Source organism: Malania oleifera, chromosome 10 (assembly GCF_029873635.1).
Source record: "Malania oleifera isolate guangnan ecotype guangnan chromosome 10, ASM2987363v1, whole genome shotgun sequence".
NCBI classification, from domain to species: domain Eukaryota; kingdom Viridiplantae; phylum Streptophyta; class Magnoliopsida; order Santalales; family Ximeniaceae; genus Malania; species Malania oleifera.
In genome coordinates, this window is record NC_080426.1 from 275,286 (window position 1) to 419,464 (window position 144,179).

The 144,179-nt window shown below is 37.6% G+C and overlaps 3 protein-coding genes across 3 annotated transcripts; all 3 read left to right on the forward strand.

Annotated features, from left to right (window-relative positions):
- The first annotated feature begins 16,539 nt into the window (after positions 1 to 16,539).
- Positions 16,540 to 22,711, forward strand: LOC131166028 (probable WRKY transcription factor 11). The gene is made up of 3 exons (XM_058124247.1): positions 16,540 to 17,544; positions 21,456 to 21,587; positions 21,774 to 22,711. The coding sequence occupies exons 1-3, from the start codon at positions 16,787 to 16,789 to the stop codon at positions 22,492 to 22,494; spliced, it is 1,611 nt and encodes a 536-aa protein (XP_057980230.1). The 5' UTR covers positions 16,540 to 16,786; the 3' UTR covers positions 22,495 to 22,711.
- Positions 22,712 to 27,652: 4,941 nt separating this feature from the next.
- Positions 27,653 to 104,391, forward strand: LOC131165890 (rhodanese-like domain-containing protein 7). Its single transcript, XM_058124041.1, has 8 exons — positions 27,653 to 27,733; positions 41,858 to 41,897; positions 42,054 to 42,141; positions 42,298 to 42,496; positions 46,894 to 47,145; positions 47,279 to 47,377; positions 102,784 to 103,077; positions 103,765 to 104,391. Exons 1-8 carry the CDS (start codon positions 27,653 to 27,655, stop codon positions 104,140 to 104,142), a joined length of 1,431 nt encoding a protein of 476 aa, XP_057980024.1. The 3' UTR covers positions 104,143 to 104,391.
- On the forward strand, positions 98,593 to 100,187 carry LOC131165496 (uncharacterized). Its single transcript, XM_058123369.1, has 2 exons — positions 98,593 to 99,289; positions 99,381 to 100,187. Exon 2 carries the CDS (start codon positions 99,764 to 99,766, stop codon positions 100,109 to 100,111), a length of 348 nt encoding a protein of 115 aa, XP_057979352.1. The 5' UTR covers positions 98,593 to 99,289; positions 99,381 to 99,763; the 3' UTR covers positions 100,112 to 100,187.
- Positions 104,392 to 144,179: the final 39,788 nt, after the last annotated feature.

The window sequence follows — 144,179 nt, forward strand, 5'->3', positions numbered from 1 at the left end:
TTCTTAAGATTACATTTCTAAATTATGGTATTGTTTTCCACTGTACGCTAAAATATACAAAACCTAGCAACCTAGGCTCTGATATTAAATTGTAATGACCCAAAAATTACACCATTTTTTTTTAAATAAAAACACATAAACTACTCTAATATCCCCGCTATAGCATCTCAGGCCTCAAATGGGCACTAAGGTATTCTTGTACATAATAGACACACCTATGCAATGGAAAACATAAGTCATACAACCATATATATACATACAATACCAGAATTCAGTGTTTTCAAACCATAGTTACATTTTTATATCTCTCACCAGTACCATCTATCCCAAAACACAATGCTCTGTACTCACTTACCCTGTAGGTAGGGCAATCAAGAGGTCACTCTATCTGCAAGCCTGATCTGCTTGCCTAACTGGCTCACCTAAAAGATGTTAAAGTAATGGGGTGAGACGACGTTCAGTAAGTGGAAATATGCTATTACTAGTGTGTGGCGACCAACTTGCATAACTATTATATATAATAACATTTGAAACTGTATAAAACGGTAAATTTGTACAAAGTATATCATACATTCATTATAGTTTAAAATATAGTTGTATCATCTGATTTTCTACTTTTCATACTTCTAATATCATACTATATTTATCAAACACTATAAATCTGTATATATATACATAACTGTGATTTTTCCTGAAAATATGTCATGATTTGACCCCTCATGACAGGGTTGTGCGGCACATAGGCGGAACTTAACTCTTGTTGGCCTACTAGGTAAGTCACTGTAGTCTACCCTTCCTCAGTCCAGCCAAACTGCATCCACTCCTAAGCACGGAACTAGAAAAACTACCTCATCAAATTAGGCCCCCTCCACCCAGAGTTCTGGGGAGTCTACAAGCTCTGTGAGCGCGGTTGACGGTACCCCCATGCTATTTGAGATATATGGTTGCACTCTTATCTGTAAATAGAAATGGTATCGTGCTCTATTATCTGTATCTATCTGTAATATTTCATCAGGAACCTGATACTATATATATATATATATATATATACTATAATCTTTCTACTGTTTTCATCATGTTTCCAAAATAACAATAACACTATAAATCTAAACTATATATATTGTGATACTTGTATCACATATCAGTAGTAACTGACTGTAATAACTGTATATCTATCTGTATAATCTGTCGATATAATCTGTAAATCTGAGTGTTATGGTTTTAGGAAACATGGTATTCTGTAATTACTGTAATATACTGATTTGAATAAAAACTATAATATACTGATCTCGGTAAAAACTATAATACTTGTTTGATAAATATCTGTCTGGTAAATATCTGCCTATATCTACATATACTGTAAATCATGATATACTGGGAAAAACTATATAAATTCTATATCAGGTAAACATCCACTCAGGCCACACAAATATTGAAACTTATAATCTGTAAAAGTGGATAATAAACTTGTATAAATTTATATATACATAAAATTTCTGATATCTTTGCTAAAATCTCCTAGCATAGCATATTTCCCTTACCTAGTTTCTGAAAAGCCCTTTTTTTTGTATCTGTCCTACGCCCGCAGGGTTTCTCACTCAATACCCTGAAAACCACATATCTCAGAACAAAACATCAGTATTTCTCCATGTACTACATTTGCTATAACTATGGGAAAGGCAAATACTAAATAAAATGTCTTATCCTGAAATTGGGATGAAATTCAAGTCAGCCCCATCAACGATCCGCTCAAGTAGACTTGAAGAGAACTTTTTCAGGAGCGTTGTGGTGGCCTCGGATCATCGAACCGGCGAGAATCCTACCCGAAAACTTAAAGAGAAGGGGGAGGGGATGAACAAAGGAGAGAGAGAGTGATTTGTGCGAGAATTCTAACTAAAAAATCAAGTTTAGGCTATTTATACACTAGCCTTCGTCGACAAGGTTAAGAAGGAAGTTCGTCGATGAATGCCTACTCCTCGTCGATGAAATTCAGAATTGAAAAATAGCCTATCGGTATCTTCTCGTCGACGAGACACATCCCCGTCGACGAGACCCTTATGTGTGCTTGTCGACGAATACCCTGTGTTCCTCAACGAAACCTTATTTAATTTTCCCAATTTTAATTCTTTTTCTCTCCTTCTCTTATTAATAAATTATGAAAATTATTCGGGTCTCTGCAGAAATGGTTGCTAGATTTCAAGTTCTAATTTTAAATATGATAAGTTTAATATAACAGGGACAAAGCCTGCACGCATTGAGTATTGCATGCACCCAGAGTGAGAAGAGTCGGAACTCCAATTATAGTTAAAGTCTTATATATGTTTATTAAATTTGACACTGCAAGATGCACATGCATGTCTGTGATGCAATGACTAACAACACATGACTTATAAATATATACACCCCTAATAGTAACACAAAATATTGTAATGAAAAAAGCTTAAGGGATGGTTAAAAGAATGAAAGCAGTCATTCCTGTGGCGACCTGCTTAATTTCCACATTTTTTTTTTCAAGATCATAAAACTCGACTCAGTAGATTATAATCTACCTGGACCCGTGGGTACCAGGGATATATCAGAACACATGACGGAAGCCTAAGCAGTAAGAAACATAAAATCACAATATTATAAATACGAAAACATTCATCACATTATCATAAATACCAGAGTCACTATATCCATTGTATTTCAGTATATACATCCCAAAAACAAAATCTAGGGACATTTCCCACAAAAATCCAACTGTCCCTACTAAAACTTACCCTTAAAAAAGGGCAGATAAACAGCACTAGATCAGCGGGGCTTTTCCAGCTCTCCTATCTGGGGCTCCTGAAAAGTTTATAAAATTTTGGGGTGAGACACCTCTCAGTAAGGGAAATAAACTAATACCAGTGTGTGGCAACATAAGTATTCCGTTTTTTACATATACCATACAAAACATATTCAGTAACTATTTTGTCAAATCTAGGAAAACATATATATCATCAAAACATGGTTGAACATACTACATTTTCATAATCAAAATTCATCTCATAAAATAATAATACAAAAACATTCCTGGTAGGTTAGCTGGCTGTTGTCATGTACTACCCCCACATGACTGGGTTGTGTGGCCCGAAGGCGGGACCTGACAATGGTTGGCCGACCACTGCCAAGTCAAAAGTACATTTTGTAAGTCTGATGGATCTGCCAGACCTGGTCCATACACCAAGGGTGCTCACACACTTCTTAAAAACCACATCGACTATCCAATCTCATATCATTAATTTTCAAATCAATCATATCATTTTGCATATATACGTATATCATGAAAAATCATCGGCTCTGTTAGCTTGACCGTTATCCCAAGAGGGGGGGTGAATTGGTATTTTTAAATTTTACCTTCTAAGTATTCCTCCTAGCAGCAGTATGTTCACAAGCCTAGGGTCAATCTAGTGCAAATGATGTAAATGTGCCAGAGATCAGATGAAGCAGTTTAAACAATCACACAAGTATCAGAAAGCAGTAAAGAGAAGATGACACGCGGATATGTTATCGAGGTTCGGCCAACCGCCTACGTCCCCGCCTTGGCTAACCAGCACAAGGATTATCACAATACCTTGCTCACTTAAACGGGTGGAGCGTCACCTATACAAACCAGGTCAAATTACCACAGGGCTGACCTCAACCTTAACCAGGTCAATTAGCGGGGCTGACCTCAACCTTTACACCAATCCTTACCAGGCTGGATTACCGCCCCCTCAGGCCACGCCTGGAATCTCTCAGATATACAATCAAAGGTACAATACAATTGTGCTTTCAAGTAAAGCAGATATGTACCACAAATGCGCACAAACACAAACACCACAAGTGATTTAAAATGTAAGCTCTGTGTGGTTTAAAATGTCAATCTCTCAACTATGTTTTCTATCAGTGTAACACGTACGTGAGAGTGTCAATAATAATCTGTGCACTTCAAAATGTTCAGTCAAGAGTGTTCACACAGAATACCAAGCAAGCCTCAATATTATCAATCAATAGAATGCGTATGTGCTTGTATTGCAAAGTAGATAATCTTTGTTTTCGGTAAATGATATATATTTATAAAACTTGTACAAACAATACCACAAAGATTTATATGTCACACACACACGAATATCCTTTCCCAAATATATCAATATGAACACCACAAGATATTCAAATATGTTTGAAAGTATTTTTGCAATCTCCAAACAAAAATGAACTTCCTAAGATATTGCAACTAGAGTGCAATACTTGGGATGTCACAAAGAGTCTTTCTTAGGGCAGGCTTATTGGCAAAGCCTCCTAAGAAAACTTAGGTTATGCTCTCAAAAATCGATTCAAATACACAGCAATATGAAGAGCTAACCAAAAATAAAAGACTCAATATACTTACAAATGATTTGGATAGATGAAGAGTGTAAGCTTGAGTAGGTTTTCAAAGTAATGTAAGTAGTAGGAGGCAAATATGAGTATTTGGCTTGAGAGAAAATTTTTCTTAATTTATTTGCTAATCCGTGCTTAATCCACCAAATGAAGGAGTATATATAGACATACCAGGAATTTTGACCGTTGGGGACTTATTAGGAATTTTCAGAAAAGATTAATGACACTTAAGAAAATTTAACCCTGTTTAAAAAATTTAATCGCGGTAAAAAAATCAGGGCAACCCGAGAGGTCTGGTCGACCAAAAGTAGCTCGGTCGACCGGGACTCAAGTAGCTCGGTCGACCGAGGGCATTTTGAACTAAGGGGTCGGTCGACCGGGCAAGGGCGATTTTTGAAATCTCCGAGTTTCGGTAGACCGAGGCCTTTTTGAACTGCACGGCTCGGTCGACCGAGTTGTTGGGAATTCTCCCGAGGCGCTTCGGTCGACCGAGTTGTTGGAGTACAAAAGTGGTCGGTCGACCGGGGGGTCAAATAGTTGACTCCCAGGTGGTTCGGTCGACCGAGGTCAAATGACCTGTAAGGGGTCGGTCGACCGGGACCGGGTCAAATAGTTGACCCGGACCGGTTTCGGTCGACCGGGCCAATTTGAACTGTTTGACTTGGTCGACCGAAAGTGCACCAAGTGTGCATTTCGGTCCCGAATTGACCCAACTCAATCAATTTTAAGTGCCTAATAAACATATGTGCATATGTGTGTGTCCTAAGGCCACTTGGGGTCCAATTTTGAAGACACCGAAAAAGTCCGGTGTCGGTCGACCTTCGGTCGCCCGAAGGTACACTCTAAGGTCTTTCTATGGTTCGATTTGAGCTTACAAAGTAAAACATTCATGTGATGTGTGTGAGCTTATTACAAACCAGTATCCTAATTACTATTACAGACAGCCTAATTACTATTACAGACAAAATTCACTTAGAGATATTACAATTGGGAATATGAAATTGTCTTCAAACTTTCACGTGCCCTTGAATGTATGTTAGTATAAACCTGCACATGAACTGGATATTTATTAAATACAATTGAGTTTGTCATTATCAAAACCAGGGTGTGACCTATAAGGTCAACAGGCTCGTATGCCAGTATTTCACATTTTACCATAGCTCAGCCAGTACGCCGGCAAATCATAGCACAATCCATATGTTGGCAAATCATTTCCATAGTTCGGCCCGTACGCTGGCAAACATATCCATAGCTCAGCCCGTATGCTGGCAAATCATACACATAGCTCGGCTCGTACGCTGATAAATCATACACATAGCTCAGCCCGTACGCCGACAAATATATCAAAATCTCGGCCCATACGCCGATTTTCCATTATAAAAATTCATATCGTTAACACATTCCTAGAAAAATAGTATTTCATAACAATTTCTACTCATGCCACACTAACAGATTTTTCGCATATTCAACATACCATCATTTTCAATCAGTAATTTCCCAAATATAAATCATGGATAATATATTCATTTTCCTAAAATCGAATGCTATAACAATATACATATTTTCATAAAATACTAGCTTAGTTTATCCCCTTACCTGATTCCTGAAAAGCCCCTAAGAAAATCTGTCCCGTACCCACAGGGTTCTTTGTTCAATAACCTAAAAACGGAATTTTTCAGAACTAAAGTTCAGTATTTCTACGCGTACATCACTTCCTACAACTGTCAAATAACCAAATACTGAGTAGAAAGTCTTACCCTGGATTTGGGATGGTTTTCAACTCAACCCCACCGACGATTCACTTCGGCAGACTTGCAGAGAACTTTTCCAAGAGCGTCGTGGTAGCTTCAGATCCTTAAATCGGCACAAATTCGGCCCAAAATCAAAGAGAGAAGGGGGAAGAACCGAAGGATGAGAGAGAGAGGGTTTCTGTGCAAGATTTCCCATCAAAAATCTGAGTTTTTCACTATTTATAGGGCTAGATTCGTTGACGAGCCACGTCATCTCATCGATGAGTCCTTTAATAATTTCGTCGACGAATCTCACTCCTCGTCGACGAAATTCAAACTGCCCAAAATCTCTTTCGGTATTTCCTCTTCGACGAATCTTGACTTCATTGACGAGGTCCTCTTATACGCTCATCGACGAATCCCCTGTATTCGTCAACGAGACCTTGATAATTCCCCTCGGTTATTTTTTCCAAAATGCAACGTTGTCGATGAACACGGTCAATGAGGCCTTGATAATTCCCCTCGGTTATTTTTTCCAAAATGCATGTTCGTCGACGAAGTCGACTGCCTCCTTTTATTTTCGGTTTCCATTTCCCTTTCTTTTTATTATTTAAATTCCATTATTCTTCGGGTCGTTACATTCTCCCCTCCTTATTAAATTTTGTCCTCGAAATTTACTATTTACGTAACTCATCATCCCTTAACAAGAAAAGGGTCTACTTATTTTATTACTTACCCTCACTTATGGCAGAGGAATACCGTGGTTACATTCCAAGTCTTGGGAGATTACATATTCTAAAGGAAAATTCACCCAAAACTAAAATGCTACACTAATTAAACCATTACAAGTACCTGCAAAAGAAATACTACCTAACTACTTACATTTTACTTGTTTAGACTTCTTGGAATAGATGCGGATACTTCTACTTCATCTGCTCCTCGGACTCCCAAGAAACCTCTTCAACGATATGATTCCTCCACAAAACTTTCACTTGAAGAATCTCCTTGTTATGTAATTCTGTACTTTCCTATCCAGAATCTGTATGGGTACTTCCTCATATACCAGTGAATCATTAAGCTCTAATTCATTATAACTGATGATATAAGAAGGATCTGAGACGTATTTCCTCAACATAGCAATTTGGAATACGTCGTGGATCCTGGACAATACAGGTGGTAAAGCTAGCCTCACAAGCTCTGGCCCCACTACTTTCCGCTCACTCACTTCATCCCAAAATAAAGGAGAACGACATCTCCTACCGTATAAAGCCTCAAACGGTGTCAAGCCAATGCTAGTTTGATAACTGTTATTATACGCAAACTCTACTAGTGGCACAAAATAAGTCCAACTACCCCCAAAATCCAATACGCACGCACAGAGCATATCCTCTAATGTCTGTATCGTCCTCTCAGTCTGCCCATCTGACTGAGGATGGAATGTCGTACTAAACGATAGCTGAGACCCCAAAGCTTCCTGCAAGCTTCTCCAGAACCGTGACGTGAATCGCGGGTTTCGATCTGATACAATAGATTCTAAAACCCCATGAGAATGAACTATCTCTTAAATGTAGATCTCTGCTAAAAGGTTGAGGGAGTAGCTGATCTTGATAGGTATAAAGTGGGCGGTCTTAGTCAAACGGTCAACAATCACCAAGATGGCATTCTGGCCATGTAATGTCATTGGCAGTCCTGACACGAAGTCCATAGATATATGATCCCACTTCCATTATGGGATAAATAACGGCTGCAACTGCCCCGTCGACCTCTGGTGCTCAGCCTTTATCTGCTGACACGTCAAACACTAGGCTACATACTTGGTGATCTCTCTCTTCATACCACTCCGCCAGTACGACTCTCGCAGATCTCTATACATCTTTATACTACCAGGATGAACTGTATACAAAGATCTGTGAACCTCCTCTAAAATAGTCTTCTTGATCTCAGTATCGGCAGGAACGAATAATTTGGAATGGAACCACAAAACTCTGTCATCTGCAATACTGAATTCCTCCCCCTGACCATTCTGTACTCTTCTATGACCTCTACTAATTTTGGGTCTTCTTTTTGGGTGGCTTTAATTCTCTCTTGTAAAATAGGCTACACCACTAAACTGGCAATGTGAGTCTGAGAACCACTCTCAACTAATTCAATGTCGAATCTCTCCAGATCCATCATGATCGGATACTAAATCTCCATAGTCACCAACACTGGTTCCTTGGATTTCCTACTCAACGCATCAGTTACCACGTTTGCTTTCCCTAGGTAATAACTGATGGTACAATCAAAATCCTTAATCAGCTCCAACCACCTTCTCTGTCTCATATTCAGTTCCTTTTGCGTGAAGAAATATTTTAAGCTCTTATGGTCAGAGAAAATCTCACACTGCTCGTCGTACAGGTAATGCCTCCAAATTTTCAATGTGTGTACCATTACAGTCAATTCAAGATCATGTGTAGGGTAGTTCTTTTCTTATTCTCTCAACTGCCTGGACGCATACGCCACTACCCTGCCATACTGCATTAATACACAGCCAAGTCCCTTCAATGACACATCACTGCAAATGACATACCCCTCACCCCCTAATAAGATAACCAATACTGGTGTTGTGACTAATCTTTGCTTCAGTTCTTGAAAACTCTGCTCACAGCTGTCGTCCCACTCAAATCTGACATTCTTCCTCGTCAGTCATGTCAAAGGTCCTGATAAAATTGAGAATCCCTCAACGAAACAGCGGTAATGGCCAGCTAGCCCCAAGAAACTCTTGATCTCCTAGACATTTCTCAGTCTAGCCCAATTCACTATCACCTCAACCTTGCTAGGATCCACAGAAATACCATCTCCAGATACAACATGCCCCAAGAACACGACCTTCTCAAGCCAGAATTCACATTTATTGAACTTGGCGTACAACTTCTTTTCCTAAAATGTCTGCAAAAATTGCCTCAAGTGCGTCTCATGCTCCTCATAGCTCCTCGAATAGACCATTATATCATCAATGAAACAACAATAAACTAGTCTAGGTATTGGTGGAAGACTCTGTTCATCAAGTCCATAAATACCGCAATAGCATTTGTCAAACCAAACGACATAACAAGAAACTCGTAATGCCCATACCTGGTCCTAAAGGTCATCTTCGAGACGTCTTCTGCTTTCACTTTTACCTGATGATAATTGGATCTGAGGTCAATCTTCGAATACACCCGTGTACCCTGGAGCTGGTCAAACAAATCATCGATACGGGGTAGAGGATACTTGTTCTTGATTGTCACTTTATTAATCTCCCTATAGTCTATACACATCCTCATAGTCCCGTCTTTCTTCTTCACAAATAATACTGGAGCTCCCCACGGAGATACACTGGGTCGTATGAAGCCTTTATCAAGCAGATCTTACAACTGATTCTTCAATTCTGCCAATTCTGCTGGCACCATCTGATAAGGTACTTTAGAAATCGGCGCTGTACCGGAAGGTAGATCTATAGGGAAATCTACCTCACGATCAGGTGGCAAGCCTGGTAACTCAGCTAGGAAAACATCTGTAAACTCCTTTACTACAAGTGCGCTAGCAAGTTTCAATTCATTCTCTAACATCTCCTTCACAATAGCCATAAACCCCTGACAACCACTCAGCAGTAGTCTTCTAAACCTGAATAGCTGAAACTAGCTGAGGCGAGGATTGCACTCGTGACCCACGATCTTGAATTTTGCTTCCTGCGGAGATTTGAATATCACTTCTCGTGCTCGGCAATCTAAGCTGGAAAAATTAGCTGCTAGCCAATCCATGTCAAATATAACATCAAACCCGTGCATGTCCAACACTATCAGATCAGTAGACAAAGTCTTTCCTTGAATATTAACTGGACAACCTTGGAGCACCCTACTACACCTCACTGGTGACCCAGTCGGTGTAGATACCAACAATTCAACATCTAATGATTGTGTTTCAGCCCCACATAATTTAACACACCCCGAAAACACAAACGATTGTGTAGCTCCTAAATCAAACAATGCAATAACTTTAAAAGAAAACACAATAACCATACCTGTCACCACATCACCTGTCGTCTCAGCCTCACCCGACGTCAGAGTAAACACCCTGGCTAGAGCCGTATTCCTCTGCTAGCCCCTATGTGGTGCCTGATAACCTCCCTGATATGGTCTGGGGGCTGGAACTGCATCTGGTGGGGTAGGGCAGTCTCGCACCATGTGCTCCGATCTACCACAGCGATAGCACACTACACCACCAGCTCGACACTCTCCCCAGTGCCTCCTACCACAAATCTGACAGATCTGGAGGACCCTACCCTGTCTACACCTCGCGTCCTCTCGTCTCCTGCCTCCACCCTTTGCCATAGTTTCCTCTCCTCCACTGACCTGGTCTATGACCCTACTGGTAGCCAGTAGATGCAGATCTCTTCCTCTGTCCCTACTCCTCTGCATCAAGACGCTCACCAATCTCTACCAAGGCCGCCCTGTCAACCAACTCAGCAAAGTCCTAGATCCGTAGCACCACCACCTGCTTGATTATGTTCCGCCTCAAGCCTCTCTCAAATTACCTCGCCTTCTTCACTTCATCAGGAACAATGTACGGGGCGAAACGAGAGAGTTTGATAAAACGTGCCGCATACTGTTGGACGGATAGCTGTCCCTACTTCAGACTTAGGAAATCTTCTACTTTAGCCTCCTTGACAGTAGCTGAAAAATATCTATCAAAGAACAATTCTTTAAACTAGTTCCATGTCATAGCTATCAGAGTCACCCCCTGCTGCTCCAATAGTCTCATCGCAGTCCACCACCTCTCGACCTCTCCTATCAGTCTATAAGTGGCAAAGAGGACCCTCTGTTCCTCAGTATACTGCAATACAGCAAAGACTTTCTCGGTCTCCTGCATCTAGTTCTTAACGGCTGTAGGATCAACTCCACCTGAGAACGTCGGAGGATTCATCTTTGTAAATTTTTCTATAGTGCACCCATGGCCTGCAGATGGACCACTCTGCTCCCCTGAGCTCCTAGCGATCTCAGCCATAACCTGCTGAGCCACATTGCGTAATACTGCGTCAGAGTCGGTCCTAGCTGCACCTGATGGTCCTGCTCCATCACTACCACTTGCATGGGCACTATTTCCTCCTGGATCCATCCTGAAAAATAGCAGTTGCAACTCAATAATCCTATTTTCATAATTCACCCACCTATCCTTACCACTTATCGTAACATTTCTAACTCATTTCCAATCTCCAGTCCTACATTCCAGGAACACAACCCAAAAATAGTTTGCTATGGTTTTCCTGAAATTGTCACCCAAGGAAAAACACAGAAACTACCACGGAAGTCCTGCTTCTAGATTGTAGAACAAAACCTCAAATTATTTCCTAAACTCTAGTATTATTTCCGATGCATTCTAAAGTCTACAGAACCTAGCAACTTAGGCTCTGATACCAAACTGTGACAACTTACTTAATTTCCACATTTTTTTTTCAAGATCATAAAACTCAACTCGGCAAATCATAATATACCTGGACCCATGGGTACCAAGGATACATCAGAACACATAACGGAAGTCTAAGCAGTGACTCACTTGAAAAATGAGTAGCTCAAAAGCTATCCCAAGTATAGGAGTTACATCGTGTAATATTAAGCCCAAGGGCTAGATCGTCTCCTCAGGGAATGCTTTTTAATCTCAATTTCACGTTCTCCCAATCAAAAATAAAAATGTACTGAACTCATTTCATATCCGAGGGTTTTCAAGATTGTGGAAACTAAAATGAAAGCACAAATTAAAGTCCTAAAACTAGCACGCACGGAATTAAATAATAATAAAGGAAACCCTAGGCTACTCAAGGAAACATCGGAGCACACACTAATTAAAGATGGCAACTTTGGACATGGAATTAAAACACGCAATGGAAACTTAATCGGATTTAACACGCACACACACTAAAAATTGGATCTTTAACCAAAATAATAACTCAAACCACAATCACAATTTAAACACGAAACAAACAAAAATTTAACACATAAACGATAACAAAAAAAATAATGAAAACACGAGAAATCAAATCAGACTTAATTAAAAAGACTAAATTAAAACTCTCACTAATTAGATAAACAAATAAATAATTTCAACAAGAATTAAACACTTGACAATGTCCAACTTAAAAAGAAATTTCAAATAACATTAAAAAAAACTAAACTTTATTCAGTATTTAAAGACTAAATAAAAATAAATAAAAGTGAGAGAGAGAGAGAGAGAGAGAGAGAAAGAGAGAGAGAAAGAGAGCGAGCAGGGAAAACAAAAGATAAAATAAAAGAGAGAGAGAGCAGGAAAAACAAAAGATAAAATAAAAGAGAGAGAGAGAGCAGGGAAGGCTGGCTGTGTCTGGTGCGGAGGATGACTGCTCGGGTGGTTGCTGTAGTTGCAGAGAAGCTGGAGTGGTGTCCTCCGAAGTTCTCGGGTCTGGCAGTAGATGCACCTGCTTCTGGTAAAGAGCTGTGGAGAGTTACTACTGGTTGGAGTGTTCGGGAATTGCTGCTGTGCTCTGCTCTGTTCTGGGAGTTCTCGGGTCTGGCAGTAGATGTTGCTCTGCTGGTATGCTGTGTGAACTCTTGGGTTGTTGCTAGTATTGGTATGCTCGGATTGCAGAGGAAGGCTGGAGAAGCCTCGGGTTGGCCCGCTGGAGGCTTGGCTGTGCGGTGCTGTGGTCGGAGGAGAGGTAGAACAGAGGAAGAGAAAGGGAAAAGAGTAAGGGGAAAGGGAGACAAGGATATGAGAGAAAAGAGAGTAGGAGAAAAAAATAAGGAAGAGAAAGGGAAAGAGCAGGGAAGAAGGGAGACAGATCAGGGAAACAAAATAAGAGAGAAAAGAAGAAGAAGAGATGAGAAAGCAGGGGAGCCCCGTGGGCTGCCTGCGGAGGGGGAAGAAGCAGGGGAATAAAAAGGGGAAATTGGGTGCCCTAGGATCCAGCGTGGAACAACCCGACCCGGCCATGCATGGTCGGGTCACATCAATAACCTAATTATTATATTTTTTTTTCATTTTCTTTTGTTCTCTGTTTATCGCCAAATTTGACTCTTCTGGAGCCTGTTTCTTGCAAAACTCAAAACACAAAAGTTGTAGATAATCATTTCCTTTTTTTTCTAAAAATTTGAATCGTCTCAATCGGAGCTCGGTCGTAAAAGTTATGCATGAAATACGAACAGGTATCTGTTTTGGTTTTCGAGATTTTTCCTGCAACAAAAAATTACCAAAACTTCAAAAATAGTGCAATAAAGTTCAAGAATGATAATTTTGGCACTTTGTTAAAATATTGAACAAATTTGGACATTTAATTAAAAATATAAACTGTAAAGCCCAGGTTAAGATGCCCAATTACGTAGTTTTGACGCGTAATCAAGCAGTAGGAAACATAAAATCACAATATTATAAATACGAAAACATCCATCACATTACCATAAATACCAGAGTCACTATATCCACTGTATTTCAGTATATACATCCCAAAAACAAAATTTAGGGATATTTCTCACAAAAGTCCAACTGTCCCTACTAAAACTTACCCTTCAAAAAGGGCAGATAAACAACACTAGATCAGCGGGGCTTTTCCCGCTCTCCTAGCTAGGGCTCCTAAAAAGTTTATAAAATTTTAGGGTGAGAAACCTCTCAGTAAAGGAAATAAACTAATACCAGTGTGTGGCAACATGAGTATTCTGTGTTATACATATACTATACAGAACATATTCAATAACTGTTTTGTCAAATCTGGGAAAACATATATATCATTAAAACATGGCCGAACATACTGCATTTTCATAATCATATTTTATCTCAAAAAATAATAATACAAAACATTCCTAGTAAGTTAGCTGGCTGTTGTCATGTATTACCCTCACATGACTAGGTTGTTTGGCCCGAAAGCAGGACCTGACAATGGTTGGCCGACCACCGCCAAGTCAAAAGTACAGTCTGTAAGTCTGATGGGTCTGCCAGACCTGATCCATACACCAAGGGCGCTCACACACTTCTTAAAAACCACATCGACCATCCAATCTCACACCACTCCGTACAGCGACATTAACACAAATATCATGATCACGAAGACCATGGATACATAACAACTGTACCGTGCAAGTGCTAGTCTAGACCAAGCCAACCAGGTTCTGATATCATATAACATATACTGAAATTGTGATACATGGATATTTCATATCATTAATTTTCAAATCAATCATATCATTTTGCATATATACGTATATCATGAAAATCATCGGCTTGTACGCCGGTATTTCACATTTTACCATAGCTCGGCCCGTACGCCGGCAAATCATAGCACAACCTATATGTTGGTAAATCATTTCCATAACTTGGCTAATACGCCGACAAACATATCCATAACTCAGCCCATTTGCTGGCAAATCATACACATAGCTTGGTTCGTACGCCGGCGAATCATACACATAGCCCAACCTGTACGCCGACAAATATATCAAAATCTCAGCCCATACGGCGATTTTCCATTATAAAAATTCGTATCGTTAACACATTTTTAGAAAAATAGTATTTCATAACAATTTCTACTCATGCCACACTAACAGATTTTTCGCATATTCAACATACCATCATTTTTAATCAGTATTTTCCCAAATATAAATCATAGATAATATATTCATTTTCCTAAAATCGAATGCTATAACAATATACATATTTTTATAAAATACTAGCTTAGTTTATCCCCTTACCTGATTCCTGAAAATTCCCTAAGAAAATCTGTCCCGTACCCGCAGGGTTCCCCGTTCAATGACCTGAAAACGAAATTTTCCAGAACTAAAATTCAGTATTTCTACGCGTACATCACTTCCTATAACTGTCAAATAACCAAATACTGAGTAGAAAGTCTTACTCTGGATTTGGGATGGTTTCCAACTCAGCCCCACCGACGATCCGCTCTAGCAGGCTTGCAGAGAACTTTTCCAGGAGCGTTGTGGTGGCTTCAGATCCTCAAACCGGCAGAAATCTGGCCCGAAATCGAAGAGAGAAGGGGGAAGAACCGAAGGATGAGAGAGAGAGGGTTTCTGCGTAAGATTTCCATCAAAAATCCGAGTTTTTCACTATTTATAGGGTTGGATTCATTGACGAGCCACGTCATCTCGTCAACGAGTCCTTTAATAATTTCGTCGACAAATCTCACTCCTCATTGACGAAATTCAGACTACCCAAAATCTCTTTCGATATTTCCTCGTCGACAAAAGATTTGTCGACGAGATCCTTTTATACCCTCGTCGACGAATCCCCTGTATTTGTCGACGAGACCCTGATAATTCCCGTCGATTATTTTTTTCAAAATGCAACGTTCGTCGACAAAGTCGACTGCCTCCTTCTGTTTCTGATTTCCATTTCCTTTTTTTATTATTATTTAAATTCCATTATTTTTCGAGTCGTTACAATTTCAATAGTTATATGTTGGAAAATCTTAAAAGAGAAGAATGGAAGAATTTTCAGAGAGAAGTACTCTACAGTTGCAATGGTGTCTAATTTATGCTTATCAAATTTGTATCAATGGATTAGGTCCAACTTCTCTTTATCATCCTTAGATTAGTAAGAGTTTTCATATATTTTTTAACGATATGGGACGATAATTTTATTCAAAGTTTCATCCTTTGTATGTTTGACCTTCTTTAAGAATCCAAACTATTTACTTGTATTCTTTTCTCTTTAATGAAATTTCCTTTCTTAAAAAAAAAAATTGTAATGAAATATTCTTTTTTATAAGATTGGAATTATCAATAATATAAGATGACATGATAACACTTAAATTCACAAAATTAAATAAAAAGTCATAGTTTAGAATGAGCGGTCTCAATAATTAAAGTCCCATATTATTTTAGTAGGTGTAAAATTAATTAGTAAAATATTTAATGATTGACGGCAACTTCAAATTTTATGGGAAGAAACCGTTAATTCGTTCTAAATATTTTCTCCCTCAGTACTTGATGATCTGCGGGGGCGTGCATTACATCGCAAAACCGGAAGTTGCGCGGAGCTTGGAAATAGAAGTGACAGGGGTTGACGAAGAAAATTAATTTCTCATTCATTCAAGTCAGACGACGTCTGATTTTTTTTTTAATATACTTACATATGTTTAGGCCCAGAAAATTCTAGCTTCCAAGTCCACGCAAGGACTAGCTGGTTTGGTTAAGTCTTTGGTTTCAACGGGGACCAAGTCTTGACGTTGACTGGGCAAAAAGAAGAATGAAGAGCATGCATTGCGAGGAGAAGAAGAAGAAGAAGAATCGAAGTTTGAAACTTGACTTGTTGAAACGGATGGAGTACGACAATACATACCCAGTAGACGACCATGACCCAGTCAATAGTCCTTTTCCATCGGGCTAGCTTGCTCGTTAATTTCTACCGGTGGTGCGTATCAGCAGCTACATTAGTTTTAATTGCAAAGTATAGAGCAAATATATAGAATATGTACACACGAAGCAATAACAGGTAGCAGCTGTAATTAAGCCTTTTATTCATCATGCGTGGAGCCATCCATCCATCTACTGAAATCTGATATCCAATTCATTCAACAGATAGATCTTCGATCGAGGTGCATGGCCGGCCGGTTATATAGATAGATACAACTTACTAATTAAGGTAGGCAGCCATATATATATATATATAGATAGATGGATCATATTGATGATCATCGTGAGGGCGAGGAGAGCATACCTTTGATAATGAGGGGGTGCCAGATGGCGAGAGAGCTGGAGGAAAGCCTCCAGCAGCTGTTGCTGCAGCAGCAGCAACCAATTAACCACCCCAACTTATTATTAGCCATTACTGATCAACCTCAGGATCTTGCCAACTCCTGCCATCAGATCGCCAACATGTTCGGTAGCGCTAGAGATAAACTTATGGCCATCACCGCGAATGCCGTCCACATGCATCATCATCATCATCCAGCTTTAAATGTAATGGAACAGCCACCTCCGCCGCTCGTAATTGCTTCCCACCTACATGATCATCATCATCAACAACACACCCCGTTTCTCCGCAAACTATTATCCCACAACGTCGACGTCAGAACGACGCCGCGGCCGCAGCAGCTGTCACAGAGCTGTTCTGCTGCTGCTTCTTCTTCTACTGCTACTAGTAGAACTAGTCTAAAAATATTTAGCAGCCACCAGTACCCCCAATCACAAGATCAAGAATCTATGGATCACAATCTAGCACTACACAACCTCCAACCGCCGCGTGAATCGCTGGCGCCCATGGGTATGGCTCATCATCAGGACCATGATCCACGTGATGATCATCGGCAGATCACGACGAGCTCTTTTGGCGGCGGCGGCAGCGGCGCTGATCATGTGGATAAGTATGCATCAAATTCTACAAAAATCAGAAGTAGTACTTCTTCATCTTCCTCCCAAAGCTCGCGAAGAAGGTACACACACATATATATAATCATATGTAGATGCGCCCACCCTGAACTCGTACGTATACATTATTCTATCCATAATTAATTAGTTATATCTGTGCTTGTATTACTAAAATGAGAAGAATTGGAGAAATTATATATTCATTCTGTCATTTAAGTGTTTGCTTGCTTGCTTTCTAAATTATAAACATATTGAAAATGAATTCCCATCTATAAAATTGTATAGGGTCCTTTCCCTCCATCTATATGTAGAAAATGGAAGGGCTAACAGGCTCCTTCTATCAAACCCTCCTATCCTGTAAAAATACATCAAACAATCATTATCATATGGTACTTAGGGCTTACCTATAATATGATAGGACACATTGTTTAGTGTATTTTCATTAGATATGATGACTTAAGGAGAGGACAACATTGATTCTTCTCGAATACCTAATTTTTTCTCATGTTAGTATGTCTATTTCTTAAATTATATACATATTCAAAATAGGTCCCCTTCTTTACATGAGAAGGAGGTCCCCCGTATAATATTTCCTCTTTATATGTCTGTTATTAATAAATCCATTAGGCTCAAGGGATATCACCCAATCCCAATCGTATATATTATGTGATATATATATATATATATATATATATATATATATATATATATATATATATCACCCCAATCCCAATAATATATTCTATGAATAATATATTCTATGTAATATTTTAATAAAATGTATTTTTACAATATATAGATGACCTTTTTATACAAGTTAATGATTATTAATTAATTAGGTATTCTTATGTCTCCATTTTTTTCAAATGTAAGTACTATTTATTCTTGGGTTTATTCTTAGGTGTGTGTGTGTGTGTGTATTATGTAGTAAAAGCTGGATAAAAGCTAGCTTGGGCGCAACTTTGGCAAGATATTGTGTGCTTGGCAACCCTCAAAGTGGCTCTGATACCAAATGTAATGTTTTTGGTCCCAACTCTAATGTGATATTGCCTACTTTGACCCACCGGCCTCACGAATTTATCTTGTAAAATGTGCCTCCATAGTTGGAGCCCAAGTTATCCTTATAAGCTCAAGATTTCCTTAGTATACATTCGATTTGGATTATGACAATTATCCAGATGTACATTTTATTTAGGGTTGCTGACAAACCAAACTTCTCACTAGCAGCTCGGCTCGGTAAGGGCTTGTTCGGACTTGTTTATTATTTAAATGAGCGAGTCCCAAACCCAATTTTTAGGTTCGGTTTGTAAACAAGCTGAGTGTGAGCACAATTAGACTCAACTCATTTTGCTCATGAGCGATTCAATAAATGGCTCAAATAGGCTCATTTATCTAGTTACAAAATTGTAACCCTACACAATCTACCTTTGTGAGGCAAAGAAACATGGTAGAGAATATTTATCTAGTTCAGGAACTAGAAAGAAAGTACGCCAGAAAGAGGATATCTCCAAGATGTATGTTGAAGATAGATTTCAAAAAAGCATGTACGATTCTATTTCTTGGAATTTTCTCAAAGATATGCTAATAAAGCTAAATTTTCTTGACAAATTGGTGAATTGGGTGATGGAATGTGTAACAACAACGACTTATTCACTATCTCCAAATAGAAGGCTTTTTTAAAGGTAAGAAGGGACTAAGGTAGGATGATCCATTATCCCCAATTCTCTTTGTTACGTGCCCTGAGTATTTATCAAGACTGTTGAAGGGATTAAAGGAAGACCCATAATTTAACTTTCATCCTAGATGTGATGAATTGAAAATTACTCATCTTGCATTTGCAAATGACCTTATCTTGTTTTCCAAGGGTGACTATGACTCAGTCAAGAAACTTATGGATGCTTTGAACAGTGTTTCAAAATGCTCAGGTTTGAAGGCTAATTCAATGAAGTCAAATATGTATATTGCAAGCCTGAATGTACTGGCTTCCAAGAAGGGTCGTTCCCATTTAGATACTTGGGTATTCCCTTGGCATCCACCAGACTCAATGTGGCTCATTATTCCCCACTGGTTTCCAGAATTGGTAACATTATTGAGTAACATTCCCTGCACATATGACGGTTCCATACCCTGGACAACCAAAAGCATCACATACCCTATTAGTGACAGTTGTCAAAATCATCACTAATACTTTAACTATTAGTGACGGTTTTATAAAACGTCACTAATATGGCACTTTTAGTGAAAAAAAATGAACCTTCACTTATACATCCGTCACTAAAAACCAGTTTTCTTGTAGTGTCATATGGTAAAAACATGACGAGTCAAGTATCCATGAGTCCGTAAGGTGATCTGACCCTGAAAAAATTGAAAGTAACATCACCATCACTGCAAATTGAATGTTTTTCTTGAACCACATTCACTGATTTTGAAGTCCCTTCATGCTTTTCAAAATTTCCTTTCTTCCAATAAGGATACTTTGGTTGAACGTGTCCCTTTTTACTGTACTTATAACACAGGATATCCCTTTTCTTCTTGGATTGAGTACGGAATTTTTTACTCGATCCACTTTTGAACTTTCCTTTGCCACGCACATTGTTACCTTTCATCACAAGTCCTTCTCTATGTGAGTTTTCATCACAAATTTTCAGCCTTTGATGAAAATTCAATAAGACAATAGTCGCCTCTTCTAAATTAAGAGTTTTTTCCCCAAGTAAGAGTGATAACTAATCTTTCATTAGTATGAGTCAATGGCAAGGAGTTTAATAACATCAAAGTTTTATCATCTTCATCAAACTTAACATCAACATGCATTAAATCACTTATGATTTGATTAAATGCATTTATGGGTTGATTCAAGTTTGAATTATCAACCATCTTAAGCCAATAAAGGCGCTGCTTAAGAAATAATTTATTTGAAAGTGATTTGGACCTATATCGACTTTCTAACTTTTGCCACACAGCCGCTGGAGAATCCTCCTCCATCACATGATAGAGCACTTCGTCGGTCAAATACAAATGTATTGTGAAAACGGCATTTGCCTCAAACTCTCTCCAAGTTGCCTCATCTATACCTTCCGTTTGAACACCATACAAAGCCTTCACCATCCCTTACTGCACAAGCAAATCCTTCACTCTCCTTTGCCATAAATCGAAATTTTTAGTTCCATCAATTTGAAAACGTCAAACCTTGCAGAAGAAGAACTCGATGCTTTGACAACAACGCTCTAATACCAATTTGTTGTGAAAAATGAGTATAAGATTGCACAGCGGAAATTATAAACACAACAAACAATGAAATACCACAGTATAATTCAAATACTCAGTATATCTGAAAACAACTAGAATCAACACACAAATATATGTGGTTCAATAAAGCTTACATCCACGAGAGCAATCGGCAAGGGTTTCACCATGAAAATGAAAGTTTCACAATACAATGATACAATGATCTCCTCTCTACTCACAATATGACCAGAAAGACATATTTAATAACTCCTCAGAGACTTCCCTTCAAATACCCAACCGTCCCAACGTTCACATTCAAAATTTGAATTCTTTCTCGTAACCTTGAGAGCACTTGTCGACAAACAGGGTACACTCGTTGACGATCAAGATCCACTCGTCGACGAGTCACTGAATATTTGAGATTTGCTGCTCTCGGTATCTCAGATATTTGAGATTTTCTGACTTTCAGTATTTCCTCGTCGACTATTGAGGCTCACTCGTCAACGAGTCACTGCTGCACAGTACAAAGACTTCACTCATATGTTTTTCCTCCTTTGTTTATGAACTCCATTAAGTATAAGAGTCACACACAAATACAAGTTTATATATATATGTGTGTGTGTGTGTGTGTGTGTGTGTGTGTGTGTGTGTGTGTGTATAGTACATGATCTCAATCCAATATTATGTATGCGTGTGTGTAGTACATGATCTCAATCCAATATTATACATGTTTCTTAATTTTAATTCTTAGGAAGGACGAGGCAAAGAAGCGGGTGATGAATGTACCTGCTCCCCTAATAGGAAATACTCAAATTCCTCCTGACGATGGTTTCACTTGGAGAAAATATGGCCAGAAAGAGATTTATGGGTCCAGGTTCCCTAGGTATGTACACACCTAAATATATACTTTGCATGCACTAAATTAAATTATATTTATGGCTATCTAGTTATTGGCATACACTATTCTTTAACTAGGTTTCTCATTCACTTAATAATTTTTAAAATTTAAACTCAACAACTGAATTGCAACCTTCAATAAAATCAACTCATGAAATATGAATATATATAGGGGATACTACAGGTGCACCCACCAGAAGCTATATCAGTGCCCTGCCAAGAAACAAGTGCAGCGATTGGATGATGATCCCTACACATACGAAGTGACGTATAGAGGGGAACACACGTGTCACATGTCCTCAACTGCACCATTGGCACGCTCTCAAGTTATGATCACCACTGCACATGAACGTCATTTGACTGGAGGAAACATTCCATTATTAGCTATAACATCTGCCGACTCATCATTCAATGCTGCTACTACAGCTACTAGCAACCACCCGGTACAACTGCCAATACTATCTAGTAAGAGTAGCAACAACAACAGTAACAATAGTATGATTAATGTTAGTGCCCCTCGTCCTTTGGGCAAGAGTCTATCCATGGGCTTCATCAGTAACTTCCCAAGTAGTAGTAGCAGTAGTACAATTGCATGTGCAGGAAGTAGTCGTAATGTATCCGTCAACTGCACCAATTTTGGTATTGTTGGTGGTGCTGCTGATTATGGAGGCGGTCGTGGTAGTGGTAGGGGCAGTCCATCCGCTAGTGTTATTCAATATGACGACAATGACAAACATCATGAAACGTACGATGAAGGGATAGCGGATTTGGCAGATGCCATGTTTAATTCTGCTAGCAACAACAACGCCAATATTAGCATCACGGATTTCATATTCCCGTTGGCATCTCCTAGTAATTCCCCGAAAGAGCATGGTGGTGGCAGTAAGAACTAGTCCATGCCCATCAATTCTCAATCTCAGCTATTAAAACGTATTAATAATCTTACTTCAATTAAATATAGCTAGCCACCAAGCACTACTTTTGCTTGCTAAACTGAGGATGTATGATATACATTTTTCTTTTTTATATATACGCACACATGTGTGCATGTACACATTTGTTAATTTCTTCATTATGATGAATTGATAATTTGCATTTTTAGAAGATCAACCTAACTAGTAGCTACACATGTGTACAAGATGAATGAATTACACATGTGGGAGCCTTGTGCACTGTGTACAGTCTTTTTTTTTTTTTTTTTAATTTGATTAATCAATTACACACACATACGCCTATAAAACAAAATATAGTCTTTCATCCTCAATCTATAATATAATGGAAAAGTTCCCAAAACTTAGGTTGATGGCCTTATACATATCACTAATAGTAATTTTTATACGCATGTTCAGTTAATTTGTTTATTTTGATATAATATTCTTAGAGGAATATTTTGCATTGTCATATAAGCAGGTCACTAACTTTCTTAAAACTAATTGTGGTATGCTAAAAATGATTTAATTAATGATCTTACTGTGCATCTTTGGTTTAATATATTCTCAAAGATTAACTCCTTGCAATATGAGTGGGGATGAGATTTGTTATTAAATTGGGAATGACAACTTTTGTGCGCTATGGTAAAAAAACTAAGAATGGAATTTGTATCAAAATTGGCTAATAAATTCGTGATATTATTTGTATTGTATGACATGGATATTTCCATTATAGTACAAAATGATTGTAGGAAATGAAACTCTTATTATACATTTGGTACAAAAAAATAAAATGGGATTAGGGGGAGGAATGATATCGAATTTATCACTTGTTTTTGTTATGTTTCCTATTCAATTTTCCATTCAATTCCTTTCCTAGTTTTATTTTACCTATAAATAAAAAATTAATGAAACAATATGAATCCTTTCATCAATAGAAAGTTTCACATCACAACTTTCACAAATTCTTAATTAAAATTACAATAAGAAGTTCCATGTCAAATATTTTAAATCACATTTTCATGATTTTAATCACATTTCTAAATTCATATTACTATCATGTCTTTATTTATTTATTTATTTATTTATTTTTTTCACTCGACTAATTAGGGCGCATGGTCAACCAAAAACCAATTTTTTTTGTGTTTTGAATTTGAGACATAGGATGTCATTATATTGAGATACAATCTATGACTCATATGGGTAAAACTAAGCTCTATATTTTTGAAAATAGCATGAGGACCTCTTATTATATATATATAAAAAATTAGTTTCATAAACCCATTTAGCTTTAACAGTATTTTTTTTCTTTAAGAAGAATAGTGAGATTCCAATTATTATTTTTTGAACTAAGTTACTAATAACTGCTTCATAAGATAATGAAATCAAAATATGCAAATAAAGTAAAATTCATAACATTTTTTATTACATAAGTCATTTATATGATCAATAGCATAATCCTAAAATTGAGTGCTAAGTGACACAGCAGAAGACTAGATGTCCACTTGGTGAACTGTTAGTGAGATGCTCTTCAATGTTAGAATTTCCATAAAAAAAAAAAATTGAAAGGCTTTGAGATTGATTATAACTCATTTTCAAACTAATCCTAAGAATCTCACTCATAAAAAATGACATCTTGATTAACTATGACCCTTTCGATAACGAGATTAAACAACTTGTAGTCTTTTCATTATTGCCATTAATAAAAATATACTTTTGTGTCTTATTAAATGATATTAGGTACATGAGCATGGTAACACATGAAACAACCTAAATAAGGCATCACAATTTGACATGGCTTTCTTTGTAACAACCCGAACTCAGAAAATAAAAGATTAGGAAAATAAATAAAGGAAGGGGAAAATAAGAAAAATGATGGAGATGGTTTGGTTTAGCAGCAAACCGTCGACGGTTTCAGGTCTTCTCAGAAAACCGTCGATGGTTTAATCTACCAAGGATTTTTAAAAAAGGGAAAATAGGGCAAACCATCGACGACTACAAGAAATTGTAGATGGTTTCACAGGGGGACAGCTTACCTATAAATATATGTTAGGTCATTTTTTTTTTAAATTCACTCGTTTCTCTCTCTCTCTCTCTCTCTCTCTCTCTCTCTCTCTCTCTCTCTCACTTATACACTCACCCGAAGCCGCTCTCACTTTCCAAGCATCTTTCTCTCCTCTCTCGGGTTGCCGAATCAGTTTCAATGGCGAGTTCATAAAGCTAGCATTTCCATTTTTCCACTCGTTTACGCAAAATTTCGAGGAACAAGTAAAGGGAATAAATTATACCAACTTTTATTAAATTTCAACCGATTAATTTTGAGTATATAAACCTATGTATATATGTATGATTTTCTGAACGGTTTAGGCATTTGAAAACAATGGTTTTTGGTTATAATTTGGGGGAATACCAATGTGAGTAGTGTAAAGACCTGAAAAATTATAGTAATTAAATAATAAATAAATGCGATAAAAATGAATTTTTAAAAGGGATTTCAATAGGGTCTCGTCGACAAGTAGATATTTTAGGCTCGTCGGTGGGAACGAGTGTCTCGTCGATGAGAAATTACCGAGAGGACTATTCCAGAACCTGAAACTCGTCGACGAGGAGAAGGTGTTCATCGATGAGCTCCCTTCATTGACTCGTCGACGAGGCGACGTATCTCTTCGACGAGTCCACGTGGACAACCTTTCTATATAAGATCGAAAATTATTTTTTCTGCAGGAATTCCAGGCTCAATTTTCTCTCTCTATCTAGGAAACGCATTCTCTACCTTCTCTCTAGGTTTCCGGCTCCATCTCTTCCCGATTCAACGATCAGAAGTTACTACAGTGATCCTGAGGAGATTCTCTACAACATAACTAAAGCAAAATGTTGATTTGAGAGGTTTGGAAACCATCCCAAAACCAGGGTAAGTAGATTATTTGGGTATGGCTAGTATTATCAAATTCATTTGAGCCTAAATTTTGTATTATATGAGAATATACTGGAGTTTTGTGAAATAAAATCAGGGTATTACATTTTCAGGAATAGGGTATTTTGGGACCCTGCAGGCATGGGTTAAGGACCCCAGTGGGTGATATTTCAGGAACTCAGGTAAAATGATACATGATTTATAGTTTAGAAATTATGTACATATGGATTTGGGGAGAATATGTATGTGATAATTATTTAGGTGAATTCGATTGTTTGATTAGGAAAGTGTACGTGTATTATCTCAGAAGGGTGAAATTATGAATGTCGCACGTGTGAAGTTGTAAATAGCATCTAGTGCTCAGATAGTTAGGTAAGGGAAATAGGCTATGCTAAGAAATTTTAGTATAGTTATTAGTAAAAATTATATGTTTTACCAGATTATTATTTAGATCATAAAATATTAGTATAACAGAAAATACCGACTTTAGAGCATGTGAATTTAATTATTTAATTGTGTGGCATGAGCTCGTAACATATTAGTACAGAATTTATACAGTTTACAAATACTATGTTTTATAGCATATTAGCAGAAAATATTACGGAAAATACATGTTCTATAGAATGATGAATTTTCAGTATACATATAAATAGAAATATTACAGAATATTCAGAAACATGATTTATAATATTTCTAAGATACCATAATTTACAGTATACATATAGAAACATATATTTTCAGCATTTTTAGAATACCATGATTTCAGAACCATAACACTTAGATACTCAGATATTCAGACAAATATTTAGATATATAGATATTAAATATTCAGTCAGTTATTCAAATTTTCAGATTATCCAAATTAGTTTTACAGTGTTATGGTTATTTCAAAATCATGGTAAAACAGTAATATAAAAGTATCAGTTACATATATAGTATCAGAACCTGATGGAGCAGATTCAGTCAATAGAGCATGGTACCGTAGCTATTTTCAGTTCAGAGTGCAACCACATAACTCGGATAGTATGTGGATTTTCAGCAGTCGATCGTGCATATGTTGTTGACAAGCTTCCCATCAGTTAGGGTTTAGGAGGTTGATTTGACTTTCGAAACTCAGTTGACTCATCAGTAATAGGTCCCACCTGCGGGCCGCACAATCCTGTCATGAGGGGTTAAATCATGACTTTCAGTTATCCATCCAGAGAACTTTCTTAGTTATTATATATATATATATATATATATATATATATGTATATCCAGATTTACAGAAACCGTAGACATACCTATGAATAATAGAAATATTATGAATAGAAAATTTAGAAAAACAGTTTATGTTAAGTAATATAGGTATGAGTTATACTGTACATTATTTATACGTGTTTTCTCAAACTTAATTATTTGCAGTATTTCTAAATCAGATTTTACAATTATGTAAACTCATCTGCCACACACTAGCAATAGTATATTTCACCTTACTAAGCATTGTCTCATCCTAGTGATTTAACATTTTTTAGGTAATCCAGTTAGGCGAGCAGATCAGGCGAGCAGATAGAAGGGACTACAATACTGCTCTGCTGTAGGGTGAGTATTTTTGGGAAATTGTTTTGAGTAGTCCATAGGTCCAAATGAGGGTATTTTGGGAATGGTTATGTATGCATATTTTGGGAAAATTTCTGACACTCTGGTGTTGTATATATTGACGTGGTTGTATGTATTCTGCTTTCCGCTGCATAGGTAGTTTATTGAGTTCCAGATTCCATGGTCCCTATTCGGTCCATGATGATGGTTTGGTTTTTATTATAAGGTTTCAGAGCAGTGAAAGTTTACAGTTATATATATATATAAGGAAAAAAAGAATGGCATGAAAAATTAGGTCGTTACAGTTTGGTATCAAAGCCTAAGTTGTTAGGTTCTATAGACTTTAGAGTGTAGCGGAAGCAATACCAGAGTATAAGAAAGGATTTGAGGTTTTGTTCTGTGATTTGGGTACAAGATTTCCGTGATGATTTCTGTGTTTTTATGGGGTGACGATTTTAGGAAAGTCATAGTAAACTATTGTCGAGTCGTGTGTCTAAGTTATAGGATTGGATTTTGAATTAAGATCAGGGAGGATAGTCAATCGTGAATAAAAGAATTCAATTAGATGAAATAAATTTAGATCTGCTTAAGAGATAGGGTCCTTTAATTATGTTCTTTGTCTTTTTTAGAATGGGCCTAAGGAGCAGTGGTACGGATGCTGGGGGTGATGGAGTAGGACCTTCCAATATGGGTGGTAGAGATATTGATGTGGTATTGCGCAGCGTCACCCAGTAGGTGATGGCTGAGATGGCCAAGAGCTCAGGGGAGTATAGCTGCACGAATGAAGCCCCCATCGTTTGTTGGAGGAGCTGACCCAATTGTGACTAAAAATTGGGTCCAGGACATTGAGGAAACTTTGATAGTGTGTAGTGATCCTAAAAAATATATATAAAATAAATTAATTAATTAATATAAATAAATAAATAAATAAAATTAAAATTTAAAAAATTAATTAATTAAATAATTATTATTAATTAAATAATATAATATACTAATAATATAATATTATAATGATATATATATATAAAATAACCTTCAGGATCCTAAGATCCTTTAGGTTTAAGAAAAGTGCAGAGGAGGCGTCCTCTTCTCCTCCACTCCTCTCTCCCACTCTCCTCCCTTTCGTCTCCGATATTCGGCCGATCAGAAATCCGAAAATACCGTTGGGTTCTACTCGCCACCACTAACACTTCTACTGGAGCGGATCTGTCGTGGGAGCGGCGTAGGCATGTCTCCTAGGGTAAGGTCAATTCTCAAACTTACCTCAATTTCTCTTAAACTATAAGCTCCATTGACAAACGGAAATTGCCAGAAGACTCGTGGGGAGATTCTCTCCAATCTAGCTAGAGCGAGTTCTTGGTTATGTCATTCGGGTTAACGAATGCTCCAGCGGTATTTATGGATATGGTGAACATGGTATTCCATGAGTACTTAGACCAGTTTGTTAGTGTTCATAGATGATATTTTGGTTTATTTAAGGAGCATGAAGCTCATCTGAGACTAGTACTTCAGGTACTTAGAGAAAAGAAGTTATTTTCTAAACTTAAGAAAAGTGAATTCTGGTTAGAGCAGGTTGCATTTCTGGGTCATGTGGTATCTAAGGAATGGATTTCAATGGATCCGAGCAAAGTAGAGGCTGTAGTTGATTGGGCAAGGCCGAAGAACGTGTAGGAAGTCAGAAGTTTTCTAGGTCTTGCCGGATACTACCGCCGATTTGTCGAGGGGTTCTCCAGATTATCAGGATCTTTGACACGACTCACGAGGAAGAATGTGAAGTTTGACTGGACCAACGAATGTGAGCAGAGCTTCTAGGAATTGAAGCAGCGTATAGTCACTGCCCCAGTGTTAGCCCTTCCATTAGGTGAGGGTGGATTTGTAATTTACAATGACGCATCACATAAGGGACTTGGTTGTGTTCTAATGCAGTAGGGGAAAGTCATTGCGTATCCGTCTCCGTCAGTTGAAAGAGTACAAAAAGAACTATCCTACACACGACTTGGAGCTGGTAGCTGTTGTGTTTGCGTTGAAGATCTGGTGACACTACCTTTATGGTGTAAGGTGCGAGATCTTTACTGACCATAAGAGTCTCAAATATTTCTTCACCCAGAAGGAGTTGAATATAAGGCAGCGCAAATGGATCGAGTTGATAAAGGATTACGACTACACCATTAGCTATCATCCAGGAAAGGCGAACGTGGTAGCCGATGCATTGAGCTGGAAATCTAGGGGTACGTCAGCCTTAGTAGTTATGGCTTCACACCAGATCGTGATGGACTTGGAGAGGTTGGGTGTAGAATTGGTAGAAGGGATTCATCAGGCGCTTATTTTTAGTTTGGTGGTTCAACCAACTTTACGAGAGAGAATCAGAACAACTCAGTTGAAAGATGCAGAGTTGATGGAGATTGTAGAGAAGATACAGGATGAGCAACACACAAACTTTAATATGGCTGAGGATGGAGTTCCCAAATTTCACACTTGATTGTGTGTGCCAGACGACGCAGAGATAAAGAGGATGATTCTAGGGGAAGCTCACCATCCTCTTTATACTGTTCACCGAGGTAGCACGAAGATGTATAAAGACTTGCGAGAATCATTATGGTGGAGTAACATGAAGAGGGAAATTGCTAAATATTTGGGTTAGTGCTTGACATGTCAGCAGGTGAAGGCAGAACACTAGAGGCCAGCGGGACCACTTTAACCACTGGACATCCCTACGTGCAAATGGGAGCGTATTTTAATGGACTTTGTATCAGGATTGCCTTCAGCGTTGCATAGGCAGAATGCCACATGGATAGTTATTGATAGATTGATGAAAACTGTCCATTTCATTCCAATTAGAACCAGTTATTCCATGGATAAGCTGGCAGAACTCTATATTCAAGAGATAGTCAGAATACATGGAGGGCCCGTGTCCATCGTTTCAGATCGGGATCCGCGGTTCACTTCCCGTTTCTGAAAGAGTTTGCAAGGAGCTTTGGGTCCTAAACTCACTTTCAGTACTGCATTTCACCCTCAAACAGATGGACAATCTGAACAAACCATTCAGACTCTTTAGGATATGCTACGGGCATGTGTATTAGATTTTTACTGCAGTTGAATCCGATATCTGCCGTTGTTTGAGTATGCATACAATAACAGTCACCAGGCCAGCATTGGAATGATACCATATGAGGCTTTGTATGGTCATCTGTGTCGATCTCCATTGTACTGGGATGAAGTAGGCGAGCGATAGATTTTGGGACCAGAACTTATTCAGCAGGCCTCTGCAAAGGTCAAACTTATCGGGGAAAGGATCAAGGCAGCCCAGAGTCAGCAAAAGAGTTATGCGAATACTCACCGACGGAAGCTATAATTCGAAGTAGGTGATGTGATATTCTTAAGGATTGCTCCTGAAATTTAGAATAGCTTCCCAAGAGGGGGTGAATTGGATTCTTTTCATTTTTAATATTTTTAATGCTTATGAAACCAAAGTAATAAAGTAATTAACTAACAATCACACTTCAAGATACTGAATTTTAAATTCACAAGCCAATCAACCAAATTAAACAATTCAACCAATCAAGCAAGAATTTTAGAATCTTTATCAGCTACCCTATAGATATTCTCAACCTTATTTGAACAAAACCTTTGTATGCACTTCTCTTGATTAATATTTTCGCAGATTAACCAACGTACTCCCTTTTGGGTTTCCGCAAACGGTCAATCGAAACGTACTTTCTAAATATCAAGAGCCTTCCTTTGATTCTAACTTTAGATTCCGCAATTGGCACTTTAAAACACACAACAACAAATTGTACAGAAAATAATAAGTAAGGAAGAAAGAAAGACACAAGGTTTTTACGAGGTTCGGCTTCAACACAGCCTACGTCCTCGCCCTTGGCAAAACACCGAAGGGTTCCACTATAATAGTTCCGTTACCAGGTGGAACAACACCTGTTTACAATCACTCCTTAGCTAAGGCTAAAGCCCGCTTTCTCCAAACAATATACCCTTGTTTGGTCAATGATCCAACAACCTGGAATCGTTCAAAATCTACAAGAGAAATAATCAGAAGATTGTGTACAAGAAACGCTTACACAAAGAGCAGGTTAGTACAATTTAAAAACTATGTACTTCAAAAGATAGATATCAAGAATGAAATACACTTTTGAAGCTTTAATCAAGAAGTTCACCAAATTCCTTTTCTCTAGATGAGAAATCAGCAATCTAACTTCAAGAATTGATGGACAAGAATATCAGAATCACAACACTTTCAGTTTGTAAGAGATGATCAAGATGAGGCTTTGAGAGCAAGAGAGCTTATAAGAGATTTTCAATGCTTGGTGTATTTTGATTTACAAAAACCATGAATTTATAGGCTTTCAAACAAGTTTCTTTGTTGCTAAAGTTTCCTTAGAGAATTTCCCAAGTTGTTAGAAAATTTGGAGCCCAAGCAACTATTATTTAAAATATTAAATTTTAAAAAAATTTGCTTGTTGAACAGTGTTTAGATGACTGAAGAGTCGAGTTCAGTCATCTGAAGTTCCTGAGATCCTTTAAAAAATGAACTGGACACAAGGTCAGATGATCGAAGTAGGGTTCAAACGACCAAAGAGTCGGGTTTAGATGACCGAAGAGTCAAGTTTAGTTAACTAAACAGCTACTACCTGTTTCTGTTTCTTCCCAGAAAATCTTCAGACGTCTGAACATGAAGTTTAGTCATCTGAAGTTACAACTTCAGTCATTTGAACAGAAAGTTCAGTCATCTGTACAGATAAAAAGCTGCTAAAAAATATTTTCCATAAAAAATGATTTGCTCTCTTACTCAATACTTGTTTAAATAATCCTAGATAGGTTTTTAAGTCCTCATAATTTCTTGGAAAAGCTTAAAAACATATTTCAATCGATATTCAACTTTGAAATACTTACAATGGATTTCCTAATAACTTTATATGTCATGCTTGAGATCATTCTCATGCTTTTTTGCTTTTGAAGTTCTTTGAATATGTACTTGAACTTGCTTTATTTGCCAATGCTTTAATTTTTCTTTGGATCACTTGTTAGTTTAACTTTCTTGATGTCCCACACTTGATCCATACTTGATCTAAACTTGATCCATACTTGATCCTTGATTTCCTGAAACAAAAACTCAACCTTTCCACATTAAAATATACTTTGTTTATTATCACCAAAACTAATTGAAAGACCTTATTAGGCCAACAATCTCCCCCCTTTTGATGATTACAAACAAGGAGTAAAGATAAAAGTTTTATGTGAAATAAAGTACTCCCCCTTACTATAGGCACTCCCCCTTACTATAGGCATTAATAAGCAAACCAAGGAACCATGTAGATAGCCATGTAGTTCATCAAAAATCCATGTTCATAATGTGTTCATAATAAAAAATCCATGTTCATAATGTGTTCATTCTTTATTTATCCAAATGGAAATCCATGTTCATAATGTGTTCATTCTTTATTTATCCAAATGGTAAGATATTGCTGATATTTTGATATCCTTACATATTATCTTTACTTATAATACTCTCTCCCCCTTTGTCAAGCTCGCAACATATCTTCCAAGTTTTGTATTGTCCTCTCCGACTATCCATCAGTCTAGGGATAGAACATTGTACTGAAAGTAAGCTTTGTCCCCAATGCTTCCTACAAGCTCGTCCAGAACCGGGAAGTAAACCTCGGGTCTCAGTCTAACACAATGGACACCGGTATCCCGTGCATCCTAACTATTTTATGCACGTACATGTCTGCTAGCCTGCTCAGAGGGTAGCTAACATTCATCGATAAAAAGTGAGCATATTTCGTCAACCTGTCCACAATCACCCAGATAACATTTTGCCCGTGAAGTGCTAGCGGTAATTTGGTCACAAAAATCCATGGAAATATGCTCTCATTTCCACTCTAGAATAGCTAAGGGCTGCAACGGCCCTGTCGGCCTCTGATGTTCAACTTTCACCTGCTGACACGTTATACACTGCTCCACGAACTGAGCAATTTGCCTTTTCATACCACTCCACCAGAAGGTCTCGTGCAAATCCTGATACATCTTCATACTACCCGGATGTACCATATACAACGAACGATGTGCTTCCTCCAAAATCATCCTTTTAATCCTATCGTAATTTGGAACACATAGCCTAGTCCCAAAACTCAACACACCTCCCTAGGAGATGTTAAATTCCGCAGCCAACCCCTACTGTACCTTCTCCACAATCTCAACTAACTCTGCATCACTAGCCTACGCAACTTTAATACGCTCGAACAAAGTCGGCTAGATCACCAAACTAGCAATGAAAGTCTGATGATCACCAGACACCAACTCTATAGCCAAACTCTCTAGATCCCATCTGATGTGATGCTGAGCTACAACTGCAGATACTGTAGCATGTTCCAACTTTCGACTCAACGCATCGGCTACCACATTAGCTTTCCCCGAGTGATAATTGATGGTGCAATCGTAGTCCTTAATCAACTTAAGCCATCTTCTCTACCTCATGTTCAACTCCTTCTGCATGAAAAAGTACTTGAGGCTTTTATGATCAGTGAAAATCTCGCACTACACACCATACAAGTAGTGTCGCCAGATCTTCAGTGCATATAAATAGCAGCCAACTCCAGATCATGCGTAGGGTAATTCTTCTCGTATTCCTTCAATTGCCAAGAAGCATACGCTATTATCTTACCCTGCTGCATAAGCACACATCCCAAACCCTTTAGAGATGTGTCGCTATAAATCATAAAACTGTCATCCCCCGAAGGAATGGTCAAAATTGGAGCAGTAAACAGCTGGCGCTTCAACTCTTGAAAGCACTGCTCGCAATCACTGGTCCATTCAAACTTCACCCTCTTCCTGGTCAATCGAGTCAGAGGCCCTGACAATTTAGAGAACCCTTCCACGAACCGACGATAATAACCCAATCGACCACAGCTTCGATCTTGCCAGGATCCATTGAGATTCTATCTTTAGACACACATGGCCTAAGAATGCAACCTAATTCAACTAGAATTCACACTTCTTTAGTTAGCATACAACTTCTTCTCCCGTAGAATTTGTAATACTAACCTCAGATGGTTTTCATGCTCTTTCAAACTCCTCGAGTATACTAGAATATCATCAATAAACACCACTGCAAACCAGTCCAGGTACTTATGGAAAACCCTGTTCATAAGATCTACTAACACCGTCGGAGCATTCGTCAACCCAAAAGGCATGACCAAAAACTCATAGTGGTCATATCTAGTTCGGAAAGCAGTCTTCGCAACTTCCTCATATCGCACCCTCACCTGATGATACCCTGACCGTAGGTCAATCTTTGAAAATACTTGCGTCCCCTGTAGCTAGTCAAAGAGATCATCGATACGAGGCAACGGGTAACGATTCTTCACAGTTACCTTATTAATCTCACGGTAATCAATGCACAGGCGCATTGACCCATCTTTCTTCTTCACAAACAAGACTGGATCTCCCTAAGGTGAAACACTAGGTCGAATGAAACCCTCGTCCAGTAATTCCTGTAACTGCTCCTTCAACTCCTGAAGTTCTACTTGAGCCATCTGGTATGGAGTTTAGAAATCGATGCCTTGCCAGGTAGCAACTCTATCACAAACTCCACCTCAAGATCCGAAGCTAAACCGGGTAGGTCTTCTGGAAACACATCTAGGAACTCATTAACCACCCGAGTATCCTCGAGCCTCAACTCATCCCACGGCTATTCCCTCACGCAAGCTAGGTACCCCTGACATCCATCCAAGAGTAACCTCCTTGGCTGTAATGCTGATAGAACCTGTGGCGTCGAACGCACTCACGATCCCACAAATTCATACTTATGCTTCCTAGGAGGTCTGAACACAACCACCTTCCTACAACAGTCGATCACAGCATAACTGGAAAACAACCAATCCATTCCCAATATGACATCAAACCCTGACATGTCATATACCATAAGATTCGCCGGTAGCAGTCTTCCTTGAATTACCACTGGGCAGTCCTCTAACATCCTCCTACAGAATGATACACTCCCAGATGGTGTGGCTACAGACAATACTTCATCCATGACTTGGGTCTCCACCCCACACAGTTTTACAAAATTAAGAGATATAAAGGAGTGGGTCGCACCCGAATCAAATAAAACCATAACTTTATTTAAATGCAACATCATGGTACCTATCACCATATTCCCCGCATGCTCAGCATCCACTGGAGTAAGCGAGTACACTCGTGCCGGAACTGTGTTTACTTGATACGTTCCCCGAAATACCTGATTACTTCCCTGATTCAAACTCAAAGAAGGCATATCCCTCTTTGGCGCGTGACAATCCCGAGCCATGTGACCTGATTGGCCACAGTTGTAGCAATTACCCCCAAACGACTGGCACTCACCGCTATGCCATTTGTGGCACCTAGTACAACGGTCACCCAATTGGTTCATCTAAGAACCCTAATGCTCGATATTTTGGCGATAAATCGAGTCCCTGTTCCTTTTCTTCCATGAACCCTGGTGGGATCCCGACTAAGAACCAGAAGGTACTGGCCTCTTCTTCGGCTCCTAATCCACCTCATCCTCTTGAATGCCGGTCTCGATCACTGTAGCCTTATCCACCAAAACCGCAAACTCACTGATCTGAAGCATTCCCACCAATCTGTGGATGTCCTTCTTCAGGCCCTTCTCAAACCTTCGAGTCTTCTCGTACTCGCTCGAGATCAAGCACGATGGGAATCAAGATAGCTCTATATACCAAGCAGCATGCCCCTGCACCGTCATACTCCCCTGAGTCAATGCTGAAAACTCATCCGCCTTAGTGTTACGTGTGGAAGATAAGAAGTATCTGTCGAAGAACACCTCCTTCAAATGGCTCCACGTCATCTCCACCAGACCGACTCTCTGCTTCTCTAGCAGGCTCACAGCAGTCCACCATCACCCTGCCTCCCCAGACAGCTGGAAGGTGGCATAAAGGACTCGCTGCCTATCTGTGCAGTGTAAGACCTCCAGAATCCTCTCAATCTTGTCAATTCAGTCCTCAATTATCATCGGATCAAGTCCCCCAGAGAACGTCGGAGGATGCATGCGTGTGAACCTCTCAATGGTGCACCTCGCCGCAGTAGGAGAGCGTTCGCGTCTCCTAACACTCCACCCGATCTCCCGTAGCACATGCCTCGTCAAACCTCCAGGCATAGAAGGAGACTATAAGGACCCGAACCCGAGTGGGTTCTTACATATAAAATTTTCAGCGGACGCAAATAAATCTAAATTATTTTTATTACCAGAGCACTAATTAGCTTTATTATAAATATATGTCTCAACTATTAAAATGCAAATTTCTAAAATTCTAAAATACACAAACAAATTTTAAATTGAATTATGCTAATTTTTTTATTCTACTCTGTTCTTTCTATTCTCGCCCATGCACTTGCTACGCCAGATTTCTGGTACTCTCTTCAAAATGATCTGAAATGTAAAATAATGATTGGGGTGAGACGACGCTCAGTAAGTAAATAAGATTATTATTATTGTGTAGCCAAAATTAGCTTTCATAATTTCGTAAAATAATATTTAATACTATAACTTCAAAAAAGCTTTTAAAATAAACGTAAATTTAAAATTTTCTGCATAAAAACTTTTGCCATCAACTACAATAGTAAAATTTTATAATCATATATTATAACTGTTAAATTAAACTTTTAACTTTAAAAATTGTGATTATAATTTTTAATTATATACATATATATACTTTTCCTTATACGTTTCATTTAGATCATCATTTAGGCACAATAATGACCATGTTCATATAAACTTATACTTTACCTTTAAATCATCAATAATTCTATACACGTAATTAAATATGTATATACATATACTGTAAAAATCACCCTTAGGTCTGTTAATCGTAAGTCATGTTTACTCCCATGACTGGGTTGTGTGGTCCGAAAACTAGACTTAACTGGCTGGCCAATCAAACTAAATCAACGTACATCATCATAAAGTGAGACTTTTCCTATTAAACCCTGGTCCGACCCAGGTGTGCACTCAGGAGAAGTCCACTACCATATAAAACCACTTTGTAAACAGTGTGGGTGCACTCTGATCCATTTAAACTTTAAGTTGCGGTACCAAACATTTGTAGTTTTCTGTATCATCTGAATCATAAGGGGTTTTAAAAACATTTTTATTATATAATTTCTACAATTAAAATAATATCATGAAAATTTCATTTTTAATCATATTTTCGTGAAATAGGCAACATAAAAAAAAAAAAATCAACTCATGCAATCTTTACTCATATTTTCGTGAAATATGTAATGTATAAATAAACACATGTCATACAAAATTTTCGTGTTAAAAATATTTTCTTGAATAAAAATTAATGATGTAAAATACTCGAGGGGTTTAGAATATTTTTTAACTCAAAAATAAATACAAGTATATTAAAGATAAAATTAGTATAATTAAATATGCGTAAAAATAAATTCAAGAGAATTTTATGAAAATGACTAACATAATCGAAATTTACTTACAAATAAACTCGGGTATGAATTTTAAGTAAAAATCTAACATAATAAAATTTACTTACCTCTTCCTTTACCTTATGCTACGAACACAACGAATATCTCTAAAAAATGAGATCGGAAAGAGTAGATGAATGAAAATTTTAATTATAGCAAAAATTCTCCTTCCACCACTAATCCTTCTCTTCCTTTAAAATTTTTTTGTGAAAAATGAAAGTTGAGAGTTTTCTATTTATTGGAAAATTTTGGGGAAGAAAATTGAATTTGTAAAAGTGTGAGGAGAATGATGAAATTATAATTTTTTTTAAAATTAAGAAATGGGCATGAGATGGGTTTGACATGGGTTAGGTATGAGATTGGAATGGAGGTCATGTGGGAATGCTTGTCACCACTCCCATTTAATTAATTTTTAACTAATTAATTAATTAATTTTTTAAAAATTTTTAAAATTATTATTATTATTATTAAGTTATGTTTTAGTATTTTTTTTTTAAAAGAATTAAGTTTGAATTTCGAAAAGTCATGTAGGCCCCACACAACTCCGAGACCCAAGTGGGTCTTACGTAACTCCATTAGTCCTCACACAATTTTATGAGCCCTACATAGTTTCGGGATTCATGTGGACCCCACACGACTTCGGGACTCATGTGGGCCCACATAGGATACCTATATTATTATTATTATTATTATTTTACCATGTATATCTACAAATTATGTCTGTCAAAACACTATTTTATGTATATGTACTTATTTACATGTACAAACAATGTTTATCCTGTTTATCTTATAAAATTCAATTTTGACAAGACCGACCTCCAGGGAGCGACTGAGCCGCAATGGTCTCTGAGCACTCGCTAAGACAAGGTCTTCCTTAGGCATCAAACATGGAATCAAGGATCATACAGAAAAATACTTCTGTATTAATATTAACTTAATGACCATTTTTATTATTTTATTATTATTATTATGCTTTAATTGTATATATATTTTTAGGTCATCATAGAGACTCATCACTCGCCGTGTCCTCGGAGCCACTCTCCAAGTTATTATCCATGGGCTCCATTCTGACAAACGATAGGAATCTATTAGTACTCATATAACACGTACAACTAACACAATTTTTTACGACTAATTATTAACTACCACCTCACGGGTCCAGGTCTGTCCTATCACATCGACACGAATATCATCAATGGTTTGCCATGATTTTACTGAAATCATCGTTTCAAGAAAAACACGGAACACCGCTGATGAGTCCTTGTCTAGCAACAAAACAACCCTCGCCCTACTCTACCCATTTTCCAACATCTTATATTCTGGTATGCACATACAACTATACCTAACTAAGTCTACAAGACTTACCAACCTAGTTAGCTCTGATACCAAGCTATCATGCCCCGAACCCAATAATGGAACCCAAGGGTAAATTAGTAACCTAACTTGTCCCTGTTTTATACAAAACATCCATACACGGGACAATGAATAAGGGTTCGACCCCGTGGGGTTCCCAGGCACCCTAAACATATCCATATAAAACAGAATATACACAACGAAAAATGGTCTTTCTATACACATCCAGTACCACACCAGAGTTTATACAAAAGGAAATCTAGGTCCATAAGACAAAACACAACCCGGGTGTCAGCCAAAACCACAAAAGACCACCCAATGACCACTACGCTCCCAACTCAAAGGACACTAGTTCCAGTTACTTGAAGGACTTGAAAAATATGTTCGTACAGCAGGGGTAAGACACCTCTTAGTACGGAAGAATCAAGTTATATCGATGTGTGACATTTGAGTGCTATCATGACGCAATACATACATAGTTAAATGCAATTCCAGTATTTTCACAATACAGTTCTAGTACAGTGCATACATGCACACACACATGATCAAGCAACCCGGTGTCGTCACACCCTTTGGCCCGAAGCCGGCCCGCATTACATGACGTCCCCGACAAATGGCTAGTCCTAAACTCCCATGACATCATACCGATACAACTAGTGGATCCACACCTTTCGGTGATTAGACGGCAAGGCTCATACCCTCGGATATAGAGCCAGACACTCTTTCAGTACCTTGAACAATTTGGAACCCAGTTCCTATTGCATTTCCACAAAACACAACCATGCATGCTCATATAACCAAACAAATCACATCCATTTGGTAATATAAAATCATGATTTTCCAAACATATACAGTTTAAATAAGTCAAGGCACAACCATCCCTATAACACAATATATATCACAATATATTTACGATTTTCTAACAAAACCAGGGATGTAGCTCGTCGCCCCCTTTTCCCAAAACTATAATAATGAAAAACCCATAGTTTTACCCTTTAGATCCCCCCAAATGAGTAATCAAAACGCACATAGGACCGTGAATCACAGTTCCACTAAGTATGATTTCAAAAATAATTAACATAAACTGAATCCCCTTACCTTTCCCCAAATGGTCAATCCCGAACTCTATGGCCCCTAAACAATAATCTGAGTTCCCAAAACCTACAAACCATAGTACAAAATATACTCACAACCCTATTCTCTACATAACTATCGGATCAGAATTGAAAATCGAGCCTTACCTCGATTTCGAGCCAAAACCCAAAAGTGCCCGGAACGAAGATCCGATCCATAAAATTTGTAAAGAATCCTTCACTGATCCTCGTGGTAACGTCGGATCATTGATTCCAACAACGATTGGCGCAGAAATTTAGAGAGAGAGAGTATTTCAAATTTTTAAAGAGATAGAGAGAGGATTTGAGATATCTTAGTTGAGAAGTAATGAGAACTGATATTTGTAGCCCTTTGAATTGGCTGTCCTCGTCAACGAGATGGCGTCTTTGTCGACGAGACACCGAAGACACCTCGTCGATGAGACGGTGACCTTGTCGACGAGCCTGAGATTTCTAGATTCTCGAAACCCCTCGACTTCTCCTCGTCGACGAACCCATGCATTTCGTTGCATTCACAAAACGTCTCGGCTTCTCCTTGTCGACGAGCTCCTGCACCTCGCCGCCGAGAAATCTAAAGCCTTCGTCGACGAACTCTGGCTTCATCGATGAAGCCTGCTCAATTACCATTTTACCCTTCTCTTAATTAAATTAAATCCATATGTCACGGTTCGAGTTCTTACATGAGGAGTTTGTTTTATTGATATATTATGAATGGTTCATTGAAAATTGAAGCAGTGAAGGGTGAACTTGTGATTGATCCTATGTGGATGTGAAATGTGTGCAGTATTTTGTGCGGATGTGAAGCGTGTGCAGAATCTTGTGTGGATGAAAAACGTGTGCAGTATCCTGTATCGATGTGTGTGATTGATATTGAATGTGTGTGGGTATATATATGAATTTTAATGTATGAATATTTAGAGCGAAGTAAAACTCTTCACCCAAGGGTTTATTGAGTAAGGTGAGTGCCCTGATAAGTATCAGTTATAACCTTACCCAAATAAAAAAGGACAAAGTTACAAACGATATCAAAGCGAAGGGGCGTTACATGTATGATGGACGTGTAGTCTCCCCGATCCTCGGGAACTTTCGTTATAAATACTGGTTATGTATGTGTGATTATAGTATATAAGTGTATTAGCAGTTGTTGTTGATTAACAAATAAATATATTTGTGTACACTAAAACTCATATGCCACGCACTGTTATAATTTATTCTATCCTTACTGAGAAGTGTCTCACCCTAACGAATTATTAATTTTTCAGGTAAGAGAGGATTCATTTCATACAATTGATATTATATTTTTATTTCTTCCATCTAAACTTAAAACTTTGGAATGATTTTTTAGAATATTCTGTACGCCCTCTAAATTTAATTTACTCTCTTTTAAAGGGATGAGATTGTGAGTCTATTTAATAAATTTTCATGGCATGGAAAATCATGAAAATTTAAATAAAGTATACATTTATTAAATTACCTATGAACTCTAATGCCTAAATGTTTAAGTTAAAATAAATTAAAGATATTTTAAGAATAATAATTAAACTAAGGAAATTGTTTACATATATTTAATTTTCAAAAAGTAGTAGGACAGATATATGTTCCATTTGAAACTCTAAAAATATTAGGAAAAATAGAAAAAACTATCAATCAATCATGTTTGATTGTTAAGAAAAATAAAAAATATATTAAATTAATGAATAAAAAATTAATTTTATGTTACATTTAATTTTTTCTAAATTTTAGTAATATTAAAACAATTTTTTTTTATAAATTTTTTTTATAAAAAATATATAAAAATTTTCGTTACTTTCCTTTCCTTTTCTTTTTTTTTACTTAAAATAAAATCTTTGAAACTGACTTGATTGCCACTCAGCCGCATGGCATTCCCCCCAGTAAAATTGTGCCTACAGCTTGTAAGCTTATCGAGCTCATCTAAAAAGGAGTTCTCCTAATTTCCCAGATCAATCCTTCTCAATTTTTTTAGCTCTTTCATTCTCGCTGTGCCTCTTTCAAAGAATTAATATTATCTTTGTTTTTTTTTTTTGTTTTTACTGTAAAAATAAAGACAGGTAGGAAAGGAGACGGAGCCACGGAGCAAGGGCAAGAGGCGGGTGGCGGAGGTACGAAGCATATGCAGTATTCACGGCCTTTGTTGAGGTACGGACTGAGGATGCAACCATATCCTCCTTATTCTTCTTCCATATCCTTCTTCTCCTCAAACCCTAACCCTGCATTACTGCGTCGCACCATGAACCCTGCCTGTGCAACTCCCAAACCTTTCACTGTCATCCCTCCGGCGTTTTCGACTCCCAGGGTTTCCCAGTCCAGCTCGCATAGCATCGCATTTCCCAAATGCTTCTCCTGCTTTACCAATTTCGCTCCCCCTTTATGCGAATGCCAATCCAACGACTCTATCCCGCAACCCCTCGTCGTTGTCTCTTTCTACAAGTTCGCCGATTTCCCAGAGCACGCCGATATGCGAAAGCCCTTGAAAGAGCTCTGTCAAGATCTGGTAATTCTTTCACTCACATATTTTCTTTCGGTTTTGTTTTGGGTTCTTTTCCCCTTCTGTATTTGTTCAGTCCTGTCCGAGTTTGAAGTATGAATGCCTGCAGTGTGCTGCAGATAGTCTCCCAAAAATAATGCTGAATATATTTTGTTTGAAAGGCAATAACGCTGAATATTTGAAAGTATGAGATTGTTTTGTATTTACGAGACTTGCACCTATACGATAAAAGAGAGGTGGAATGACTAAAATAACGTCTGCTCCTAGGTAATGAAAATGCAGACTACATTATTTAGATGATATTTTCTGCGAAATATAGAACAAATTTATATTTTTTGGTTGGATTGTCTAAACTCCAAATTGCAATGCCTGCTTAATTTCTTATTCTGGGAAGAATTTTATCTTTCTGGCATGCATTAGGGGAGATGTTAATACTGTTACTCGATTGTTTCACACTGGTCTCATGTTTGATATATGGTTCTGTGAAATTGATCATTAGTATGATGTGGGAATGCTATTTCTTGGTTAGAATATTAGTTAATTTAGTCAGACAAACATTATAAACATTGACACTGATTAGTTATAGGAGAAGATGACTTACATTACATTTCAAGCTTAAACTACATTCTGTGTAGGTTTTTTACAGGCATCTTTATTTTTGTGTGTTTTAAAACCGTGCTTGGGTAAGAGCAAAATTCTAGAACTTCCAGTATAAGTCTTAGCTTAATATTGGCATTTATTTGAATGTTTTTTCCCTAAATAAAGTAACCCTAAAGTGGGGTCGGCTATATGAATCCTTTTCCGCCAATTTATGCGATCATAGACCATTTCTTTTGATAGATTTAAGAATATTAAATCCTTACGTACTATCTCCCTTCAAGTTATTTTAGATTTACTCCTATCCCTTCTACTGTCCGCTACAGTAACTAAGTCACTCTTCCTCACAAGTGGTGTACTATAAGGCCTATGTTGCAAGTGGCCATACCATCTGAGTCATCCCTCCCGTATTTTATCTTCTATAGGAGTTACACCTAACTTACCACGAATATGTTCATTCCTTAATTTATCTTTTAATGTTATACCACTCATCCATATAAGCATTCTCATCTCGACAACTTTTATTTTTTGGATATTATGTTTCTTTGTCGCCCAACATTTCGATCCATATCGCATAGCTGGTCTTATAGCTGTCATATAAAATTTCCCTTTCAATTTTAAGGGTATTCTACGATCACATAGAACACTTGAAGCACTTCTCCATTTTACCCAACCTGCTTTAAATCTATGCATTACATCATCTTCAATTTCTCCTTCAACTTGCATAATAGATCCAAGGTATCGAAATCTACAAGTGCTATTTATTTCTTCATCATCAAGTTTAACTTTGTCACCAATATTCCCCCTATCATTACTAAAATTACATTTCATGTATTCTGTTTTATTTCTAGTTATCCTAAAGCCTCCAGATTCCAAACCTTCTCTCCATAATTCTAACTCAGTCTCTACTCCGTCCCTAGTTTCATCAATTAATACAATATCATCTGCAAACAACATATACCATGGAATCTTCTTTTGAATACTCTTAGTCAATTGGTCCTTCACTAAAGCAAAAAAATGAGGACTCAAAGCAGATCCTTGATGTACACCTATGGTAATTGGAAATTTTCTAGTTTCTCCATCTATAGTCTTTACACTAGTCATTACTCCATCGTACATATCCTTAATGACATTGTTATACTTACAACATACACCCTTTTTTTCTGAAACCCACCATAGAACTTTCCTAGGTATCCTATCATATGCTTTCTCAAGGTCAATAAATATCATAAGCAAGTCCCTCTTCTTTTCCCTAAACTTTTCCATTAATCTTCTTAAAAGATAAATAGCTTCTGTGGTAGATCTCCCAGGCATAAAACCAAATTGATTTTCTGAGATCTTCGTTTTGAACCTTAATCTTTGTTTAACTACCCTTTCCCATAGTTTCATCGTATGACTCATAAGTTTAATTCCACGATAGTTATTACAATTTTGAATATCTCCTTTATTTTTGTATATAGGTATTAAAGTGCTTTTCCTCCATTCATCTGGCATTTTCTTCGTTATTACAATTGTATTAAATAAATTAGTTAACCATATAATTCTGTTATCACTCAAGCATTTTCAAACTTCAATTGGGATGTTATCAGGTCCCATAGCTTTCCCATTTTTCTTCTTTTTTAGTGCAAACTTAACTTCGTTAACTCTAATTTTGCGAATAAATCTTATATTTTTAGTCTTTTCCTCATTTGACAATTCTAAGTTTAAGCCTTCTATTTGGTTTTTCGTTAAATAACTTACTAAAGTAACTTTGCCATCTTTCTTTAGTATCTTCGTCCTTAATCAAGACAATATCATCCTCACTTTTTATACATTTTACATTTCCTAAGTCCTTACTCTTCCTTTCTTTAGCTTTAGAAAGTTTAAATATATCTCTTTCTCCTTCTTTTGTACCTAATCCATCATACAAACTATTAAATGATCTATATTTAGCTTCACTAACGGCTCTTTTTGTATCTTTTCTTGCCTCCTTATATTTTTCAAAGTTATCTCTGTTTCTACATTTTTGTCATATTTTATATCAAATTCTTTTTGTCTTTATGATTTTTTGTACTTCTTTATCCCACCACCAACTTTCTTTGCTATTCGAGAATCTTCCCCTTGATTCACCTAAAATCTCTTTTGCTATCTTTTTAATAGAGCTAGCTAATCTTTTCCAAAGAGTATTTGTATTTATCCCATCCTCTAAGGTCCAATCCCCATCTTTGATCGTTTTATCTTTAAATTTTATTATATTTTTTCCTTTTAGGTTCCACCATCTAGTTTTCCTACACTGGTTTATTTTATCCTTTTTCTTCCATTTTTTAATACATATATCTAACACTAAGACTCTATGTTGTGTGGTTAGACTTTCACCTGTAATAGCTTTACAATCCTTGCGTGATAAACGATCACCCTCCTAGTTAAAAAAAAATCTATTTGACTTCTATTTTGTCCACTTTTAAAGGTTATTTAGTGTTCTTCTCTTTTCTTAAAGCAAGTATTCATTATACTAAAATCATATGACATAGAAAGTCTAAGATCATCTCACCATACTCATTTTTGTCTCCATATCCATATCCTCTATGTATCCTCTCATAATTTTTATTATCGCTTCCAACGTATCCATTCAGATCTCCTCCTATAAATACTTTCTCAGTCCCTGGTATGCCTTGTATAGTACTATCCATATCTTCCCAAAATTGTCTCTTAAGATTTTCTACTAAGCCAACTTGTGGGGCATAAGCACTAATGATATTTATTATCTCTTGTCCTAATACCATCTTGATTTTTATAATTCTATCCCTTACTTTAGTTACATCCACTACGCTATGTTTTAAATTTTTTGTCTATAATAATGCCTACTCCATTCTTATGTTTTTCTTTTCTAGTGTACCAAAGTTTAAATCCCGATTTATTAATTTCTCTAGCTTTCTCCCCCACCCACTTAGTTTCTTGAAGGAAAATTATATTAATTCTTCTTCTAATCATTGTATCCACAATTTTCATGCTTTTACTCGTAAGTGTCCCTATATTCCAAGTTGCTAATCTAATCTTAGTTTCCTGAACTAATGTCTTTACCTGCCCACGTCCAGAATGATGTAGGAACCCTCGCATATTTGACACCGTACCCGGGTGCCGACACGGCGCATCGCTTCGGGGTGACGACCTGGCCCACTCTCGCCCACTTTTCCCTACACCCGGGTGGTTCAAGTGCAACGCGTTGCTCATAGGGGATGCCCTAGCAAATATTCGATAAGGATTCATATCATAGTGATATGACTAATTTTACGCTGGCTGTTAGTTATCTAACGCAACCTTCCTCCTTAACCTGGGTTTGGGACTGACTGTGTGTGAAAAAATTAGGACATTAAGTGCATCACTGGCGGATTCTAATTTTTCAATAATAATTTGTTCTGATTCTAATTATTTGATTATCTAATATTTTCAATGTTTGCATGTGCATTTTATCAATATTTTTCATAATTTTTTGCATTATGGAAATAGTGAAATATTAACACTGGCTTTGACAGTTATAGCTTTCTTGACTATCAAACGTATGGCCCACCATTGTTACTTCTTATTACTATCAAAATTAATGCTTGGCCACCAAATTTTATGGCTCAAATTTACAATCTAACTACTAGTATGTGGGATGATGATGCACAACACACTTAAAATATGCTTCTTTTTTTTTCAAAGGAAAGATGAGATTGAGAAGCATCCACATCACTCATGTTGCTAAAGTTGGATCTTAAAATTGGATGCTCAAGCATTTTTCACTTTGCTATATGTTGTGCACCTCTCACCAAGCTGATCCTATTCAGCGTGTTTCAGGTGGTATAATTCTTTCACCAGAAGGAATCAATGGCAGCATATGTGGAAACCGAAAATCCGTGGAAACAGTTCTTGATTTCATCCAAACTGATAACCGTCTAAAGGGGCTAAGGCAAGTGGAGTCACCTGTGAGTCCTGAGGAAGAAGCTATCCATCATGGACATTCTAGAACTTCTCCTCTGGCAGCAGGGGAAGATGCCCCCTTCAGATGGGATCATGTGAGGATCAAGTTGAAAAAGGAGGTATTGTTCTCTGAGCCAAACCAGTGGGTTGTGTGTCTGGAATGTGGCTCTCATTTTATAATAATCTTGGGAAGTACCGCGTGTTTGCTTTCTGTAAGATGGTTCCATTTTTGGTTCATGTTTGTCTGGGCAGATTGTTTCTCTTGGAATGCCTTCTGTTTCTCCTATCGCAAGAGTTGGAAAGTATGTAAGCCCAAGGAATTGGAATGCATTGATTAGTGATCCAGACACGGTGGGTAATTGAATTTTGTTGCTATTGTTTAATTTTCTGGTCAATCTCAATTTTGATTAATTAACTAGCTTTGACTTAAGGAATTTATTCAATCAATTTTTTTGGGGTGCTTTTGTGATATTGTCAAACAAATATAATTAGTACTTAGGTCTGCTGCCTGCTTTAGTGGGAATTTGTCCCTTTTGATTTGTTGTTTCGTGTAGGGTGGACATTGACTTTGTTTTATTAGCCCCCTAGGCCATAAGAGACAGCAATGTATTTTTATTTTGCTAGACATGGCAGCACATGGGGGCAGGTGAGTGAATGAAGGGGGTGGGTAGTTACTTAGAAAATGAGTGGATGTTAAGGAGTGGGAGAGAGAGTGTATGGAGAGATACAATAAACCAAACAAACGTGCCTCAAGTTCCATGAGGTGGGATTTGCTACATAATTCCCCTTATTCCATTCTCCTTTATGTTTTTCTAGATTTTCGAGATTTCGTTATGAGATGTCTTATTCTCCTAGATGTAAATTATTATTCTATTAATGAATTGTTCTTTTATTATTAAAAAAAAAAATCCCCTTCTGCTATTCTGCAGGAAGGGTAGCGAGCAGTTTGTTCCACTTGGTGGGGTTTGCTACATGAACCCCCTTCCACCATTTTGCAGGGAGAATAGGGAGCGATTTTGAGTTTTATTTTTAGTTGATACCTCTATAGCCCTTTTTTGCTGATGGTATAAAATTTTTGATAGTATTTGAAAAGTTGTGGTGCAGCTGCTGAGTAAGTCAGCTGCTGAGTAAGTTATCTTTTGACAATTTAATTCATGTGCTTTGTTACTGAAGTAATCTTAAAAGCTTTTAACAAATGATCTCTTCAAAATTATGTTGAATTTAAAATTTCAAAGGAATTTTGTCCAATTATATCAAAATAATGAGAAATATATATAAAAAATTACTTCGAACAAGGGAATGCCCTTGGTTCCAACTAGCTATTTACGAACAAACTACTTATATAAGCCCTGCATAAATAAAATAAATAAATAAATTAGGGGGCATACTTCTTTATTTTATTTTTAATTAGGACTGCACCAAGTTTAGGTTGCCTATGTATCCTTTAACAGGATCAAGCTAATATGTGTTTTGATTTAATTATTTTAATGTATTAGAATTGTTTTAATGTGTTCAGATTTAATTATTTTTATTCATTTAATGTGTTGGAATTGGTGAGAGATTCACTTGGTAAATGACTCTTTTTATTTGATTGAAATGTTGAAAAATGCCATTTTATGCATTTTGTGAGTTAGACAGCTTAGGCTCACATTAATTAATTTAAGTGGATAGTCTAGTAGGTTTTTTCTCTATTTTTGTTTTAGTATCTGTGAGAGGTCAGGGCCATTGGTAGGTTTCGTCGGTGTATGGTCCTTCTAGACCAACCTTTAGGAGCCCTTTTTGGGATGAGCTTGGTTATGTGTATGGCTTTTGTGCTCCTAATTGGTTCATGGAGGGTGTTTTTGTTACTGGTTATTTAGTATTTTAACATTACTATTATGTGTTAGAGTTTTGTTAGTAATAAGTATGCGTTAGTAAGGGTATTATGGTCATTCCTTTTGTTCTTACATATATTATAAGAGTGAGAGACACCTATAATTGAGTTTAGGTCTTCCATTTCACCCAATTACTAAACATGATATTAGATGGTGATCCAAACTAAACCCTACTCTCCTTAGCCGTCTTTGGAAAACACGATTCCCGCAGCTGCCCTTAGATTCACCCTTATTCCATATTATTTCACAAAACCAACCATACACCCATAAACAGGCTCCCCTGATGACTCACCCCACGAAACTCATCGTCGGAGGTCCTCCCACGCGCCTCCATGCGTCAGCCAAATGCCACGAGCTGAGCTTGTTCAGGGCATTTTGCTTGCCTGTGACTGCTTGACTCGTGTGTTTGGGATGGGTTTCCATCATGTAAATACTAGTGTAGGTTTATTTTCCAGTAGTAGTTTCTCCCTATGCTAAAAAAAGGCAGTATGACCCCTCGGTCACTTTGATGTTTCCTAGTGGTAGAGTGAGAATAACATAGAAAGATCTTTAGGGGAGGGTGAGTGTTCATCAACTTGTAAAACTTACTAGCTATTGTCAACGTGTTTAGACTACTTGCCGCCTTCGCTAGTCACACAATGTTAACGAAGGTGTTGTTAATGAATTACGTTGCTTCAATGTTTATTGCTTAAAGTGCCATTGCTTTCATTACTTGATTACTGCTTCCGCTTATGTTTGATTGAATGACAATGAAAGTGTTTTTTGGGTGAATTGTGGTAAATGATAGGCTGACTAGTTAAATAAGAGGGCAGCTAGCGCCGCACGGTCCATTCACAAAGGTGTGAAATACTCGGCCCGTGACACCTGGTATTAGAGCTCCGTTAGTTGCTATGTGAATTCACTTGCCTTCGTTGTGCTATTGGTAAAGCTTTAATAAATGACCATGCCGCCGGCCAATGTTGAGAGAATTAGTGTGCTGGAAGCATAGGTTGAGACGACAGCCAACAATGTGGCCATAGAGATGGCCCGATTGATGGAATGTGTTGATGAAGTGGTGGGATAACAAAAGCATCAACAAAGTTTGATAAGTCAAATGCCGGAGGACTTTCACCATACTGTGGAAACCTTGCAAGCTTATATAGTTGATTTGACTGCAAAGGTGAATTTGGTGGTTCTTGCTATGGGAAATTCTAACACTCCGGGGTTTAGCAAGACCAAGGTATCAGAATCCAAGACGTATGGGGGTGCCCATGATGCCAAGGAGTTGGAGAACTTCTTGTTTGATATGGAGCAGTACTTTTGCACTTTGAGGACAGACTTAGAACAAGTGAAAGTGGATACTGTGACTATGTACTTGGTTGATGACGCCAAACTGTGGTGGCATACTAAGTACAATGAAATTGAAAATGGACGCTGTGTTGTGGATTGGTAGGCAGACTTGAAAAGAGAGCTCAAGGCCCAATTCTTTTCTGAGAATGTTGAGTACAATGCTAGGAAGAAGCTAGGAGACCTCAAGAATATTGGTTCAATCAAGGATTATGTGAAACAATTTTTTGCTTTGATTTTGGATATTAAGGACATGTCGAAAAAGGATAAGCTATTCTATTTTCTTGAGGGGTTGAAACTGTGGGCAACAATAGAACTTCATAGGCAAAGAGTTGAAGACTTGTCTACTGCACAAGTTGTCGCGGAACGTTTGAGTGACTACACTAGTGATAATACCACTTCATCCAAAGAGTTTGGCGTAGGGGGAAACAACGAAAAGTCTTTCAAGAAGGGAAAACCCAAAAGTGGGGAAACCGACTATAAGGCCTCAACTTCAAAGGAAGCTTCATCATTTTGAGGGTTCAAAACACTCAATGGAAAGAATATAATTTCATGCTACTTGTGGTGAGGCCCTCACAGAGTTGTTGAGTGCCCTCACAAGGTATCACTTAATGCCTTACAAGCTTACGCTGCGGAGCAGGTAGTGGAAAGTGATGGGAAAGAGGAGGATACCCCAAGGATGGGTGCAAGCTAGTGAACGCTCTGGAAAAGCAGGCAAATGCACTGAAAGTTACACAAGCAAAAGGATTGATGTTTGTGGGCTTGAGGATCAATGGGAAGAGTATTTGCATTATGGTGGATATCGGGGCTACTCATAATTTTGTACAGGCAGAAGCAAGGAGACTCAACTTATCCTTGGAGAAGGATTGAAGACGCATGAAATTATTGAATTTTGTAGCCCAACCTACTTTGGAAGTAGCCAAGCAAGTGATTGTGAAGCTTGGATAGTGGGTAAGTCATGCGAAATTCACAGCTGTGCCATTGGATGACTTTCAAGTCATTTTGCGAATGGACTTCCTGAGGGAGACTAAGGCAGTGCTGATGCCTTTTGCTGGTTCTTTGTGTTTGATGGGAGACCACCGTTGCATGATGCAAGTTGTTGCAAAGAAAGGAGACGATGAGAAGTTCCTTTCAGTCATGCAATTCAAAAGGGGGTGGTTGAGAAGGGGTGAGCAGACATATCTAGCCACGGTGGTGGTAGATGAAGAAGTAGGCCAAGAGCTGGTGCCTACGACCATCCAAGCTGTGTTAGATGAGTACAAGGGGGTGATGTCGAATAAGCTGCCTCATAACTTGCCTCCACGATGAGGTATGGAGCAAGAGATCGAGTTGTTACAAGAGTGAAACCACTTGCTAGGGGGCCATATCGAATGGCGCCTCCAGAGCTAGCAAAGTTAAGAAAACAACTTGATGAGTTGTTGGAAGCGGGATATATTCGTCCTTCCAAAGCACTGTTTGGAGCATCGGTGTTGTTTCAGAGGAAACATGATGGGAGCATGCAGATGTGTGTAGACTACCGCGCACTCAACTAGGTGAAAGTGCACAACAAGCATCCTATTCCATTGATTGCCGATCTGTTGGATCAGCTGAGTCATGCCAAGTACTTCACTAAACTTGACTTGATGTCAAACTACTATCAGGTGAGAATTGATGATGAGGATGGGCCGAACACAACTTGTGTGACGCGGTATGGGGCATATGAATTCTTGGTGATGCCATTTGGGTTGACGAATGCACCTACAACATTTTGTATTTTGATGAACTTGGTATTTCGTGAGTACCTTGACAAGTTTGTCGTGGTGTACTTGGATAATATTGTTATCTGCAGTTCCACTTTGGAGGAACATAAAGAGCATCTACGGAAGGTATTTGACAGGCTGAAGGGGTACAGTCAGTATGTGAAGAAAGAGAAGTGCTCTTTCGCTCAGTAGAGCATTAAATTCCTTGGTTATGTGATTGAGCAAGGTCATATCAGGATGGATATGGAAAAGCTAAGGGCGATTCAAGAATGGAAGATCTCAACTTTTACAAGAAGTTCGTAGAGGGGTACTCGCGGAGAACTGCTCATATGATAGAACGGTGCCTTTGACGGCTTGAAGGATGCCATGATGAGAGATCCGGTACTTGCTCTTCTGGATGTCATGAAACCCTTAGAGGTGCAAACAAATGCATCACACTTCACCTTTGGAGGAGTCTAGTTACAAGATGGACACCTTGTTGTGTACGAGAACCGTAAGCTTAGTGAAGCAGAGCGGAAATACGCAACTCAAGAGAAGGAGATGCTAGCAATGATACATTGTCTCCGCGTGTGGCGGTATACTTACTTGGGTCAAGGTTTGTGGTGAAAATGGATAACTCTCGTGTTAGCCACTTCTTCACACAATCAAAGTTGACACCCAAGTAGAGCCAATGGTAGGAATTCTTGATAGAATTTGATTTCTCCTTTGAGCACAAGGCGAGGCGCCTGATTGAAGTTGCTGATGCACTGAGTAGGAAGGCCGAGCTGGCGGCCTTGTAGATGGTAGCACACTTGACTGTGAGGACTATTACCATGATGATGCAGGAACGCATCAAAGAGAATTTAGCCAAGGATCCAATTGTGCAGAACCTCATGAAGCTGACTGAGGAGGGGAAAGCACGTCAGTTTTGGATGGAAGATGGATTGCTGATGACCTATGGTAGCCGACTCTTTGTGCCACGAGCTGGTGATCTGAGGAAGACAATCTTGAGAGAGTGTCATGATACCATGTGGGCCGAACATTTAGGATGGCAGCGCACTTTGGCTTTACTGAAGTAGAGGTATTATTGGCCGCACATGTGTGAAGATGCGGTTGATTATACCCGAACTTGTCTCACCTACCAACAAGGCAAGGGGGAGCGGAAGAAGATTGTAGGACTATTGGAGCCCTTACTAGTACCATCCAAACCGTGGGAAAGTGTCTTCACTGGACTTCATCACCATCCTGTTCAGAATGGGAGACGCAAGGTCTATATTTGTGGTTATAGATAGGTTTTTGAAGTACGGTATGTTTATACCTACACCAAACTACTGTTCTGTAGAGGAGACAACACAATTATTTTTCAAGAATGTTGTGAAGTATTAGGAGGCTCCCCAAGATATTATTAATGACAGAGATTCAAGATTCACCGACAACTTCCGGACAAAACTTTTCTGAATCCTCGGTTCACACCTTGACATCTCTTCGAGTTACCTTCCACAGACAAATGGACAGACGGAGAGATTCAATGGGCTACTAGAAGAGTACTTGCGTAATTTCGTTAATGCCAACCAGAAGAATTGGGTGCAACTACTTGATGTGGCTTAGTTTTGTTTTAATGCCCAAAGGAGCTCAACAACCAACAAGAGCCCTTTTGAGCTTGTTATTGGCTAGCAGCCGCTGTCTTCACACTGTGGATGAGCCGTGTAGAGGAAAAAGTCCTAGGGCGTACATCTACACCAGATAATGGAGACAGAACACAGAGATTGCCCTAGCCTACCTAGAGATAGCTTTTAAGTGGATGAAGAAGTGGGCAGATTAGGGGAGAAGATTGCAACACTTCAACGTAGGTGACTTGGTGCTTGTTAAGCTCAACTTTGAAAAGATCAAGTTACTACGAGGACGATATAGGAGATTACTTTGAAAATATGAAGGACTAGCCCCCATATTGGCCAAATTCGGGAAGGCTTTTTATAGAATTGACCCTCCGACTTGGATGAAAGTGCATCCTGTGTTTCACTTCAGCTGCCTCAAGACGTTTAACGCCGACACTGAAGATTCGAGCGGAAGTCAGTCAACCAGAGTAGAATTGAAGACAGTACAGCTTGACAGACGTGAAGTTGAAGACATCCTTGCAAATAGAGAGTTCACTTCCTCGAGTTAGAAGCGGTGGAGTTCTTAGTGAAGTGGAAAGACCTTGGTGACGAAAAAATTAGCTAGGTTTTTGCGGAAGATATGCAACCGTTTGTGGACAAAGTTGATGTGTACGTAGCGTTAAAGTCTATGACGACGTTGACTGCATAAGTGGGAGAGCGTCACGAGCTGAGCTTGTTCAGGGCATTTTGCTTGCCTATGTCCGCTTGTCTAGTGCGTTTGGGATGTGTTTCCATTATGTAAATACTAGTGTAAGTTTATTTTTCAGTAGTAGTTTCTCCCTATGCTAAAAATGCAGTATGACTCCTCAATTACTTTTTTGTTCCCTTTGCCATGCTATGATTCCTTCTCTAAACTATATTATCAAGCTGTTAGGTCAGTTTTTTGCTAAAAAAAATTCGACCTTTTTCCGACTATGCACTTGTGACATTTTGTTAATGCTGTTCAAGGCTTGTGAAGGCTTCTTTGTGAGTGTTTTTTGGAGCTGTAGCAACATTCATATGTTCAGTTATGAGGCTGCTATCTCCATCAGTGAGTTGTTCGCCTCGTCTGTGGCAGTGTGACACCCAAGGGATGGTTCTTTAATGCTTCCTGAAGCTGTTTATCAATTGTTATTGAGTTTATTGGGTCTGAAACAGTGGGATTTGCTGTGTTTTTTGATTCACTATTCTAATTCCTTCCATATACCAAAATATCAAGCTGTTGGGCATGTGCTTTTGCTCCAAGATCCAATCTTTGTTGTGACAATGCACTCATGGTAATTGGTTAGTTATTGTTTGGTGTTGGACCTTCTGGGGTAGTGGCAGTGCTCATAAGCTATTCTTTTTTTGTGTGAGGCTGTGGCAGTGTTACTTTCTTGGGGTTGCATCTGAGGTTGTTGGTGATTTGTTCATGGAAGTTTCGGTGGTTCACCTCTCCAATTTTTCCAGTTAGGACATAAACGGGTTCAGGTTCGGGTTGACCTATTTATTAATGGGGGACTACTATGTAAACCCAAACCCGTCCGTTTAATAAAGGGGTCACCTGTTTAAAAAATATAATTTATTTATTTTACTCTCTAAACACAGACAAATACTCAACCCCACTAATCAAACTCCGATACACACTAATCGTCAAATTGCACTCTTCAGCTTGAAACACCGGGCTCATTATCTTTTGGGTCTTAATCATCTCCTTAAACAAATTGAAATTGTGGACTTTCCAAGTGAACTTTCCACTCAAAACATTCGAAACTGGACCCTCAGCAACCAACGATGAAATTGACGACCCAAATTGCGCTTCATTGTGATTGACACGGACGGCGACGATGAGGAGGAAGGGGTCGAGATGGAATGCTGCGATTGCTTGGATGTAGATGAGGACGATGACGGAGTTGCTTCGGATGAACTTCGCTTCATTGTTTGTGTTGCTCCTTTGTTCGCCTTGTCTCCCCCCTATCTATAGTTTTGGTTTCGATGATGGAGCTACTTCGGATAAGGGATGAGAGACTCTGTGAGGCCGTGACTCGTGAGGGAGATGGCCAAATGGAACTTGGAACTTGGAAGATGGTGTGCTATAGCCGTTAGTGTAACGCCCTGAAAATTCTGGCTATATTATTATTTTTTTCATTTTACTTAATAAACTTTGATACCACAAACTGTAAACAATGTCAACCCAGACCCAAAGTGGGGTGGCGGGGATATACCTGTAATAAATACATTAGCGGAAAAACATAACACACCAAAACTTTATATACAATACCAGAGTGCTAGAGTCTGTAAAATATACATACAATTCCCCAAAAATCCATCGGAAATCCCAAGGATTTTCAAACATAACTCTAGACCCCAAAATAAACACATATCCTGTATTCCTGAAACTACACATCCACTATCTCGGAGCTTGCTCTGTGTGGCTTCCTGGATTACCTAAAATGTTTAAGATTCCTGGGGTGAGACACCTCTCAGTAAGACGAAATAAGTTATACCAGTGTGTGGTAGATGAGTTTTACACAAATAACATAACTGTTAATTTAAACTGTAACTTAGATAACAATTTAATGTATATACGTATCGTAACTTACACTCATGCCATTTAAAGTGCACATTTTGTATTGGAGTATACTTCTAGCCATAATTCATAGTTTCTGTTTCTGTAAATCTATGTATATATAAATAACTGTGAAAATTTCCCTGGATGGATAACTATAATCATGAATTAATCCCGCATGATCGGGTTGTGCGGCCCGTGGGCTGGACTTAACCATGGCTGGTCTACTGGGTTAAGTTAAACTATAACTCGTCTATAGTACGATTGGCCTGCTCAACCTGGTTCGGACTGCTAGGGAGCTCCTCTACTCTTCACTGAGGCACAATCGACTGCCATCACCACACTCCATTTGAGATGTGTGGTTGCGCTATCTATGCTGTATTAGTTACGGTACTGTGCTTTGTGTTCTGTTCTGGTCCATCAAGGTTCTGATACTGTATAATACTATTTCTATTTATTACTGTTTTACCAAGATTTTGTATAAACTAAAATACCATGATTTTGTAATTTCTGTAATATCATGGTTTTGTAATAATTGTAATATCATGGTTCTGTAAAAGTTATAATATCGTGGTTCTGTAAAAGCTTTAATATCATGGTTCTATAAAAGCTATAAAATTCTATACTAAATCTATTATTTTTCATGCCATACGATTTGAGTAATGCTTATAATACTATATTCTGTATGGGAAAACTGTATTTTATTACTGTATGGGAAAAATTATATTTCCTGCTGTATGAAAATAATATATCATCTATAGGGTTTTTCATGCAACCCAAATTTCTGAATTTTTCCGAATATGCATATCATTTGAAAAATCATAAATTTCCATGTCCATAATTTCATATCCTGTAATATTCTGAAAATCATATATTGAATCTCATAATCTTATACTATACTTAAACTGGTAAAATTTCTAAAACTAACTAGCATAACTTATTCTCCTTACTTGTTTCCTGGAACTATGCCTGTAGGGAATCCAATACTATGCCTGTGGCGCCCGCACAACCCCTGTATTCACAAACCTTGCCTTAATCAGTTCAACCCCAGAATAATAATCATATTCACATTTCCTAGGTCCACACATTCCAAAACTAGTTAAACTGTAAAATAACTAATAATTCATCTCCCTTACCTCAACTTCAAAGTGGTGCCTGGAATGCGTAAATCGAAAATCTACTCCGATTAACTTGATGAGGGTCGTTCCTAGGACACCATAGTGGTGTTTGATCGTCGAATTGGCTAAATTTGGAGAGAAATCATAGAGAGGAGGGGGAGAGTGCTTGCAGCGGCGAGGAGGGAGAGAGAGAGATAATTAAATCTTGTTTAACAAAATGAGCTGTAGGTTGCCTTTTATTAAGCACTGCTAGACAAAGTCGTCGACAGTTTTCTTGAAACCGTTGACGGTTTGGCTTTTAACCAAAACTTTTTACCATTTTACCCTTAACCGTGCCGCAGTAATTACAAAATCGTCGACGTTTTTTTGCGCCCCAACCAAACCAGATTCCTTCTTTTCTCTGTTTTTCTTATTGTTCCTATTTTCCGGGTCTCTGCAATTTTTCCCTCCTTATAAAAATTTCGTTCTCAAAATTTGCCATCTATCTTATGTATTAGTCTCTGAGGAAAATTTTCTGTAATTTTATTAATTACCCTCACTTATGGTGGATGAATACTATGGTTACAATAGGGTCCTGGGAGATTACAATCAATTACAAGAAAAAAATTCTCCGAAAACCGTTTATATCCTAAAACCAAAATACATTTCTATAATTAACTATCTTACACTGTATAAAACAAAAGCCAAAAATCATTATTTACCTTTATCTGTCCAATTCTGAGTCCCACCGAACAAGTGCGGATCTCTCTGATGCATCTTGTCCTCCAATTCCCACGAAACCTCTTCAACTGCGTGATTGTGCCAGAGTACTTTTACCAACGGGATCCTCTTCGTGCGCAATTCTTGTTCCTTTCGATCCAAAATCTGAACGGGCACTCTCTCGTAAGACTGAGTATCTCCGAGTTCCAGAAATTCATAATTGATCACGTGTGAAGGATTTGGGACGTATTTCTTCAACATAGCTATGTGGAATACGTCATGGATTTTGGATAGAATCGGTGGTAATGCTAAACTATAGGCAACTGGATCCACTCTTTTCAATATCTCAAATGGTCCAATAAACCTAGGGTTTAGTTTACTCTTCTTCTCAAATCTCATAATCTCTTTCATCGGTGCAATTTTCAAAAACACATTGTCCATTGCACCAAACTCTAACTCTCGCCGGTAAGTATCTGCATAACTTTTCTGCCGATTCTGAGCTACTCTAATTCTGTCTCTGATAAGTTTGACTTTATCATAAGTTTGCTGGACTAACTTTGGTCCCAAAATCTATCTTTCACCAATTTCTTCCCAGTATAATGGAGATCGGCACCTCCTACCATATAACGCCTCATATGGTGCCATTCCAATGTTGGCTTGGTAGCTGTTATTATATGCAAATTCAACTAATGACAAAAATTTTATTCAACTACCTCCGAAGTTTAGCACACAAGTCCACAGCATATCCTCTAATATCTGTATAGTCCTCTATGTTTGTCCATCGGTCTGAGGATGAAATGCTGTGCTGAACATCAACTGAAAATTCATGGCTCCTTACAAACTTTTCCAGAAACGAGATGTGAACCGTGGGTCTCAGTTTGAAACTATGGACACTGGCATGCCATGCAGTCTAACTATCCCCGTATGTATAATTCTGTCAATCTACTCATGGAGTAGTTAACTCTGATAGTAAGGAAATGGGTAGTCTTCGTCAATCGGTCAACGACTACCCAGATAGCGTTATGTCCATGCAATGCCGGCGGTGATTCTGTAACAAAATCCATCGTAATGTGTTCCCACTTCCATTCGGGGATATGAAGTGGCTGCAATGATCCCACTGATCTCTGATGCTCAACTTTCATCTGCTGGCATGTCAAACACTCCCCTACAAATTCAATGATTTCTTTCTTCATATTACTCTACCAATAAGTCTTGAAAATCCCTGTATATCTTAGTGCTTCCAAGGTGCACTGTATAAATGGATCGATGTGCTTCCTCCAGCATAACTCTCTTAGTCTCAACATCAGCAGGTACGCAAAGTCTGGTACGGAACCTCAAAGCTCCATCCTCTAAGACATTAAACTCTGCTCCCTGACCATTTCGCACTTTATCCATTATCTTTAATAATTCAACATATTTTATCTAAGCAGTTTTAATTCTTTCCTGTAACGTAGGCTATATAACCAGATTAGCGATGAACGTCTGGTGATTACCCTCTGCAAACTCCACCCCAAGCCTTTCCAAATCCATTTTGATATGATGTTGCTCCACTGCTGCTGATACTGAGGCACTTTTTGATATTCGACTCAATGCATCAACTACTACATTTGCTTTTCCTGGGTGGTAACTGATAGTACAATCATAATCTTTAATTAACTTTAGCCACCTCCTCTGCCTTATGTTTAGCTCCTTCTGTATGAAGAAATATTTAAGGCTCTTGTGGTCTGTGAAGATTTTACACCTACTCTCATATAAATAATGCCTCCAAATTTTCAGCGCATAAATCACTGCTGCCAACTCTAGATCATGGGTAGGGTAATTCTTCTCATATTCTTTGAACTGTCGGGAAGCATATGCTACGACTCTCCCTCGCTGCATCAGAACACACCTGAGCCCTTTGTGTGATGCGACACTATAAATTACAAAACCCTCTTCTCCCGAAGGAATCATCAGAACTGGTGCAGTGATGAGTCGTTGCTTTAATTCTTGGAAACTCTACTCACATTCCTCTATCCATTCCTATCTTACATTCTTCCTGGTCAATCTGGTCAAGAGGCCTGACAATGTAGAGAATCCCTCCACAAACTGGTGATAGTATTCTGTCAATCCCAAGAAACTCCTAATTTTTTGCACATTTTTCGGTCGTGCCCAGTCCACTACTGTCTCAATCTTACGGATCTACAAAAATGCCACCCTTGGATAACATGTGTCCGAGGAAAGTGACTTGCTTCAACCCAAAATTCGCACTTCCTGAATTTGGCATACAACCTTCTTTCTCTCAATATTCGTAAAACTATCCTCAAATGTTTCTCGTGCTCTTCAGGGCTCTTTGAATACACCAAAATATCATCAATAAAATTTACAACAAACTGATTCAGGTACTGATGAAAGACTTTATTCATCAGGTCCATGACTACGGCAGGAGCATTCGTTAGTCTGAACAGCATAACTAGGAATTCATAATGGCCATACCTAGTCCGAAAAGCTATCTTTGAAATATCTTCTGCTCTAACCTTTACTTGATGGTACCCAAATTGCAAATCAATCTTCGAGAAAATCTGGGTCCCCTGTAGCTGATCAAACAAATCATCTATGCGAGGAAACAGGTATTTATTCTTGATGGTTACTTTATTAATTTCTCTGTAGTCGATGCACATTCTCATCGACCCATCTTTGTTTTTCACAAACAATACCGACACTCCCTAGGGCAACACACTGAGCCTGATAAACCTATTATTTAGCAATTCCTGTAATTGTTCTTTCAACTCTTTCAATTCTACTGGAACCATCCTGTACTCTGCTTTAGAAATTGGCGCTGTTCCCGGAGGTGGGTCGATAGTAAATTCGACGTCATGATCAGAAGGCAGTCCCGGCAGATCCTCCGGAAATACGTCAGAAAAATCTTTCACTATCGGAATATCTTCTAATCTGGATTCTCCTTCCTACGCTTCTTTTACACAAGTTAGGTACCCCTGACATTCTTCCAAAAGCAATCTCCTCGCCTGAATAGCTGAAAAAATCTATGGTGGGGAACGCGCACACGTCCCCACAAATCGTTGCTCCTGCTCTCTTGGAGGTCTGAATACCACTTTTCTTTTATGACAATCAATACTGGCATAGTTGGCAGTTAGCCAGTCCATTCCCAGAATTACCTCGAAACCATGCATATCTAGAACTACCAAGTTCACTGGCAAAGACCTCCCTTGAATGTTGAGTGGACAATCTTTAAGTACCTTCCTGCACAATACTGTGGTCCTGGTCGGCGTAGCTACTGATAAACTAACATCTAAAGATTGAGTTTCTATACCCCATAATTTAATAAATTCTGGAGTTATGAAAGAGTGAGTCGCTCCTGAATCAAATAAAACAGTAACTTTATGTGACAATATAGAAATGGTACCTGTCACCACATCGCTTGCTGCCTCAGCGTCTCTCAGTGTCAAAGCATAGACCCATGCCGGGGCGGTGTTCCTCTGTTGATTTCCTTGGGGTGTTTGATTGTTTTCTCAGATTTGTTTAGGAGCGGGTGGATTAACTTGCTGCGCTCGGCAGTCTCTCGCAATATGTCCGGGTCTCCCACAACGATAGCAAACATTCTCTCCCATACAGCATTCTCCCATGTACCTCCTATTACATCTGGGACAAATCGGGCAGGTATGAGATCCTTGATACACCCATCTTCCTATCTCCTGTCTCTGTCCCCCACTATTTCTCCTTCTCGAACCCTAGCTAGGACCCGCCTGAAAACTAGTAGGCATAGGTCTCTTTCTCTGACTTTTCCCCTATGTGCCTCTCTGTTGACTGATCTCAGTTACGGTGACTTTATCCATCAACTTAGAAAAATCCTGTATCTGCAAAACTGCCACCTGCTCATACACCTCTTGTCTCAGTCCCCTCTCAAATCTCTAGGCCTTCCTGAACTCATTTGAGATCATGTAGGGAGCAAAATGGGACAACTCCACAAATTTAGTAGTGTACTGTGGCACTATTAGCTGTCCCTGAGTCAGATTCAGGAATTCCTCCATCTTGGCATCTCTAACTGAGGTAGGAAAGTAGCGGCCGTAAAATATCTCCTTAAACCTCCCCCAAGAAAGTGCTACTGGTGCTGGCCTCTGCTCCTCCAGGAGCTTCACTCCTGACCACCATCGTTTTGCTTCCCCTATCAACTTGTATGTGGTATACAACACCCTTTGTTCGTCAGTGCAATGCAGTACTGTCAAGATTTTTTCAATCTCCTGCAGCCACTTTTCTACCTTAATCAGATCTGTGGCTCCCGAAAAGGCTAGAGGATTCATTTGGGTAAACTGTCTGATCGAATAGCCCCGATTAGCTGGCCGGCAATCCTGTTCTTTAGAACTCCGTGCTATCTCAGTCATAACCTGTTGAGCAAAACTGCGCAAGACTGCATCAGAATTGTTGCCGCTCATACTAGAGGGCCCCGCAACACTACCCCCTCCCGTATGAGTATTGCTATTTCTAGGGTCCATCCTAAAAATAGAATAGAAATAATTTTAGAATTTCAACACCTTAACATGACAGTACTACTGTCTAACTAAGAACTTTAAGATATCCCCAATTTAAGATTCCACTTTACTACTCAGAAACAAGAACCGGCGATAGTTTACTATGACTTTCCTGAAATCCTCACCCCAAGAAAATCACAAAAACTACCGCGGAATTCTCTGTTTTCAGGCCACAAGAAAGAGCCCTAAATTCCACTCTAACTTCCATAACGATATCCTACTGTGCGCCTGATCCATTCTTTTTCCTACCCTTCATCTAAATCCATTCCTATATTCTGGTATTGTTTACCGCTGTACACTGAAGTCTACAGAATTTAGCAACCTAAGCTCTGATACCACAATGTAACGCCCCAAAAATTTTGGTTATATTATTATTTTTTTCATTTTACTTAATAAACTCTGATACCACAAACTGTAAACAAAGTCAACCTAGACCCAAAGTGGGGTATCGGGGATATACCTGTAAGAAATACATTCTAACTATGCAACGGAAAAACATAAAACACCAAAACATTATATACAATACCAGAGTGCTAGAGTCTCTGAAATATACATACAACTCCCCAAAAATCCATCAGAAATCCCAAGGATTTTCGAACAAAACTCCAGACCCCAAGATAAACACATACCCTATTTTCCTGAAACTACACCTTCACTATCTCAGAGCTCGCTCCGTGTGGCTACCGGGATTACCTGAAATGTTTAAGATTCCTGGGGTGAGACACTTTTTAGTAAGACGGAATAAGTTATACCAGTTTGTGGCAGATGAGTTTTACACAAATAACATAACTGTTAATTTAAATTGTAACTAAGATAACAATTTAATGTATATACGTATTGTTACTCACACCCATGCCATTTAAAATACACATTTTGTATTAGAGTATACGTCTAGCCGTAATTCATAGTTTTTGTTTTTGTAAATCTATGTATATATAAATAACTGTGAAAATTTCCCTCGATGGATGACTATAATCATGAATTAACCCCGCATGATTGGGTTGTGCAGCCTGTGGGCTGGACTTAACCATGGCTGACCTACCAGGTTAAGTCAAACTATAACTCGTCTATAGTACGATTGACTTGCTCAACCTGGTTTGGACTGGTAGGAAGCTCCTCTACTCTTCACTGAGGCACAATCTACTGCCATCACCACACTCTTTTTGAGGTGTGTGGTTGCACTATCTATACTGTATTAGTTACGGTACCGTGCTTTGTGTTCTATTCTGGTTCATCAAGGTTCTGATACTGTATAATACTATTTCTATATATTACTATTTTACCAAGATTCTGTATAAACTGAAATACCGTGATTCTGTAATTTCTATAATATCATGGTTCTGTAAAAGCTATAAAATTCTTTACTAAATCTAGTATTTCTCATGCCATACAATTTGAGTAATGCTCATAATTCTATATTCTGTATGGGAAAACTGTATTTTATTACTGTATGGGAAAAATTATACTTCCTTCTATATTAAAATAATATATCATCTATAGTGTTTTTCATGCGACCCAAATTTCTGAATTCTCTTGAATATGCATATCATTTGAAAAATCATAAATTTCCATGTCCATAATTTCATATCTTGTAATATTCAGAAATTCATATATTGATATCTCATAATCTTATACTATACTGTAAAATTTCTAAAACTAACCGGCATAACTTATTCCCTTGCCTGTTTTCTAGAATTGTGCTTGCAAGGAATCCAATACTATGCTTGCGGCGCCCGGACAACCCCTGTATTCTCAAACCCTACCTTAATTAGTTCAACCCCAGAATAATAATCATATTCACATTTCCTAGGCCCACACACTCTGAAACTAGTTAAACTGTAAAATAACTAAGAATTCAACTCCCTTACCTCAGCCTCGGAGTGGTGCGTGGAATGCCTAAATCAAAAATCTACTCTGATTAACTTGACGAGCGTAGTTCCTAGGACCCCATAGTGGTCTCTAATCGTCGAATCGGCTAAATTCGGAGAGAGGAGGGGGAGAGTTCACGCAGCGGCGAGAAGGGAGAGAGAGAGATAATTAAATCTTGTTTAACAAAATGAGCTGCAAGTTTCCTTTTATTGAGCACTGCCAGACAAAATCGTCGATGATTTTTCTGAAATTGTTGACGTTTTGGCTTTTAACCAAACCTTTTTACCGTTTTACTCTTAACCGTGCCGCAGTAATTACAAAATCATCGACGGTTTGATCCACACCAAACTAGATTCCTTCTTTTCTTTGTTTTTCTTATTATTTCTTTTTTTCCAAGTCTCTATAGTTAGGAACTTAGGGTTATGTTTCAATGTTTCATTGTATATATATATATAGGATGATAAATAGGTCACTCGGAAGGTGCCCGACCCAAATCCACCTAACCCGTTTAATAAACAGATCGGGGGTGAGCTTGTATTAAACTCAAACCCCGGTTTAAACGGGCGGGTCACGGGTTCTCCGACAGCGTGGTATAGCCGTTGGGAACTTAGGGTTAGGTTTTAAATGTTTAAAAGTTTCACTATATATATATATATAGGAAGATAAACAGGTCACTTGGCATGTACTGACCCAAACCTGCCTAACCCGTTTAATAAACAGATCGGGGGTCAGCTTGTATTAAACCCAAACCCGGTTTAAACGGATGGGTCACGGGTCCCCCAACGAGTTTTGATCTGTTTTGCCACCCCTAGTTCCAGTGCTGAGTGTTGCTTTCTTGGGGCTGCATGTGAGTTTCTTATGATCATGGGTCTTTGTTTGTGAATGTTGGGATGGTTTTTGCAAATCCCAAAAGTATGATACCTTCGTTAGTCACTTGTTTGAGTGAACCGTGTATTGTGACTATATTAGAGGAGGAGTATTTAAGGTTTCTATAGTGTCAATTGTCTCGACAAGCATCTTATCACATAGCTTCTTTTGCCCAAAAAAGGTAGTCCTATAGTTTGCATGTCATATGGTATTCTTCCTACTAGTCCTTGGATTATCGATTCTGCGCCATTGACCATATAACAAGTGCAGCCAACTTCTTTTATTCTCTCCAATATCCTAAAAATCTCCCTCAAGTTACCCTTCCAAGTGGGTCCACAATTGCTGTTAAGGGGATAGGAACCATGGTTTTTAATAACATCCGTTTCGTAGCATAACGGCCATTACGTAACGGAAAATGAGGGGCCGAAACCGATACTAATCGATATTGCGGGGAGGAAAAAATTCATGGCTCTAACGACCTGTAATAGATGTTACGCCATGTTACACTTCGTAATGGTCCGTTAGACTGGCCGATACTCTGACAATCCGATTTTTTGCCACTTTGCTTGTCTCCTTCGAATCCAACCATGATTCCCTGCTTTCCCCCCCTCTCCCAACGACGCATCCTTGGCAGATCTACCATTCAAAATATTGAAATCAAAAAATCGTACCTTTGATTTGTTGTTGGAACTTGGAAGCTGAAGAATAAGAAGGATTGTTTGTTGCAGTCGGCCTTCACCTCCTCCATTTCTTCGATTTCGATCTTCAAAACCCTAGATCTGCCCCCTTCAAGCAGTTGCAGCCTTGCAGGAGCTCTGCGAATCGCTGATAGCCTTGTAGAAGCTCTGTGAGTCGTCGACAATACGACTATGTCCTGCAGCACAACTCCCTCCGCCAGTTGTTGCCACTCACCAGCCCCATCTCCGTCTTCGAGAGTTGAGAGTTGAGACTTGAGAGAGAGACTCGAGATTTCAAGGAATCTGGTCTTGCCGTCTTGGAGAGCTAGATTGGAGTCCAATGCACGTAGTCCTTCGATTATTGAGCCTTCGAGACACTTCTAGGCTCCAACCTCCAACGATCTGGCGCACACAATACGCACTAGCCACTACGCATCCACCTTAGTCCCTTATTCGGTGATCCTTCCTTAATCATTTCTTTCCTTAATCCTTCATTCCTTATCTCTCACTTTCCCTCACTATTTAATCTTTACCTTTCAAGTTTCTTCCCCCCCCCCGGCGCCCCTCTTGTTTGCTTAAATAGTTAAATCTTAAAATAATATATAATTTATATAATATATTATATTAGTATATTATTTATTATATTAGTTTTAGATTTATTTATATATTATATTCCGCTTTAATTATTTATATATCATGTTATTTGTATATTATATATTAGGTTTAACTTTAGTTATATATTATATATTATATGAGGTTTGCCTAAAATCCTAAATTCCTAATTGCTAAGATTTGAGGAATAAATTTAATGGTCTTAAAATAAATATATTATGCATAAATAATTTATATTTTTTATTTTATGATTTTTATTTTACTACAACAACAACAACAACAAAACGAAGCCTTAGTCCGACTAGGTGGGGTTGGCTATATGAATCCTTTTCCGCTAATTTATGCGATCATGGACCATTTCTTTTGATAGATTCAAGGATATTAAATCTTTACTCACTATCTCCTCCCAATTTATTTTAGGTCTACCCCTACCCCTTCTATTGCCCCCCATAGTAACTAAGTCACTCTTCCTCAGAGATGCACTATGTGGCCTACATTGTAAGTGTCCATACCATCTGAGCCGTCCCTCCCTTATCTTATCTTCTATAGGAGCTACACTTAACTTACCACGAATATGTTCATTCCTTAATTTATCTTTCAATGTTATACCACTCATCCATCTAAGCATTTTCATCTCGACAACTTTTACTTTTTGGATATTATGTTTCTTCGTCGCCCAACATTCCGATCCATATAGCATTGCTTGTCTTATAGCTGTCCTATAAAACTTCCCTTTCAATTTTAAGGGCATTCTACGATCACAGAGCACATTTAAAGCACTTCTCCATTTTACCCAACCTGCTTTAACTCTATGCATTACATCATCTTCAATTTCTCCTTCAGCATGCATAATAAATCCAAGGTGTCGAAATCTACAAGTGCTATTTATTTCTTCATCATCAAGTTTAATTTTGTCCCTAATATTTCTCCTATCATTACTAAGATTACATTTCATATATTCTGTCTTATTTCTACTTATCCTAAAGCCTCTAGATTCCAAAGCTTCTCTCCATAATTCTAACTCAACCTCTACTCTGTCCCTAGTTTCATCAATTAATACAATATCATCTGCAAACAACATACACCATAGAACCTCTTTTTGAATATTCAGTCAATTGGTCCTCACTAAAGCAAAAAGATAAGGACTCAAAGCAGATGCATGATGCACACCTATGGTTATTGGAAATTTTCTAGTTTCTCCATCTTTAGTCCTTACACTAGTCATTACTCCATCGTACATATACTTAATGACATCGGTATACCAACTACATACACCCTTTTTTTCTAAAACCCACCATAGAACTTCCCTAGGTATCCTATCATATGCTTTCTCAAGGTCAATAAATATCATATGCAAGTCCCTCTTCTTTTCCCTAAACTTTTCCATTAATCTTCTTAAAAGATAAATAGCTTCCGTGGTTGATCTCCCAGGCATAAAACTAAATTGATTTTCTGAGATCTTCGTTTCTAACCTTAATCTTTGTTCAACTACCCTTTCCCATAGTTTCATCGTATGACTCATAAGTTTGATTCCACGATAGTTATTACAATTTTGAATATCTCCTTTATTTTTGTATATAAGTATTAAAGTGCTTTTCCTCCATTCATCTGACATTTTCTTAGTTTTTACAATTGTATTAAAAAAATTAGTTAACCATATAATTCCATTATCATCTAAGCATTTCCAAACTTCAATTGGGATGTTATCTGGTCCCATAGCTTTCCCATTTTTCATCTTTTTTAGTGCGAACTTAACTTCGTTAACTCTAATTTTGCGAATAAATCTCATATTTTTAGAATTAATCATTTTAAATAAACATGACTTATTATTTTTAATCAAAGATTATCTTTTATTTTTATGTAACAAATATTAAAAATTAAGACTATTTAGTACTTATTATTATTATTTACTAATTATATCATACCTTTCATTTTTTTTTTTTTTATAAAGACTGTAACTTTGTATTTTCTATGTGTTTTGTGTAGTGATCATCAAATCAAGTCTATCAAGATGACACATGAGAAAAGAAATGAGAACTTACCTAGTGAGGACATTGGATGACATTTTGGTACTCCGGTGGATGGTAACAAGCATATTATTGTATTTAAGTTGTGTGGGAAGATAATTAAAGGAAGCATTACATGCTTGAAACAATACTTGGCACATAAAAAAGATCAAGTGGTTGGATACTCAAATGTGACCACACAAGTAAGAGAATAAATGATGAAACATCTACAACAATATGCTGAGAAGAAAAGAGATAAACAAAAAATGCAAGAAGAAGCAGAAGCCCGAAGCCCAAATTAGAGGAGATTTTGAGAATTTGAGCGATGAAGAAGACTCGGAAGAAGAAAGAATGAGATTTGCACGACAAGAAAGCATACGATAACAACAACAATGGGGAGAGAGATAGATATTTCGAGCAAGAACAAGTCGGTTGTTCTTAGGGGGTAATATTTATGAAGAGGGAGGTGGCTCTAGTAGTGGTGGTGCCAGTGGTTTCAATAGAGCTCGATTTTATAGTGTTCGAGAAGCTGGAGGTAGCGGATGATAATGGATCAATCTTGAAGCCCTCGAAGCTAGATTAAGGGCAATGGATCCTATTTTTCAAAGAAGCAAGAGTGCGAAACAACAAAAAAGAAACACTAAGTTACTGAAAGGTTTAAAAAGTAAATTAAGAAAAGCAGTTGGAAAATTCCTAATTTATAATTAGATTCCTGCAAATGTAGCTGACTCTCCTTTTATGCAGCCTATGCTTGGTGTTGCTGTAGAGGTTGGAAAGAGGGTGAAGGGTCTGTCACCCAATGAGGTATCTGAAATTTATTTGGATCAAGAGTATCGGGAAATGAAAGATTATATATCTTCTTTTGCTGGCATTTGGAAGGAGAGAAGTGTAAGCTTTGTAGGTTGTGCTTGATAAAATTAATACAAGTAACTTGTTGCAGGTTAGGAGACCTTTGAAGGCTATATGATGTAGGACTAGAAGCATGACCTTGAGAAGATCCTTGCTGGAGAATAACTAAGGAGAGTAGGGTTAAGGGATTGTGGGGTTAAGTTAATAGTTTATTATGTGTTTAGTATTGATTAGTATAGGATTATGTGCATTTGGGGGGTTTTTTACAATATTTGTGTAAAGTAGGGGTATATTTGTAATGTAATGTAATTTTAGGAGTTTATGTGTAATTTCATGTAAAGGGGCTTTCTTATAAATAGTGTGTGAAAGTCATGTTGTTGGCAGTTATTGGTGAATTTGAATTGGAATTGCACGTGAGTTCCCAACTAGTTATCTCTTCTCTCCTCCCTTTCCCTTCCTTCCTCTCTTCTAATTTCTCCATGACTGCAGAACCTTGATGCTGCTCCCTGCATCATTTAGTATCAGAGCCCATACTTCGATCTCCATTCTTCCATTTCAATCCCCCCATCATCCCCTTCTCTATTCTCTTCTGCCCCGTTCTTCTCCCCCCTCTCTTCTTCTGTTCTTCTAATTTTATCTCTTTTCTCTCTATTTCTGATTTCTTCTCTTCTTATCCTCTCTTCTCTGTTCTGATCTCATGTTCTGTCCTTAGTCCTCTGCTGTCCAGCAGCCCCTTCCCTCTATTTTCTGCTCATCCCCTTCTCTCTTCTCTTCTGCCCTCTTTCTTCTTCTTTGTTTCTCTTCTCCTCTTCTTCCGTCTCCCCTTCCCATAATTCCCTTAGTTTTCCCAGTTCTCTTTCCATTCTTGTTTTCTGATCTGAACTCTCTTTTCTGTTCTGATTCTCTGTTCTTCTTCCTCTTCCCTCCTTCTCCCCTCTTCTTTCTTTTTCTTTGGTCTCTTTCTCATTCCATGCTTCTTCGTCCCTCCTATCTCTCTGATTCAAACTTCCGGTTTTCTGTTCTAAAATTTCCGTAAAAAAAAAAAAAAACATAAAAGCAGTTATGCAGTTCCTCATCTTTTCAGAAAATTCGGGCTGCATCCTCATTTCTTTGAACATCACTTTCCAGCCACCATCCTGCAACACCACCTGCGCAATCAAAGACAGAACACGCCAATGCCCCTTCCCCTATAATTTCATCGCCTTCTGATTACTAGAAGAGGCTCACGCACTGGCCAAAAGGATTCTAGCCGTCGGTCCTCTTGAATCCCTAACATTTGGTGATTCTTTTAACACACTGCCACCACTGTTGAACTCCTCATGCCTTGATCTCTCCTTGACCAAATTTTCATCGCCTGAGGTGCCTCAACGGTGGCCCACACACCACACGCGCCGGTGACTTGAGATTGGGAAACTTTCACAGTTTTTCTGCAATTTACAGTCTTGAAAAAAAAAAAGCTTCAGCCATGAAATTTTAGGTTTTCTCCATGACATTTTGATTTGCAAGGAGATATTTTGCTTTTGGGCACAACAAATTGCAAGCAAGCACGATAATTTTGTCATGAAACCCTAGAAATTGTTGCTGCCACGATCAAAAATCAGGTTTTTCTGCTGTAATTTGTGAGTTTTCTTTGTGTATTTGTTTCATTTCAGTAAGACAACCAATATCAAGATGGACGAATGTAGTTTTTGAGATATTGGGAATAACGCTTGTGGGAAATTGTGTTAAAAGGCTGTTGGTGATATAAAGCTGCAGTGTATATATATATATGCATAAATTCAGCAACAAGGTGACAAATTATAGGACAAAGGAATGCCATTTATCATACCTTGGGCATAATTTCAAGCTATTGAACACCTTTATCAAATGCGGAGAAAAGGTTTGCAAAATCATTGTTGATGGATGATATCCAATGAATGTGGTTTCCATATATGGAGTCACTCGAATGCAACTTCATCTGGAACCTCTCCTAGAGCCTTATGAGATGTCTTGGGTTGATAACTCTATTGTACATGTTCATGAAATATGTTTGGTTCCCATCCAAATGGGTGAATATTTGGCTAATGTTTGGTTTGATATCCTGCCTATGAAGATTGGCCATGTACTGCTTGGTTCTCCTTGGTTGGAGGATTTAGTTGCAACTTGAGGACATGGGAACACATATGTATTCCACTACAATGGGAAGCAAATCATTTTGAAGTCTGCTCTACCAACCAATCGGGACAAAGAATCGGAGAGTATTGGTCATGGCAAAGTTACTCAACTTGAAGACACCACAAGCAAGGCAATTAATGTGTTTGAAGACATCCAAAGTCTTTTAAACATTCCTATTGTAGAGTTTGTCATCCCTAATGAGTTCATTGATGCTGATTCTCAAGTCAAGTCTATGGTGTTGCCAATGGAATGTGGTTTCTTGCCTTATTCAAGCTTTGACTTTCGAAAAGTCCAAGTTTGCTTTTCCCTTTTGATCCTCCAACATTTTAAAATTCAAGGCCAAATTTTTTCAAACTGGGGGAGGGTTGATGTAGGACAATAAGTAAGACCTTGAGAAGATCCTTGTTGGAGAATAATTAAGACGAGTAGGGTTAAGGAATTGTGGGGTTAAGTTAGTAGTTTATTTTGTGTGTTTAGTATTGGATTATGTGCATTTGGGGGTTGTTTGTAATATTTGTGTAGAGTAGGGGTATATCTATAATGTAATGTAGTTAAGGGGTTTCTATGTAATTTCTTATAAATAGTGTGTGAAAACCATGTTGTGGGTTGTTGTTGTTGAATTTGGATTGGAATTGAACTTGAGTTCCCCCTTGGTATCTCCTCTCTCCTCCATTCTCCTTCCTTCCTCTCATCTAACTCAAGTGAGGTATTGTAGCATGTCAGTCCCACATCGGATGTGTACTAAGATCTTGGGCTTATAAGGATGGTTTGGTCTCTGACTATGTGAGGTGCCTTTTATAGGATAAACCTGTGAGGCCAGTGGGCCAAAGCGGATAATACCTCACCAGAGTTGGTCCCAAGACTGTTAGATTTGGTATCAGAGCCACTACAGAGGTGTTGGCCACTTTGACGATGGCATTAGAGATCAAACGGGAGAGCATGTCATGGTCTCACATTGGATGTGTACTAGGAAGATCTTGGACTTACAAGGATGGTTTTGGCTCCACTTATAGGAGGCACCTTTTATAGGACAAACTCATGAGGTCGATGAGCCAAAGCGAACAATACCTCATTAGGGTTGGGCCTAAGACCATGAGGAAGGAAGGGGAAGGGAGGAGAGAGGAGATATCAGGGAGGAACTCACGTTCAATTCCAATTCAAATTCATCAACAACTGCACTACGGCATGGCTTTCATACACTATTTATAAGAAAGTCTCTTTACATGAAATTACACATAAACCCCTAAAACTACATTACGTTACAGATATACCTCTACTTTACACAAGTATTACAAACAACCCCCAAATGCACATATTCTTATGCTAATCAATACTAAACAACATAATAAACTACTAACTTAACCCCACAATCCTTAACCCTACTCTACTTAATTATTCTCCAACGAGGATCTTCCTAGGGTCTTGCTTCTTGTCCTACATCACTATATCTCTAGACATATGTGTTCTATGCTTTAATTGTTCAGAATCATCATCACATTTGTTCATTCATTGTGACTGTGTTTGGAATAAGTTATTTGTTATTTGGAATGAGTTATTGGGTGAGCTCTGAGACAGTGGAAGGTTTTTTGGTTGTAACTTGCTGGATTTGGAAGGAAAAAGGAAAGGGCAGCGCTTTGGAAATGTGCTTTTTTTGCAGTTTTTTGGGGGTTGTGGATGGAGCGTACTGCGTGCATTTTCTAGGGAAGAAGTTGGCTCAGTTGCTGGTTTAGGAAAAGATACATTATTTGGCTTTCCTTTAGTGTGTGGGACAAGGGAATATTAAGGGGGTGAGCTTTTCTGATATTCAGCATGATTGGCATTATGTGTTGGGGTGTTAGTTTATGATGGTTTTCTTCTCTTTTGCTCTTTAGTCTGTAGGTTGTTTCTTTGTGTTTTTTTATTTGGATTTTACAGACTTTGTTAAGGAAATTTCTTATTCTCTTCGATGTACATTCTTATTCTATTAATGAATTTATTGTCCAAAAAAAAAAAAAAAGAGATTCGAAGTAACTAATTTAGTGGTTGGGTTTAAAACTCACAACCTCAAAATTATTCTTGGACTTTAATTCTATTTAATTTAAGTTTGGTTTCAACACCTGCAATTTAGCGTAGAACTGAAGATTTATTATTATTATTATTATATTTTTGATAAAAAGAAAACTATATTAGATAGAAAGAAGGGAAGATACAATGAGTTGGGACAAGAAGTCCACCAAATAAAAATAAAAAAACACGAAAAGAGAAAAAAATTGAAGAAATAAAAAACAAAAAATTACAGACAAAACTAAACAATATTAACCAAGAAAGCCCCTTTTCAAACCCTTCTCTTAATCCCATCATAACTTAATGAGCTCTTCAAGTTCGCTAATATCTTTTGACCTTTCAACTTTCGACTTATGCACACTTCATTTCCTCTATTACCAGTTAATGTTAAGTTCAATTTATCCAAAAAATTTTAAGCTCCTCAGTCCTAACTCCTTAGAAACCTTCTCCATGGATGTAGGCAAAAATTTTCCGTCCTTTTGCTGCATATTGTTATCTAGCCCATCATTATCAAAAATATAAATTCCCTCCAAACCTTCTAATGGGGTTGGATGAACATATGATAGACCCCAATTTCTTCTCAAAACATCAAAAACATACCCATATTGTTCTTTGATTTCATCCAACAACCAACCCCCCACAATAGTCAAAACACACTAATATCATCACTTTCGGAATCTGAAAAGTCGCTCCATTTCTTTCCTTCTTTTCTTTACTTGTCTCATTACCACACCCAACTTCCTTCTTAGCATGAAAATCTTCCACTACACTAAGCTCTCCTTTAGAATTCCTCCTTAATAGCTTTGTTGCTGACTCATCAGATTTTTCTCTCTCTTATCTTCAAAGACCTTTCTCATCTCAGCACCCATGCAAGCCACTTTCCATGAGCATAAACGTTGTCTCCCTCGAGTCTGTTATTATTTATAGACCAAAACCATCAACTTTACCCAAGGTTGTTAAAATCAGGATCATTCATAGGATCATTGGGAGGGTCCGCAGGATCGGATTGTAGGACCGGATCGTGGATTGTAAGATTCTACTTACAATGTAAAGTAAATTAAAAATTTATATATTTGGCAATTTATGACAACTATCAATAAAATAATCCTAGAAACTTGGTAGTAAGTTTAAGAAATGAAAACAAATTTCAGGAATGTAGTTAGAATGCTAGCTAGCACCTAGCAGGTTTTCCGTTCAAGGATTTTGAGCCTAAAAAGAAAATCTGAATAGCTTGAACTGCAAAGTGCTCTACAAAGTGTAGCCTGTTGCTGGCTAATTTATTCAATATATAATTAAAAAGAAAAGCAAAAAGAATGAAAAGAAGGAAGAAGAAATTGGTAATCTTCATTCAATGAACAGTTTTGTCATCAACCATAAGAAGAAGAGGAGAAGCAGGAAAAAAAGAAGGAAGAGGAAGAACGTTTTGTTAGTTGCGAAGAAAAGAAGAGGAAAAAGAAAGCTATATGCTGTCTGCTTTGGGAAAAAAGATAGGTCTTTGGCTGGTTGATAATAAGAGAGAGAGAAAAAAGGAAGAACGTAAAAAAAAAAAAATTACAAAGGTAATGCATAACTGCTACAGGTCTGCAACTTTAAGCTGTCAGCCTGACTCTGCAACTCCCTATTTGTTGAAACTCTCTGCTGATCTCAAAAGCTCTTTAGCTGGCCTCTACTGTTGCTGGAAGAAGGAACAGTCCTAGCCTAGTGATAGACAACCTAGGATCTGTCTATCAAGAACTCTAAGCTCCGAGAGAGCTTTCCATTTTGAAGGAAGAGAGTTTGCAAGAGATGCTCAACTGCTTTCTTGACTTGGATCGAATAAATCCTAGAACATGCTCATTATTTTGTGTCTACTCCAAAATATAGAATTTGGGCCAATAAAAATATATATTTGGCCTTTTTCTTTAAAATCCTAAATAGGAAAACTCCATATTCCATTGCAAAAGTAGGATCGGTAGGATCGCAAGTAGGATCACGATCTTAAGATCCTAATAATCCAAATAAGATCCTACTTTATTAAAATTCTACTTAAGATCTGGATCGATTAGGCAAGTATGGATTGTAAGATTGTAGAATTGCACAATCTGGATTGGGAATTTGATAACCATGGTTTTACCCCACAAGGCATTCTGTGATTTTTTATTCTTTTCCGTCCCACCTTTTAATCCCTCTACAAAACTTGTTGCATTTTTAATCCTGTGATCTGTTTCGAATCTAATCTGCTAATATTCTGATCTTGTTCCAAAGCTTGATCAGTTTGACTACTAATTTGCAGAGCAATAGACTGGGCATGGATTCTACCATTAGGTGTGTGTGTGTGTATATATTCTGGTTTGGTTATTTCCAGAACTGAATTCCTTAGTTTTCAAATATAATGAACTGAAACCAAATCGTAAATCCCCTCCTTTCTAGCACTGGGAATTTTGCAAAGGCAGGCTGGGCATGGGCAGGCTTGGCAAGCTCTCTTTCTGCTGTTGTGCTACAGAGGCTGCCCAGTCTCCGTTTCTGCTGCTGTGCTCCTGGACTAGTTGTCCCACATCGACAATTTAAAAGTGGGGGAGACTCTCTGCATGTTTAAAGGCCAAGTTCAATACCGGTTGTCCCTTAGAATTACCGAGTTGAGTTTTATTCCAGTGGAAATGTGAAGTATTTATTATTCATTTTGTGGAATTATTAATTATATTTAAATGATTAAAAAATGTATGAATCTGAGTATACAACAGAATATCATTAATATTTTATAAAATTATGACATAATTTAATTTAATTGGTTTTTTTTTTCAGTTTTTTGGTTCAGTTTTCAGCTGGAAACTGAAACCAAAGTTTTTTAAAAAAAATAAAAAAATAAAAGCCAAAAGTGAGAATTGAAAAATCACACCTAAGTGTATCTTGGCTGGTTTTTGGTAATTTTTGCACACTCCTATCTTACCATCAAATGGGCTCGGTCCTCCTTCCTAGTATTCGTTCACTATGATATGAATCCTTATCAAATATTTGCTAAAACGCCCCCTACAAGCGATGCATTGCACTTGAACCACTCGGGTGTAGCAAAAAGTGGGCGAGGGTGGGCTGGGTCGTCGCCCCGAAGTGACGCACCATGTTGGCGCCCGGGTACGGTGTCAAATATGCGAGGGTTCCTGCATCATTTTGGATGTGGGCAGGTAAAGTCGTTAGTTCAGGAAACTAGGATTAGATTAGTAACTTGGAATATAGGGACACTTACGGGTAAAAGAATGGAAAATGTGGATACAATGATCAAAAGAAGAATTAATATAATTTGCCTTCAAAAAACTAAGTGGGTGGGGGAGAAAGCTAGAGAAATTGATAAATCGGGATTTAAACTTTGGTACACCGGAAAAGAGAAACATAAGAATGGAGTAGACATTATATAGACAAAAACTTAAAAGATAGTGTTGTGGATGTAATTAGAGTAGGAGATGGAATTATAAAAATCAAGATGGTATTAGGACAAGAGATAATAAATATCATTAGTGCTTATGCTCCTCAAGTCGGCTTAGTTGAAAATCTTAAGAGACAATTTTGGGAAGATATGGATGGTATTATATAAGGTATACTAGGGACTGAGAAAATATTTATAGGAGGAGATCTGAATGGACACGTTGGAAGAGATAATAAAAATTATGAGAGGATACATAGAGGATATGGATATGGGGACAAAAATGAGTCTGGGGAGATGATCTTATACTTCGCTATATCATATGATTTTAGTATAATGAATACTTGCTTTAAGAAGAGAGAAAAATACTTAATAACTTTTAAAAGTAGACAAAATAGAAGTCAAATAGATTTTTTTTAACTAGGAGAGTAGATCGTTTATCATGCAAGGATTGTAAAGTTATTCCAGATGAAAGCCTAACCACACAACATAGAGTCTTATTGTTAGATATATGTGTTAAAAATTAGAAGAAAAATGATAAAATAGACTAGTGTAATAGAACTAGATGGTGGAACCTAAAAGGAGAAAATATAATAAAATTTAAAGATAAAATGATCAAAGATGGGGATTGGACCATAGAGGATGGGATAAATACAAATACTCTTTGGAATAGATTAGCTAGCTCTATTAAAAAGATAGCAAAAGAGATTTTAGATTTATCAAGGGTAAGATTCTCGAATAGCAAAGAGAGTTGATGTTGGATAAAGATGTACAAAAGATCATAAAGACAAAAAGAATTTGGTATAAAACGTGGCAAAAATGTAGAAACAGAGATAACTTTGAAAAATGTAAGGAGGCAAGAAAAGATGCAAAAAAGGCCGTTAGTGAACCTAAATCTAGATCATTTAATAGTTTGTATGATAGATTAGGTACAAAAGAGAGGGAACAACAACAACAACAACAAAACCAAGCCTTAGTCACACTAAGTGGGGTTGGCTATATGAATCCTTTTTCGCCAATTTATGCGATCATGGACCATTTCTTTTGATAGATTCAAAGATATTAAATCCTTACTCACTATCTTCTCTCAAGTTATTTTAGGTTTACTCCTATCCCTTTTACTACCTGCTATAGTAACTAAGTCACTCTTCCTCATAGGTGGTGCACTATAAGGCTTACGTTGCAAGTGGCCATACCATCTGAGTCGTCCCTCCCATATCTTATCTTCTATAGGAGCTACACCTAACTTACCACGAATATGTTCATTCCTTAATTTATCTTTCAATGTTATACCATTCATCCATCTAAGCATTCTCATCTCGACAATTTTTACTTTTTGGATATTATGTTTCTTCGTCGCCCAACATTTCGATCCATATAGCATAGCTGGTCTTGTAGCTGTCTTATAAAACTTCCCTTTCAATTTTAAGGGCATTCTACAATCACATAGAACACTTGAAGCACTTCTCCATTTTACCCAACCTGCTTTAACTCTATGCATTACATCATCTTCAATTTCTCCTTCAACTTGCATAATAGATCCAAGGTATCGAAATCTACAAGTGCTATTTATTTCTTCATCATCAAGTTTAACTTTGTCACCAATATTCCCCCTATCATTACTAAAATTACATTTCATGTATTCTGTTTTATTTCTAGTTATCCTAATGCCTCTAGATTCCAAACCTTCTCTCCATAATTCTAACTCAGTCTCTACTCCGTCCATAGTTTCATCAATTAATACAATATCATCTGCAAACAACATACACCATGGAACCTTCTTTTGAATACTCTTAGTCAATTGATCCATCACTAAAGCAAAAAGATAAGGACTCAAAGCAGATCCTTGATGTACACCTATGGTAATTGGAAATTCTCTAGTTTCTCCATCTATAGTCTTTCCACTAGTCATTACTCCATCGTACATATCCTTAATGACATTGTTATAGCTACAACATACACCCTTTTTTTCTAAAACCCATCATAGAACTTCCCTAGGTATCCTATCATATGCTTTCTCAAGGTCAATAAATATCATATGCAAGTCCCTCTTCTTTTCCCTAAACTTTTCCATTAATCTTCTTAAAAGATAAATAGTTCTGTGGTAGATCTCCCAGGCACAAAAGAAAGGGAAAGAGATATATTTAAACTTGCTAAAGCTAGAGAAAGGAAGAGTAAGGACGTAGAAAATGTAAAATGTATAAAAAGTGAGGATGATATTTTCTTGGTTAAGGACGAAGACATTAAAGAAAGATGACGAAGTTACTTTAGTAAGTTATTTAATGAAAACCAAATAGAAGGCTTAAATTTAGAATTGTCAAATGAGGAAAAGACTAAAAATATGAGATTTATTCGAAAAATTAGAGTTAACGAAGTTAAGTTTGCACTAAAAAATATGAAAAATGCAAAAACTATGGGACCAGATAACATCCCAATTGAAGTTTGGAAAGGCTTAGGTGATAACGAAATTATATGGTTACCTAATTTATTTTATACAATTATAAAAACTAAGAAAATGCCAGATAAATGCAGCAAAAGAACTTTAATACCTATATACAAAAATAAAGGAGATATTCAAAATTGTAATAACTATCATAGAATTAGACTTACGATTCATACAATGAAACTATGGGAAAAGGTAGTTGAACAAAGATTAAGGTTAGAAACGAAGGTCTCAGAAAATCAATGGTGTATGTTGTTTGCAGATGATATTGTATTAATTCACAAAACTAGGGATGGAGTAGAGGCTGAGCTAGAATTATGGAAAGAAGTTTTGGAATCTAGAGACTTTGGGATAAGTAGAAATAAGATAAAATATATGAAATGTAATTTTAGCAATCATAGGAGGAATATTGGAGGTAAAGTAAACTTGATGATGAAGAAATAAATAGAACTTAAAGATTTCGAAACCTAGGATCTATTATGCAAGGTGAAATAGAAATTGAAGATGATGTAATGCATAGAGTTAAAGCAGTTTGGGTAAAATGGAGAAGTGCTTCAAGTGTGCTCTGTAATTGTAGAATACCCTTAAAATTGAAAGGAAAATTTTATAGGATAGTTATAAGACCAGCTATGCTATATGGATCGGAATGTTGGGCGACGAAGAAACATAATATCCAAAAACTAAAAGTTGTCGAGATGAGAATGCTTAGATGGATGAGTGGTATAACATTGAAAGATAAATTAAGGAATGAATATATTCATGGTAAGTTAGGTGTAGCTTCTATAGAAGATAAGGTAAGGGAAGGACGACTCAGATGGTATTTACACTTGCAATGTAGGCCACATAGTGCAACTGTGGAAGAGTGACTTAGTTACTGTAGCCGTAGAAGGGGTAGGGGTAGACCTAAAATAACTTGTGAGGAGATAGTGAGTAAGGATTTAATATCCTTGAATTCATCAAAAGAAATGGTCCATGATCACATAAATTGGCGGAAAAGGATTCATATAGCCGACGTTACCTAGTGGGACTAAGGCTTGGTTTTGTTGTTATTGTTGTTGTTTTTGCAAGGAAGTTCTTGGATCACTCTTGCACAAACCATAACCTTGATTACCACTAGGCCCGTCTGCCTAGAGTGCAAAGGTTGATCTTCCGTTGACTTGACATTGAAATTTAAATCATACTTTCCTGAACATTTGGCCTATTCAAATAGGTGGCCTGGTTTGATAAAAAAAATAAGCCCTTTTTTTCAATTATTTGGGCGAAGTCCAACACAAGAAATCTGCCCCTCCCACCCCTAGCCTAGGCCTAGTCCTCTTTGCAATCTCCTTCCTGAAGGCAACCCAAGCTCCATCAGAGAGAAGTGTAATTCTTGAAAAAATTGTAGCTTCTTTCACTTTCTGGTCATTTAATTCCAGTCTGTCTGTGATGGAACCTAACTTCGAAATACCATGGTCCTTTAGCTGCATCACACCTTTTACACCGACAACATCATTCATCTCCTAGCCATCATACCAGATTTCCAAAAAGAGATTGACTACCATGATCCACACCACCATCATTTTTGCTTTCTAGCACAACCTGACTCCACGACCTAGGACGTAAAGGGCCATCTGACCTGTAAGTACAGGGTCCTAAAATTCTTTAGCAATCTCGCAAGTAGATCAAAGGATTTTCTTTCAATTTGGATTGAACGATTCACCATAGCTTGCAACATAAGGCTTTGTAGCTCCTTATGCATAAGCAAGAGAGGATTGTATCATGAGAGGGAAGGAGACAGGGGGAGAAAAAGAGAGCGAGAGTGTGGCATTTTGTTCCTTACCTTCCTCTCCCGACAATAAGTGTTTTAAACCATTTATATTGTATCTGTCAGCCCAATGAGCATGCAAGCTAGGCTATTGTAGACTTCTTCCCACTTGTGTGAGCATGACAAAAAATTGACGTCCTTGTGGAGACTATCTAATACTTAGCCAAGCCTCATGTCTCTGATGTGCTTTTATCCATTGCTCAAAAAAGTCTCACACTCTAGAGGTTTATCTTTAAATTGAGTTTAGTATCAAGCTTACTTGAGTTTTGTTTAATCTGAACCTCAATTAATTTAATTTTTGGTCAAGGAGGCGTGGAGGCGTGGAAGATGTTTATAGTATCATAATTACACGAATGGAAATTCATTTGGTTGTTTTAAGTTGTAGTTTCTCCTTGCATTTTGGTAGAGTTAGGGTAGACCTGGCAAAGTGGATCGGGTTGGTTTATCTGTGGCGGATAAGGCGGTTTATTGGTGAAAAAATTATAATCCATATTCGACTCGTTTAAGTGGCGGATTAGGTAGTTTCGAGTCGGATAATCCATGGAGGATGGGCGGATAATCCGCCATTCTCAAATATGATTTTATTAATAATTTATTTTTTGTCATAATAATTTCAATTATATACGATAACTTGCGATTAGTTTGTGTATTTACTTTTTTAGTAACTATATCAGTCATTTAAGCATTTATACTAATTAACAACTCCTGATTCATGCAAGTAAAACTATAAGCAATAAAACATAATAAATTAATCCCAATCCAACTCAAAATAGAAACTCAAACCGTGTGACTCGTGTGAGTCTAAAATCTAAACATTATAATTATTCTTAAAGCATGTGAGTTTCTTTAAATGCAACTATTTTCAAATCGTGTGAATCTCTCAAAATAAAACTATCAACAAACTAAAAAAATCTCAATCCATCCTTCAAATAACTTCAAAATCATTTGAATGCCTTGAATTAATTGAAATGCTTTCATTTGTGATATCAAAGCTTTCATCTTCTTTTCCTCGTGTGCCTATCATAAAAGAATTCAAAATATAATTTAAGTTATGAATCGAATGACATAAATTGAACTTATTAATTAGCATCTCAAAAGTTACAAGTTATCAAACTGGAAAAAAAATTTACAAATAATTTATTCAACACTACAAGTTAAAACAACAAATAAACAATAATTTATTGACTACATAATTTTCAAAGATAAATAGAAGCACTAGCTGTGCAGCCTGTGCTAGTGTAGTAACATGGCCTGTGCTAGTGTAGTAACGCGGCCTGCGCTAGTGTAGTAATATTCAAATATAGTCAAATAGAGCAAGATGATACACTAGATGAGGTACAACCTGCTCTTTCAGCTTGAGCAATATCTTCAACAAGTTCTTCATTATCTACAAAATCTTCAACTGCATTCAAAATTCAAAATATAAATAAATAAATAAATATTGCATAATACATAGTAATTATAATAACATAGAAATATAATTAAATAAGCATACCTCCTCGACTATATAGCCAATCATGAGTTAAAATGATAGTTTCAGCATTATCAGGCGTAAGAGAACTACGTGACATATTTATCACTTTTCCTCCAATACTAAATGCTGATACTGATGCAACAGTTGATACTGGAATTGATAAGATATCTCTTGCCATTTGAGAAAGAATCGGATACCTATATTTATGACTCCTCCAAAAGTCCAAAATATCCAATTCTTTATCACAATCTACCATCTGTTCTCTAAAAACCATTTTTTCGTTCTGATATTGGAGCTTCTTCATCTTCCTTAGCAAAAGCTTTGAAACCCTAAAAACAAGTATATAACAATAGAAATATAAAAATTTTATAGATGTATAATAAAAGTAAAATAAAATTTGTACTTAAAAAGACATCTTACTTTTAGTGTCACATCAACTGATGTTGCAATAGGTGTCATATGACCACGATCATGACTAGTAGTTGCTTCAAAGAAAGGCATTTTCTTAGAAGTCGAAGAGGAGTAGTGCTTCACATACTCGTCAAAAAGAGAATGCATCTCACGCTGGATGTCATTTACTTGATCTTTCCAAGACATTGGTTGCACTTCTTTTAAACAAAAAGATACAAATTGTATCTTGAAACGAGGATCCAGAATAATAGCCATTGCCAAAATTTTACTATAATCTGACCAGTATTTGTCAAATTTCCCTTGCATTTGACTAGCCACATTCCTTAAAAAGATATCATCACCCAATGCCGCATTAAGTAAAGTTACTTGTACCCTCCATACTCCTTGAAAGTACAAATTTGCAGTTGGATAAGATGTCACAGAAAAAAAGATTTGTCAAGTCATAAAAAACCTTCAAGAAACTAGAAATTTTCTTAATTTCCTTCTATTCATCATCATTTGGGAAAAACTTGAAATTCTCCTCACTAAACTTGAATTGGCAAATAGCATCTCTATAGTACAAAGCACTTTCAAGCATCATATAAGTAGAATTCCACCTAGTAGGACAATCTTGGCGAAATCCTCTCACATGTGTCACTCTCATCTTTTCACAACATTCATGAAATCTAAACTTTCGATGTTGTGAATGCTTCACATATTTGACATAATCTCATATTTTGTCCACAACCAAATGAGATAATTTTAGGCCATCTTGGACAATGAGATTTAATATATGAGTGCAACAACGAACATGAAAAAACTTTCCTTCCCTTACCAAAACATTTTTCAAGTTCAGATTAGACTTCAAAAACTCTACAAAACGGTCATTGGATGTAGCATTGTCCAATGTTATGGAAAATAACTTCTTGTCTATACCCCAATTCACCAATAAGTCCATGACTTTGTTACTAAGTGCTAGACCAGTGTGTGGAGGAGGCATGCTTGAAAAACTCCGCACTTTCTTCTGAAGCTTCCAATTTTTATCCACAAAATGTGCAGTTAAACATAAATAGCCATTAGTATTTAATGAAGTCCATAGGTCCAAAGTAAGAGAAATTCTACTAGAATTATTCAACAGAAGTTCACGAATGTGCTTTTTTCCTTGAAAAAAACCCTCATAACATCAACTTTTGCAGTCTTTCTTGTCACAAATTTTGTCTCTAGATTTAATTCTAAAGCCCATTCATGAATTCCTTCATACTCAACAAAAGAAAAGAGCAAATTGTGTCTCACAATTGCCATTGCCAACTTCCTAAGTTGTACAGCTTGATCGAGTTTTCGTGTATACAAAGACAACTTTCCATCACCTTGATTCATTAGCATTTGTTTCAGATCATTGTTTTTCTTTCCCATGCATTTTTTTATATGACAATGTAAGTTTGATGTCCCAGAGTTCTTACTATGGTAGAGATATTTCTTAGGACAATACTTACATTGGGCATATTGTTTATCTCCACTTTCAATCAACTCCAAATTTGTCCAAATACTTGATGTATTTTTCCTAGCTCTTTTTACCTGTGGAGTTGTTTCATTTGTGGGTTCTATGTTTGATGAATTTGACAACTGAACTTCTTCTTCACTCATTTCATCATTTTGATCAATTGAATTCGCTATTGACTGAGACATTTTTTTTCTGAATCCTTGTAATACACTGCAAAAAATTAAGAAATGGGATTAAATATTTTCATTTTAATCTTCACATTATCAACGTTTTTCTTTCAGATTTTCAACTTTAAGAATCTTGAAATATATTTTAAGAGAAATAAAAAAATTTACAATCATCTAGTTCATCATAAAAATAAAAATAAACCATAGCTTCTCTTAAAATAAAGGCAAGACATGCTTGGCTGATCTTTCTTACCCATGTTTGGTGGGCAGAAAATCCACGCCCCATTATCCTGCAACTTATATATGGCAAGTCTATACACCAGTCCAATCTTGTTAAACAAATACACCCAAAGAGAACTAGGCCTACAATAGCCTAGAGTGGATGATTTTGCTTTCCTGGGTAGCAAATAATTTACGGAAAAAAAAAAAATTCTATAATCTGAGTTAGTTTTTCACTTTCCTCCCTTCGTTTCCTCAGCAACCAAGCATAAGGCAATAAGCCGAGATTGTGTCCAAAAAAAAATACATGAGTATAATAAAACGAAAATCAAAGTGTGGCTAAGCATGATCATAAAAAGGATCCAAACCACAAAGTTCACTCATTAGAACACTCACCAAATACAATATATTGCATCAATTGTACGCCAAACCTAAGACGAACTCTGCAATTCCAATCTTACGATGTAAAACAAAAAAGGATGTTAAATTTTTTATTGAAACAGAAGATATCTGAAGCATGAACATACTGATGCCGTGCCAAAACTGAATGACAGATTTATTAGATCTGTAGAAGAACTGAAGAAGAAGAAGAATACTTACGAAGGGTATTTTGTAGCAAAAGCTCTTGCTGGTTCGAAGCCCAAAGGGTTCACGACGAACTCACGAAGGCCAGAACTGAAGGCCGAAGGGTCTCCGTCTCTCACTCTCGCCTATCGTGCTGGCTCTCTGTAGTCTGAACAGAGACGCTCGCGGCTCGTCATGCTGAAGAATCGAATAGGGTAGCGCAACAGGCAGACTGGCAGAGGCTGAGAGGCAGCTAGGGGCTAGCCGGCTAGGGCTTGAATTGAATAAGGGCTGCTGGGATGGGCTGGGACTTGGGACTGGGAGGGGCTAAGGCAGTGAGGCGCTGAGCGGGGTGTATGGGTAGTGTGGGCACTTGGGCAGTGGGCTTACTAGGTTGGCTGGGTTAAAGGGTTTGGGTTGTAGCCTGTTGGGCTTTCCTGGGTTAATATTGTAAGCGGGTTAGTGGATATCTGTTGAATAAACCCGACCCGGCTCGCTAAGGAAATGGATATAAAAATGAAAAATCATATTCGACTCGTTTAGCAAACGGATAATTATAAGTCAGTTAAAACGGGTCGAATGTGGTTTGGATTAACGGATTTTTATCCATTTTGCCATGTCTAAGTTAGGGTCTCATTTTCATGTTTAGGAGGATGAAGGGCTAGTTAGAAGAAATTTATTAAGTATTGCAAATGGACGAACTACTAAAATCTAATGAGATGAGATACATTGCTGAATAACGAATAAAGTATATGTCGAGTCAAAGGCTCTTTTTAAGAGTACAAAACATTTTTTGGGGTGCGTTTGTTTGATCTAAATGACCTTTGAATAGAGGTTGCATCTGAGCTAGTTCACTAAATAAATGAACCAATTAGACATAAAAGTGTTTGATGGTAGTTTTAAATTTTCTTTAAATTTTTCGAACGAAATCAAACATGAAAACATGTCTGCTTTAGATTCAGAGGTCTTGTTTCTAATTGTATTCCTTATAAAAAATGAAAATGACAAAAAACTCAATACCTAAGTGATTAAAATTAAAATTAAAATAATAAATTATATTATTTTTATTCACAATTATTAATTAAATATATGACAAGAAAATATTGTTTATGTTAAATTTAAACCTTTAGCTTATGTAATTAGTCATTAATTTTATCAAATATTTATAGTAACAGTTAAAATGAACTCTGCCAGCCGGTCCCAAGCTCGGGTAAAGGAGGAGGGTTGCGTTAGGTAGCTAACAGCCAGCGTAAAATTTGTCAGATCACTATGATATGAATCCTTACCGAATATTCGCTGGGGCGTCCCCTAGAAAGCATATGATAGAATACTTAGGGAAGTTCTATGGTGGGTTTTAGAAAAAAAAAAAAAAGGTGTTTGTTGTAGGTATACCGATGTCATTAAGGATATGTACGATTGAGTAATGACTAGTGTAAGGACTATAGATGGAGAAACTAGAGATTTTCCAATCACCATAGGTGTACATCAAGGATCTGCTTTGAGTCCTTATCTTTTTGCTTTAGTGATGGACCAATTGACTAAGAGTATTCAAAAAGAGGTTCCATGGTGTATGTTGTTTGCAGATGATATTGTATTAATTGATGAAATTAGGGATGGAGTAGAGGCTGAATTAGAATTATGGAGAGAAGTTTTGGAATCTAGAGGCTTTATGATAAGTAGAAATAGGACAGAATATATGAAATATAATTTTAGCAATCATAGAAGGAATACTGGAGGCAAAGTTAAACTTGATGATGAAGAAATAAATAGAACTTAAAGATTTCGAAACCTAGGATCTATTATGCAAGGTGAAATAGAAATTGAAGATGATGTAATGCATAGAGTTAAAGCAGTTTGGGTAAAATGGAGAAGTGCTTGAAGTGTGCTCTGTAATTGTAGAATACCCTTAAAATTGAAAGGAAAGTTTAATAGGACAACTATAAGACCAGCTATGCTATATGGATCGGAATGTTGGGTGACAAAGAAACATAATATCCAAAAAGTAAAAGTTGCTGAGATGAGAATGCTTAGATGGATGAGTGGTATAACATTGAAAGATAAATTAAGGAATGAACATATTCGTGGTAAGTTAGGTGTAGCTCCTATAGAAGATAAGATACGGGAGGGACGGCTCAAATTGTATGGACACTTGCAACGTAGGCCTTATAGTGCACTTGTGAGGAAGAGGGACTTAGTTACTATGGGGGGTAGTAGAAGGGGTAGGGGTAGACCTAAATTAACTTAAGAGGAGATAGTGAGTAAGGATTTAATATCCTTGAATCTATCAAAAGAAATGGTCCATGATCGCATAAATTGGCGGAAAAGGATTCATATAGCTGACCCCACCTAGTGGGACTAAGGCTTGGTTTTGTTGTATTAAGAGTTAAAATGGTTAAAATTGAAAAACAACAAATATTTAGATAGTAGATATCAAATAATTAAAGTAATTCAGATTTTAGATTGAGCGACTGGTTCAAATTCAATTTAGAACTGGTCACAAAATCAGATTTGACTTTAGTGTTCAACAGTTAACACTTAATTTTACTAAAGGTCCCCTTTCTCAACAAGTGCCATGAGACTATTTTACCCGCGCATGGAGCTACTCCACCTGTGACTTTGGCTTTTCGTCTGTATGTCTTCTCAGAGTATCCTTCACCTTTGCAATTAGGGTTTCTATTCTCATGTTCGCTCCTCCATCTGTCTTAAAAAATTGACTAAGGTGAGGCACTTAAAAAATTGCCTCTACCCACTTTCTTTCCCATATTATTAGGATAAGAAAAAAATGTATTAATAGACATCCAAAAGGGTACAAAAGGAGGAGATTAAGATGTCCCCCAAAGATCAAAATAAAAGAAAATAACCAAATAATTACAATGACACTGCCTTCCAATCCCTAACAAGATGAGGCAGTGTACACACCCAAAAAAGCCCATAAAATAATTGGGGTTTGGATATCTTGATGTCCTTTATTACAATACTTTTTCTTTCAATTGTCACAATGAAATTTTATGTGTATCTACATGGTATTCATTTAAGAATATTGTATTGATTGATGGATTAGAAATTAGTTTAAACTATATTAATGTATGTATATATATTTATTTAAATATGTAAATTTGGATACCTTATTTGTGATCTTTGGGAGGAAAACAAAGGAGTGCTGATTCTGGTAGACTTTGAGGCATCCATGTCTTGAAACTCGACATCATAGGTGCCACCGCTAGTTTGTTAGTATGCGCTTTGATAGCATGGACCCTTCCACTACCCGATGATCTCCTCTTGTACTAAATAATAACCGATCATCTTGAGGAACATTGATAGTATTACATGGGTGAGGCACAAGAAGAATTTGCACTCGGCTGCCGCCAAAAGAGCTTATGGTCTTCCAATCACGATCATGAGCTCTAGGTGCCAAAAAATCTCTAAGAACTTTGGTGACCTTACTCTGAAAGGAATACGACCTTGGTCTTTTAAAGTGAGCAAGCTTTTACTAATTTCAGCTTCTTCCATTTAGCAGTAAAAATTTGATACTTGAATCTCATGATTCCTAGGCCTTGCTTGTGCAACTTGGTATGCTATTACATGGTTAGATTATGATCCATTATGTCACGGATGTGGAGATCCCAAGGCCAAAAGGGTCACCCTTGCCAAAATTTCCCTCAAGTGTGAAGGAGTCACTCCTATGCGACGGTGAGAACACACCAAGCATCACCCAACTACACTCATCCTCATCTAAGGAAACACTCAAATGCGTAATCAAGAGGTAAGGTCTCATGACTCAAAAGCCCTTGATCCACTTGAGGTCGTCATTGAGGGTAAGGGAATTAAGCTCTCATCCCACTAGCACCGAGGGCAACTTTCATTCTACAGCACATTCCTCATGTAAAAGTATCCATCACTTGCCGCCCACTAACCGAACGAGAAGTGACGCCATAAACTACTCAAGTAGGACACTTGAAGGATTAACAGCCGGATACTTGCCCAACAATATAGTCGACAACACAGAAGGGTGAACATTCAGGCCTTTGGGTTGAGAGTACTGCATGACCTTATTTGAATTCTCAAATAAATTATCCATGGGGCTCCTAATGCCACACATGGAAGCCCAAGACACCCCTTGAGGATGTCAAGAGCCTGCCCTTGAGTGGTCCTTAAGGTGCTCACTTAGTACATAATTAAATACTGGGGGTACACGGTGTTCCCCCAATAGTAATGTCTCCAAAGGATTCCTTTTCCCATATAAGTAACGACCAAAGATCTAATTATCGTATATCTTAAGTGTGAGAACAACACCATCAGTTGTATTTGGATTCACCTCGACATCATAGAGACATCGAAACAATCCCCATGACATCTTCATATTTGAATCCAAATAACCATGTTCCCTTCAACTCAAAATCATACACCAAAACCATGTGTCACAGTTGCAAGAGTAAGACTGTCCGTGACACATAGCTTTTTGTGATTGGGGATGGTTGTTATATCTTATACTAGTAGTAGTGCTGCTAGTAGTAGAAGTAGCAATACTGCTCTGTGACAGTCTTACGCTAGTAACTTGCAGAGAAGCAAGGTGTGTTAATCATGGAAGGAGGCAATTACAACCAGTGGGTTGACAGCTAGATGATACTAATGATGGCCAGCATTATGTTGATCATTATAAGCTTATTCTTGCATCACTAGACATCTTTGCTATTTCATGGTAGGGGTTGGCAGGAGCCTAGGGATGTGTAGCTAATAAGTTGGGGAGGTTTGGATATGTGTGTGTGTGTGTGTATGTGTTCATGTGTATGTAAGTTTGTTCAAGGCTTGCTTCAAGCTTACCTATCCACCTTGATCAATCTCTTTGCTTAATCTAATTGGATTTCATATGTAGATTGATCCATGATGAAGTAATACACACATAGGATGTTGGCTGATCATGCACTTTAATTATTAGTTTATGGGGCCATGATTGGTGGGTTATTTTATCAATAACATTCTCTGATCATCAGTTGCAAGAAATAATATTATCAATTAATTAATGAATGAAATATTGATTGACGGGTAATTGGGTTAGAGTTAAAGGTTGGTGGGTTGTGACTCCTTTTTGGTTGTGTCAACTGTATATGGTCTTAGATTCAAATTTGTGTGGATTCGAATGAAATTCAATAGTTTTATACTATTTATTATCCAAATTCATATTAGAAAACACTCAATCGGGTGAATTGGCAGAAAAGGATTCATATAGCAGACCCCAGCTAGTGGGACTTAAGGCTTGTTATTGTTGTTGTTGTTGTGTTATCCAAATTCATAGAAATCCAATGTTTGAACTCCTGGCTCCCAAACACACTACAAATCATAATTGTGGATCCAGCCATAATTAAATTAAGTAGAGTCCTTGAAATAAGAATTGTGGGCTTTGGATCCAACCATAATCAAAGTAAAATTGAGTTGTGAACTCTAAATTTACATGTGTGTTTTAAAATGTATAAAATGACCTTTTTTTGGATCAAAAAAGAGAAGATTTTCTCGAGATTTTATTAAGGAGAACACAAAGTGCGTCGAGGAGCATAAGAGATTTTTTTTAGAAGATAAAAGAAAAAATAAAAAAACAAATAAAAAATATCAACACAATGTGGCCAGTCAATCGCGATGTAAACCTGAAAAAGATACTCCTGTTGCAAAAGCCCTCAAGAAAGCTGGATGCTGAATCCTATCCTGAAGTGTGGTCAAAGACATCTTCTTCTTTTGACCCGGGGAAAACTACAAAAATTGTGCACCTTCACAATGCCAAATCATCTTTACCCTCCCAAAACTTGAAAATGATAGAGCCAATAAATCCTTCTAAAAAATTGCAGTCTTTTTTTCAGGGGAAAAAATGAATTGGCAGTTGGTCTGAGAAAAGATTCAGTACTTGGCCTCTTTATGTTGTGTTGGCTTTGGATGTTTAGAGGGAGCTAGCTTTTTGGAAATCTAGCAAGATTGGAGGAATTTTTTGCTTTGACATTTCATGGTATTTATTTATTTTTAGTTCCTTGTTTCTGGATTTATCCATAATTATGACGGGAGATGTCATATTATCCACTTTGTAAATTCTTCCCTTATAAATGAAATATTTTCTTTTGCTATATAGAAAAAACAAATAAATCCTCCACCAACTCTATAAACACCCAACTCTCTCCAAATAAGCCAAAAAGATTATTTCGCACCCTACATGGAAAGGAGCAACGAAGGAATGGGTGAGAGATTGATTCTGAACTTTTAAACAAAGAGAACAAATGCCTAGAGTAAAAGCCTTAAAACGCCTCCCTCTCTGCAATAGATTGTTACCATTTGCTCTATTAAGAACAACCTTACAAATAAAATCCTTAATCTTTAGGGGGACTTTAGCCTTTTTTTACTAGTTAACTCTAAAAACTCATTATTAAAAGCCCTACAAAAATGGAAATCTCTCCTTTTTGAAAATGAAGAAAAAGATTCATTGTGCAGATGAGGAAAATATGTGCAAAGGAAAGAATCTCCCACCCAAATGTCTTCCCAAAACTGAATAAGGTACCCATTCCCCACAATAAAATAAATATATAGACTAAAAATAGGATATAACTGTGAAATACCCTTCCAAGGACTTTCACAATAACTTCCCAATTCCAAATTATTGTACCATCCATTACCTTGCAAGCCTAACTTTTAATAACTATGCACCTAAAGGAAGATTCCAACTTACTAAAGCTCAAACACCCTCCTTTTTAGAAATTAGAACAACCTCCCATCTGACCAAACCTTTTTTCCCCTCACTCTTGACCAAAGAAAATTTCTCATGATTTTTAGTGCTACGAATGAGCTGAGACAATTTCTTGGAAGGGAGCTCGAGCTTGAGTCGAGCTCAGAGTGTCCTGTTCAAGATCGACTCAAGCTCAACTCAACTAAAGCTTGTTTAACATTAATGTTAAACCTTGATATACATTGTTGGCCCTCAATTTAACAACTTAAGCTTTTAAAGTAAAGTGGTAATCTAACATGCTATCAAAGCATGATTCTGAAACCTAAACCCTAAGTGTTACCACCACCATCAAACTGAAGCCTAAAACCCAAAATCTGCTGCATGTCTATCATCATAGTAGATCAGCAATACTATAACCCTAGAAAACAACCAGCAGTAGCAAAAACTCAGACTAGTCGTTGGAATTTTCTGGGCGACACTAGCAGTTTGAGAACATCAAATCCATTATTGTTGTTAAGGGGATAGGAAAAGTAAATCCTACTCCTTCCATCTCTCTTTCTTTTGCTTTATACATTTCTAAATCTCCTTTCAACCTCATGTCAGTTACTAAGCTTACAAAGTCACTAAATTGTTCTGTCACATTCTTTCTTGATTCGGCGGTTATTCAGGATCTAAAGATGAGAATGATAATTGGCACAGGACGCGAGGCTAGTGGAATTTACTACTTTGAGTCGCCTTTTCCATCCATTGCCTACACAATCGCAACTACACCACTTCAATTCCATTGTCGCCTTGGTCATCCATCCTTGGACAAGTTGAAATAGTTGGTTGCTACATTGAGTTCTATGTCTACTCTTGAGTGTGAGTCTTGTCAATTGGGCAAACATCATCGTGTTCCATTTGCTTCTCGGGCTGACAAATGAGTGGTTAGCCCTTTCATGCTAGTCCATTCCAATATTTGGGATCCTAGTCGTGTCACATCAAAGTTAGGGTTTCGGTACTTTAGTACATTTGTTGATGACTACTCTAGGATGACTTGATTTACTTAATGAAAGATCGTTCCAAGTTGTTTGATATCTTTTGTGCCTTTTGTTTCCCAAATAAGGACTCAATTTGATGTGCCAATCAAGATACTTCGTAGTGATAATGCTAAGGAGCACTTCAGTACCCAATTCAATACTTATATGACTAGCTTTGGTTTGATCCATTAGTCTTCTTGTGCCCATACTCCATAGAAAAATGGGGTTGCAGAGTAGAAAAACAGACATATTCTTGAAGTCACTCGTGCTCTATTGTATCAAATGAATGTTTCCAAGTTTTGGAGTGATATTGTGCTCACAACTTGCTCCCTCATCAATAAAATGCCATCCTCTGTCCTTGGCGACAGAATCCCATATTCAGTTATCTTCCCTAAGGCTCCTTTGTTCTCCCTTCCTTCTCGTATATTCAATTGTGTGTCCTTTGCCCATCATTTAACTTTAGGAATGGATAAGTTGGATCCTCGTGCTATCAAATGTATCTTTTTGGGCTATTCCTACACTCAAAAAGGATATCGATGTCATTGTCCTACTTTACATCAATTTTTTTCCTTTGTTGATGTCATCTTATTTAAGTCCACACTACACTACTCTAATTCCTTGAGTTCTATTGACCTTAATGACTCTCTTCCTCGGCCTTGCCTTCTAGATCCAGATCTAGTATCTATGCCCAATCCTCTACATATTCATCTAGTTTGAGTCCTCGTTGCTTGGATTATCCTAATTTGCAGGTATAGACACGACAACTCAAAGGGGAAGTGCCTCCTTCAGCTTCTACTACTATACCTCTAGTTCCCTCATCAGATGATCTTATTGCCCATGATGTCAATCCTCTTACAGCTGTTCAACATGGTAAATGCACTTGTACCCAATATCCGATCTCTAATTTTGTTTGTTATGATTTCTTGTCATCCTCTTATTACTGTTTTGTCAGTACTTTGTCTTATGTTGCTCTTCCAAAATCTATTTCTGAAGCCCTATCCCATTCTGGATGGAGGACAACAATGGTTGAAGAGATGCGTGCACTACATGATAATGATACTTGGGATTTGATACCTCTTCCTCCTGATAAGTTTGTGGTCGGTTGTCGCTAGGTGTACACTGTGAAAGTCAATCCTGACGGTTGCGTGGCTCATTTGAAGGCCCGCCTTATTGCTAAGGGGAATACTCAGGTGTATGGTTTGGATTATTCAGACACATTCTCTCCGATCACTCATTTCTTTAGTCACTGCTTGTCATTGGCCTCTACATCAGTTAAATGTGAAGAATGCTTTCCTACATGGTGATTTTCATGAGGAGGTATATATGGAGCAACCACTTAGGTTTGTTACTCGGGGAGAGTTGGGCTCAGTATGCCTACTTAAGAAATCATTGTACAAATTAAAATAATCTTCAAGGGCATGGTTTGGCCGTTTTAGTGTTGTAGCACTTCAGTTTGGCCTTCATCGGTGTGTCGTAGATCACTCTGTTTTCTATTATCATACTCCACCAGGCAGGATTTTGCTTATTGTGTATGTGGATGACATTGTGATCACCGGTGATGATGATTGAGACATCCAAGATCTAAAGCTTTTCCTACTAAGTAAGTTTCAGACCAAGGACTTGGTATTATTGAAGTACTTCTTGGGTATAGAAGTATTGAGATCTCATACAGGAATTGTATTATCACAGAGAAGCATGCTCTTGAGTTCTTAGATGAGACGGGGCTATTGGGATCCAAACGTGTTGATACACCCATGGATCCCAATAGTAAGTAAGTTCCAGATATGGGCGATTTGTTGCCTAACCCATGTTGATATAGTAGACTTATTGGAAAGTTGAATTATCTCACAATCACCTGACCAGATATATCCTTCGCAACAAGTGTTGTGAGTCAGTTTTTAGATTTCTTGAGAACAAGTCACTGGGATGTAGTAATTCGAATTTTGAGATATCTCAAAGGTGCATGAGGGAGAGGTCTTTTATATTAAGATTAGTGTCACACCCATATTCAGGGATATACAGATGTAGATTCGGTCGGGTCAACTTCCGATTGAAGATCCACAATTGAGTATTGTATCTTTGTTGGTGGTAATTTGGTGTCTTGGAAAAGTAAGAAACAAACTGTGGTGGTCAAGTCGAGTGTTGAGTCAGAATACAGGGTTGTGGCGTACACTACATGTGAACTTGTTTGGCTGAAGAACATGTTGAAAGAACTAGGTTTTCCACATTCTCAACCTGTGGAGTTGATATGTGATAATTGAGCTATTATTCATATTGCCTCCAATCCTGTCTTCCATGAGTGGAGAAAGCACATTGAACTTGATTATCATTTTATTTGAGAGAAACTTGTATAGAAGTTCATTACAATCACTCGTGAAATCTAAGTTTCAACTTGCTGATTTGTTCACTAAACATTGGGAGGTGCTCGTGTGAAATTCATTTGTAACAAGTTAGGAGCATATGATATATATGCTTAAGCTTGAGGGGGAGTGTTAATGATTATTTAGTCATTTAGCATTATTATTAATTGTTAGAGTTTGGTTTGTAATAAGTGTAAGTTAGTAAGGATATTGTGGTCAAGTACTAATAGAGGGAGAGACCTATCATTGAGTTTATCTTCCAATTTACCCTTCCATTTTACCCAATCATTTAACATGGTATTAAAGCTGGTTACCTAGAAGTCTTGGGTTCTAGTCTTGTTGCCCATGTTTACTGTGTGGTATTTAAAAAAAATTATTGTATTGCCTATCATGGGTGCTATTTATCATGTGTTTGTATCTCCACATGCTGTTGGGCTGCACGTGCGGGGGAGTGTTAAAGCTTGATATACATTATTGGACCACAACCTAATAACTTAATCTTTTAGATAAAGTGGTAATCTAACAATTAATAAATGATTCGAGCACATGTTTAACTCGAAAGGATTTTGAGCTCAAGCTTAAATTCAACTCGATTGAGGTTTGTTTCAAACTAATAAATAAGCTATAAGCCAATAAACTAGTTTTAAAGTTAATTGATAATTACTAAAGATAATTTGAGGGAAAATAATTTTAAAATTTTAAATTTTAAATTTTAATGAGATTAATATTTAAAATCAAATAATGAGATTAATATCAAATCAGTTTATAAGCCTAATATTGATAGTTCATAAGCCCACTATCATAGTAGTTAAAAGCGCGCATGAGGCGCTCCTAGGCGCAAGGCGCAGTGAGGCGAAGATGCTTGCGCCTCATACCAGGTGGGGTGAGGCGACCTGCAAGAGGCGACCCTAGGCGAGACGAAGCGTAGTGGGGTGCGCCTTGTGAACTTTTAAGTCATTTAAAGGAGAGAAATAGCCCAAGCCAGACCTGTATCCCTCATTCGACTCAAATGAACAGAGCCCTAGCCCCTTTTGACCCTTTGAAGCCCTTCGTGAGTTCGTTTGTGAGCCTTTGAACCAGTTGGAAGCCTTCGCGACTTCGTCTTCAAGCTTCGAACCAGGATCGTGAGTTCATCTTCGACATTTTGAAGAAGCACGACCCTACGCGACTTCGTTTCGAACCAACCGAAGCCCTCGCGAGTTCGTCTGCCTGCCTTCGAAGCAGTCATGAGTTCGTCTGACTACCTTAGAACACGACGTGAGTTCGTCACGTCGTCTTCAACATTTCGAACCAGCTGCGAGATCGTCTTTAAGCCTTCGAACCTTTGTAAGTCTTCTTCTTCTTCTTCTGCTGCTGCTTGCATCCTGCTGCTTCTCTTCTTCTTCTTCTTCATCTTCTTCTTCTTGTTCCTGCTACCTGCTTGCTGCGTGCTGCTGACTGCTGCCTGCTCTTTTTCTTCTTCTTCTTCTTCTTTATATGTAAGCTTATAAATTAAATATTTAGTTAATTAATGTAAGCTTATAAATTATAACTAATACATAATATATATATACATATATATATTTTTACAGAAATTTAGCTACTGTTTTTTAATTTATAATATTTAGTTTAATTAATGTAAGTTTATAAATTATATCTAATACATAATATTTATTCTTTTTATTGAAATTTAGCTACTGTTTTTTAATTTGTTTGGAAATGCATTATATAAGTCTTAAATTTTAAATGGGTTATTATCTAGATTAGGCTATTAGCTACTAATACAAAATGAGTTATTGCCTAATTTGCCTGAAATATATGATGCATTGTTTTTTCAGTTAGGATACAGGATATCAAGTCTAAAATCTTAAATGGATTCTAGTTCTGGATGAGGCCTCGGCAAAGAAAGATCTCGCATGGAAATATGCACATTTGGAGGATCAGAAAAATAGAAATAATTTGACTTGCAATTTTTGTGGTAAAGTCACAAGGGGGGGAATATTTCATGCAAAACAACACATTGTCGAAGGATTTCGAAATGTGAAAGAATGCTCTAAGTGCCCTGCTCATGTACGTGAGGAGATTAAAGAGTATATGTTGAAGAAAGATATGGAAAATGAGGAAAATGAGTTATTGCCCGACTTTGATGATATAGATCATTACGGTGAACATGAAGTTCAAGAAATTGACATTCGTGGCAAGAGAGTGCTTACTAATGATGGAAGTAAAAGATCATACCAATCCAACTTGAAGAAACCAAAACAGAAGGGGCCTATAGACTTGTTTTTTACTCCCGATTCAAAGAAAGCGGTTCAAGCTAGGAAAGAAGGGAAGATGAAGCAAACATCAATAAATGAGGTGTGCAAGAAAGAATTAAGAAAAAAGGCAATGGGAGATTTTGCTAGGTGGATGTATGATGCTGGAATACCATTTAATGCTGTACGTCTGAGTAGCTTTGCAGTGGCACTTGAATCGATTGGACAATATGGTCCTGGGATAAAGCCACTTAGCTATCATGAAGTGAGAGTTCCTTACCTAAAGGAGGAAGTTAGTCGAATGAAAGAGTTGTTGAAGGTCCATAAGGAGAAATGGACGAAATATGGTTGTTCAATTATGTCTGATGGTTGGAGAGATTCGGTTGCTAATAAGGACATAATAAACTTCTTAGTGAACTCTCCAAGGGGATCAGTATTCATCAAGTCTATTGATGCTTCTAATCTTGTCAAGAATGCAGATAGAATGTACAGATTACTTGATGAGATGGTAGAGGAAATTGGAGAATCAAATGTGATTCAAGTGGTAATTGACAATGCGTCAAATTATGTTGCAGCAGGTAAGAACTTACTTTTAGAACTACTTTCTATAGTGTATATATTGTTTATTTTAATATTTTAATGGCTTCATTCCTTGATTTTTGAACAGGGAGATTGTTGGAAGCAAAGAGGCTACATTTATATTGGACACCGTGTGCTGCTCATTGCATTGATTTAATTTTGGAGGATATTGGGAAGATGCTTTCAATTCATGCAACTTTGAAAAGGGCAATTTTTTTTAATGGCTATATCTATAACCGTGTTGGCGTTGTGAACTTGATGAGACAATTCAATGGAGGAAAGGAGTTACTAAGACTTGCAGTTACAAGATTTGCAACTGCCTTCATCACCCTTTGTTCAATCCACCTTCAAAAGAACAACTTAAGGAAGATGTTTACTTTTGAAGATTGGAATACTACTAAATGGGCAAAGGAGGCAGCTGGCAAAACAACAGCTACTATTGTTTTGATGCCTACTTTTTGGAGTACCATCGTCTATGCTCTTAAGTTAACAGGTCCACTTGTTCGTGTACTTCGTTTGGTTGATGGGGAAAAGAAACTTGCAATGTGATACATTTATGAAGCAATGGATAGGGCTAAGGAAGCCATAGCTAAGGCTTTTGGTGAGAGAGAGGATAAATTGAGGGAGGCATTTGAAATTATTGATACGAGGTGGGGATGCCAAGTCCATCAACCGTTGCATGCAGCTGCACACTACTTGAATCCAGAATTTTTCTATTCAAATCCCAACATTTTGCAAGATGAAGAAATTATGATGGGTTTTTACAAATGTATTGCAAGGTTACTGCCAACTATTGAAATGCAAGATAAAGTTTCAAATGAGTTGGAAAAATAAAATGCCGCTAGTGGCATCTTTGGAATTAGTTTGGTAGTGAGACAAAGGAAGACAAAAGCACTAGGTAAAGTGGCATTTGTACTACATCTTTCTTTTTGAAAATTATTTTTACTATTTACCTAGTAGATATTCATTTAAAATTTATTTTATAACAGCGCAATGGTGGATGGCATATGGATCAACAACTCCAAACTTGCAAAAGTTTGCTGTGAAAATTCTTAGCCTCACGTGTAGTGCTACCGGCTGCGAAAGAAATTGGAGCATATTCCAACATCTAAGTCACTAGTATATCATGGATTAATTATTAAAGAACAAGAACTACCAATCTACTGCTTTTTAGAATCATTATTAACCATATTACTTTAAACTTTTGCAGCTTCATAGCAAAAGGAGAAATAGGCTATCCCAGCAACGCTTGAATGATTTGGTATTTGTGAAATATAATCGAACTCTGAGGCGTCGATACGACAAATGTGACACCATTGATCCCATCCTCCTAAAGGGCATTGATGATAGTAATGAGTGGTTGATTGGTAGGATGGATGGCGATTCTGATGAGGATGATGAACTTGTGTTTGAAGATGATAATTTGACTTGGGATTCTGTTGCTAGAGCTGGTGGACTAAATAACCCCTCGCATCACACTAGATCAAGAATAAGTACAAATATGCCATCATCATCTAGAGGAAGAGGAAGAGGAAGAGCTTCATCTAGTAGTGCAACCAGTGCTAGGGGTCGGACCACAATGTTGGAACTTGTAGATGAGGATGAAATCCAAGTGGATAGTGCAGAGGAGACGGAAGAGGAAAAAGATGTTGGAGAAAATAGTTCTAATGATGAAGAGGAAGATGATGATATCTTCGCTGACTTAGTTGATGATGAGTGATGAGTGATGATTGAGGAGGATTTTTAGATTTTATACTTTGAAATCTTTTATTGTACTCTTTTCTTTTGATGTTGAACTATGTTGAATTGTTGATGCTTTTGGGCTTCGTCTTGGCAATTTTATTAAATTTCCAATTTTGTTATTGAATGTTTTGGCATTTTAAATTCTAATATTACTAGATATTCATATGTTCATATATAAATTACCCCAAATAGATATTTTACGCCATTTTAATAATTCGTGAGGCGCACGCCTTTGCCTCGCGCCTTTGACTACTATGCCCACTATCGAGTTAGTTCACAAGCTTAATACAAGCCAGTAAATAAGTCGACTTGGGAACTTGTTTGACGAGCTGGTAAACGAGCCTAGCTCGTGAGCCTAGCATGCCAAGTATGATACAACTCAAGTTTGGCTTGTTTAGTTGACGAACTTGAAGTTTGAGCTCTAGCTTGGCTTGTTTAACTTGATACATAAGCTTGAGTGAGCCATTATTGAGCCTCATGAGTAGCTCCGCTCATTTGGAGCCCTAATTATTTTCTCGATGTTATTAGCTACCCTCATAGGAGTTCTAAAAGTAGACAAGAAATAAGGGGGAATACTAGCAAGGCAAGCTTGACTCAAGGTAATATGCCCACCTAGAGAAAATAAAGCACCCTTCCACACGTCCAACCTCTTATACACCTCTACCACAAGTCCCAAAACCTACCGTCCTAGGAATACTACCTAGAGGCACACCTAAATAAATGAGAAGCCATTCAAGAGAACTACACCCAAGTACAGAGTACAACTCCAAAGATCTAGAAATACCTGAATTATTAGAAGCTTTTCCACTGTTCCTTAAATTTAGATTTAAACTAGAGACCCTCTCAAACAATTGCAAAACAGTACACAATTTAAAAGAGACTCCCTATGATCTCCCAAAAAGGAAATAGTATCATCTGCAAACTGAGGATGAGAAACAACCATCCCTTCCCCATTTGCTCTCACTCCGCTCTTTACAGCTGTGTAAACCAATCTACTCAAACCATCTGTTGCAAAAAAAAAAAAAAAAAAGGCATCTCCGGGGCACAATGCTCCTTGCTTTGCAAGGGTTAGGAGTGGGTTTTGGATCAATGAACCAAAAAGGGGAAAGTGAATCTTCTTGCCCAACCCTTCTTGAAGCTCTAAACCAAGATTTAGGCTCTCCATTAATAATAAGAGAGAAAGAAGTATTATATAAAGATCCCCTCATCCAAGACCACCTCCTTTCACCAAACCCCTTCATCAAAAAGATTTTATTAGAAAATTCCCACTTGCTCATTAGTCTTTTCAATGTATACTTTAGAACCCCCTTATCTCTCCTACAAACATCCTCAACAACCTTATATGTTGCTAATATAGCATCCACAATCTGCTTATTCCCCACAAAAGCACTTCCAGCCTCTGAAATAGTGTCTTAGCTGTTAGGAAAAGCCTTAGCCATTGTGCAAAATGACATTTTTAGAACATAGACTTAAATATTGCGAGTCTCGATTATTTAAGACGAGTTTTGAAATGTCAAATCAATTTTAATTAAATTAAAGCTTTCATAAAGGATCTTAACTTTATAGCAACTGAGTTTTTTTATTCAATTTTAATGCATTAAAGTAATATAGAAATAAGGGCAAAAGATAGTAACCTCCCTTGAGATTTCAAAAATTCCATTGACCTCTCCTGAGATTTCAAAAATGCCATAAACCTCCTTTGACATTTGATTTTTGGGAGACTTACACCCTTAAGAGAGGTCTTTGGAATTCTTTAAACTCCAGGGGAGGTCCTTGGAATTTTGGAAACCTTAGTGGAATTCAGTATCTTTTTTCCAAATCTGAAGGAAGGTTAGTGACTTTTTCCATAGAAATAATGAAATCTGAACTGCGCCTGTTAATGGATGCGTTGACAGCCCAAGTCATAAGATGTAGATGCAGCCCCAATTTAAAATAAAAAAATTCTCTCCCCTAATTTAAAATTAATTGCATGGGAGCAATGCTTGCATAATAATTTGTTGGAATCAAAAGGTGTTTCCTTGCCCCAATGGGTTGTAATGTCGCATTGGGAAAACCATCATCAACAAAAAAATAAATCTGCACTTCGCCTGTTAAAGGACGTCTTGACTGCCCAAGTCCTAAAATATAGATGCAGCATTGCAGCCCCAATTAAACAGAAAAAAATAAAATAAAATAAACAACTATCTCCCCAAATTTAAAATTATTTGCGTGGGAGCAAGGCTTGCACAAATAATTTTTTGGAATGAAAAGGTGTTTCCTTGTCCCAATGGGATGTAATGGCACATTGGGAAAACCTGTGTTAACAAAAATCCCATATTAATAATAGTATGGGGGAAATTATATTATCACAAAAAAAAAAAAAATAGTAATAGAAGGGAAATTATGTTATGCAAATAATAAAAAAAATCAATTGTTGTTAAATTAAAATATTGCCTCACTGACCTGTCAAATCAAAATATTTCATGTGGAAATTGTATGTGTTATTAGTGTAAAATGTAAAACTCACTCAAAACAATGTTATGCATATATGGAAGAATTGGATCTGACCAATTAGCATGGACTCTGCAAGTAGGCATAATTAAAGGAAAATTGTCTGCAGTTATTTATAGATCTTGCCTTGGACTTGTTATTTACGTTACACAAGTTTAGGTGGTGATAGATGTACGCAATGACTATGAAACTAGAATTGGGAAGTTCAAAGGAGCTGTGGATCCACATACCACAGCATTCCGGGAGTTTCCTGCCTGGGTGGATGAGCATATTCAACCTGCTAAACCAGACTTGCAGCATCCTGAGGTTGATGCAAATGGTACAAATGGAGGCACTGGCAAACAAATAGAGATTCAAAAGAAAGAAATACAACTGCGAGTTGCAATGTACTGCACAGGTGGAATAAGATGCGAGAAAGCTTCAAGCTACCTCCTCAGCAAAGGTTTTAAAGAGGTGGTTCTTCATTTTAGCTCTGCGTTTTCTGCCATATATCCAGATAAATCTACATTGCAAATGTAATGCTCAATATGATTGTTATGACATTAATTCTAGGAAAGGGTTAGGGGTCCTCATTGAATGAATTTTTAAAACAATTTCTTGATTAATTTGAAATATTCAGTAATTTGATATCAAATTACTCATTGATTAAAAGAAGGCCTGTCAGCTGTGTCCCTTGATTTGGGCATTGAGATGTAACAGGCTGTGTTTCATCGATTTAATGAAGTATTTCCATGAATTTGATCTTGTGAAAAGATGGAAATAAGAAATATTTTCATTTTTTTTTTTTTCCACAATCACTTGATTGAGTTTGAAATATTCCATAATTTGACATGAAAATTTTCTCATTGGTTGTGAGGCCTGTCAGCTGTGCCTGTGCCCCTTTGTTTGGGCATTGGGATTTGAGTAACAGGCTCTGTTTCATTGATTTAATGAAGTTGAGGACCTTGAGGTTGTGGGAAAAGGAAATATTTCCATGAATTTAATATTGAACGAGAAGGGAAAAAAATATCTATTTGTGATGGATTCACACCTCTGTTATTTTGATGTTGAGATTTTACACACTTGACTAGTCATGGTTTCACACTTCTGTTTGATAATGATGATATGCATTGCTTACCATTCATCATATCCTGTGACCAGGTTTATCATTTGGAGGGTGGGATTCTGAAGTACCTGGAGGAAATTCCAAAGAAAGAGAGCCTGTGGGAGGGCGAGTGCTTTGTGTTTGACAAGCGAGTCTCTGTGGAGCACGGTTTGTCGCAGGGAACTTTCAAACTCTGTTATGGGTGCAAGAAACCTGTAAGTGAAGCAGACATGGAAGCTGCAGAGTGGGAGTATGGAGTGTGCTGTCCCTACTGCTACTACTGGAAATCTGAAGAAGAGAAAGAGAGGGCAAGAGCTCGCCAAAGGCAATTTGAGGCATGGGGCATTATTGGTGGTCCTGACAAAGGTCGTCGACCAACATTGAGAACTGATGATGTTGAGGGGAAGGTTACCCAGCTCCCAAATTCAGTTTAGCTTGCTAAAAGAAAAAAGGTTTAAATATTTAATTTTGACACGTAAATTAACACAATCTCAAACCTTTTGTTTTATTTTATTTTAATTGCACTTTCCAATTTTTAGCTAGCAACTATAGGAAAAAGGTTTAAATATTTCTAGTGTAAAAATTTTTGAGGTAAAGTGTATGACTAAATTCTTGTCCCAACTTTTGTTTGAGACATTTGGGTTTATATACATTTAAATAAAAATCTATAAAATTTTATACTACATTTAATTCAAATTCAAAATTTAAACTCATCTATTTCTTTGTTAGTTTTAGAACTATGGATGTTATGATGTATGTTTATGCTTTGGCAAGTGAATGGCACTATTTGTTTGGTGAATAAATTTCATGCTCTCAACTCTTCAGGGACTTTAATTTCTGTTAATCTAGAATGTTTGTTCTTGATAATGCAATGGCTATACTATAAGGATTTGACATATATAAAAGGAAAAAATATCATCACAAAGGAGCGGTACAAAAACTTTTATGAATCCATAATGTGGAATATACAATGAATATTATTCCTAAATTTTGCTGTAAGTGTTCTAATTCCCATTTTATTCTATTTTTGGGGAAATCATACATTTGTGTTATTTGTTTTATTATAACATTTTAAATTTATAAGCTGTGTCAAATCACTAAGCTATGAGCTACTTAACAATTAAGATTTCACAAACCGAGTAAAGGCCATTATGTAATAATAATAATAATAATAATAATAATAATAATACCAAATATGCAAAAAGATCATACCAAGAAATAAAAAATTCCTTAATAATAATAAACTAACACTTAAAAAATAAGAAAATTTTCAAAAAATGGTCATATAAAATTTCAAAAAAAATGTAAATGTTCAATTTCAAAAGAAAATAAGCAAAAAATTGAAAGAAATTCAAATAGTTCAAAAAATATGTATAAAAATTCCACAAATTCAAATGCAATAAAAATTCAAAAATAAAATAAATCTATAGATAATAAAATTCACGGATTAAGATTAATATATCATAAAAAATAAAAAATGAAATAGAAGTTTCAAAATTTGTAGAAAATTCATAAATAATTCAAGAAAAGTCTTGAAAATAATATTTGAAAACTGTGCTACCCCGGGAGCATTGGAAGGATCCTAAAAGATTATGCAGCTCGGTGGATTGTCATAGAAGTGCCAAAAAGGTCAATTGAAAATTTAGAAAACCTCCTAAAAATCACAACAAACCCTAAATTAACAAGTTACCCAAGAGTGTTGGAGTGGTCAGTAATCTTTGAAAAAAAAAAAAAATTAGGATTATCTTAGAATGTTTGAAATGTCTGATTTAATACATTAAATATTTCAAAATTAGAAAAATTAAAAAAATAAGAGACACAAGTTGCAAAAATGTAACATGAGACGTAAGGGTCACCCGGGAATTCTCCCCAACAAGATCAATTACACTTTATTTTTTGTGAATGTCGATGATAATTAAGAGGCTTATATGGTGCCAAAACCTTCAACATGATTGAGAACTAAAAACCCTAATGAAGGAAACTAGACCTAAAAAAGCATATCAGATTAGACAATTAGACGGATTATCAGGAAAGGATTGCAGATTTATGGCAGTTAAAATCGAATAATCTATAGCAGATGATGGATAATTCGTTAATCTCATCCCTAATATAATTTTTTTTTTTACCATCCGATGAACAATTTATTTTGTAACATAATAATTGAAATAATTTTTAAAATTATAATTTGGTAATTCGTAAACTTTAATTACTAATCATAAAATTATATATTTTTAAAATTTTTCAAAACATGAATTTAGAGGCTTTTGTTTTGGTCAAAAGAAAATTGAGTATTTTAACTTGAATTTGAATGTGAGCATGGGGCAAACCCAAAGACACATACAATAGTGTAAAAGTTGGGAGTATAGGACTAGACCATGACTATGTGTGAGCATAATTCGGTTTTAACCGAATTAACTGACCAAGTTCGGTCAGTTCGATTCGGTTTTAGCATAAGGTAATTTCGGGTATTCAATTTTTAGTTCGGTTATGGTAATTTGTATTTCAGTTAATTGAATTACCTAAATTTTTAAATAATTAATAATTAAATGTAAATTATTAAATGGATTTTAGGCTAGGGTTCCTTCCCATTCCATTCGGCCATTCTGTTAAATAAATAAAATTGTATTATTTCGGAATTGATTACCAAATGAATATACAAAGTATCAGTGTTTATACTAGTACATGAGCTAACTCAACTAAAAAATTGAATTAAGAACTGAATTAACAACTATTCTAACAATTAGCTAAACTAACTAAAACAGTATATGTTAATACGCCCCCTCAAGATGGAGATGGTGAATAATGATTTAACATCTCCATCTTGGAATAAAAAATAAAAAGTAAACTTCCATTGATGAGAAGCATGAGAGCAGCAAAGAAGACAACGATGACAGAGATGATCTAGAGAAGATGCCGATGCATAGAGCAAGTGAGACGTGCCGGCGAAGATGAAAATTGTTGTGAAGTGAAGATAAAAAATATGGCCAAAAAAACGAAGAAAAATCCTGAAAAAAATTTCCTTCAAAAAATCAAGAAACTCCAAGACATCAACTGTCTCTGAGAAGGAGTGATGAAACACGGCATAACCTGAGCAGGAATGGCTGACCAGCAGATCAAACCCAATATGAGTGAGTCGGAGACGAGATGGAGACGACGACATGGACTAGCAAATCAAACCAAAGATGAAAGTGAAGTGCTGCGAAGTCACTCTAAAGTGCGAAACTCCTGACTAACAATCACTGCAACTAAAAACAAATTAAAGAAAATAGAGATATACCGAGCTGCATTCTAACATAGGCGTCGAAATAAGGACACCGGAGCCAGAGAAGCAGTCAGAAAGCCTGGGTTTGCAAGAGAATCTTGACAATGATGTCCTTCTTGCAAGAAATCAAGTAAAATTACCGAGAATCAACTTCAACTGAGATAATGGAATAACAGATATGGAAGATTTCCTGAAGACCTATTCTAGAATTCCAATTGCCACCAATTTTTTTTTTTTTAACTAATAGCAACAAATAACATCTCTGCTCAACAATCAGCAAGAGATAAAACAAAATTTCATCCAAACTTCAAAGAAAAACCAAACAAGACCAAGAAGCCGATGACTGGATTCACCCATGTAATTGGGTTCACGAAAGTATCCACAAACTGTTGGAGGGTTGCAACACCCAGACTTATGGCGGTAAATAATCATCACAAGCACCAGTTTCTCCAGGAGATCTTAAAGCGGCAGGAGCAGGAAGGCCGAGAGAAACACCTCCACCTGCACCTGCACTTTGGCAACGAGCATTTGATGCAAGAAGGGCAATTGCAAGAATTGTAGTCGCAAAGGTTTAATGGATTGCAGCTATAGAGTTTGCAGTCACAACAAATTGGTCTTTCCCGATGAAGAGAACAACCGGCACAGCAGCAAATCCATGAGGATTTGAAATAGGACATCCCACATAGCCACTTCCAGAAGCGACAAGCTTTACGGCTCTCATGATTTTTTTGGCATTAAAGGATCTGGGATTGGGACCACAAAATCAGCAACCTCTTTCCGAGTATTGAAGCAGGTGGAAGGCCTTCAATGGATTTTAATTCCTCCTGGAGAAACCCAATCTCTTTTTTCAGCATCTGAATCTTGGCGAGCTCTCGGCGCTTGCCGTACAATTTGGGGAACTCCAGCGGCGACATGGGGAGGGGCGGTCCCAAAAGAAGTAAATAAAACAGAGCAATAATGGAGGTGCTCTCGTCGGAAGATTTGGATGCAGCGTAGGAATTCCAATATGCCAGAAGAGACGACGAAGATCCCGTCATCTACTGATCGTTGCCGCCGGAGCCCTTGACGACCGGCAGGTACTTGCCGTCGATGTCCAGATCGGTGTTGAGCATCGGCAGCGGCGCGACGTCCATGTACTCAATCTCCATTTCGGAATTCGATTCTTTGCACAACTTCATCGCAACACAAACGAGACCTTGATTGAAAGAAGCTCTGCGAAGAGAATCACAGAGAGCCGCAACGGAAAACGCTCTGATACCATGTTAAATAAATAAATTTGTATTATTCCGAAATTGATTACCAAATGAATATACAGAGTCAGTATTTATACTAGTATATGAGCTAACTCAACTAAAAAACTGAATTAAGAACTGAATTAACAACTAATCTAACAATTAGCTAAACTAACTAAAATAGTATCTGTTAATACATTCGGCCTATTCCCAATTTCTCTCTCCCCTTTCCCTCTTCCCTTCACAATGTTCCTTCCCAGTTCCCACTTCCGAATCCCAGGCTCCCATTGGCCAGTTCCCAGTTTCCACTTCTGAATCCCAGTTCCCAGTTCCCACTTCGGCAGCCGGCATTTCCCACTTCGCATCGCATGCATAACGCAGCGGCCGACGGCTAAGCAGCCGACAGTGGCAGTGTGGCACTCCCAGTTCCCACTTCTAGATCAAGATCGAGTCTTCCCTTTCGGCATCCACCTTCCATTCCTAGTTCCCAGTTCTCACTTCGGCACTTCTTCCCACTTCACACTTCGCATCGCACGCAACGGCAGCCGACAGTGGCTGTGTGGCACTCCATTTCCATAATTAATGTTAATTTATTTCGGTTAAATTCAGTTAATCGAACAAACTGAAAATTCAGTTCGGGTTTGATTTTGTTAAAGAGGTCACTTTGGTCAGTTCTGTTACGAGGATGGTTAACAGAAAAATATTTAATTAATTCAGTTAATAGGCTGAATTAGCCGAACCATCAATTGCACACCCCCAACCATAATCAATAGAAATGAGTATATGAGATTATCAATTAATTTAAACATTAATTGTTAATGAATAGATCGATATTCAATGGATAAAATCTTAAATTTGTTAGTCGGCTCATGTAGAAAAAGATGAAAAAATAAATTTAAATAAGTTTGTGTAAGCAAGTTGGATTCAGTTTAGATTAATGGATTTTTATCCATTTTATTAGATTTAAAGAAAATTTTCAGGTATAAATAAGCTTGAGTTTCTAAATGTTTTGTCACCTTGTATTTTTTTTATTTAATTAATAGTTGCCTATCACTGTACATAATTGTCTCGATAAATATTAAATATTAATAAATCAATATGACAATTGAGCTTTTGCGATGACATTGTAGTAACTCAAAAGAAAGCACCTGAAGTGGGAAAATTCTTGTTTAGTTGATTGGAAGTTGGGAGTGATGGCTAAGTAATAAGACATGTATGTTGTTTTATCACACACAATGGTGGAAAGTTTTTTTAAAATTTTAGTTTGAAGCTATATAAGGAGCTTTTCGCTCCATTTACAATCACACCTCCCATTCAAAGAGTTACAAATAGTATTTTTACTTTAAGGTATTTTTAATTACTATTAATAATTTGAAATTTGTCCAAGTTGTAATTTTCTAAAAGTAGTGGATTGATTGTTGGTGCCCGAGACAGTAGGTAATTTTGTACTGAATCTTGTAAATTCTTGTATTGTTCTTTATTATTGTCTTTTATTAATAGTTTCTATATTACTTAGTTTTATTATATATTCAATAGCAATAGTTGTTATATTGGTGTTTGGCATAAGTGAGATGCCCGAAACAATAATTGGTATCAGAGCTTGGCCGAATAGTGCTAATACAGAGATGTTTCTCTATTAAGATCATTGATTCTATTTTTGATGCATAAGAAAGACTTTGTCTAAGCGAGTGCTCAAAGACCATTGTGGTTCAGTCGCTCCTTGGATGTCGGCCTAGTCAAAGTGGAATTTCATAAAATATACAAAGTAAACACAGTTGGGATAAGTGTGGTATTGTTCATTCTAGACCTTCTATTATGTTGGGTTACTATTGGATATACAATTTTTGAAGATAGTAGAAACTACAACCCCAACAAGTTCGTCGTCATCTTCAAAGACAATAGCTAATGCTTGGTTTAAGGTAGAGAAATTTGATGGTACCAATAATTTTGGTATGTGGTAATGTGAGGAAATGGGCATCTTGTACCAACAAGAATTAGATATTGCTCCGGATGATAAACCAGAGGACAAGGGCAACAAAGATTGAGGAAATATCAATCATCAAGCATGTGGCACAATTTGTTTGTATGTATCTCGCTAAAAAATAGAAATATTGTGTTATGAGGGAGACATTTGCAAAGAAATTGTGCAAGACATTGGAAGATGTATTTAGGACCAAAAATCTGGAAAGTTTGCTTTATTTGAAAAAGAAATTATTTTTCTTTTAATATCAACTAGAAATTTCTATAAATGACCACATAAATGCTTTCAATAAAATTTTGGCCCATTTATTGAATTTGGATGAATATGTCAAAGATAAAGACAAGACCTTATCTCACCACCATTTTATTATATGGAAAGGATAAAATTACTTTTGATGTTGTTTGTAATACATTAATTAATACTAAATGCAAATAAAAGGATCAGAAGATCCAAAAGGAAACAGTAGCAGAAGCACTAATAATAAGGGGACGTTCTCAGAGTTGTAAACCTAGAAAGATGAGTAAATCTTGAGGGAGACCTGCTAACGATGAATGCGCCATTTGTCATGAGAAAGGATATTGGAAGAAAGATTGCCTTAAATTGCAGCAAAAGCATAAGGGAAAAACACATTCTAATGCCTATTATAGCCAAGTGTGACGGAAGTGAGTCCGATTTTTCTCTTGTTGGAACATCTTTGACACATTATTGTGGTGAGTGGATTTTGGATTTTGATTATTCCTATCACATGTGTCCCGATAGGGAATGATTTTCTAATTTTGAAAAATTAAATGTTGGGGTTGTTTTTATGGGAAATGATAATACCTATAAAATAACTAGAATAGATTTAATACAGTTGAAATGTCAAGATGAAACTATTAAAACCTTGACTAATGTTAGATATGTTCCAAACCTAAAGAAAAATCTAATCTCATTGGGTACCTTAGAATCTAAAGGGTTCACTATTACTTTGAAATATGAAATCCTAAAGGTTAAATCATGTGCACTTGTGGTGATGAAAGGTATTAGAAAAAATAACTTGTATTATTTTCAAGATAGTACATTTATTAGCTCAGCAGCTATTGTTTCTGAGAAAGATACAGGTTCAGATACAATCAGGTTATGATATATGTGATTGGCACATGCAAGTGAAAAATCTTTACAACAATTAGTTAAGCGAGATTTGTTGAATGGTGCAAAGGTATGTAAGCTTGAATTTTGTGAATATTATATTCTAGAAAAACAGACAAAAGTGAAATTTGGAACTGCAACCCACTGAATTTTAGGTATTTTAGACTACATCCACATAGATGTATGAGAGCCTACCAAAACTGCTTCATTGGGTGGTATGTATTATTTTGCCATTTTTGTTGATGATTTTTCCAAAAGAGTTTGGGTGTATACTGTGAAGAATAAAAATAAAGTGTGATGTTTTCCTTAAGTGGAAAAAATTGGTTGAAACTCAAATTGGTAGAAAGATCAAATGACTCAGATAAGATAATGGTGGTGAATACATGAGTTATCCGTTTATGAAGGTATGTCAAGATGAAGGTATTGTTCGATACTTTACAGTTAAAAATACACCACAACAGAATAGGGTAGCAAAGCGCATGATTCGAACTTTGCTGGAGTAAGTTCGACGTATGTTGTCTAATGCTGGGTTGGACAAAAGGTTTTGGGCTGAGGCTATTAGGTATGTGTGTCATCTCATCAACCGCTTCTATTAGAGGAAAAACATCCTATGAGGTATGGTTTGGAGAGCCTGCTAATGATTATGATTCTTTATATGTATTTGGTACTATTGCTCATTATCATCTTAAAGAATCTAAGTTGGATCCTATATCCAAGAAAGCAATATTGTTGGGGATTAGTGCACGAGTCAAAGGATACCGTCTTTGGTGTCTAGAGAAGAAAAAAATGATTCTAAGTAGGGATGTGATTTTTGATAAACTTGCGATGATAAAGAAAACAATACGTAAGGAGTTACCAGTTGAAGAAAAAACTAATAGTACTCAACAACAAGTGGAAGTTGAGACAATTTTAGGAAACCTAGTGAGAAATGAGGCTACACGATATAACTCTCCAATTACAGTGGGAAGCAGTGTACAAGAAGAGAAGAATTCAATATGAGAATCTTCATAGCAACAAGAATCAATTGTTTCTCAAATGCCAAGAAGAGAAATTCGAAAACCTGCTCGGTATACTAACATGGTGGCCTATATGTGTAACGACCCCGACCCGCCATGTGGGCCCGGAGTGCTACTTTAGTGACGTCAATGTATCTGATACCTTATTCATCAAATATAAAATACATATACCCAGCGGAAATAAAATATAAAATCCTCAAATTACATTACCAGAGTTCTAACTATTTTTATACACAAATATATCCATTTCCACATAATTACATCCCACAATACTAAAAAAAAATAAAATCTCTATCTCCATGCTACCTACATAAAATTTACGCCACTAGTTCGGCTCCTCTAGTTTGCTAGATTCGATCTCTAGGATTCCCTAGAAAAAAAAAAAAAACAGTTTGTGAAGTAGGGGTGAGGCACAACTTAGTAAGAGAAAGACTAAGTTAATGTCAGTGTGTGACTAGTATGCATTTAGTATACAGAAAATAACCAGTTCACTAAGCAGATAAACTCATTTATGAAAAAATTCTTATTTTACACTCATACACACAATTAGCTGAGGATAGGGAAGATTACCAGCCCATACAAGTAGCTTCCCTCTGCTCTAATACCATTACTGCTACCAGGGCACTCACCTTTCTCAGTAAGCCCACAAAATTATCTTATTAATTAACCGTATTTATAAAAATTAACAGATATGCATATAAGACACTACCTGTGACAAACACGTCATTTACCTTCCCCATGGCATGGGTTGTGCGGCTCGAAGGCTGGACTAAACCTGGGTGATCAGCCCAAACAAAGTCAAAAACAACATCCTCTGCAAACACATCTGCAGGCATCCACAGTAAAGTTGCAGGTCCGACGCCCTTACTTCAACGTCACGCAAGCAGTCGGCTAGACCCCCTACACTTCTATCCAGACAGTGTGGGTGCACATGATCTAACTAACAACGGTACCGTACTCACAATACACTGGTCCCTAGGGTTCCTAAAGCATATCATGCAATTTAGATAATTGAAAATATCATTTTAAACAATAATTCACATATATTCCTTGTTATTCCAAAACCTGGCCCCCAGCCACAAAATACAATCCGGCATATAGCCATCAATTCAAACTCGACCCTCAGTCGTCAAATAATAATCCCGACCCTTGGCCAATCAAACAATACCCAGCCACTGGCCGCTAATTCAAACACCTGCATTTCATAAACAATTCCACTATTTTCACAAGTATTTCCAGTATTTTTCAACAATTCCAATATTTCTCAAACAATTCAATATTTCAAAATCTCAAATCCATATATACAATAATCCATACAAATTAAGTCATCTGCCACACAATTTTCCACATATTAATATATCCATATAAATAAACAAACTTTTCACCGTTCATTTTATTCAAAAAATCCATACCATATATCCTAAGTTTGTAAAATCCATTTCAAACGGTTGGTTTTCAAAATAGTCTTTAAATTCCCAAATGAATAAACAAATAAATATATTTGTATGAAGATAAAAATTAAATTGATTTAAATTTCATAAAATTACTAACTTAACTTAATATGTCACGCCCCGAACCCGGAAATGGGACCCGGGGGTGAGAATGTAATCCCAACTTGTCCCTGTATCCAATAAAAACATCTAAAGATACAGGACAATGGATGAGGGTCCGACCCAGTGGGGTTCCTAGGCACCCTAGACACATCCAAACACAATCACATACGTAGCGGAAAAGTTCATTCTATATAACATATACAGTACCATACCAAAGTCTATACAAGAGCAGAACACGACTCTATCAAAAACGTACAAACGGGTGCCCAAATACATCTCAAAATGGCAACCCATCAAAATACAATCCTAGCACTTACCCAAGCGCTAACCGCAGTACACTGGCCACTATGCTCCCTACACCAGGACGCTAGTTACGGTTACTCGAAGGACCTGTAAAAATGTACGTACAGTAGGAGTGAGACACCTCTCAATAAAGAAGAACACAAGTTATATCAGTGTGTGGCATTTGCGTGTTATCATGACACAACATACACACAATTAAATGCAATCCAATACTCGTTACATAGTGCATACATGCACACATACACATACACATGATCAGCAATCCTGGGGTCGTCATACCCTTCGGCCTGAAGCTGGCCCGCAACACACGGTGTTGGCCCGTAGCCAACTCGCGAACACGGCACCACCGGCACATGGCTAGTCCTCGACTCCCATGGCATTGTACTAGCGCTAACTAGTGGATCCACTCCCTTCGGCCTAATCTGTTGGAATAGGCTCACGCCCTCAGATATAGAGTCCGACACTCTTGCCCACATGGCAGGCGGTAAAACACACGCCCTCGGATATAGAGCCAAACATTCTCAGTACCTAGAACAATTTCGGATCCGCATTCCTACTAGTATTTCAACATATCACACACACATGCATGCTCATACAACCAAACAAACCACACCAATTTGGTAATCTAAATCATGGTTTTCCAAACAAGTACAGTTTAAACAAGTCAAGGCACGATCATCCAAATATCACAGTATAAATCAACATATACACTCGGTTTTCAACAAAACCAAGGATGCAACCCGTCGTCCCCTTTTTCCCAAAACTGTAATAATCAAAAACTCATTATTTTCCCTGTTAGATCCCCCCAAATGAGTAACCAAAACACACACTCAACCGTGAACCACAGTTCCACTGAGTCCGACTTTGAAAATAACCGATATAAACACAGTTCCCCTTACCTTTTCCCCGAATAGAAAATCCCGAACTCCAAGGCCCCTAAACAGCGAACCGAGTTCCAAAACCTACAAATCACAATACAGAATATACTCACAAGGCCATTCTCTACTAAACTTCCAGATCATAATTGAAAACTGAGTCTTACCTCGATTTTACACCAAAACCCGAAAATCTCCGAAACAACATTTCGATCTGTAGAACTTGTTGAGAATCCTTCCATGATCCTCATGGTAACTTCAGATTCCTAATTCCAGCAACAATCGGCGAAGAAATCTAAAGAAATAGAGAGTAGGGAGAGTTCTAAAGAGAGAGAGAGAGAGAGAGATAGAATTTAAGTTTCTTAATAAGGAAGTAAAGGAAAAGGATATTTATAGCCCTTTGACCTGGGCAAACTCGTAGATGAAATGGTGCCTTCGTCGACGAGGCCCTATAGTCTTATCGTTGACGAGACGGGGAATTCGTCGACGAATCCTGATATTCCTGATTTTCAAAACTCCTCGACTTCTCCTCGTCGACGAGTCTCTGAATTTCGTCAACGAAATCTGGCTTCTTCGATGAGGCCTTCTTTTTACCAAAATGCCCCTCTCTTTAAATATTTAAACCCACTTATCACAGACTCATACATACAATCGAACACATACACACCACTCTACACAAAAACTAGTGACCACTACAGCGTAGCCTCATCATACACATACACATATATACCCTCACTTATGGCGGAGGAATACCGTGGTTACATATACAACGGTCTCAGGAGTTCACAATACACGCGCACTCCAGACAACTAACCACCTATCCCAACCCAAAATAGATCACGTATAAGTGCTCAAAACAACTGTGGATACTTCGGCGTATTTCCATTTCCAGTTCCCAAGAAGCTTCCTCACTAACAGTATCTCTTTGGTACAAAGCTTCTGAAATTTACGGTCCAGAACCTGAACAGATATCTCCTCATATGCTAAAGTATCCCCAATTTCCAACTCATCATAACTAATAACATGTGAAGGATCCAACACGTACCTCCTTAACATGGATACATGAAACACATCATAGACCCTCGAAAGTGCTGGAGGTAATGCAATCTTGTAGGCTACCGGACCCACTTGCTCAAGTACCTCGAATGGTTCGATATACCTTGGGCTCAGCTTGTCCTTCCTCCCAAATCTCATCACCTCTTTCATCGGAGCAATACGCAGATATACCTTACCTCCCACTTCGAACTCTAACTCACAGCGGCGAACATCTACGTAACTCTTCTACCGACTCTGAGCTGATCTAATCCTCGCCCGAATCAAACCCACCTTCTCAGATGTCTGCTGCACGAGTTTAGGTCCTAAATCCTGACGTTCACCAACCTCATCCCAACACAAAGGAGATCAACACCTTTGACCATACAAAGCCTCGAATGGTGTCATCCCAATACTAGACTGGAAGCTGTTATTATAAGCGAACTCTACAAGTGGCATAAACTGTATCCAGCTACCATCGAAGTCTAACACACAAGCTCGTAACATATCTTCCAATATTTGTATCGTCCTCTTCGACTGTCCATCAGTATGGGGGTGGAACGTTGTACTGAAAGTAAGCTTCGTCCCCAATGCCTCCTGCAAGCTCATCTAGAATCGAGAAGTAAACCTTGGATCCCGATTCGATACTATGGACACCGATCCTCTGTGCATTCTCACAATCTCATGCACATACAAATTTTCTAGCCTACTCAAAGGATAGCCAACTTTCATCGATATGAAATGAGTAGATTTCATCAATCTATCCACGATCACCCAAATAGCATTCTGCCTGTGAAGCGTTGGTGGCAAACCGGTCACAAAATCCATGGAAATATGCTCCCATTTCCACACCGAAATAGACAAAGGCTGCAACGGCCCTGTCGACCTCTGATGTTCAGCTTTCACCTGCTGACACATCAGACGCTGCTCCACGAACTGAGCAATTTGCCTCTTCATACTAGACCCCCAGAAGGTCTCGCGCAAGCCCCGATACATCTTTGTACTACCAGGATGAACCGTATACATAGAACAATGCACCTCCTCTAGAATCTTCCTTCTGATCTCATCATCGTTCGGAACACATAGTCTGGTCCCAAACCTCAACACACCTCTCTCAAAGATGTTAAAATCTGTAGCCAGTCCCTTCTATACCTTTTCCATGACCTCTGCCAACTCTGCATCACTAGCCTGCGCGGCTTTTATACCCTCAAACAAGGTCGGTTGGACCACCAAACCAGCAAGATAAGCCTGATGATCACCAATCACCAACTCTATACCCGAGCTTTCCAAATCTCGTCTGATGTGACATTGAGTTACAACTGCAGATACAGCCGTAGGTCCTGACTTCCGACTCAACGCATCAGCTACCACATTAGCCTTCACCGGGTGATAACTGATCGTGCAATCGTAATCCTTAATCAACTCTAGTCACCGCCTCTACCTCATGTTCAACTCATTCTGTGTGAAGAAATACCTGAGGCTCTTTTGGTCAGTGAAGATCTCATACTACACCCCGTACAGATAGTGTCGCCAGATCTTTAGTGCATATACCACAACAACCAATTCCAGATCATGTGTAAGGTAATTCTTCTCGTACTCCTTTAGTTGTCGAGAAGCATAAGCTACTACCTTACCCTACTGCATAAGCACACATCCCAGGCCCTTCAGAGACGCGTCGCTATAAATCACAAATCCACCATTCCTCGAAGGAATGGTCAACACTGGAGCAGTAACCAGATGGTGCTTCAACTCCTGAAAGCACTGCTCGCAATCACTGGTCCACTCAAACAACACTCTTTTCCTAGTCAATCGTGTCAGAGGTCCAGACAGTTTAGAGAAACCCTCTATAAACCGACGATAGTAACCCGCCAGTCCCAAAAAATTACGAACCTCTTGCACATTCTTCGGCCTTACCCAGTCGACCACAGGTTCAATCTTGCTAGGATCAACTGATATACCATCCCCAGTAACCACATGGCCTAAGAACGCAATTTGACTCAACCAGAATTCACATTTCTTCAGCTTAGCATACAGCTTCTTCTCCTGCAGAATCTGTAACACTAACCTTAAATGTTCCACGTGCTCTTCTATACTCCTCGAGTATACCAGAATGTCGTCAATGAACACCACCACGAACCGATCCAGGTACTCATGGAAAACCCTGTTCATCAGATCCATGAACAACGCCAAAGCATTCGTCAACCCAAAAGGCTTGATTAAGAACTCGTAATGGCCATATCTAGTTCGGAAAGCTGTCTTCGCTACATCCTCCGATTTGACCCTCGCCTGATGATATCTTGATCGTAAGTCAATCTTCGAAAATACCCGCGTTCCCTGCAACTGGTCAAAGAGATCATCTATACGTGGTAAAGGATAGCGATTTTTCACAGTCACCTTGTTAATCTCACGATAATCAATGCACATCCGCATCGACCCGTCCTTCTTCTTCACAAATAATACTAGAGCTCCCCAAGGTGAAACACTAGGTCGAATGAATACCCTGTCCAGTAACTCCTGCAACTGCTCCTTCAACTCCCAAAGTTCTACTGGAGCCATTCGGTACGGAGCTTTAGAGATTGGTGCCTTACCAACTCTATCGCAAACTCTACCTCAGGATCTGAGGTAAACCAGATAAATCATCTGGAAACACATCCGGGAACTCACTAACCACCCGAATGTCCTCGAGTCTCAACTCATTCTGCGGCGATTCCTTCATACACGCTAGGTACCCTTGACATCCGTCCAAGAGTAGCCTCCTTACCTGTAGTGCTGACAGAATTTGTGACGCTGGACGCACACACCATCCCACAAATTTGTACTCCTGCTCCCCAGGAGGTCTGAAAACTACCACCTTCCTATAAAAGTTGATCACAGCATAATTGGAGAACAACCAATCCATCCCCAGAATGACATCGAACCCCGACATGTCATATACAACAAGATTTACCGGTAGCAACTTTCCCTGAATTTTCAGAGTAGTCTACCAACATCTTCCTACAGAAAGATACACTCCCAGATGGCATAGTAACAGATAACACCTCATTCATGTCTTGGGTCTCAACCTCACACCGTCCAACAAAACTAATAGATACAAAAGAATGGGTTGCACCTGAATCAAATAAAACAGAAGCCTTATTTGAAAGTAACAATAAAGTACCTGTCACCACGTTCCCTGTATGCTCAGCGTCCGCTGGAGTAAGAGAGTATACTCTGGACGAAGCTACATTCGTCTGTATGGTTCCCCGAGGTATCTTATTGCTCCCTCGGCCCCCACTGAATACAGGTACATCTCGCTTTGGTGCACGAAAATCACGAGACATGTGGCCTGGCTGGCCACAGTTGTAGTAGTTACCCCAAATGATCGGCACTCACCCTCGTGCCATCTGTGGCATCTCGTACAACGACCACTAGTCTGGCTCATCTAAGAATCCTGGCGCTCACTATTCTAATGATAACCCGAGCCCTTGCTCCTCTTATTCCACGATCCCTGATGAGATCCTATTTGAAAACCATAAGGTAATGTCCTCTTCCTCAATTCCTAATCCACCTCGTCCTCTCGAAAACCAGTCTCAATCACCTTGGTTTTATCCACCAACACCGAGAACTCACGGATCTGAAGTATACCCACCAATTTGCAGATATCCTTCCTCAAACCCTTCTCGAACCTTCGAGTCTTCTCATACTCGCTCGAGATCAAACATGGTGCAAAGCGGGACAACTCTATGTATCAAGCCGCATACGGATACACCGTCAAACTCCCCTAAGTCAGCGCAAAAAACTCATCTGCCTTCATATCACGTACAAAAGTCGAAAAGTATTTGTCGAAGAATACCTCCTTGAAACGGCTCCACGTCATCTCCTCAGGACCGGCTTTCTACTTCTCCAGTAGACTCACCGCAGTCCCCCATCGACTCGCTTCCCAAGATAACTGAAAGGTGGCATAAAGGACTCGCTGCCTATCCGTGCAGTGTAGGACCTCCAAGATCCTCTCAGTCTTTTCCACCCAATCCTCTGCTATCGTCGGGTCAAGTCCTCTAGAGAACATCGGAGGATGCATGCATGTGAACCTCTCAATGGTGCACCCCACAGCAGTAGGAGAGCGCTCGCGTCTCCTCACACTCCACCCGATCTCCCGCAACACCTGCCTCATCAAACCTCGAGGCACAGAAGGAGACTCATCACTCACAGTCTCCTCGGAGCCACTCCCCAGGTTATTATCCTTGGGTTCCATTCTGCAACACAATAGGAATCTATCATTCACCCTACAATACATACAGTTAACACAATGATATACACTAATCGTGTTAACTACTCCCTTCCAGGTCTAGCTCTGTCCTATCACATCGACACAAAAGTCATCAATGATCTGCCCTACTTTTACTGGAATCGTCATCCTAGGAAAAACATGAAATTCCGTCGACAAATCCCGGTCTAGCAACCGAACAACTGTCAACCAACTCTACCCATGTCCACATCCTATACTTTGGTATGTACTCACAACTAAGCCTAACCAAGTCTACAAGATCTAGTAACCTGGTTAGCTCTAATACCAAGCTGTCATGCCCCGAACCCGGAAATGGAACTCGGGGGTGAGAAAGTAATCTCAACCTGTCCCTATATCTGATAAAAACATCCAAATATACAGGACAATGGATGAGGGTTCGACCCCGTGGGGTTCCCAGGAACCCTAAACACATCCAAACATAATCACATACGCAGTAGAAAAGGTCATTCTATATAACATATACAGTACCATACCAGAGTCTATACAAGAGCAGAACACGGCTCTATCAAAAACGTACAAACGGGTGCCCAAATACATCTCAAAATGGCAACCCATCAAAATACAGTCCTAGCACTTACCCAAGCTCTAACCACAGTACACCAGCCACTATGCTCCCTACACCAGGATGCTAGCTCCGGTTACTCGAAGGACCTGTAAAATTGTACGTACAGCAAGGGTGAGACACCTCTCAGTAAAAAAGAACACAGGTTATATCGGTGTGTGGCATTTGAGTATTATCATGATACAACATACACGACGTTAAATGTAATCCAGTACTTGTTACACAGTGCATACACGCACACATACACATACACATACACATACATATACACATACACATACACATACACATGATCAGCAATCCTGGCGTCGTCACACTCTTCGACCCAAATCCGGCCCGTGACATATGGCATTGGCTGGTAGCCAACCTGCGAACACGACACCACCGACACATGGCTAGTCCCCGACTCCCATGGCATCGTACTGGCGCTAACTAGTGGATCGACACCCTTCAGCTTGATCTGTCGGAATAGGCTCACGACCTCGAATATAGAGCCGGACACTCTTGCCCACCTGGCAGGAGGTAAAACACACGCCCTCGGATATAGAGCCGGACACTCTCAGTACCTTGAACAATTTCAGAACCGCATTCCTACTAGCATTTCAACATATCACACACACACATGCATGCTCATATAACCAAACAAACCACACCCATTTGGTAATCTAAATCATGGTTTTCCAAAAAAATACAGTTTAAACAAGTAAAGGCACGGCCATCCCAATATCACAGTATAAATCAACATATACACTCGATTTTCAACAAAACCAGGGATGCAGCCCGTCGTCCCCTTTTTCCCAACACTATAATAATGAAAAACCCATAGTTTTCCCCATTAGATCCCCCTAAATGAGTAGCCAAAACACTCACAGGACCGTGAACCATAGTTCCACCGAGTCCGATTTTGAAAATAACCGATATAAACACAGTTCCCCTTACCTTTTCCCCGAATAGCAAATCCCAAACTCCAAGGCCCTTAAACAGCGAACCAAGTTCCAAAACCTACAAATCATAGTACAGAATATACTCACAAGGCCACTCTCTACTAAACTACCGGATTAGAATTAAAAACCGAGCCTTACCTCGATTTTACGCCGAAACCCAAAAATCTCCGAAACGAGATTCCAATCCGTAGAACTTGTAGAGAATCCTTCCACGATCCTCGTGATAACTTCAGATTCCTGATTCCAGTAACGATCGGCGAAGAAATCTAGAGAGATAGAGAGTAGGGAGAGTTCTAGAGAGAGAGAGATAGAATTTAAGTTTCTTAATGAGGAAGTAAAGGAAAAAGATATTTATAGCCCTTTGACCTGGGAAAACTCATCGACGAAATGGTGCCTTCCTCGACGAGGCCCTATAGTCTTCTCGTCGACGAGATGGGGAATTCATCGATGAATCCTAATATTCCTGATTTTTGAAACTCCTCAACTTCTCCTTGTCAACGAGTCTCTGAATTTCGTCGACAAGAAGGACCAAGGCTTCGTCGACGAAATTTGGCTTCATCGACGAGGCCTGCTTTTTACCAAAATACCTCTCTCTTTAATTATTTAAAACTACTTATCACGGTTCAGGTTCTTACATAATCCCCTTACCTGATTCTTGAAAAATCCCGCTAACACCCCGGCCTACGCCTCAAGTGTTAAAAAACCCCTGAACCTTGAAATTCAAATTTCACCATATTATTCATCATAATTTTAAGAGTAACTTTCCCTAAAATTTCTCTAAGTTTTGAATATCCTAAATAGCCTAATAAAAGCCTAAATTATCAAACTTACCCTTGATTTAGGATTAGTACCCCGGAGCTCCAATTCAAAAACTCACTCTAACTAGATTGTAGAGAATCTCCTCACGAGTCTTCTGGCAATTACCGTTCATTAATGGGGCTTATAGTTTAAGAGAAATTGAGGTAAGTTTGAAATTTGGCCTTACCCCAGGAGATATGCCTACACCGCTCCCACAACAGATCCGTTTCAGTAGAAATGTTGGTAGTGGCAAGCAGAACCCAACGGTATTTTCGAATTTTTGATTGGCTGAATAACGAAGATGAGATGGAGAAGAGTGGGAGAGAGGAGACGAGGAGAGGGGGACATCCTGCACTGCTGTTTTTTTCTTAGAAGGTTACTTCCTTCCTGGAAGGTTATATATCATACATATATATATATATATATTTATTTTATTATAATAATAATAATAATAATTATTATTATTATTATTATTAATTAATTAATTAATTTATTATTTTAAATAATTTATTTTATTTTATTTTATTTTTTATTTTTATTTTTTTTAGGATTACTACATTCTCCCCTCCTTACGAAAATTTCGTCCTCAAAATTTGTTAACTATTACCAATCACATTTTTAACTCACTACCCCTATTTACAGAAGAGTCGGTAGCCACCCATATAGCAGTCTCGTCCCACGTTTATTAACTACTCTCACTTATGGCGGAGGAATACCATGGTTACAATACTACCTTTGGGAAATTACAATATTCATAACAATTTTTTCCAAAGATTATCCATAATTAAAACTATACATAACTAATCCACACAACCTACTCTAATCCCTCTATATATAACCATACCCTTTCCCGTCTGGCACTAGCCCTCGCTGAACAGCTGTGGGTACTTCTGGCGTATTTCCGTTTTTAACTCCCAAGAAGCCTCCTTAACTGCATGATTTCACCATAGCACCTTCACTAATGGTATATCCTTAGTACGCAGATCCTGCATTTTCCGATCGAAAATCTGAACTGGTACCTCCTCGTATGCTAGAGTATCCCCGATCTCCAACGACTCATAACTGATCACATGTGAGGGGTTTAGAACATACCTCCTCAACATGGACACATGGAACACGTCGTGTATCCTGGACAGTGTCGGGGGTAGTGCTATCTTATACGCCATCGAACCAATCCTTTCCAGGATCTCAAACAGCCCAATGTATCTAGGGCTTAGCTTGCCTTTCTTTCCATACCTCATCACCCCCTTCATCGGAGCAATCCTTAAGAATATAATATCACCTACTTTGAATTCTAGCTCCCGTCGACGAGTATCTGCATAACTCTTCTGCCTACTCTAGGCTGCCTTGATCCTTTCCCTGATAAGTTCAGCCTTTGTAGAGGCCTTCTGAACAAGTTTCGGTCCCAAAATCTGCCGCTCGCCTACTTCATCCCAGTACAACAGAAATCGGCACTAGCAACCATACAAAGCCTCATATAGTGTCATTCCAATATTAGTCTGGTGACTGTTATTGTATGCAAACTCAACTAACGGCAGATATCAGATCCAACTGCCCCCAAAATCTAACACACATGCCCGTAGCATATCCTCAATAATCTGAATAGTTCGTTCAGACTGTCCATCCATCTGAGGGTGAAATGCAGTACTAAAAGTGAGTTGAGAACCCAACGCTCCTAGCAAACTCTTCTAGAAACGGGAAGTGAACCGCGGATCCCGATCTAAAATGATGGGCATGGCCACGCCATGTATTCTGACTATCTCCTGAACATAGAGTTCTGCCAGCTAATTCATGGAATAATTGGTTCAAATCAGAATGAAATGGGCAGTCTTCATCAATCTGTCAACCACTACCCATATGGCATTCTGCCCATGCAACGCTGAAGGCAATCCTGATATAAAGTCCATCGAGATATGCTCCCACTTCCACGTAGGGATGTCAAGTGGTTGAAGTGGTCCCGCTGGCCTCTAGTGTTCTGCCTTCACCTACAAACGTGTCAAGCACTGACCCACAAATTTAGCAATTTCCCTCTTCATGTTACTCCACCAAAACGATTCTCGCAAGTCTCTATACATCTTCGTGCTACATGGGTGAACAGTATAGAGAAAACGGTGAGCTTCCCCTAAAATTGTCCTATTTATCTCTGCGTCATCTGGCACACATAATCGAGTTTGAAATCTGAGAACTTCATCCTCAGCAACATTAAAGTCCGTGTGCTGCTCATCTTGTATCTTCTCTACTTTCTCCATCAACTTTGCATCTTTTAACTGAGTTGTTCCGATTCTCTCCCATAAAATCAGTTGAACCACCAAACTAGAAATGAATGCTTGATGATTCCCTTCTACCAATTCTACACCCAACCTCTCCAGGTCCATCACGATCTGGTGCGAAGCCATAATTGCTAAGGCTGACGTACCCCCAAATTTTCAGCTCAATGCATCAGCTACCTCATTCGTCTTTCCTAGATGATAGCTAATGGTGCAGTCATAATCCTTTATCATCTCGACCCATCTGCGCTGCCTCATATTCAACTCCTTCTGGGTGAATAAGTACTTGAGACTCTTGTGGTTAGTAAAGATCTCGCACCTTACACCATAAAGGTAGTGTCGCCAGATCTTTAATGCAAACACAACTGCTTCCAGTTCTAAGTCGTGCGTAGGATAGTTCTTTTCGTACTCTTTCAACTGGCGAGATGCATACGCAATGACTTTTCCCTGCTGCATTAGAACACAACCAAGTCCCTTCTGCGATGCGTCACTGTAAATTACAAATCCACCCTCACCTGGTGGAAGGGTCAACACTAGGGTAGTGACTAGATGCTACTTTAACTCCTAGAAGCTCTGCTCACATTTGTCGGTCCAGTCAAACTTCACATTCTTCCTCGTGAATCATGTCAAAGACCCTGATAATCTGGAGAACCCTTCGACAAATCGACGGTAGTATCCTGTAAGACCTAGAAAACTCCTGACTTCCTGCACGTTCTTCGGCCTTGCCCAGTCAACTACAGCCTCTAGTTTGCTCAAATCCACTGAAATCCCTTCCTTGGATACCACATGACCTAGAAATGCAACCTGCTTTAGCCATAATTCACATTTCTTAAGTTTAGCAAATAACTTCTTTACCCTGAGTACCTGAAGTACTAGTCTTAGATAAGCTTCATGCTCCTCAGGGCTCCTCGAATAAACCAAAATATCATCTACGAACACAATAACAAACTGGTCTAAGTACTCTTGGAATACCCTGTTCATCAGATCCATAAATACCATTGGAGCATTCTTTAACCTGAACGACATAACCAAGAACTCACAATGGCCGTATCGAGTTTGAAAAGCAGTTTTCGATACATCATCTAATCTAACCTTCACCTGATGATATCCAGATCGCAAATCAATTTTAGAGAACATTTGCGTACCCTGAAGCTGATCAAACAAATCGCCAATTTGAGGTAATGGATACTTGTTCTTAATCATTACCTTATTAATCTCTCGGTAGTCGATGCACATCCTCATCGACCCATTCTTCTCTTCTTCTTCCCAAACAACGCCGGTACACCCCAGGGCAATACACTCGGTCTTATAAACCCCCTATCTAGAAGCTCTTGTAGTTGCTCCTTTAACTCCTTTAATTCAGCTGGAGTTATTCTGTATGGGGCTTTGAAGATTGGTGTTATCCCTAGGATCATATCAATTGCAAATTCCACCTCACGATCAAGAGGCAACCCCGGTAAGTCCTTCTAAAAAAGCATCAGAGAACTCCCTTATCACCAGGATATCTTCCAACTTGAGTTCCTCTTTTGGTGCTTCCTTCACCACTGCAAGGTAACCCTAGCATCTCCCCAAAAGTAACCTCTTTGCCTGGATAGCCAAAAGGATCCGTGGTTCTGAATGCACACATAACGCAACAAATATAAACCCCTGCTCCCTAGGAGGTCTGAATACCACTTCCTTCCTACGATAGTCAATGCTCGCGTAGTTGGATGCTAGCCAGTCCATGTCTAGAATAATGTCAAAACCATGCATATCAAGGACTATCAAATTAGCAGGCAACACTCTCCCTTGAATCTCTACTAACTAATCCCTTATCACCTTGCTACATACTAACACTGACCCTATCGGTGTGCCCACTCCTAACTCTGTCTCTAACAGTTGAACCTTTAACCCATATAATTTAACATAATTAATGCAACTATGGAATCATGGAATTTACATATTATACAGGTTCTAATTTAATAATTCATATTACAATTCTATAACTAAACCATTAAGGTAAAATCCCCATCCCAACATTAACATCACACACATACCCACTCATCCTAACATTCCAACTTAAATTTTCTGAGTTCAAGTTCCTCAACCTAGAAACGAAACTATCGATGGATTTACCATGGTTTTCTGAAACTCGCTATTGATTCAGAAAATCACATAAGTCTGTCAATAGATTTCTGTCTCCAAGCTTCCAGATCAAAACTCATCTTAACCTACCCACTCCAAACCCTATCCTATCTCAACATATACTCTGGTAATTATCAATCCTATAAGTCTACAGAACCTAACAAACCTAGGCTCTGATACCACCTGTAACGACCCCGACCCGCCACATGGACCCAGAGTGCTACTTTAGTGACATCAATGTACCTAATACCTTATTCATCAAATATAAAACACACATACGCAGCGGAAATAAAATATAAAATCCTCAAATTACATTACCAGAGTTCGAACTATCTTTATACAAAAATATATCCATTTCCACATAATTACATCCCACAAAACTAAACAAAAATAAAATCTCTATTTTCACACTACCTACATAAAATTTACACCACTAGCCTAGCTCCTCTAGCCTACTAGATTCGATCTTTAGGATTTCCTAAACAAAAAAAACAGTTTGTAAAGTAGGGGTGAGGCATAACTCAATAAGGGAAATACTAAGTTAATATCAGTGTGTGGCCATCATGCATTTAGTGTACGGAAAATAACTAGTTCACTAAGCAGATAAACTCGTTTATGAAAATATTCTTGTTTTACACTCACACACACAATTAGCCGAGGATAGGGAAGATTACCCACTCATACAAGTAGCTTCCCTCTGCTCTAGTACCATTACTGCTACCAGGGCACTCACATTTTTCAGTAAGCCCTCAAAATTATCTTATTAATTAATCATATTCATATAAATTAACAAATATGCATATAAGACACTCCCTGTGATAAACATGGCATTTACCTTCCCCATGGCATGGGTTGTGCGGCCCAAAGGCTGGACTAAGCCTGGGTGATTAACCCAAACAAAGTAAAAAACAACATCCTCTATAAACACATCTGCAAGCATCCATAGCAAAGTTGGAGGTCTGACGCCCTTACTTCAACCTCACGCAGGCAATCGACTGGACCCCCTACACTTCTATCTAGACAGTGTGGGTGCACATGGTCTAACTAGCAACGGCCGTGCTCACAATACACTGGTCCACAGGGCTTCTAAAGCATATCATGCAATTTAGATAATAGCAAATACCATTTAAAACATTAATTCACATATATTCCTTGTTTTTCCAAAACCTGGCCCCCGGCCACAAAATACAATCCAGCATATAGCCATCAATTCAAACTCGGCCCTTGACCGTCAAATAATAATCCTGACCCTTGGCCAATCAAATAATACCCGGCCACTGACCGTTAATTTAAACACCTACATTTCATAAACAATTCCAATATTTTCACAAGCATTTCCAGTATTTCTCAAACAATTTAGTATTTCAAAATCTCAAATCCAGATATACAATAATCCATACAAATTAAGTCATCTGCCACACAATTTTCCACATTTTAACATATCCATATAAATAAACAAACTTTTCACCATTCATTTCATTCAAAAATACCATACCATATATTTTAGGTTTGTAAAATCCATTTGGAACAGCTGGTTTTCAAAATAGTCTTTAAATTCCCAAATGAATAAATAAATAAATATATTTATATAAACATAACAATTAAATTGATTCAAATTTCATAAAATTACTAACTTAACTTAATCCCCTTACCTGATTCTTAAAAAAGCCCGCTAACACCCCGGCCTACGCCCTAGGTGTTCAAAAACCCCTGAACCCTAAAATTCAAATTTCACCATATTATTCATCATAATTCTTAGAGTAACTTTTCTTAAAATTTCTCTAAGTTTTTAATACCCTAAATAGCCTAATAAAAGCCTAAGTTATCAAACTTACCCCTGATTTAGGATTGGTACCCCGGAGCTCCAATTCGAAAACCCACTCCGGTTAGATTGTAGAGAATCTCCCCACGAGTCTCCTGCCAATTTTCGTTCGTTAATGAGGCTTATAGTTTAAGAGAAATTGAGGTAAGTTTGAGATTTGACCTTATACTAGGAGATATGTCTACGGCACTTCCACAACAGATCCGTTCTAATAGAAATGTCGGTGGTGACGAGCAGAACTCAACAATATTTTTGGATTTTTGATTGGCTGAATAACGGAGACGAGATGGAGAAGAGTGGGAGAGAGGAGACGAGGAGAGGGAGACGTCCTGCACTGCTGTTTTTTTCTCAGAAAGTTACTTCCTTCCTAGAAGGTTATATATCATACATATAATATATATATATATATATATATATTATAATAAAAGTAATAATAATAATAATATTATTATTATTATTATTATTATATAATTTAATTAGTAATTATTAATTAATTAATTAATTTTTTAAAAAATTAATTTTACTTTTAATTTAATTTATACTTTTTTAATTTTTTTTAAATTAATTTTTTTTTTAGGATTACTACAATACGCTTCCAGTTGTGGATGATGATATTCTTTACACTTTCAAAGAAGTAATGAGGAACTCTGAATCAGACAAATGAAAAAAAGTGATGAATGAAGAAATGCAATATCTTCATCAGATTTAGACTTGGGAGTTAGCCCAGCTACCCAAAGGTAAGAAAATAATTGGTTGCAAATGAGTTTATACAAAGAAAGAAAAATTTCCAAACGCTTCGCTTCAAAGCTAGATTGGTGGCTAAAGGCTACGCACAGAAGGAAGGTATTGATTATAATGAGGTATTTTCTCTAGTTAAACATCCTTCCATTTGAATTTTGTTAGCTTTAGTAGCACAATTTGATCTTTAAGTAATTCAGTTTGATGTAAAACTGCATTTTTACATGGTGATTTAGAAGAGAAAATTTATATGACTTAGTGAGATGAATTTAAGGTTGTTGGAAAAGAAAATTGGGTATGCAAACTGGAAAAATCGTTGTATGGTTTAAAACAATCTCCAAGACTGTAGTACAAACGATTTCATCAGTTTATAATTGGTTACAAGTACATTAGAAATAAATATGATCATTGTATTTATTTTTGCACACTACAAAATGGATTTTTTATATATTTACTCTTTGTATGTTGATAATATGTTGATAGCTTCAAAGAATAGGGAAGAAATCAACAAACTAAAAAGTCAATTAAATAAAGAGTTTGAGATAAAAGATCTTGGTGAAACAAAGAAGATACTTGACATGGAGATATGTAGAGACAAAATGAGAGGAAGAGTTATTTTGACTCAGAAACAATATTTGAATAATGTAGTATAAAGTTTTGGCATGTTTGAAAAGTCAAAACCAGTTAGCACTTCGCTTGCTCTTCACTTCAAACTTAGTACATCTTTATCTCCTCATTCATACGAGAAGCGTAAGTATATGTCACAAATTCCTTATGAAAGTACATTTGGTAGTCTGACGTATGCAATGGTTTGTACAAAACCTAATATTTCACTAGTTGTTAGTATGGTCAACGTTCGATTTCAGTTTATGCTAGAAATAATTGATGAAGGTAAAACACTTCTTCAAAAGATTGCTACAGCTGAGAATCCCGCAGATATGTTGACCAAGATTGTTCAAACATTGTTTGGACTTAATCAATATCTTGTAAGTCTAAATACTTTTGGAAGACACCGATAATGTGGAACTCCAGAAAATGTTTGTGACTGAAAAATTTGTTGAATTTATCGTTGAGATGGAGATTTGTTGTTTTTTCTTTTTTTATCCCACATCGATGCAAAGTTTTTTTAAACTTTTAGTTTGAAGTTATATAATGAGCTTCCCTCACCATTTGTAATCATACCTCCCATTAGAAGAGTTACAAGTAGTATTTGTAATATAGGGTATTTTTAATTACTATTGGTAATTTGAAATTTGTTCAAGTTGTAATTTTTTGAAAGTAGTGGATTGATCGTCGGCGCCCAAAGACGTAAGTAATTCTGTACCGAATCTCATAAATTCTTATGTTGTTCTTTATTATTGTCTTTTATTATTAGTTTTTGTATTACTTTAATTTAGTTATATATTTAATAGTAATAATTGTTGTATTGGTGTCTGGTATAAGTGGAGTACCCGACGCAATGTCAATATTTAGAAGGATGACTAAATAAATGACAATAATCTTTGGTTGCATTCTTCTTGCTTATTTTTGGTTCAGGTAATTCCTAATTAATTTGACTCTAATGCCTTTTCAATAATGCTGAAGTGATTGGCCGAAGAAACTCCTGATGTCAAAGATTTTACTTATTCAATCAAATGAGTTTGCAATATGGTAAAGTGACAATCATAATTAAATATTTGGTAAAATGATTAAATATATTCGAATGAAAGAGGTATGAATCACAAAATGAGCTTTATAGGAGTGTTATTGTCCTTTGTACTTTCTCATGTAATTTCATTCACGAACTTATGTCCCAAAATGCTGAAGTTGCTTTAATTTTTTTTTCTTTTTTACTCTGAGTCAACCTTGTAACTTATAACTGAAACCAATAGAACAATTAGATTAGCCAGTCACTAGCCAAAAAAAAAAAGACCCTACATGAAAAAAAAAAAAAATTTGCTGGCAACCCCAAGCTATACTATTAATAATTAAAAATAGTATAAAAATCCATTATTAATAATTAAAATAAGCTAATAAAAGTGAATTTTCTATAAATAAATAAAGAGTGTGAAGGGATAATTGAATAGTATAAGATTCTTTTGTCCAAGTTTTTTTATCCCTATGTATTTTAGAGCTTCTTATCTTTTTTTTCTCTGCTGAGTAGTATTTTAGAACTTCAAAATTGTGCACGTACCTCCCATATACATACTTAAGACTGCCTATGGCGCATTGGGATATATATAAAGTTTTTCCTTCTGCTTTCTACTAATATTGTAATTATAGTCTTGTAATATTTTTTACTTTAAGTAATCACTCTATTTATTCACAATAATGTTGCACAAAATAGTCACCTTCATTAAACTATCATTGTGTTTAATTAAAATAATTATATTTAAATTAATTATTATATTTATTACTTCAATACGTGCTTATTACTATTTTGTTCTTCTTCGAACAACTATCCTCCAACATAACAATACTTTGAATATCCCATAGTTTACCATTATATTAGTGCATATTTGGATGCATCATTTAAATGCATGCATTTTAGTTTACATCTATATTTGATGCCTGCATGTTTTACCATCCTAAATTTATTATTTTTAAAAAAATAATAGAGAGTGAGATAATATGTAATATGGGCGACTTCTTAGAAAAATTAATTTACTAATTTACCAATTAGTTAAGGTTTAGTTTTAATTTTAAATTTGTAGAAGAAGAAGAGCATTTTAAAATAAAAAGGTAAGGAAAATATTTATTAAAAATTGCCTCCTCTTCCCTTAAATAATAAAGTGTGTTCCGTGCATTTATGTATCCAAACATAAAATTTTTAACTAGGCATATATATAAACAATTTATAAAAATAAGTGCATTCAAATTCTATGTAACTTCCCAGTAAATTGTATGCAGAGAAATATAAAAAAATAAAAATAAAATAAAAATATATAAATAAATAAAATTAAATTAATTAAATTAAATTATTAATTAAATAATTAATTAATTAAAATAAATAAATAATTATTATTAATTTAATAATATAATATAATATAATAATATTATATATATACCTGAAGGATATCAAATCCTTCACGATTAAGAAATAGAGAGGTTGTTCTCTCTCTCTCTCTCTCTCTCTCTCTCTCTCTCTCTCTCTCTCTCTCTCTCTCTCCGTCTAACTCTCCATCTCTCCTCGTCTCCTCTCTCCCATTCTGCTCAATTTCTCGATAAATATTTGATCGATCGGAAAATCAAAGATATCGTTGGATTCCCATCTTCGCCACCGATATTTCTACCGGAGCGAATTTGTCGTGGGAGCGACGTAAGTCCCACTCCTAGGGAAAGGTATACTCTCTTTCTTTCCTTAATTTCTCCTTTAATTTTCAGCTAAATCGACAATCGGACACTACCACGGGGTTCAAGTCTTGATCGTTGTCATTTTAGTCGGAGCAAATTTTCAATTTGAGAGTCTTAGGCACCACTCCAAAGCAAGAGTGGGATTTGGGGAATTAAGGAAATTGGCTGTTTTCGGGGGTTTAATTGTTATTTGAAATTTATGGGTGTAACGACCTAATTTTCATGCCATTTTTTTCCACATATATAAATTGTCAAATTTCGTCGTTCTAATACCTTCTAATATAAATCATAACACCATCACGGACCAGGTAAGGACCGTGGAACCTGTATAACCATAAACTACCTATGCAGCTGAAAGAGGAAAGCAAATATCCACATCAAATATATACAATACCAGAGAGTCAGTATCTCTCCTAAATATACATACTTAACCATTCCCAAAATGCCCTCACCTAAGTCTAGGGACTACTCAAAAAGTGACTTCCCAAAATACTTACCCTCCAAACAGGGCAATAAAGCACTCCCCTTTACCTGTGATACTAATTCGCTCATCTATCTGGTTTATTTGAAAAATAATGGAATACTGGGATGAGACAACTCTCAGTAGGACGAAGATTTAGAAGTACTACAAATAATTGAGTCTGAGAAAACACGTATAAATAATACACAGTATAGCTCATATGTATGTTGCTTAACATATACTATTTTTCTGAATATTTTATTTATAATACTTCTAATATTTAAAGATATATATATATATATATATATATAATAACTGAGAAAACTTCCCTAGATAAATAATTAAAAGTCATGATTTAACCCTTCATGACAAAGTTGTACGGCTCACAGGTGGGACCTATCACTAACTGGCCAACTAGAATAAGTCAATTAAACTCCGAAGTCAGATCGGCCTCCTCAACCCTAACTGACGGGGATCCTGTCCACAACATAGGCACGATCGACTACTGAAAATTCACATACTATCTGAGTTATGTGGTTGCACTTTGAACTGAAAATAGCTACGGTACCGTGCCCTGAAATTGAACTGGTCCATCGAGGTCTAATACTATATATATATATATATATAACTGATATTTCTATATTATTGTTTTACCATGATTCTGATATAACTGAAATAACCATAACATGAAATAACTAATCTGAATGTGTTGTATAATCTGAATAACTGTATATCTGAATACTGAATATCAGAAGATTTAAATGCTGAATATCTGAAATGTTATAGTTCTGAAATCTGTAAATTATGGTATACTGAAAATGCTATATTATTTATTTTTCTAAATATATTCCATAAAAATGTGATTCTGCAAAATTTGAAAATATCTATCTATTTGTAGATATTTTTACATACATATATATACCGTACATCATGATATTATGAAATTCGTATAAATTCTATATAATAATATTTTCTACTAATATGTTGTAAATCATGATATCTGAAAGCTATAAAAATACTATACTGATTTGATACTAACTCATGTCACACAACTAAATAAAGAGCCTCTATACTGAAATTTATAATTTTCCGAAACACATAAACCTACTGATAATATTACTAAATTAATTGGCATAGCATATTTTCCTTACCTGACTATCTGAGCACTAAATGCTATTTACAATCTCACACATACGGCGTTCATAATTTCAACATCCTGAGATAACACACATACTTTCTCAATCAAACAACTGAATTCACCTAGATAATTATCACATGCATATTCTCCCAAAATCCACATATGCACAATTTCTAAACTATAAACCATTGATCATTTTACCTGGGTTCTCGAAATATCACCCACTAGGATCCTCAACTCATGCCTACAAGGTCCCAAAACGCTGTATCCCTAAAAATATAATACCTTGATTTTACTTCACAAAACTCCAGTATATTCTTATATAATACAAAATTTAGGCTCAAATAAACCTCGTAATACTGAAAATACCCAAATAATCTTCTTACCCAGATTTTGAGATGGTTCCCAAACTGCTCAAATTGAATTTCTGCTCCAGTTAGGTTGTAGAGAATCTCTCCAAAATTACCGTGGTAGCTTCTGATTGTCGAACCGGTGAGAATCAGAGCGATGAGAATCAAAGCTAAAAACCGAGAGAGAAGGAGGGAGCACCGACTTTTAGAGAGAGAAAGTGAATTTTGATAAAATTCTGTGCTGAAAAGTGAATTCTTGGCTATATATAGATGGCTGACCACATGGCCTCATCGACGAATCACATCTCCTCGTCGACGAGTACATGAAGGAGGTTTGTCTACAATCACTTAACCCTTGTTGACGAGTTTTAGACCTTGGAAATAGCCCTCTCGATAAGTTCTTGTCGACGGGACACGCGTCCACGTCAACGAGCCCCATAAGCCAAGTCATCGACGAACGAATCCCCTTTTTTAATCTCCCTTTTCTCTCTTTCTCTTATTATTTAATTACTATAAATTCTTCGGATCTCTACAATGGGCCTAGAAAATGTTAAAATAATATTTTATTTAGGGTTGATTTGATTAAATTAGAATTATTGAATCAAGGTTCGGGTGAGCGCCGCAGACATCATTTTAGGGCCCTTGCTGGCATAGTTTCAGGAAATCAGGTAAGGGGATTAAGTTAAGTCGGTAATTTTATGGAAATTGAATCAATTTAATTGTTATGTTTAAATATATAAATAAATAAATAATATATATATATATATATATATATATATAAGAATTTAAAGGTTATTTTGAAAACCAACCGTTCGAAATGAATTTTACAAACCTAGGATATATGGTATGGTATTTTTGAATAAAATGAATGGTGGAAAGTTTGTTTGTTTATATGGTTATGTTAAAATGTGGAAATCGTGTGGCAGATGATTTAATTGGTATGGATTATTGTATATCTGGATTTGGGTTTTTGAAATACTGAAATTGTTTGCGAAATACTAGAAATACTTGTGAATAATGCAGGGATTTGATATGACAGCCAAGGGCCAGGGTTTTGTTTAAATGGTTGTGAGCCGAATTGTATTTGTGGCCGGGAGCTGGGTTTTTGGAATAATAGGAAATATATGTGAATCGATGTTTTAAGTGGTGATTTCTATTATCTAAATTGCATGATATACTTTAGGAACCCTGGGAACGATTGTATTGTGAGGACAGTACTGTTGCAAGGGATTTGTTATGTGGTCATGTGCGCTCACACCCGTACTGAGAGGTGTAAGGTGGCCTTATCCAATTTGCCTACGTGAGGTGAATGTACCCACCCTAGGTAAGGGCAATCGGACCAACAGCTAGAGTTGCATATACCTGCGGAGTATGTTAGTAGAGAGTACAAATGACTATTGTCTGGGTGGATCCCCCAGGACATTAGTCTAGCCTTCGGGCCGCACAACCCGTGCCATAAGGGAAGTAAATGGCGTGTTTGTCATAGGGAGTGTCTTATATGAATATCTATTAATTTATGTGAATACGAATAATTAATAAGATAACTTCGAGGCCTTGCTGAGAAATGTGAGTGTTCTAGTAGCAGTAATGGTATTAGAGCAGAGGGAAACTGTAACGACCCAAAATATATATATATATATATATATATAATAATTTAGAAAATTTAAAAAAATTATTATTATTATTAATTAATTAATCATTATTAAGAAAATAATTTAATTAATTTTCTTAATAATGATTAATTAATTAATAATAATAATAATTTTTTTAATTTTTTTTAATTATTATATATATATATATTTTTTTTTTTTTTGGGTCGTTACAGAAACTACTTGTATGGGCGGGTAATCTTCCCTATCCTCGACTAATTGTGTGTGTGGGTGTAAAATAAGAATGATTTTATAAATGTGTTCATTTACTTAGTAAGTTGAGTATTTTATGTACACTAAATGCATGCTGGCCACACATTGATATTAACTTAGTCTTTCCCTTACTGAACTGTGCCTCACCCCTACTTTACAAACTATCTTTTCAGGAAATCCTAGGGATCGAGTCTAACAAGCTAGAGGAGTCGAGCTAGTGGTTTAAATTTATATAGGTGGTATGTATGGACAAAGATTTTATTTTTTTATAGTTTTATGGGATGTAATTATGTGAAAATTGAGATATTTGTGTATAAAGATAGTTAAGACTCTGGTAATATAATTTGAGGATTTTGTATTTTGTTTTCGATATGTATATGTGTTTCATATATGAGGAATAAGGTGTCAAGTACACAGACATCACTAAAGTAGCACCCCGGGCCCACGTGGCGAGTCGGGGCGTTACAGGTGGTATCAAAGCCTAGGTTTGTTAGGTTCTGCAGACTTTGATGGTTGATAATTATTAGAGTATAGGTTGAGATAGGTTAAGAATAGGAATGGGTAGATTAGGTCAGGTTTTGGTCTGGAAGCTTGAAGGCGGAGATCCTTGACGGTTTTCTGTGCTTTTCCTGTAATGACAATTTTAGGAAAATCATGGTAACTCCATCGATGGTTTCGTTTCTGGGTTGAGAAATTGGAGTTCAAAAATTTAGGCTGGGACGTTAGAGCGGTCGAGTATGTTTGTGGAGTTAGTATTATGTTGGAGATTGATATCTTGTTGGTTTTGCTGTTACGCCCCAAACCCGCAGGTGGGTCCTAGGTATAAATATAGTAACCTAACCTGTCTCTGTATCAATTTAAACATATATGATACAATACAATAAGAGGGTCCGACCCCGTGGGGCACACAGATGCCCTATACACGTACACATATACATCCATACTCATCAGTTACGCAGCGAAAAATGCGTCATCTATATATATAACATACCATACCAGAATATGTACAAAGCTAGGATACACATACCCATATAATACTAATGTCCACATTCCCATAAATACCGCACATACTCCGGGTGTCTACAAAACCATCACGACAACCTAGTTACAAAATCTTGTAAATAGTCAGGTACTAACAATAGCATTGGCACCCCCACTTCTAATTGCTAGGATGCTAAATACGGCTACCTGATGGACCTATAAACATTGTACGTACATTCGGGGTGAGACACCTCTCAGTAAGGAAGAAAGCAGGTTATATCATTGTGTGGCATACCAGTGTTATTTTACATAAAACATAACACTATACAATACGATATAGTTCCAAAACATTTCCATACAGTTCTAATATTTTCACAAATGCATTCCAGTACATACGATACCCAAAACATACGGTCAGTGTCGTCACACTAATACGCAACTACACTATGAAACCCGAAGCTTCAAGCGATTACATTACCAATACGATGTAGCTCACAATAGTACGCAACTACTCCATGAATCCAAAGTTTCATAGTGATTACTTTGCCAACACGCAACTACTCATGAAACCCGAACTTCACAGTGATTACATTGCCATACAGTGTAGCTCACACCCCTCGGTGACCAGCCGGGATACGTAGTGATATTTCACACCCTCGGACGGATATAGAGCCGGACACTCTCGCCCACGATTTTCACATCGGTACATGGCGCGGGGTACGGTAATTAGCCGCCACATAACTGTTTCGGCGTACGGTAATTAGCTGCCACTAGCCAATTTCACAAAATCAAGAATCATTTTGGAGCTCACACTCCCATACATATCAACGAACGGTAATAAGCCGCCACATAGCTGTTTTACAAATACTTGGAACAATTACATACAATCATACAAACCACACTTATTTGGTTTACGGCAAATCATATCATTTTCCATTTCAAGTATACAGTTTATGCAAATATGGATAACAGTCATCTCAATAATACAGTTTAAAAAAAAACGAACGGTTTTCCAAACAAAGTAGAGATGATACACGAAATTCCCAAATTTTCTTAAAAACTATAACCCAAAAATCTCGTATTTTTACCCGATAGAGTTTCCCAAATAAGTTACCAAAATATACATATGATCGTAGCCTACAAGCTTACCAATCCTGATTTCAAAAATAAATTGATATAAACTGAATCCCTTTACATAACCCGAATTCCAACTACGAACTCTACGGTCCCCAAAACTACGAACTTAGACTCCAAAACCTACAAATCACAGTACAATACATGCTTACAATTCGTACTACTACCCATATTCTAAATCAGAAACAAAAATCGAGCCTTACTTTGATTTTAGCCCAAAACCCGAAATCGCTCGAAACGAAATTTCGATCTGCTAGAAACGTAGAGAATCTTTCCCTGATCCATGCAGTAACGTCCAATTTACAAATCAGGCGACGAACGGTGAAGAAATCAAAAGCCTCGTCGACAAGCCTGAGATCCCCAGTTTCTCAAAATCTCTCGACTTCTCCTCATTGACGGGCCTCTGAATTTCATCGACGAACTCTAGCTTCGTCGATGAAGCTTGCCCAAATTACCACTTTACCCTTCTTTCAAATATCAAATCCATATACCACAGTTCGGGTTCTTACAACCTCCCCTCCTTACAAAAATTTCGTCTTCGAAATTTGCAAACTCTCATTACGAACACCTTCATACTACTACACACATACACATACATACACACTCTGAGGTGAACAGGCTACCATTTATACTCAGCCCCTCTACGATACATACATACTCTAAAGTAAACGTTGGCCATTTATACGCAGCCCCGTTACGATACATACATACTCTAGAGAAAACGATGGCTATTTATACACAGCCCCGTTACGATACATACATACATACTCCAGAGAAAACGGCGGTCATTTATACGCAGCCTCGTCATGATACATACATACATACATACCCTCACTTATGGCGGAGGAATACCGTGGTTACATATATACACAGTCTTGGGAGCTTACAATACAACAGAACTCCCCTAGAGACTAACCACTAAATACTAATATGATAATAGAGTATTACATACATACGTACATACTCATACCAACTCTGCTATCCAACTACTACTCAAAACAACTACGGATACTTTCAGTGTATTTCCATTTCTAGTTCCCAAGAAGCTTCCTCAACCTTATGGTTTCGCCACAATACCTTCACTAACGGTATATCTTTGGTACGAAGCCTCTGAACTTTACAGTCCAGAACCTGAACAGGTATTTCCTCATATGCTAAAGTATCCTCAATTTCCAATTCATCATAACTGATAACATGTGATGGATCCAATACGTACCTTCTCAGCATGGATACATGAAACACATTTTGGACCCTCGAGAGTGCTGGGGGTAGTGCAGCTCTGTAGGCTACTGGACCCACTCGCTTAATAACCTCGTATGGTCTGATGTACCTCGAGCTCAACTTGCCCTTCCTCCCAAATCTCATCAGTCCCTTCATCGGAGCAATTCTAAGAAATACCTTACCCCCCACCTCAAATTCCAACTCACGGCGGCAAACATCCGTGTAACTCTTCTACTGACTCTAAGACGATCTAATCCTCTCCTGGATCAAACCTACCTTATCAGACGTCTGCTGCACGAGTTCAAGTCCTAGAACTTGATGTTCACTGACCTTGTCCCAATACAAAGGAGATCAACACCTCCGACCATACAAAGCCTCAAACGGTGCCATCCTGATACTAGCCTGAAAGCTGTTATTATAGGCAAACTCCACTAGTGGCAGAAACTGAATCCAACTACCCCCGAAGTTTAATACACAAGCCCGTAACATATCCTCCAAGATCTGTATCGTCCTTTCTGACTGTCCATCAATCTAGGGGTGGAACGTTATACTAAAAGTAAGCTTCGTCCCCAGTGCCTCCTACAAGCTCTTCTAGAATCGAGAAGTAAACCTTGGATCTCGATCTGAAACAATGGACACAGGTATTGTAATGACCCAGAAAATACTGATATTTAAATATTAAAGAGAAAAAAAAATGGAAACAGGAACTGAAGGAGGCAGTAGACTTCGTCGACAAATACAGGGCTTTGTCGACGAGTATATAAGGAAATTCGTCGATGAATACAGGGCCTCGTCGACAAGAAAGTATCGAGAGGGGTTATGGGGCAGCCTGAATTTCGTTGACGAATACAGGGACTCGTCGACAAATTTATTGAAAGATTCGTCGACGAGAGGACGTGTCTTGTTGACAAAGGCCGTAGTATAAAAGTGTAAAAACTCGGATTTTTATCATTTATCCGCGCCCCTCTCTCTCTCTCTCTCTCTCTCTCTCTCTCTCTCTCTCTACGACTCTCTCTCACTTCTCTCTTCGTTTCCGAGCCTATTTCTCACCGGATCGAAGATCTGAGGCTACCACGACCCTCCTAGCGAGATTCTCTGCAAGTCTGTTGGAGCTTATCGCTGGAAAAGTTGGGTTGGATTTCGTCCCAATTTCAGGGTAAGGCATTTTACTCAATATTTGCCTATCCATCAGTTATGAGAAATGTTGTAGGTAAGAAAATACTGATGTTTTGTTCTGGGAGATTTGTTTCAGGATGTTGAGTTAGGAACCCTATGGGTATAGAGCCAGAATTTTATAGGGGTTTTTCAAAGTTAAGGTAAGGGAAATATGTTATGCTAGGAATTTTCATAATGCTATCAGAGACTTCATAGATACATATGTATACCAGTTTATTATACAGTATTTATAGAATATGAGTTTAAATACATGTGTGGCCTGAGTAAATTTTTATGTAATGAAGAAATATATACATCTTTCATGATGAATCATACTATACTAGATATACAGATATAGATATATATATATATATATATATATTCATAGAGAAATGTACCTGCATATACAGATTTTATATGAATAGTTTCATGAAACAGAGATATATATATATATATATATATATATATACATGTACATGTGTATAGTTTTGTTCAAATCAGTATTTATATCACAACTTTATACAGAACAGTATATACAGAGTTATAGTATGTCATGTTTCCTATTACCATAACATACAGAGTATATAGACAGAATGTATAGACAGACATACAAGGGTAGCATCAAGATGCTACCAATATAGTATACAGAGATTACAGTACTTACAGTACAGAAAGATAGCATTATGGTAACTTTGGAAAAATGACGAAAATAGCAAATATATATATATATATATATATATATATGTATATATGTATATAGTATCAGATCCCTATGGAAAGATTACATATAGATACAGTACAAATACAATTTACAAAGCACGATACCGTTGCTATATACAGATGGAGTGCAACCACATATCTCAGATAGTGTGTGGGTACCGTCTAACTATGCTCGGAGAGGATGCAGCTCCCCAATACGCTGGGTAGAGGGGGCCGGTTAGACAAGGTAGTAGCCATTCCCGCGCCTAGGAGAGGATGCAGTTTGGCCGGGCTGAGGTAGTGTAAAGTATATTGACTCATCTTGAGGGCCAACCAGATGAAGTCCCGTCTATGGGGCGCACAACCCGGTCATGAGGGGTCAAATCATGACATATAGAGTCCCAGGGATAAAGTATAGATATGTAAATGTATACAGTTTTATAGTATATGATGAGTATAGTATGATATTATCAGTATGAAAAGTAGAAAATACAAACAATACAGTATATCTTAAATTATGAAAGGAAAATATGCTTTACAGATGTTTTATTACATTATAGTTCAGTACTATTTTTAAGTATTCTTAACTTAGTTGCCACATACTAGTAATAATATATTTCCACTTACTGAGCGTCGACTCACCTCATTACTTTACCATTTTTCAGGTGAGCCAACTAGGCGAGCAGATCAGGCTCACGAATAGAAAGTTGTTTGATCACCCTAATTATAAGGTGAGTTTTTGTCACACTTCTTAAGCTTAGCATACAGCTTCGTCTCTCACAAAATCTATAGCACCATCCTCAAATGGTTTTCATGCTCTTTCGGACTCCTCGAGTATACCAGAATGTCATCAATGAACACCACTAAGAACTGATCCAAGTACTAATGAAACACTCTATTCATCAGATCCATGAACACTGTTGGTGCATTAGTCAACCCAAACGGCATAACCAAGAACTCATAGTGGTTGTATCTGGTTCGGAAAGCATTCTTTGCTACATCCTCATATTTAACCCTCACCTGATGATACCCTGACCGTAGGTTGATCTTCGAAAAGACCTGTGTTCCTTGCAACTGGTCAAAGAGATCATCTATATGAGGAAAAGGGTAACGGTTCTTCACCGTCACTTTATTGATCTCACGGTAGTCAATGCACATACGCATCGACCCGTCCTTCTTCTTCACAAACAAAACTGGAGCTCCCCAAGGAGAAACACTCGGTTGAATAAAACCCTGGTCCAGTAATTCCTGCAATTGCTCCTTCAACTCTTGAAATTCTGTTGGAGCCATTCGGTACAGAGCTTTAGAGATCGGTGCCTTACCAGGCAGCAACTCTATCGCAAACTCCACCTCACGATCCGGAGGTAAACTAGGTAAATTATCAGGAAACACATTCGTAAACTAATTGACTACCCGAATATCCTCGAGTCTCAACTCATTCTACGGCTGTTCCTTCACACGAGCTAAGTACCCCTAACACCCGTCCAAGAGTAGCCTCTTCGCTTGTAACGCAGATAGAACCTGTGGTTTCAAACGCATACACGATCCTACGAACTCGTACTCCCGCTTTCCAGGAGGTTTGACCACTACTACCTTCCTACAACAATCAATCACTGCAAAACTGAAGAATATCCAATCCATCCCTAGTATAACATCAAAACCATACATGTTGTATACTACAAGGTTTGCTAGTAGTAGTCTCCCCTAGATTTTCACAGGGCAGTTCCCTAACATCTTATTACAGATCATTACACTCCCAGTTAGTGTAGTCATAGACAACATCTCATTTATCACACAGGATTCATCCCCACACAACTTCACAAAACTAGCAGATATAAACAAATGGGTTACCCTCAAATCAAATAAAATAACAGCTCTATTCGAAAGAAATAACATGGTACCTGTCACCATGTTCCCAGCGTGTTCCGCATCTGTTGGAGTCAGTGAATATACCCTTGCCGAAGCCGTGGTTGCCTTGTAGTTCCCCCAAGGCATTTGATTACTCTCACGGTTCTGACTCTATGCAGGCGTATCTCTTCTCGGTACTTGGCAACTCTTTGACATATGGCCCGGCTTGCCATAGTTGTAGCAATTTCCCCAAAACGGTTGACATTCGCCATCGTGCCTTTTATGGCACCTGATGTAACACCCCGAACCCTTAATCCTGATTCTGGCACGTTATACCTGATAAAATCCCTAGTAATCCATAATCCATG

Coding starts and splice junctions, on each gene's coding strand:
- LOC131166028 (XM_058124247.1), top strand. CDS start 16,787: ATGGATCATATTGATGATCATCGTGAGGGCGAGGAGAGCATACCTTTG. Junction 17,545..21,455: donor TCCCAAAGCTCGCGAAGAAG/GTACACACACAT, acceptor TTTAATTCTTAG/GAAGGACGAGGCAAAGAAGC. Junction 21,588..21,773: donor TATGGGTCCAGGTTCCCTAG/GTATGTACACAC, acceptor GAATATATATAG/GGGATACTACAGGTGCACCC.
- LOC131165496 (XM_058123369.1), top strand. CDS start 99,764: ATGGATGGCGATTCTGATGAGGATGATGAACTTGTGTTTGAAGATGAT.
- LOC131165890 (XM_058124041.1), top strand. CDS start 27,653: ATGGGCCTAAGGAGCAGTGGTACGGATGCTGGGGGTGATGGAGTAGGA. Junction 27,734..41,857: donor GTGGTAGAGATATTGATGTG/GTATTGCGCAGC, acceptor ATTGCCACTCAG/CCGCATGGCATTCCCCCCAG. Junction 103,078..103,764: donor TCAGCAAAGGTTTTAAAGAG/GTGGTTCTTCAT, acceptor TCCTGTGACCAG/GTTTATCATTTGGAGGGTGG.